Consider the following 144179-nt stretch of genomic DNA (forward strand, 5'->3'; position numbering starts at 1 on the left):
GGCTATTAAAAGGGAAAGGCTGCTATTTGCGACTCAGCGTTTCATTGAAGTTTTACAGTTAGTACCATTAGTATATTACGGTAAATATGTATATATTCCTGCTATCAGTCACCTTCAGCCCTGTTTCTATGTATATCCGCCTTTCACGCTGACACTCTTACACACACACACCACCACCACCACCAACACCACGCATACATCCACCCACCACTTATGCTGCTGGCATATTGTTTACTACTACGACTACCAACTGCTACTATTATAAATTCTGCTACCAGTCACGTTATCCTAATCCCTGCCTACAGTACATGTACATATCTACCTCATTGTAAATTACTGCCACTGACCCTGTACGAACATTCTGAAAGACTTCACATCACTTGACTTGCTCTACATTTTGCTGTGTTACCAAGGTTACAGGTTACAGCCAAATTCAAAATGTATAACATTGTTGTTGTTTTTCTTTCCACCCATCTACACTCAATACCCCAAGACATTTATTGAAAATGAAATACAGAAATATCTAATTTACTTAAGTATTCACACCTCTGGGTCAATACACATTAGAATCACTTTTTGGCAGCAAAAAAAAAATGAAAAAAATTATATATATATATATTATATCACAACTATTAAATAACACATATGGAATCATGTAGGAACCAAAAAAGCTAAATAAAAATATATTTTATATTTAAGATTCTTCAAAGTAGCCACCCTTTGTCTTGATCACAGCTTTGCACACTCTTGGCATTCTCTCAACCAGCTTCATGAGGAATGCTTTTACAACAGTCTTGAAGGAGTTAACAAATATGCTGAGCACTTGTTGGCTGCTTTTCCTTCACTCTGCGGTCCAACTCATCCCAAACCATCTCAATTGGGTTGAGGTCGGGTGGTTGTGGAGGCCAGGTCATCTAATGCAGCACTCCATCAGTCTCCTTGGTCAAATAGCCCAAATAGTCATTGTCCTAAGCGCAAACCAGATGGGATGGCGTATCACTGTGGAATGCTGTTGTAGCCATGCTGGTTAAGTGTGCCTTGAATTCTAAATAAATTACTGACAGTGTCACTAGCAAAGCACCCCCACACTATCACACCTCCTCCTCCATGCTTCACGGTGTGAACCACACATGCAGTGATCTTCCGTTCACTGTGTCTCACAAAGTCACAGCGGTTTGAACCAAAAATCTCAAATTTGGACTCATCAGACCAAAAGGACAGATTTCCACCGGTCTAATTGCTCATGTTTCTTGCCCAAGCAAATCTCTTCTTCTTATTGGTGTCCTTTAGTAGTGGTCTATTTTCAGCAATTCGATCATGAAGGCCTGAGCCACGCTGGCGCCTCTGAACAGTTGATGTTGGTGTGTATGTTACTCTTAAGCATTTATTTGGGGCTGCAATCTGAGGTGCAGTTAATTGCCAATTTCTGAGGCTGGTAACTCTAATGATCTGCAGCAGAGGTGCAGCAGAGGTAACGCTGAGTCTTCCTTTCCTGTGGCGGTTCTCATGAGAGACAGTTTCATCATAGCGCTTGATGGTTTTTGCGACTGCACTTAAAGAAATTACAAAGTTCTTGAAATGTTCCCGGATAGACTGACCTTCATGTCTTAAAATAATGATGGTCTGTCGTTTCTCTTTGCTTATTTGAGCTGTTCTTGTCACTTTTTAATTATTTTTTATTTAACATTTATTTAACCAGGAAGGGCTCATTGAGATTTAAAATATATTTTTCAAGAGCGTCCTGGCCAAGATAGGCAGCACAAAGTCATTACAAAAATGACAGACAAACACTATGAAAAACTACAAGTAATCTAGTAAAAACCATAGAATTCACAAGAGTATAACAAAATCCAAAACAGCTAATTAAAAACATTGACAGGTCAGGGAATCAGTCTCAAGATCATTCATCAGTGATTTAAAAAATACCAATCGGGACAAGTTCTTCCAGTTTAAAAGTATTTTGTAAGGCTTTCCAAGACGATGGCACAGATTATTTGGAACAGTTTGCAGGATAAAGTCCAGCGAACGAAGAGAGTACCCACCACATTTCTGAACAATAAAAATGCCCAAATAAAAAGGTAGTAAACCCAAAATGGCTTTGTAAATAAAAGTATACCAGTGCCTGAGCCTACGAGTGACTAGAGAAGGCCAGCCAACCCTGGTATACAAAGTGCAGTGGTGAGTAAGTGTTGTACAGTTTAAAATACATCTCAAAGTGCCATGGTAAAGAGTGTCAATTGATCTCAAAAACTGAGCGGAAGCATTCATATATAAAATATCCACATAGTCTAGTAAAGGCATAAATGTAGCTGATACTAACCTCCTTCTGGCTTCAAAAGAAAAACAGGCCTTATTCCTAAAATAAAATCCCATTTCAGCTTCAATTTGTTTGTAAGTTGTTGAATATGTAATTTAAAAGAGAGGCCGTCATCAATTAAAATTCCAAGATATTTATATGAGGTTACAACCTCAATCTCCTTGCCCATAATATGGACTTGGTCTTTTACCAAATAGAGCTATCTTCTGAATACCAACCCTACCATGTCACAACACAACTGATTGGCTCAAATGCATTACGAAGGAAAGAAATTCCACAAATTAACTTTTAACAAGGCACACCTGTTAATTGAAAAGCATTCCAGGTGACTACCTCATGAAGCTGGTTGAGTCTCTCCTCTCTGAGTCGATACGTCTCTCCTTTCTCTGAGTCTATATGTCTCTCCTCTCTCTGAGTCTATACGTTTCTCCTCTCTCTGAGTCTATATGTCTCTCCTCTCTCTGAGTCTATACATCTCTCCTCTCTCTGAGTCTAAATGTCTCTCCTCTCTCTGAGTCTATATGTCTCTCCTCTCTTTGAGTCGATACGTCTCTCCTCTCTCTGAGTCTATACGTCTCTCCTCTCTCTGAGTCTATACATCTCTCCTCTCTCTGAGTCTATATGTCTCTCCTCTCTCTGAGTCGATACGTCTCTCCTCTCTCTGAGTCTAAATGTCTCTCCTCTCTCTGAGTCTAAATGTCTCTCCTCTCTCTGAGTCTAAATGTCTCTCCTCTCTCTGAGTCTAAATGTCTCTCCTCTCTCTGAGTCTATACGTCTCTCCTCTCTCTGAGTCGATACGTCTCTCCTCTCTCTGAGTCTAAATGTCTCTCCTCTCTCTGAGTCGATACGTCTCTCCTCTCTCTGAGTTTAAATGTCTCTCCTCTCTCTGAGTCTGTCTCTCCTCTCTCTGAGTCTAAATGTCTCTCCTCTCTCTGAGTCTAAACGTCTCTCCTCTCTCTGAGTCGATACGTCTCTCCTCTCTCTGAGTCGATACGTCTCTCCTCTCTCTGAGTCGATACGTCTCTCCTCTCTATGAGTCGATACGTCTCTCGTCTCTCTGAGTCGATACGTCTCTCCTCTCTCTGAGTCGATACGTCTCTCCTCTCTCTGAGTCGATACGTCTCTCCTCTCTCTGAGTCGATACGTCTCTCCTCTCTCTGAGTCGATACGTCTCTCCTCTCTCTGAGTCGATACGTCTCTCCTCTCTCTGAGTCGATACGTCTCTCCTCTCTCTGAGTCGATACGTCTCTCCTCTCTCTGAGTCGATACGTCTCTCCTCTCTATGAGTCGATACGTCTCTCGTCTCTCTGAGTCGATACGTCTCTCCTCTCTCTGAGTCGATACGTCTCTCCTCTCTCTGAGTCGATACGTCTCTCCTCTCTCTGAGTCGATACGTCTTTCCTCTCTCTGAGTCGATACGTCTCTCCTCTCAATTCAATTTCAATTTAGGGGCTTTATTGGCATGGGAAACATGTTTATATTGGCAAAGCAAGTGAAGTAGATAACAAACAAAAGTGAAATAAACAAAAATGAACAGTAGACATTACACTCACAAAAGTTCCAAAATAAAGGCATTTCAAATGTCATATTATGTCTACAGTGCCTTGCGAAAGTATTCGGCCCCCTTGAACTTTGCGACCTTTTGCCACATTTCAGGCTTCAAACATAAAGATATAAAACTGTATTTTTTTGTGAAGAATCAACAACAAGTGGGACACAATCATGAAGTGGAACGACATTTATTGGATATTTCAAACTTTTTTAAACAAATCAAAAACTGAAAAATTGGCCGTGCAAAATTATTCAGCCCCCTTAAGTTAATACTTTGTAGCGCCACCTTTTGCTGCGATTACAGCTGTAAGTCGCTTGGGGTATGTCTCTATCAGTTTTGCACATCGAGAGACTGACATTTTTTCCCATTCCTCCTTGCAAAACAGCTCGAGCTCAGTGAGGTTGGATGGAGAGCATTTGTGAACAGCAGTTTTCAGTTCTTTCCACAGATTCTCGATTGGATTCAGGTCTGGACTTTGATTCTAACACCTGGATATGTTTATTTTTGAACCATTCCATTGTAGATTTTGCTTTATGTTTTGGATCATTGTTTTGTTGGAAGACAAATCTCCGTCCCAGTCTCAGGTCTTTTGCAGACTCCAGAATGGTCCTGTATTTGGCTCCATCCATCTTCCCATCAATTTTAACCATCTTCCCTGTCCCTGCTGAAGAAAAGCAGGCCCAAACCATGATGCTGCCACCACCATGTTTGACAGTGGGGATGGTGTGTTCAGCTGTGTTGCTTTTACGCCAAACATAACATTTTGCATTGTTGCCAAAAAGTTCCATTTTGGTTTCATCTGACCAGAGCACCTTCTTCCACATGTTTGGTGTGTCTCCCAGGTGGCTTGTGGCAAACTTTAAACAACACTTGTTATGGATATCTTTAAGAAATGGCTTTCTTCTTGCCACTCTTCCATAAAGGCCATATTTGTGCAATATACGACTGATTGTTGTCCTATGGACAGAGTCTCCCACCTCAGCTGTAGATCTCTGCAGTTCATCCAGAGTGATCATGGGCCTCTTGGCTGCATCTCTGATCAGTCTTCTCCTTGTATGAGCTGAAAGTTTAGAGGGACGGCCAGGTCTTGGTAGATTTGCAGTGGTCTGATACTCCTTCCATTTCAATATTATCGCTTGCACAGTGCTCCTTGGGATGTTTAAAGCTTGGGAAATCTTTTTGTATCCAAATCCGGCTTTAAACTTCTTCACAACAGTATCTCGGACCTGCCTGGTGTGTTCCTTGTTCTTCATGATGCTCTCTGCGCTTTTAACGGACCTCTGAGACTATCACAGTGCAGGTGCATTTATACGGAGACTTGATTACACACAGGTGGATTGTATTTATCATCATTAGTCATTTAGGTCAACATTGGATCATTCAGAGATCCTCACTGAACTTCTGGAGAGAGTTTGCTGCACTGAAAGTAAAGGGGCTGAATAATTTTGCACGCCCAATTCTTCAGTTTTTGCTTTGTTAAAAAAGTTTGAAATATCCAATAAATGTCGTTCCACTTCATGATTGTGTCCCACTTGTTGTTGATTCTTCACAAAAAAATACAGTTTTATATCTTTATGTTTGAAGCCTGAAATGTGGCAAAAGGTCGCAAAGTTCAAGGGGGCCGGATACTTTCGCAAGGCACTGTATATACAGTGTTGTACCGATGTGCAAATAGGGAAAATAAATCAACATAAATATGGGTTGTATTTACAGTGGTGTTTGTTCTTCACAGGTTGCCCTTTTCTTGTGGCAACAGGTCACAAATCTTGCTGCTGTGATGTCACACACTGTGGTATTTCACCCAGTAGATATGGGAGTTTATCAAAATTGGGTTTGTTTTTAGAATTCTTTGTGGATCTGTGTAATCTGAATGGGAAATATGTGTCTCTAATATGGTCATACATTTGGCAGGAGGTTAGGAAGTGCAGCTCAAACAATATCATACACGTCTCTGTGGCCTGAACCCCTGCTGGTTGAGATTAGGGGTAATCCAGAACTGTTGGGATGAAACATTATGAATGAATTACCTGCTGCTGCTGAGACAGATAGGGTGAGGTTGAGGGTGTGTGTGTGTGAGGAGCCTGAAAGTAATGACAAACTGCACGCAGTGTGTGTGTGTTCATGCATTTTGTATATAGTATCAACCTCCTCAAACACACAGACATCGATGACAAATACACACACACACACACACACACACACCGATCACTAGCTTCAGTAGCACATTCAGCCTGCATGCGCCTTTGACAGAACCATTTAAAGAGCTTTGGTTCAAAGGTTAACGAGGGCATTCACCAAGCAGACAGCTTCGTCAGCTGCCATTTTGCTTTGCTTTAAAGCACATATATCTATACTGAGCATAGCAAACATTAGGTACAGCTTCATAATGTTGACTTCCACCTTCACCCCCTCCCTCGTCCCCTCTAGAACTGCCTCAATTCATCGGGGCATGGATTGTGCAAGGTGTCGAAAGAGTGTTTCGCTGGGATGCTGGCCCACGCTGACTCCAAAGAAATGTGTCCATAGTTGTGTCAAGTTGTCTCGATGTCCTTTGTGTGGTGGACCATTCTTGATACACACTGAAAACTGTTGAGCGTGGAAAAACCCAGCAGCGTTGCAGTTCTTGACACACAAACCGGTGTGCCTGGCACCTAACACCAAACCCCATTCAAAAGTACTTCAATCTTTTGTCTTGCCCATTCAGCCTCTGAATGGTATACATACACAATCCGAGTCTCAATCGTCTATGTCATCCCTTTTATACTATGGCTATAATTTAACACATTTACCTCCAGAAATGTGTCCATTTACCTCTAGAAATGTGTCCATTAACCTCCAGAATTGTGTCCATTTACCTCTAGAAATGTGTCCATTTACCTCTAGAAATGTGTCCATTTACCTCTAGAAATGTGTCCATTAACCTCTAGAAATGTGTCCATTTACCTCTAGAAATGTGTCCATGTACCTCTAGAAATGTGTCCATGTACCTCTAGAAATCTGTCCATTTACCTCTCGAAATGTGTCCATGTACCTCTAGAAATGTGTCCATTTACCTCTAGAAATGTGTCCATTTACCTCTAGAAATGTGTCCATTTACCTCTAGAAATGTGTTCATTTACCTCTAGAAATGTGTCCATCATCCACTGAAGTAGCTAGCAAGTTTACTTGCTAGCTACAGGTGTTGCCTTGGTAACAAAACAAACAGACTTACTAGTTTAGCTGACCAAACCATCGGTTCTAGCATGCTATTATGACAATCGAATTCAACAATGCTAATAACGTTTTCAATTTAACTTTTGCTTTCAAAAGCAGCACAAAACATTTAACATGTAAGAATGAACTAAAGCCATCGAATTCTACCGATATACCGTGCATTAAATATACCGTGCATTGATATTCACCTAATAATAAGGAATTTCCCTCGACCACACCCACAAATTGTGGAAAACAAAGATTATTTCCTATTGACCCCCATTGTAACAGAGCCGACATCATCGTCTACCCAGTGTCCAAGTAGTCTAAATGGCGCTATGTGTGTGGAAAACATTTCATCACAGGTAAGACAGGTAAGACTTTTAACTTGTTTAGTACAGGGCCTTTGTAACTCCACTCATTACTTGTAGCTGTTTAGTCCGTTTGTTTGTGTCGTTGTATTCTTGGCTAGCTTAATGTTGTGGTCGGTTGCTAGCTAGCACTCACTCACTCATGTGGCTGTTAGCATCGTTATGAAAAGGGGCATGAGGGAAGCCCTACAATAACGTTTTTCTAAGTAGTGAGAACGCCCGGGAGCAGGCAATGTTGAAAAGTCATCTTTAAACATGTTGTACTTTTCTTAAATGTAGTTTTGTAACTGACTAAAACAAGTAGACAACAATAAATTGCATTTGAAAAAGGTAACCTAGGTAACCACAGTGTTACGGAGTCTAGTTGATAGGTATTCGACTACCTGGACTTTTCCCCCAGACTACACGTGTAGGGATTTGTACAATGCATAACAAGACTATTGAACTTGACATTGGTGTCTGTCTCTATTCCTTTATCCAACATATCATATTGAAACACACAGGTTGTTTTCCCCACAGGCGGGCAGGGCCGCGACGTTCTATCTAATACTGACTGGGAAATAATGCATGCTCTAGAATGCCCTTCAAACTAATCAGAAACGAGAATTCAACAATGCCATCGTCTGAATTGGAATATTGCACACTTAGGTTTTAAAAGTAATATTAAACATGCATCTCTTTCTTGTTTGTTTAAAGGTTAAGGTTTCCATGGTGACAAAAGTATAGTGGATGAACATGGTTCTTAATGAGGATAAGACAGTGGTTCCACCTGATGGTTCTTAACGAGGATAAGACAGTGGTTCCACCTGATGGTTCTTAATGAGGATAAGACAGTGGTTCCACCTGATGGTTCTTAACGAGGATAAGACAGCGGTTCCACCTGATGGTTCTTAATGAGGATAAGACAGTGGTTCTACCTGATGGTTCTTAACGAGGATAAGACAGTGGTTCCACCTGATGATTCTTAACGAGGATAAGACAGTGGTTCCACCAGATGGTTCTTAATGAGGATAAGCCAGTGGTTCCACCTGATCAGACATTTGATGGTTCTCAACGAGGATAAGACTGTGGTTATTAGCATGTTTTAACCACTCCTATATAAATGTTAGATTATCGGACACTCAACAAGAAGGTCTGATTTCATTACTACTGAAACAGTATCCAGGTGGTAAATCTAAAGATCCAGTCCATAGAATTAACAAAAATGTATTGTCAGATATTATTCATCCTAATCAGACAGGTTTTTTTACATAGACAATACATTGGAGATAATATAAGACAAGTACTGGAAACAATAGAACACTATGAACTATCTGGGAAACCAGGCCTGGTATTCATAGCCGACTTTGAAAAGGCCTTTGATAAAGTACGACTGGAGTTTATACATAAATACCTGGAATATTTCCATTTTGGGGGAATCTCTTATAAAATGGGTTAAAGTCATGTAAAGTAAGTAACCCATGGTGTAAAACAGGAAATAATGGCTACTTCTCAGAAAATGTAAACTATCAAGAGGAAAACAAGGTTGTCCACTGTCAGCATATATATTTATTATTGCCATTGAAATGTTAGCTAATAAAATCAGATCCACCAATAATATTAAGGGCCTAGAAATCCAGGGCTCAAAAACAAAGGTGTCATTGTACGCTGATGATTCATGTTTTCTTTTAAGCCTCATAGAGGATACGTTTGCTAACCTCTCTGGATTACAACTAAATTATGAGTGTTCTATATTATGTATTGGATCATTAAAAAAATGCTACTTTTACATTACTGTGTAGTTTACCAATAAAATGGTCTGACGGGGATGTGGACATACTCGCCATTCATATCCCGAAAGAAAGAAATTATCTCACAACAAAAGGCCAGCATTCTGGAGTCGCCTCTTCACTGTTGACGTTGAGACTGGTGTTTTGCGGGTACTATTTAATGAAGCTGCCAGTTGAGGACTTGTGAGGCGTCTGTTTCTCAAACTAGACACTCTAATGTACTTGTCCTCTTGCTCAGTTGTGCACCGGGGCTTCCCACTCCTCTTTCTATTCTGGTTAGGGCCAGTTTGCGCTGTTCTGTGAAGGGAGTAGTACACAGCGTTGTACAAGATCTTCAGTTTCTCGCATGGAATAGCCTTCATTTCTCAGAACAAGAATCAAATCAAATCAAATGTATTTATATAGTCCTTTGTACATCAACTGATATCTCAAAGTGCTGTACAGAAACCCAGCCTAGAACCCCTGACGAGTTTCAGAAGAAAGTTCTTTGTTTCTGGCGGGTATGTGTATGTACGTATATATATATATAAATATATATTTACCCCAAAAATATATGAGGGATAGGAAATTATGCTGACAATTACATTGATGGATGGAAGCTACAATCTAGCTGCAATTTTAAAACTGATCTACCCCCTAAAACAATTTAAAAAACAACAGAGACTGTGGTTCCACCTAATTCCACCTCTTTAGTGGAAGGTTCTGGTGACCTGCAGCATACTGCATTTAACACGCTATATAACAGTACATACATCTGACATATAGTAACATAGACAACACAGTAGGTGATATCTGTATCTACAAGCACACGGTAATCTGTGTTCAGACTGGATATGACCGTCCAGACGTGATCCTTCTCTAGTAAGGAAGGAGGGAGAGGTGAGAGATATGTACTGAGGGAGAGCTAGATTGAGAATGAGAGATGTAAATATGGAGGGAGGGAGGGAGGGAGGGAGGGAGGGAGGGAGGGAGGGGAGGGAGGGAGGGAGGGAGGGAGGGAGGGAGAGGGAGGGAGGGAGGGAGGGAGGGCTAGATTGAGAATGAGAGATGTAAATATGGAGGGAGGGAGGGAGGGAGGGAGGGAGGGAGGGAGGGAGGGAGGGAGGGAGGGAGGGAGGGAGGGAGGGAGGGAGGGATGGAAAGAGACGGTTGTAGCATGTGCTTCTGACCTCGTTCACTCCTCTGTCGGTAGACTGGCTAAATTATTCAAAAACACACGTGCATACTGACACACACAACACAGCGTTCCGCACAGAAAGTCCCCCCTCCTCAGACAAAGCTCCAAGGCCGGATCTATAAATACACACTTCCTGTGTCCAGCACATAACCCCACGACATATCAACACACACACACACTCACACACACACACACACACACACACACACACACACACACACACACACACACACACACACACACACACACACACACACACACACACACACACACACACACACTGCTGGGGAGCTGAATTCCAGAATTCCCAACAGGGTGGATCGGATTTCTGGTAGCATGACCACGCCCATCCGGTCTCCTCCTTAACCTAATCACCAGGATTGCTACGGAAACGACAGACAGTCTGTCTCTATCAGGCTAATATACTTTATTATTTGAAACCTGTATGTTTTATTTTATATTACCTTGCTTCAAAGTAGCCTATAGGAAAAACCCAACCATGGAAACGCAGAGGGAATCATTTTATAGTTTCAAATTTGGGGAAGCGTAACAATTTATCCTACAATTTATTTCTACCTTTCTGGGTGCCAGTTATTATTTTCATCCCTATTCCCTTCCGCTAGTCTCACACCCTATCTCCTTTCCCCATCCCCTAGTCTCACACCCTATCTCCTTTCCCCATCCCCTAGTCTCACACCCTATCTCCTTTCCCCATCCCCTAGTCTCACACCCTATCTCCTTTCCCCATCCCCTAGTCTCACACCCTATCTCCTTTCCCCATCCCCTAGTCTCACACCCTATCTCCTTTCCCCATCTCCTAGTCTCACACCCTATCTCCTTTCCCCATCTCCTAGTCTCAGACCCTATCTCCTTTCCCCATCCCCTAGTCTCACACCCTATCAAAACAAAAGTACTCTTTTCTCTGTATATATCAATGACGTCGCTTTTGCTGCGGGTGATTCTCTGATCCACCTCTACGCAGACGACACCATTCTGTATACATCTGTCCCTTCTTTGGACACTGTGTTAACAAACCTCCAAACGAGCTTCAATGCCATACAACACTCCTCCAACTGCTCATAAACACTAGTAAAACTAAATGCATGCTCTTCAACCGTTCGCTGCCCGCACCTGCCTGCCCGACTAGCATCACTACTCTGGACGGTTCTGACTTAGAATATGTGGACAACTAAAACTACCTAGGTGTCTGGCTAGACTGTAAACTCTCCTTCCAAACCAATATTAAGGATGTCCAATCCAAAATTAAATCTAAAAATAGGTTTCCTATTTCGTAACAAAGCCTCCATCACTCACGCTGCCAAACATACCCTCGTAAAACTGACTATCCTACCGATCCTTGACTTTGGCGATGTCATTTACAAAATAGCCTCCAACACTCTACTCAGCAAACTGGACGCAGTCTATCACAGTGCCATCCATTTTGTCACCAAAGCCTCATATGCCACCCACCACTGCGACCTGTATGCTCTCGTCAGCTGGCCCTCGCTACATATTTGTCGCCAAACCCACTGGCTCCAGGTCATCTATAAGTCTTTGCTAGGTAAAGCTCCGCCTTATCTCAGCTCACTGGTCACCATAACAACACCCACCCGTAGCACGCGCTCCAGCAGGTATATCTCACTGGTCATCCCCAAAGTCCTTTGGCCGCCTTTCCTTCCAGTTCTCTGCTGCCAATGACTGGAACGAATTGCAAAAATGGCTGAAATTGGATTTATATCTCCCTCACTAACTTTAAGCATCACTTATCTGAGCAGCTTACCGATCGCTGCAGCTGTACACAGCCCATCTGTAAATAGCCCATCCAACTACCTACCTACCTCATCCCCATTTTGTTTTTATTTACTTTTTATTTGCTATTTTGCACACCAGTATTTCTACTTGCACATCATCATCTGCACATCTATCACTCCAGTGTTCATTTTATAAATTGTAATTACTTCTCTACTATGACATATTTATTGCCTTAACTCCTTACTCCATTTGCACACACTGTATATAGACTTTTCTATTGTATTATTGACTGTACGTTTGTTTATACCACGTGTAACTCTGTGTTGTTGTTTTTTGTCACACTGCTTTGCTTTATCTTGGCCAGGTCACAGTTGCAAATGAGAACTTGCCTACCTGGTTTAATAAAGGTGAAATTAAAAAATTAAAAATCTCCTAGTCTCACACCTAATCCATTATTTTTGGCCGGCTAAGGAGTATTGGGGTCTCTGAGGGGCCTTTGGCCTGGTTTGCTAACTACCTCTCTCAAAGAGTGTAGTGTGTAAAATCAGAACATCTGCTGTCTCAGCAACTGGCTGGCACCAAGGGAGTACCCCAAGGCTCGATGCTAGGCCCCACGCTCTTCTCAATTTACATCAACAACATAGCTCAGGCAGTAGGAAGCTCTCTAATCCATTTATATGCAGATGATACAGTCTCATAATCCGCTGACCCCTCCCTGGATTTTGTGTTAAACGCTCTACAACAAAGCGTTCTTAGTGTCCAACAAGCTTTCTCTGCCCTTAACCTTGTTCTGAACACCTCCAAAACAAAAGTTAGTATGGCTTGCTAAGAAGCCTCAGACTTACACCCTATCCCCTAGTCTCACACCGTATCCCCTCCCTAGTCTCACAGCCTATCCCTTTCCCCTAGCCTCACACCCTATCCCCTCCCCATAGCCTCACACCCTATCCCCCCCCTAGTCTCACACCCTATCCCCTTCCCCCTAGTCTCACACTCTATCCCCTTCCCCTATCCCCTTCCCCCTAGTCTCACACTCTATCCCCTTCCCCTATCCCCTTCCCCCTAGTCTCACACTCTATCCCTTTCTGCCTAATCTCACACCCTATCCCCTTCCCCTTCCCCCTAGTCTCACACCCTATCCCCTTCCCCCTAGTCTCACACCCTATCCCCTTCCCCCTAGTCTCACACCCCATCCCCTTCCCCCTAGTCTAACACTCTATCCCCTCCTCCATAGGTGTAGGTAACATGGTGATTTCATACCTTCACTAAGCATATAGGAGAAGAGACATTATGCTGGTGTTTCTCCTGGACCTTGGAGTCCATCTGAGCAGACAGTCCACCCTTTGTTTTTCTGCCCTGCACTATCACACCTGATTCAACAAAACCCTTTAACACCAAACCTTTGGTTAGTTGCCTCAGGTGTGACAGGCCAGTGTAGGTATGGAACAAAGAAGTGGACTGTCTGTCTGGTGGTCCCTTAGGAGGGGTTTGGGAAAGACTGGTTCCACCTATTCAGAGCTGTTATATGTTACTACTACAACCGGGGTAAGGGAAGCCAAGGGGGAGGAGCTAGACTAGAGGTAGAGAGTAGGGTGGAGCCATCATCACTACTTGTTCTCAGGGAAGGCTAAATAGACTTAGACACAAAAACAATAACATAACATACCATACCAGTCAAAAGTTTGGACACAACAACCCATTCAAGGGTTTTTCTTTATTTTTACTATTTTCTACATTGTAGAATAATAGTGAAGGCATCAACACTATGAAATAACACATATGGAATCATGTAGTAACCAAAAAAGTGTTAAACAAATCAAAATATATTTTATATGAGATTCTTCAAAGTAGCCACCCTTTGCCTTGATGACAGCTTTGCACACTCTTGGCATTCTCTCAAACAGCTTCATGAGGAATGCTTTTCCAACAGTCTTGAAGGAGTTCCCACATATGCTGAGCACTTGTTGGCTGCTTTTCCTTCACTCTGCGGTCCAACTCATTGCAAACCATCTCAAGTGGGTTGCGGTCAGGTGATTGTGAAGGCCAGGTCATCTGATGCAGCACTCCATCACTCTGGCCCAGCCAAAGCCCAGACTTGAACCTGATAGAACATCTCTGAAGAGACATGAAAATAGCTGTGCAGCGACATTCCCCATTCAACTTGACAGAGCTTTAGATGATCTGCAGAGAAGAATGGGAGAAACTCCCTAAATGTTTTACTTTTTTTATTTCACCTTTATTTAACCAGGGAGGCTAGTTGAGAACACCTTTATTTAACCAGGTGGGCTAGTTGAGAACAAGTTCTCATTTGCATCTGCGACCTGGCCAAGATAAAGCATAGCAATTTGACACATACAACAACACAGAGTTACACGTGGAATAAACAAAACATACAGTCAATAATACAGTAGAACAAAATAAAACAAAACGTCTATATACAGTGAATGCAAATGAGGTGAGATGAGGGAGGTAAGGCAATAAATAGGCCATGGTGGCGAAGTAATTACAATATAGCAATTAAACACTGTGCAGAAGATGAATGTGCAAGTAGAGATACTGGGTTGCAAAGGAGCAAGATAAATAAATAAATACAGTATGGGGATGAGGTAGGTAGTTAGATGGGCTGTTTACAGATGGGCTATGTACAGGTACAGTGATCTGTGAGCTGCTCTGACAGCTGGCGCTTAAAGCTAGTGAGGGAGATATGAGTCTCCAGCTTCAGAGATTTTTGCAGTTTGTTCCAGTCATTGGCAGCAGAGAACTGAAAAGAAAGGCGGCCAAAGGAAGAGTTGGCTTTGGTCGTGACCAGTGAGATATACCTGCTGGAGCGCGTGCTATGAGTGGGTGCTATGGTAACCAGTGAGCTGAGATAAGGCGGGGCTTTACCTAGCAGAGACTTGTAGATAACCTGTAGCCAGTGGGTTTGGCGACGAGTATGAAGCGAGGGCCAACCAACGAGAGCGTACAGGTCGCAATGGTGGGTAGTATATGGGGCTTTGGTGACAAAACGGATGGCACTGTGATAGACTGCATCCAATTTGCTGAGTAGAATGTCGGAGGCTATTTTATAGATGACATCACCGAAGTTGAGATACAGGTGTGCCAAGGAAGTAGCGTCATACCAAAGAAGAATTGAGGCTGTAATCTCTGCCAAAGTACTGAGTGAAGGGTCTGAATACTTTATCTTTAATACATTGGAGAGAAAAAAAATGGAATCTGTTTTTTGCTATGTCATTATGGGGTATTGTGATGTCATTATGGGGTATTGTGATGTCATTGTGGGGTATTGTGATGTCATTGTGGGGTATTGTGATGTCATTATGGAGTATTATGTGTAGATTGATGATGCATTTATAAAATCCATTTTAGATTACAGCCTTAATGTAGAAAATGTCAAAAAGTCTGAATGCACTGTACATACAGACCTACATATATACCTACTGTATGGTATAACAGAGCTCCAAATATGAACTGAGAGATGTTTCTCAGATTTCCTATTACTGCAGTGGAACTAACTCCAACCCTGAACAATGTATACTAGGCTACATAGTGTAGTATAGTGATGGGAAAAATCCCAGCCCTGTTCATTTTATTGTTTATTTCACTTATGTTTATTATCTACTTCACTTGGTTTGGCAATGTAAACATATGTTTTCCATACCAATAAAACCCTTTGAATTTAATTGAACTGAGAGGAGAGACACAGAGACAGAGAGAGACAGATATCACAGCAGCAAGATGTGACCTGTTGCCACAAGAAAAGGGCAACCAGTGAAGAACAAACACCATTGTAAATACAACCCATATTTATGTTTATTTATTTTCCCTTTTGTACTTTAACTATTTGCACATCATTACAACACTGTATATATACATAATATGACATTTGAAATGTCTTTATTCTTTTGGAACTTCTGTGAGTGTAATGTTTACTGTTAATTTTTTATTGTTTATTATCTACTTCACTTGCTTTGGCAATGTTAGCATATGTTTCCCATACCAGTAAAGCCCCTTAAAATGAATTGAAATTGAATTGCAATAGAGAGACTGCCCTTAAAAGAGTGAGGGACCCACTTCCTGTGTCAAATTGCCTCTGACATTCCACACACTCTCTCTATCCCCCTCTCTCTCTCTCACTATTTTCTCCTCCCTCCTTTGCTCTCTATGGGGGGCTTTGTCTACTATTTCAGGCACAAGAAACTGATTCATTCCCCGAACCAAACATGATCCTCAAAAACACCCAACTTCTCTCTCTCTCTCTCTCTCACACACACCATAAAAGTGCTCTCTCGTTTCATACACGCCACAAAAAAGCTAGCACACAAACCCTGGCAGACACACACACACAGAGACTGTGGGAAAATCAGGCTTCATCTAAAACCCTGGTACGAATAGATAGGCGCACACACACACACACACACACACACACACACAGTCTCTGTGGGATGCAGCAGATGTATGTGGGAAAATCTGGCTTCATCTAAACTTACACGGCAGGAAATGAAATCACAGCCTCATATCATAGGAAATAAATACCAACGCAGACCATGCACTGAGGCTGGAACCAGGACACACACACACACACACACACACACACACGACCTGTCAGTCACTGGAGGCAGCAAAAGATCTGAGCAAGTATGCCAATCTGTGTGTGAGTGCCTTTTGAAGTGTGTATGTCAGTGTCCCCAGGGCAGGGCTGTCTGGGGTTATTGAGCATTCCGGAGACCACTGATGTGTGTGTGATGTTACCTGTGCCAGCATGAGACACACCTGCCTCCATCTGTGTGGTTTTCTATGACTCTGTGTGTGTGTGTGTGTGTGTGTCTCATCAGGGTCAGATTAGAGGGAGGCAGATCTTTGGCAGACAACAGCACCAACTGACCCAGTATGTGCCTGTTGGAGAATCTCAATTGCATCCTCTCTCCTTCTCAAAACAACAAAGTTAAACATTGTGTTTTTATTTTTAACTTTATTTAACTAGGCAAGTCAATTCAGAACAAATTCTTATTTTCAATGACGGCCTAGGAACAGTGGGTTAACTGCCTTGTTCTGGGGCAGAACGACAGATTTGTACCTTGTCAGCTCGGGGATTCTATCTAGAAACCTTTGCAGTGTGTGACCTCTATACTCCAGCAGATCTGACCACATAGAGAATAGGAGGTAGAGCTACAGAATGATATTTTTTAAGCAATTGTGTGTTTTACCATTTTAAGACAACAGCACTTTTGCACCCAAGATGGACTGTGGGCTATATGACGACTTGTGCTATCCTACTAAGACCACAACGATCTCTTCTGGTATGGAGGATAAATTAGCACGGAGCTGGTGAGGGGGTGCTGGAGCACCGGTTGGTTCCAGGAGACTCAAGCATTCCTAACAGTTCGCTTAGTCGCGATTCCCGATGACATCATTCCCATCCATCGCGCACCGCATGGCGTTTCCCCTGCCCCACCCCTTCTTCACACCCCCCGGTTACCGGAGAAGCCCCGGGGTCTCTCACCCATCCTCAACGGACAGGCCCCCGTTTACTCCAGGCCGGCCCTCACCTCAGTATCTGAGAGACACCCACACCCGTACATATACACAGGGCAACCAATCGAAACCCTACTGCAGAAGCCTAAAAAGGCTCGAGCTGAATTACCGGGGGATGGATGTGAGTTAGCGAAGCAGACGCCACAAGAGCAGTTCACCGAACAGCCCATAATAACCTCGATCACCCCCAGTGTCTGAGACACAAAGACCCGGGAGAGACACGGGAGTCACGGGCGGCTCGCGACCAAATATGGGTCGAGTCCAAGATTTACTACCGACCACTATGCCCCCATAGACCACCGAGCAGCACACACACACACACACACACACACACACAGACTGCTACCTTATTAACCACGAGCAACACACATGTCAAAGTCAAAGCCTATCAATACCCTATGCTATGGAAACCTAGATTCCGGTTTTCCCAGTCCATCGAAGTGATTCATCGGTAGAAATTGAACAATATTTCAATAGAATACACAAAGGACCCGGCAGTCTCGTGCCCTTACCAGCGCGGAGTGAACGAGCAGCGCCGCGATGAGCGCCACGAAACAAGGCGGCAGCTTCATGCTGTGGCCGGGGGGCGCTAGCCTTCACGGGGAAAACAAAAGCGCTTCTCTCCTCTCTCCGTATTCGGTAGGCAGTAGTCTCCAACTTCAGAGCGGACCACCCCTCCTCGCGAACATCCGTCTGGCGTTTTATTAATCCGTCTCGGTAAAACGCTAAACCCGCGTGTATCCTCTCTGGTAATGGAACCAGGTTTAAAACGACGGGAGATTCCTTCTTCCTGCAAGGGAGCCCCTAGTGTCTTTATTTCCTTTAGTCCCTCTCTTTTGGACTTTATGTGCTCGAGACCTGATAGATGTACTACCAGGAGACGCCAGCCCTATGCTCTCTGATGTTCCGTTTGGCTACGCGCGTCGGCCTGGAAGAGGGTTTTCACTATAGTTACCCCAGCCACAAAGTTCAAATGGTCAATATCGTAAAACTACATGAAAACAAAAATGTGCTTTTTGGCCTTAATTTAAGGTTAGGGTTCGGCATAAGGTTCGCAGTGTGGTGATGTTTAAAATAACCCATTTAAGAGTAACTGTAGAAATAGGCGGGGTTCATGACTTTGTGGCTGTGGTAACTAGGGACGAGCCTGGGAGAGTCAGTATGGCAGGAGGAGGTTGTGTGTGTGTGTGTGTATTGGGGGGGGTCTCCTCTGGTGGGCGAGGCGAGGGTGCCCCCTGCAGCCCCGAATAGGCACCCTCAGGCTGTTCCATTACCGCCCCTGACACACACACCTCCCAACGAAACCCCAACCGGGGCGGAGGTAGGGCACCATACCACACTGCAGGGGACATTGGACGCAGCGCCAGGCGGTTGTAGTGGGCGTGTCTATGTTCACTGGGTCTCGGGTGTGCCCAAGACCCCCCAGACCATCCGGCTACTGGCCCCGTTTTCCAACCGAACAATAATAACCAGAGTCAGAGGACTTTCACACCAACATATCAACTAATTCTAGTCAAAACTGGGTCGCGTTCAGTAGCCTATACCATTTTTTTTAAACGTTCAACAATTTGAATTTGCCCAATGAAGGAAGGTATGTTGCCTATACTCTACCTTTCGAGGTGAACTGACATTAGCCTATCATTATTAGGCTTATTGGGAATGTGAGGGTACATTCCCATGAGACCTCCCCCTCTCCAGCCATTTTGTGTCACCTGTCCTTTGAACACAGAACAGTTGAGCAAGGGAAGGACAGGTTTATTTATCAGATTTGTGATAAATAAACCGATTGTCTACAGGAGAGTCTTTTGATTTAATGGTTTGGTTAAATATTTACCAAATAGTTGTACAAATGACCAATTTAAAAATAAAAGTAGGCCTATTAGAAAACACCACAAGTAGGCCAATACAAAGTCTTTCCAGATTCCCTTACCCTAATACAAAGTAGCCTCAAGTCTGGAATTGTTGGTGTTTTTTTTCCCTCCAATTGGTCTTTTGACCAATCAGATCAGCTCTTTTGCCAATAATTGGGCAAAAGATCAGAATTGGTCTGCCTGTGTAAACGCAGCCGTATAAACCCACCAGTCTGGCTTTAAGACCTACCAGTCTGAAAAAAAAAATATATATATTCCCTTCTTGGGGGACAATAAAACTCAACTATTGTATAGGCTTATTAGCTAGATCTGTTTTTATCATGATAGGATAATTAAATCACTCTGCAGTGTAGCCTAGTGGTTAGAGCGTTGGACAAGTAACTGAAAGGTTGCAAGATCGAATCCCCGAGCTGACAAGGTAAAAATCTGTCGTTCTGCTCCTGAACAAGGTAGTTAACCCACTGTTCCTAGACCAGTTAACCCACTGTTCCTAGGCCATCATTGAAAATAAGATTTTTTTCTTAACTGACTTGTCAAGTTAAATAACTCTTAAAATGATCAGACCAATCATTAATTTGAGCTAATGAATCAGCCTAATGTCACTAGCTGGCAACTGCATATCACAATCATTGTGATACAACCACTGCTTTTAACCAGGGGAGATGACCGAATATAAACAGTGTAGCTATTCCCCCCGCAAGGCAATCAAACAAGCTAAGCGTCAGTATAGAGACAAAGTAGAGTCGCAATTCAACGGCTCAGACAAGTATGAGGTATGTAGTAGGGTCTACAGTCAATCACGGATTACAAAAAGAAAACCAGCCCAGTCGCGGACCGGGGTGTCTTGCTCCCAGACAGACTAAACAACTTCTTTGCTCGCTTTGAGGACAAGCCTGGGAGAGGCTAACACGGCCCAAAACCTGCGGACTCTCCTTCACTGCAGCCGACGTGAGTAAAACGTGTTAACCATGCAAGGCCCAGACGGCATCACCAGCGGCGTCCTCAGAGCATGCGCAGACCAGCTCGCTGGTGTTTACAGACATAATCAATCCCTATCCAAGTCTGCTGTTCCCACATGCTTCAAGAGGGCCATCATTGTTCCTGTTCCCAAGAAAGCTAAGGTAACTGAGCTAAATGACTACCGCCCCGTAGCTCTCACTTCCATCATCATGAAGTGCTTTGAGAGACTAGTCAAGGACCATATCACCTCCACCCTACCTGACACCCTAGACCCACTCCAATTTGTTTACCTCCCCAAAAGGTCCACAGACGACGCAATCGCAACCACACTGCACACGGCCCTAACCCATCTGGACATGAGGAATACCTATGTGAGAATGTTGTTCATCGACTACAGATCAGCATTTAACACCATAGTACCCTCCAAACTCGTCATTAAGCTCGAGACCCTGGGTCTCGACCCCGCCCTGTGCAACTGGGTACTGGACTTCCTGACGGGCCGCCCCCAGGTGGTGAGGGTAGGTAACAACATCTCCGCCCCACAAGGATGCGTTCTGAGTGCGTTCCAAACTCCATTCACCCATGACTGCGTGGCCACGCCTCCAACTCAATCATCAAGTTTGCAGACGACACTACAGTGGTAGGCTTGATTACCAGCAACGACGAGACGGCCTACAGGGAGGAGGGGAGGGCCCTCAGAGTGTGATGTCAGGAAAATAGCCTCACTCAACAGCAACAAAACAAAGGAGATGATTGTGGACTTCAGGAAACCGCAGAGGGAACACCCCCCTATCCACATCAACGGGACAGTAGTGGAGAGGGTAGTAAGTTAAGTTCCTCGGCGTACACATCACGGACAAACTGAATTGGTCCACCCACACAGACAGCGTTGTGAAGAAGGCGCAGCAGCGCCTCTTCAACCTCAGGAGGCTGAAGAAATTCAGCTCGTCACCAAAAGCACTCACAAACTTTTACAGATGCACAATCGAGAGCATCCTGTCGGGCTGTATCACCGCCTGGTACGGCAGCTGTTCCGCCCACAACCGTAAGGCTCTCCAGAGGGTAGTGAGGTCTGCACAACGCATCACCGGGGGCAAACTACCTGCCCTCCAGGACACCTACACCACCCGATGTCACAGGAAGGCCATAAAGATCATCAAGGACAACAACCACCCGAGCCACTGCCTGTTCACCCCGCTATCATCCAGAAGGCGAGGTCAGTACAGGTGCATCAAAGCTGAGACCGAGAGATTGAAAAACAGCTTCTATCTCAAGGCCATCAGACTGTTAAACAGCCACGACTAACATAGAGTGGCTGCTGCCAACACACTGACTCAACTCCAGCCACTTTAATAATGGAAATGTATGTAAAAAAATGTATCACTAGCCACTTCAAACAATGCCACTTAATATAATGTTTACATCCCCTACATTACTCATCTCTTATGTATATACTGTACTCTGTCATCTACTGCATCTTTATGTAATACATGTATTACTAGCCACTTTAAACAATGCCACTTAATATAATGTTTACATCCCCTACATTACTCATCTCATATCTATATACTGTAATGGATACCATCTACTGCGTCTTGCCTATGCCGTTCTGTACCATCACTCATTCATATATCTTTGTACATATTCTTCACCGAGTTTGTTGTGAAATTGTTAAACTCTTGGTTATTACTGCATAAATTAACATCTACTAACCATGTGTATGTGACAAATAAAATTGGTAAAACACTTATCACCTTAAAATCAGTACTAGTAGGATAAGTGATTCTGCATTCTCAGATGTAGTGATGATGATTATCAAAATCAACTACTCTGTGTGTTACCCAACATAAATCACAGACAAACAACAAAAACACTCCAAAACTACAGTTTTTTTTTGTGTTCAGTTTTGTTTCAAAATAAAAATAAATCACACATCTTTGTTTAGAGAGACAATCTACAACAGGAGATACAAAAAAAAAATAGTTGCCCAGGCAACAAGCACACACACACACACAGGTTTCTGTTTGAACTATACACATTATGGTTACAGAAGATGCTCCTATTCAGATACACAAGGCTCGCCACTTTAAAATGTACACATGCCGCTGCCCACCGCAGTAGTCCTGGTTACGGACGGCGAGACAGGCGACGCCCGGCCTTTACCGGGGGACATTATGATACATCACTTTTACAGGACTATTATTAAGGTAACAAAAAGAAAAAAAGAGAAGCACACCACGCTGCTGCAGTCTTTTGTACAACCCACGGTTTGACTGTACCCTGAGGAGAGCAGAGGGGTTCGAGGTAGACTCAGCACACCACGCTGCTGCAGTCTTTTGTACAACCCACGGTTTGACTGTACCCTGAGGAGAGCAGAGGGGTTCGAGGTAGACTCAGCACACCACGCTGCTGCAGTCTTTTGTACAACCCACGGTTTGACTGTACCCTGAGGAGAGCAGAGGGGTTCGAGGTAGACTCAGCACACCACGCTGCTGCAGTCTTTTGTACAACCCACGGTTTGACTGTACCCTGAGGAGAGCAGAGGGGTTCGAGGTAGACTCAGCACACCACGCTGCTGCAGTCTTTTGTACAACCCACGGTTTGACTGTACCCTGAGGAGAGCAGAGGGGTTCGAGGTAGACTCAGCACACCACGCTGCTGCAGTCTTTTGTACAACCCACGGTTTGACTGTACCCTGAGGAGAGCAGAGGGGTTCGAGGTAGACTCAGCACACCACGCTGCTGCAGTCTTTTGTACAACCCACGGTTTGACTGTACCCTGAGGAGAGCAGAGGGGTTCGAGGTAGACTCAGCACACCACGCTGCTGCAGTCTTTTGTACAACCCACGGTTTGACTGTACCCTGAGGAGAGCAGAGGGGTTCGAGGTAGACTCAGCACACCACGCTGCTGCAGTCTTTTGTACAACCCACGGTTTGACTGTACCCTGAGGAGAGCAGAGGGGTTCGAGGTAGACTCAGCACACCACGCTGCTGCAGTCTTTTGTACAACCCACGGTTTGACTGTACCCTGAGGAGAGCAGAGGGGTTCGAGGTAGACTCAGCACACCACGCTGCTGCAGTCTTTTGTACAACCCACGGTTTGACTGTACCCTGAGGAGAGCAGAGGGGTTCGAGGTAGACTCAGCACACCACGCTGCTGCAGTCTTTTGTACAACCCACGGTTTGACTGTACCCTGAGGAGAGCAGAGGGGTTCGAGGTAGACTCAGCACACCACGCTGCTGCAGTCTTTTGTACAACCCACGGTTTGACTGTACCCTGAGGAGAGCAGAGGGGTTCGAGGTAGACTCAGCACACCACGCTGCTGCAGTCTTTTGTACAACCCACGGTTTGACTGTACCCTGAGGAGAGCAGAGGGGTTCGAGGTAGACTCAGCACACCACGCTGCTGCAGTCTTTTGTACAACCCACGGTTTGACTGTACCCTGAGGAGAGCAGAGGGGTTCGAGGTAGACTCAGCACACCACGCTGCTGCAGTCTTTTGTACAACCCACGGTTTGACTGTACCCTGAGGAGAGCAGAGGGGTTCGAGGTAGACTCAGCACACCACGCTGCTGCAGTCTTTTGTACAACCCACGGTTTGACTGTACCCTGAGGAGAGCAGAGGGGTTCGAGGTAGACTCAGCACACCACGCTGCTGCAGTCTTTTGTACAACCCACGGTTTGACTGTACCCTGAGGAGAGCAGAGGGGTTCGAGGTAGACTCAGCACACCACGCTGCTGCAGTCTTTTGTACAACCCACGGTTTGACTGTACCCTGAGGAGAGCAGAGGGGTTCGAGGTAGACTCAGCACACCACGCTGCTGCAGTCTTTTGTACAACCCACGGTTTGACTGTACCCTGAGGAGAGCAGAGGGGTTCGAGGTAGACTCAGCCATATGACATGGTAACACAGCGGGAGCTACTTCCTGCTTCCAGACATCAGCAACAACACAAGTCATATATTATATCCCGAGACCGCCACTGACGGCTCTTCTCAATGTGGGCGTCACGCCTCAAGAGAAGAACCAATAGTGGTAGCCTTGGCAGATATGAAATAGGCCGTTGTTGATGTCTGCAAGCCGGGAAGTCGCCCCGGTGTGTATGACATGATATCACTGAGTCAACCTTTAAACTCATCGCCCCTCACCCCATCCATTACCCTTAGACAAGGGGAAAGCATTCCTATAAAATATCTACAAATACAAAAACACAAGCAGACTGCTAACAGTGTGTCCTGTGGTGGCGGTTACAACCCCCAAACTACACTGGAAACATCTCACGTGTGTTCTGTAATGTTTTGACTGCTACAGAACAGGCGGAAACCCAGAGTCACTATGAGCTGTTGACGCTTCAGTCAGATGCCATGTCTCACTCTCTGTAATTTAAATAGACTTAAGTGTAAAAAATAAAATAAGAGTCGCTTCACTACTGACATGTTGGTGTACCATGTCTCGTTGACTTCAGTGTTAACTGTGGCGTGATGGACGTTTAGTAAACGGACAGGGAGCGTTTGCAGTGTAGTTCGGCGGATGGGGTTGAGGTGGTGAGTTCTGTTGTTAAGGTGGTGAGTTCTGTTGTTAAGGTGGTGAGTTCTGTTGTTGAGGTGGTGAGTTCTGTTGTTGAGGTGGTGAGTTCTGTTGTTGAGGTGGTGAGTTCTGTTGTTAAGGTGGTGAGTTCTGTTGTTAAGGTGGTGAGTTCTGTTGTTAAGGTGGTGAGTTCTGTTGTTAAGGTGGTGAGTTCTGTTGTTAAGGTGGTGAGTTCTGTTGTTAAGGTGGTGAGTTCTGTTAAGGTGAGGGAGGGGGGGGGGTGCTTTGTACAAGTACTACGCAGTATAGAAAGGACTTTTCAAAACAAAAATTTGATATTACAATTTACAATATACAACAACTCATATGTCACAAACCAGGAGGTGAGAATATGCACCGAAATGCACAAGAGTTTCTCAGAGGTTTTTTTATTTTTTATATATAGATATATAGATATATCGTCTGATACCAAAAAGGGTGGTAAATCACTTTTACATTACAAGGGTTTACAAATGTACAATTATACAGTCAGAGATGTGTTCACTACTAGGATACATTATAGATAGTCAACATCAAAAACCAGAAAAACTACAAAGTTTTTTATATTTATATATATGCAAAGGTCTACACCAGTATACACACGCTATATATATATATATATATATATATATATATATATATATATATATAGAGATAGAAGCAGGACTAACCTCCCATGTTAAATGACTTGCTGGTAAGCACATGGCTTGTGTGTTTGTGTATGGGACTATGGGTTTGATGACGTACTCAGTCAAATTAAAGACGTTCCATCCCATACTAGCGATATGACACAGAACTGTGAATGCCACAGCAGTAGCAAAAAAGTGAAATGATTCTAGTTTATCCAAAAGACGAATAAAGAAAAACAAAAACAGGGAGAAGGAACGAAGGGTGGGTACGTATCTCACCTCTCCCTCCCTCCTCCCTGCAGCAGGGTGGGTACGTATCTCACCTCCCCCTCCCTCCTCCCTCCAGCAGGGTGGGTACGTATCTCACCTCTCCCTCCTCCCTGCAGCAGGGTGGGTATGTACCTCACCTCCCCCTCCCTCCTCCCTGCAGCAGGGTGGGTACGTATCTCACCTCTCCCTCCCTCCTCCCTCCAGCAGGGTGGGTACGTATCTCACCTCCCCCTCCCTCCTCCCTGCAGCAGGGTGGGTACGTATCTCACCTCTCCCTCCCTCCTCCCTCCAGCAGGGTGGGTACGTATCTCACCTCCCCCTCCCTCCTCCCTGCAGCAGGGTGGGTACGTATCTCACCTCCCCCTCCCTCCTCCCTGCAGCAGGGTGGGTACGTATCTCACCTCTCCCTCCCTCCTCCCTCCAGCAGGGTGGGTACGTATCTCACCTCTCCCTCCCTCCTCCCTGCAGCAGGGTGGGTACGTATCTCACCTCCCCCTCCCTCCTCCCTCCAGCAGGGTGGGTACGTATCTCACCTCTCCCTCCTCCCTGCAGCAGGGTGGGTACGTACCTCACCTCCCCCTCCCTCCTCCCTGCAGCAGGGTGGGTACGTATCTCACCTCTCCCTCCCTCCTCCCTGCAGCAGGGTGGGTACGTATCTCACCTCTCCCTCCCTCCTCCCTGCAGCAGGGTGGGTACGTATCTCACCTCCCCCTCCCTCCTCCCTCCAGCAGGGTGGGTACGTATCTCACCTCTCCCTCCTCCCTGCAGCAGGGTGGGTATGTACCTCACCTCCCCCTCCCTCCTCCCTGCAGCAGGGTGGGTACGTATCTCACCTCTCCCTCCCTCCTCCCTCCAGCAGGGTGGGTACGTATCTCACCTCCCCCTCCCTCCTCCCTGCAGCAGGGTGGGTACGTATCTCACCTCTCCCTCCCTCCTCCCTCCAGCAGGGTGGGTACGTATCTCACCTCCCCCTCCCTCCTCCCTGCAGCAGGGTGGGTACGTATCTCACCTCCCCCTCCCTCCTCCCTGCAGCAGGGTGGGTACGTATCTCACCTCTCCCTCCCTCCTCCCTCCAGCAGGGTGGGTACGTATCTCACCTCTCCCTCCCTCCTCCCTGCAGCAGGGTGGGTACGTATCTCACCTCCCCCTCCCTCCTCCCTCCAGCAGGGTGGGTACGTATCTCACCTCTCCCTCCTCCCTGCAGCAGGGTGGGTACGTACCTCACCTCCCCCTCCCTCCTCCCTGCAGCAGGGTGGGTACGTATCTCACCTCTCCCTCCCTCCTCCCTGCAGCAGGGTGGGTACGTATCTCACCTCTCCCTCCCTCCTCCCTGCAGCAGGGTGGGTACGTATCTCACCTCTCCCTCCCTCCTCCCTGCAGCAGGGTGGGTACGTATCTCACCTCTCCCTCCCTCCTCCCTGCAGCAGGGTGGGTACGTATCTCACCTCTCCCTCCCTCCTCCCTGCAGCAGGGTGGGTACGTATCTCACCTCTCCCTCCCTCCTCCCTGCAGCAGGGTGGGTACGTATCTCACCTCCCCCTCCCTCCTCCCTCCAGCAGGGTGGGTACGTATCTCACCTCTCCCTCCCTCCTCCCTGCAGCAGGGTGGGTACGTACCTCACCTCCCCCTCCCTCCTCCCTGCAGCAGGGTGGGTACGTACCTCACCTCCCCCTCCCTCCTCCCTGCAGCAGGGTGGGTACGTATCTCACCTCTCCCTCCCTCCTCCCTGCAGCAGGGTGGGGACGTACCTCACCTCCCCCTCCCTCCTCCCTGCAGCAGGGTGGGGACGTATATCACCTCCCCCTCCCTCCTCCCTGCAGCAGGGTGGGTACGTATCTCACCTCCCCCTCCCTCCTCCCTGCAGCAGGGTGGGTACGTATCTCACCTCCCCCTCCCTCCTCCCTGCAGCAGGGTAGGGACGTACCTCACCTCCCCCTCCCTCCTCCCTGCAGCAGGGTGGGTACGTATCTCACCTCCCCCTCCCTCCAGCAGGGTGGGTATGTATCTCACCTCCCCCTCCCTCCTCCCTGCAGCAGGGTGGGTATGTATCTCACCTCCCCCTCCCTCCTCCCTGCAGCAGTGTAGGGACGTATCTCACCTCCCCCTCCCTCCTCCCTGTAGCAGTGTAGGGACGTATCTCACCTCCCCCTCCCTCCTCCCTGCAGCAGTGTAGGGACGTATCTCACCTCCTCCTCCCTGCAGCAGGGTGGGTATGTATCTCACCTCCCCCTCCCTCCTCCCTGCAGCAGTGTAGGGACGTATCTCACCTCCCCCTCCCTCCTCCCTGTAGCAGTGTAGGGACGTATCTCACCTCCCCCTCCCTCCTCCCTGCAGCAGTGTAGGGACGTATCTCACCTCCTCCTCCCTGCAGCAGGGTGGGTATGTATCTCACCTCCCCCTCCCTCCTCCCTGCAGCAGTGTAGGGACGTATCTCACCTCCCCCTCCCTCCTCCCTGCAGCAGGGTAGGGCTTGGTTGGGAGACGGGCTAAGACTAACCAAGGCTTCCTGTTTAGACACAGGCTCATACCAATGGGTTACCATGGCGATAAGAGTGGGACGGGAAAAGGAGGGGGGTTGGAGTAGGCAAAGAGGGTTCTACATGTCATTTGGGGGGGTAGGTAGGGCAGCAGTTTACATGATCTCATTAGGAGGGGAAAAGAGAGGGGGGGGGGGGGGGGGGGGGGGTATAGGGTTTAGACCATCGGGTGGTAGGAAATAATAGGTTGTGTGTGGGGTAGTAGTTAACATGTCATTTTTCATGTAGGGTATATAGGGGTTATGGTATAAAAGATGTGACATTCCAATACAACGTCAGCTGTACACAGAGGGTCCGACATGTTGAATCACCACCGTTCCTCCACCAATCCAGCAGGTGATGTACTGAGCACGTCCCACGTTCCCATTGGCCCGTCTTGTCCTCAAGTGTTAAGGTGTGGAAAAGGGTAGAAGGTTTACATGATGCCGTTGGGAGGGCCACAGAGAGGGCCCAGGTCCACTCCATTCTTCATGTAGTATTTCTCCAGCTTGGCAAGGATGTGTTTTCCATACGTATACTTCCTCAGAGTGGAGACGTGGGGCCGGATCTGAGGGGGGGGGGGGCAGACAGAAATAAGTACCATCTCTCACACACAAACTCATGCTCCCTTCAAACAAATTAAGGGTTAAAATATGGATTGAATGTCTGCAGCACTCTGGAAGGATCAGAAGTCATTCATAAAACAGATGATGTTTGGAAAACTTTTAAGCAAACTGAGGAATCGTTGCGTTAGGACAAATCTAAAAAGGCTAAAATCTTGATTATGTAAATGGGAACCTGGTTAATTCAGGAAAACTGTCAAATCCCTGAAGGGTTCTACTTCCTCCTCTCTGCCACAACAAATCAATTCAGACGCTGTCCTCATTTACAGGGAAAAATGTCATCATTAAGTCACCATTTTATTTCAGCGTGCTCTCTCGAAAGTACTTCTAGGCCTATTCACAATGCTATTGGGCTGGATGCTGATAGGGGGAAACATGCTGAATGATCATAGAAATGATAGTCAAAGCTTTTCTTTTAGGCTATTTAGAGAAAGAAAAAAAATAAGTCCTGGATGCTTTGCTAGCAATAGACAACATGAAATCTACAGGGGATGACCAATTAGATCCCGGGCTGCTTAAGTGGGCGGCGCCCATCATTGCTGACCAATTAGATCCCGGGCTGCTTAAGTGGGCGGCGCCCATCATTGCTGACCAATTAGATCCCGGGCTGCTTAAGTGGGCGGCGCCCATCATTGTTGGTTCAGAAAACATTCCAAAAGTATGGAAATCAGCTCGTGCTGCCTCTCCATAAGGGTAGTGAGCTTAATAATGAATCGCCCCATTTCAAGGCTTCCTTGTCTAGCTAGCTAAGATGTACCTGAGAAATGCATTTGAATGTAAACCAATCAGGGTTTAGGCCTGGGCACAGCACCATTACAGCAACCACTTTAGTTTGATTTAACTAGGCAAGTCAGTTAAGAACAAATTCTTATTTACAAAATTGTCCAAAACTACGTTGGAGGCAGTTTATGGTAGCGAAATTAACATTAAATTATCTGTCAACAGCTCTGGTGGACATTCCTGTAGTCAGAGTGCCAGTTGCACGCTCCCTTAAAACTAGAGATATCTGTAGCATTGGGTTGTGTGACAAAACTGTACATTTTATAGTGGCCTTTTATTGTTCCCAGCACAAGGTGCACCTGTTCAAATAAAGGTTAAATAAAAAACTCTCAGTCGCTCAAACTACTTCACACCAGTCGCTCAAACTACTTCACACCAGTCGCTCAAACTACTTCAGACCAGTCGCTCAAACTACTTCACACCAGTCGCTCAAACTACTTCACACCAGTCGCTCAAACTACTTCAGACCAGTCGCTCAAACTACTTCACACCAGTCGCTCAAACTACTTCACACCAGTCGCTCAAACTACTTCAGACCAGTCGCTCAAACTACTTCACACCAGTCGCTCAAACTACTTCACACCAGTCGCTCAAACTACTTCACACCAGTCGCTCAAACTAATTCACACCAGTCGCTCAAACTACTTCAGACCAGTCGCTCAAACTACTTCAGACCAGTCGCTCAAACTAATTCACACCAGTCGCTCAAACTACTTCACACCAGTCGCTCAAACTACTTCACACCAGTCGCTCAAACTACTTCAGACCAGTCGCTCAAACTACTTCACACCAGTCGCTCAAACTACTTCACACCAGTCGCTCAAACTACTTCACACCAGTCGCTCAAACTACTTCACACCAGTCGCTCAAACTACTTCACACCAGTCGCTCAAACTACTTCACACCAGTCGCTCAAACTAATTCAACACCAGTCGCTCAAACTACTTCACACCAGTCGCTCAAACTACTTCAGACCAGTCGCTCAAACTAATTCACACCAGTCGCTCAAACTACTTCACACCAGTCGCTCAAACTACTTCACACCAGTCGCTCAAACTACTTCACACCAGTCGCTCAAACTACTTCACACCAGTCGCTCAAACTACTTCACACCAGTCGCTCAAACTAATTCACACCAGTCGCTCAAACTACTTCAGACCAGTCGCTCAAACTACTTCAGACCAGTCGCTCAAACTAATTCACACCAGTCGCTCAAACTACTTCACACCAGTCGCTCAAACTACTTCAGACCAGTCGCTCAAACTACTTCAGACCAGTCGCTCAAACTACTTCACACCAGTCGCTCAAACTACTTCACACCAGTCGCTCAAACTACTTCACACCAGTCGCTCAAACTACTTCACACCAGTCGCTCAAACTACTTCACACCAGTCGCTCAAACTACTTCACACCAGTCGCTCAAACTACTTCACACCAGTCGCTCAAACTAATTCACACCAGTCGCTCAAACTAATTCACACCAGTCGCTCAAACTACTTCAGACCAGTCGCTCAAACTACTTCAGACCAGTCGCTCAAACTAATTCACACCAGTCGCTCAAACTACTTCACACCAGTCGCTCAAACTACTTCACACCAGTCGCTCAAACTACTTCACACCAGTCGCTCAAACTACTTCACACCAGTCGCTCAAACTAATTCACACCAGTCGCTCAAACTAATTCACACCAGTCGCTCAAACTACTTCACACCAGTCGCTCAAACTACTTCACACCAGTCGCTCAAACTACTTCACACCAGTCGCTCAAACTACTTCAGACCAGTCGCTCAAACTACTTCGCACCAGTCGCTCAAACTACTTCGCACCAGTCGCTCAAACTACTTCGCACCAGTCGCTCAAACTACTTCACACCAGTCGCTCAAACTACTTCACACCAGTCGCTCAAACTACTTCACACCAGTCGCTCAAACTAATTCACACCAGTCGCTCAAACTAATTCACACCAGTCGCTCAAACTAATTCACACCAGTCGCTCAAACTAATTCACACCAGTCGCTCAAACTAATTCACACCAGTCGCTCAAACTAATTCACACCACTCACTCAAACTACTTCAAAACACTCACTCAAACTACTTCAAAACACTCACTCAAACTACTTCAAAACACTCACTCAAACTACTTCAGACCTACCTTGTGCATGATGATCTTTCTCTGTGTGGGTTCGGCCACGTCAATCATTTTCTGCACCACGTAGTTGGCGTACTGGTCCTTCATCATGGTGTACAAGGCGCTGTGGGGCCCCTCCGTCAGGCTACACACCTCGTCTATCAACACGGCCCGCTCTGCACGCGGCGCATGGCTCACACACTTCTCCACTACATTACTGCAGAGAGAGGGAGGGAGGGTTAACTAACTTAGTGACAAACGAAGGTGTACATTGTTTTTTTTTTTAAAAATTTTTTAATCAATATGATTCATTGATGTGTGTGTGTGTGTGTGTGTGTGTACCTGGCAAACTTGTGTTGGCTCAGCCCCAGTACGTTTCCTCTGATCTCAGCTACGATCTTACTCTTGTCCTCCGCTCTGCCGTGTTCTAGCACATGCTGGATCACATAGTTACCATACTGGTCCTAGAAGAGAGAAGGGAGAAACGGCTATATTACACAGAGTTCTGCATTAACGTTAGCTACTTGGTGAAGCTGAACACTTGTTTCCACAAAGTTTCAAGTTCTAGCCGTTTTTCAGCATAAACCACGATACAGAAGGTCGGTGTGATGACAAATGTCCTCATCTTGACATCAGTAGTTTTGTGGGCGTGTGCTACCTGCACCAGTTGCTCCGTGTGTTGGTGCAGCTCCTCCAGAATGGACAGGGTCTGGTCTGGAAGACAGTGTTCTAGAATACGCTGGATCACTCTACAGCCGTAGGGGTGGGTGGAGAGGGCAAACACCTGCAGAGAGACACACACACACACACACTTTATACACACAAACCTACACCTTCAAATCTTTGTTCACTCACTCACACATTATACACACAAACCTACACCTTCAAATCTTTGTTCACACACACACACACTTTATACACACAAACCTACACCTTCAAATCTTTGTTCACTCAAGTCACACACACACACTCCAGTGAAAGACAGATGACAGCCCATTCCTGATGACCTATTTAACCAACTAGACAAACAATCAATCACTAACAATCACACAACTGCCTATCTGATGGGTAGGAATGAAACATACAGGGAAAATACAAGTGGAAATCCAAGAGCCCAATCAAATGACTGATACACAGACAACCTGTGTGTGTTATATAAACAACAATGTAGTCGTCTTCTCCAGCAGTCACAGCTCAATATTCTCTTTAAAAACACACACACACACACACACACACACACACACACACACACACACTACCACACACACACTACTACACACACACACACACGCGCTTTATGCTAATTATGACATTTAGTCAGTGGATAAAAGATAGCTGCCGCTGGGCTGCTGTTGCCGTTACCATGGTGACCCACCTGTCCCCTGTGGGCGATGATGATGTGTGTGTGTGTGTGTGTGTGTGTGTGTGTGTGTGTGTGTCTCTCTCTGCAGGTGTTTGCCCTCTATACTTACTTATTTGATAATTTGTTTCAGTGATTGAAAATCAGCAAGTCTTACTGAAAGGCAATGACATATTATGCATTTGCTCACACTTAGTGTGTGTGTGTGTGTGTGTGTGTCACCTACCTGTCCCTTGTGGGCGATGAGGTGTGTGTCACCCACCTGTCCCTTGTGGGCGATGAGGTGTGTGTGTGTGTGTGTGTGTGTGCGGTCACCCACCTGTCCCTTGAAGGCGTCGATGATGAAATGTAACGCGTGGGGCTGAACACACTCGATACACTTCTGCACCACGTGGTTGCCGTTCTGATCCTTCACACACTTCAACACGTGACCGTCCAACTCCCGTACCATCTCACTCTGCAACACACACACACACACAGGGTTTCACAAACACACGGTTACATCAAATACTTTGAGGTCAAAAATGTGCATTTCTCAAAAACGCAAGAATCAAAACCAAAAACCCCTCTGCATTTTAAACCATTTCACCTGCGTTTCATAGTGAAAGTCGACTCAATAGTGATCAGGAAAATATAGTTCTCCTTTCACAGGAAATACTGCAGTTCAACTCGGCAGAAAAATAGGTTCCTTTTCATCAGACGACAACAGAAGTGCAACGCTATTAGGCTGGTAGGCTAAATGTGCTAACAATGAACGGTCTTTTCCCCCAAAACGATGCATAGCCATCATATTTCTACTGTTTTGATTAAAGTTAATCTTCAATTTTACTGTAGATAAGTAGGCTACACAGAGAAAAGTACCAGGGAAAAGTAGGCTACACAGAGAAAAGTACCAGGGAAAAGTAGGCCACACAGAGAAAAGTACCAGATAAAAGTAGGCTACACAGAGAAAAGTAGGCTACACAGAGAAAAGTACCAGGGAAAAGTAGATAACACAGAGAAAAGTACCAGGGAAAAGTAGGCTACACAGAGAAAAGTACCAGGGAAAAGTAGGCTACACAGAGAAAAGTACCAGATAAAAGTAGGCTACACAGAGAAAAGTAGGCTACACAGAGAAAAGTACCAGGGAAAAGTAGGCTACACAGAGAAAAGTACCAGGGAAAAGTAGGCCACACAGAGAAAAGTACCAGATAAAAGTAGGCTACACAGAGAAAAGTAGGCTACACAGAGAAAAGTACCAGGGAAAAGTAGGCTACACAGAGAAAAGTACCAGGGAAAAGTAGGCCACACAGAGAAAAGTACCAGATAAAAGTAGGCTACACAGAGAAAAGTAGGCTACACAGAGAAAAGTACCGGGGAAAAGTAGGCTACACAGAGAAAAGTACCAGAGAAAAGTACCTACACAGAGAAAAGTACCAGGGAAAAGTAGGCCACACAGAGAAAAGTACCAGGGAAAAGTAGGCTACACAGAGAAAAGTACCAGAGAAAAGTAGGCTACACAGAGAAAAGTACCAGAGAAAAGTAGGCTACACAGAGAAAAGTACCAGGGAAAAGTAGGCTACACAGAGAAAAGTAGGCTACACAGAGAAAAGTAGGCTACACAGAGAAAAGTACCAGAGAAAAGTAGGCTACACAGAGAAAAGTAGGCTACACAGAGAAGAGTACCAGGGAAAAGTAGGCTACACAGAGAAAAGTACCAGGGAAAAGTAGGCTACACAGAGAAAAGTACCAGAGAAAAGTGCCGACACAGAGAAAAGTAGGCTACACAGAGAAAGGTACCAGAGAAAAGTAGGCTAGAGAGAAAAGTAGGCTACACAGAGAAAAGTAGGCTACACAGAGAAAAGTAGGCTACACAGAGAAGAGTACCAGGGAAAAGTAGGCTACACAGAGAAAAGTACCAGGGAAAAGTAGGCTACACAGAGAAAAGTACCAGAGAAAAGTGCCGACACAGAGAAAAGTAGGCTACACAGAGAAAAGTAGGCTACACAGAGAAAAGTACCAGGGAAAAGTAGGCTACACAGAGAAAAGTAGGCTACACAGAGAAAAGTACCAGGGAAAAGTAGGCTACACAGAGCGCTGTCTGCTGATAAAACGTTGGTGAATTCTCATCGGAGTGGAGAAGTGCAACTGAAGCACAAGAGTCTGACGCAGAGCATAAATTACAATAAGAACTATTTTAGATCTGCGTTTACAAAACACAGCAAGATATTGCTTATGCGTTTGACATTTTTCCTCTCCACTAAAAAAAAAAAATCACGACCCCTGAGATGTCTGGCCTTCTGGTTCTACGAGGAATTGATTTTTGTAATAACCAGGATTAACAGTCTGACACGTACAAGCCTATCCCGGACGACGCTGGGCCAATTGTGCGCCACCCTATGGGACTCCCAATCACGGCCGGGTGTGATACAGCCTGGATTCGAACCAGGGACTGTAGTGATGCCTCTTGCACCGGGTGCCTTAGACCGCTGCACCTGACTCTACACACACCTTACTGTTTGTGTGAATATGAACAGTAACAGAAGCACAGGCTTCTCGTACACAATGTGTGTGAGCACACACACACACACACACACACACACACACACACACACACACACACACACACACACAGCAGTTGAATACGTACTATAACTTGTTGGTCTGAGGGGATGAACTCCAGCGCCTTCTGGATGACTCTACAGCCATACATCTGAAGGGCCAGAGACAGGACATGACCCCTGATCCTCTCGGCTACAGCCAGCTTCTGGTCCACACTGCCAAACTACAGAGACAGAGAGACACAGACAGAGACACAGACAGAGAGAGAGAGACACAGACAGAGAGAGAGAGACACAGACAGAGAGAGAGAGACACAGACAGAGAGAGAGAGAGAGAGAGAGAGAGAGAGACACAGACAGAGAGAGAGAGAGACACAGACAGAGAGAGAGAGACACAGACAGAGAGAGAGAGACACAGACAGAGAGAGAGAGACACAGACAGAGAGAGAGAGAGAGACACAGACAGAGAGAGAGATCCAGACAGAGAGAGAGAGAGATCCAGACAGAGAGAGATAGAGACACAGACAGAGAGAGAGAGAGAGAGAGAGAGACAGAGAGAGAGAGACAGAGAGAGAGAGAGAGAGACATAGACAGAGAGAGAGAGAGAACAGTTAACACACTTTTGGATGTAGCTGGCAAAACACACAAACAATTTACACTAGAGGTCGACCGATTATTCGGAATGGCCGATTTCAAGTTTTCATAACAATCGTTTTTTTTGGACACCGATTTGGCAGATTTGTTTTTACACTTTTATTTAACTAGGCAAGTCAGTTAAGAACACGTTATTATTTTCAATGACAGCCTAGGAACGGTGGGTTAACTGGCCTAGGAACGGTGGGTTAACTGGCCTAGGAACGGTGGGTTAACTGGCCTAGGAACGGTGGGTTAACTGGCCTAGGAACGGTGGGTTAACTGGCCTAGGAACAGTGGGTTAACTGGCCTAGGAACAGTGGGTTAACTGGCCTAGGAACAGTGGGTTAACTGGCCTAGGAACGGTGGGTTAACTGGCCTAGGAACGGTGGGTTAACGGGCCTAGGAACGGTGGGTTAACGGGCCTAGGAACGGTGGGTTAACTGGCCTAGGAACGGTGGGTTAACTGGCCTAGGAACGGTGGGTTAACTGGCCTAGGAACAGTGGGTTAACTGGCCTAGGAACAGTGGGTTAACTGGCCTAGGAACGGTGGGTTAACTGGCCTAGGAACGGTGGGTTAACTGCCTGTTCAGGGGCAGATCGACAGATTTTTACCTTGTCAGCTCGGGGGATTCAATCTTGCAACCTTACAGTTAACTAGTCCAACGCTCTAACCACCTGCCTCTCGTTGCACTCCACGAGGAGACTGCCTGTTACGCGAATGCAGTAAGAAGCCAAGGTAAGTTGCTAGCAAGCATTAAACTTATCTTATAAAAAACAATCAATCATAATCACTAGTTAACTACACATGGTTGATGATATTACTAGTTTATCTAGCGTGTCCTGCGTTGCATATAATCGATGCGGTGGCATTCGCGAAAAAGGACTGTTGTTGCTCCAACGTGAACCTAACCATAAACATCAATGCCTTTCTTAAAATCAATACACACAAGTATATATTTTTAAACCTGCATATTTAGTTAATATTGCCTGCTAACATTAATTTATTTTAACTAGGTAAATTGTGTCACTTCTCTTGTAACAGAGTCAGGGTATATGCAGCAGTTTGGGCCGCCTAGCTCGTTGCGGACTGTGTGAAGACTATTTCTTCCTAACAAAGACAGCCAACTTCGCCAAACGGGGGATGATTTAACAAAAGCGCATTTGCGAAAAAAAAAGCACAATCGTTGGACGACGGTACCTAACCATGAACATCAAAATTGTGAAATTGTGTCACTTCTCTTGTGTTCATTGCACGCAGAGTCAGTGAATATGCAACAGTTTGGGCAGCCTGGCTCATTGCGAACTAATTTGCCAGAATTTTACGTAATTATGGCATAATATTGAAGGTTGTGCAATGTAACAGCAATATTTAGACTTATGGATGCCACCCGTTAGATAAAATACAGAACGGTTCTGTATTTCACTGAAATAATAAACGTCTTGTTTTTGAGATGATAGTTTCCGGATTCGACCATATTAATGACCTAAGGCTCGTATTTCTGTCTGTTACTATGTTATAATTAAGTCTATGATTTGATAGAGCAGTCTGACTGAGCGGTGGTAGGCAGCAGCAGGCTCATAAACATTCATTCAAACAGCACTTTAGTGCGTTTTGCCAGCAGCTCTTCGCTGTGCTTCTAGCACTGCGCTGTTTATGACTTCAAGCCTATCAACTCCCGAGATGAGGCTGCTGTAACCAATGTGAAATAGCTAGCTAGTTAGCGCGCGCTAATAGCGTTTCAAACGGCACTCGCTCTGAGACTTGAAGTAGTAGTTCCATTTGCTCTGCATGGGTAACGCTGCTTCGAGGGTGGCTGTTGTTGTTGTGTTCCTGGTTCGAGCCCAGGTAGGGGCGAGGAGAGGGACGGAAGCTATACTGTTACACTGGCAATACTAAAAGTGCCTATAAGAACATCCAATAGTCAAAGGTACATAAAATACAAATGGTATAGAGAGAAATAGTCCTATAATAACTACAACCTAAAACTTCTTACCTGGGAATATTGAAGACTCATGTTAAAAGGAACCACCAACTTTCATATGTTCTCATGTTCTGAGCAAGGAACTGAAACGTTAGCTTTCTTACATGGCACATATTGCACTTTTACTTTCTTCTCCAACACTTTGTTTTTGCATTATTTATACCAAATTGAACATGTTTCATTATTTATTTGAGGCTAAATTGATTTTTATTGGTTTATTATTTTAAGTTAAAATAAGTGTTCATTTAGTAATTGCCATTATTACAAATACATTTTTATTTAACAATTTTTAATATTGTTATTATTATTATTATTATTATTTATATATATTTTTTTTTAAATCGCCCGATTAATCGGTATCAACTTTTTTTGGTCCTCCAATAATCGGTATCGGCATTGAAAAATCATAATCGGTCGACCTCTAATTAACACACAGACACAGGCCTGTTACAAATCAGACAACTCAAAGAACTTCTGGAGAACCTACCTGGCAAACAACTAAATACCCCCCCCCCCACCAACACACGGGTCTGATACAAACACGTGCTGCAAATACACAAAACATTAAGGACACCCGACTGACCAGGTGAACCCAGGTGAAAGCTATGACCCCTTATTGATGTCACTTGTTAAATGCACTTCAATTAGTGTAGCTGAAGGTTTTTCACGTTCAACAGTTTTCTGTGTGTATCAAGAAAGGGTCCACCACCCAAAGGACATCGCCAACTTGACACAACTGTGGGAAGCATTAGATTTAACAGTTGATTTGGGCTCCCGAGTGGCGCAGCGGTCTAAGGCACTGCATCTCATTGCAAGAGGTGTCACTAAAAGTACCTGGTTCGAATCCAGGCTGTATCACATTCGGCCGTGATTGGGAGTCCCTTGGGCGGCGCACAATTGGCCCAGAGTTGTCCAGGTTAGGGTTTGGCTGGATTTGGGTTTGGCTGGAGTAGGCAATCACCGTAGATAAGAATTTGTTCTTAACTGACTTGTCTAGTTAAATAAAGGTTAAATAAAAAATAAACAACATGGACCAGCATCCCTGTGGAACACTTTCAACACCTTGTAGAGTCAACATGGGTCAGCATCCCTGTGGAACACTTTCAACACCTTGTAGAGTCCATCCCCAATGAATTGAGGCTGTTCTGAGGGCCAAAGGTGAGGGAGGTGCAACTCAATATTAGGAAGGTGTTTAGAATACTCCGTAGGGATGCACGATATAAATCGGTGAACATATTGGAATCGGACGACATTAGCTAAAAATGCCAACATCGGTATCGGCTGATGTCTAGTTTAATACCTTCATACCTATATAATGTCGGTACATGACATAATGACACCACGTAACATTTTGCGCTACACGTGCACCACAGCATTCCTAACCTGGCCCACAATGTCTGCTGTGTGGATCGAGCAGCCAACAAGTCCAGCAGTCATTTGAAAGAGTAAGAACATTTCAGCGAGACGACTCAAAGGCCGAAATCCATTAACGGCAAGATAATGGAATTCATTGCCCTTGACAATCAACCGTTCTCTGTCGTGGGTGATGTTGGCTTTCGCCGACTGGTCGAGCAGCGCTACACACCACCAAGTGCACTGTTTTTCAGACGTTGCCCTACCGGAGTTACACAGTAATGGGGTCAGTGCTATTAGCTGCACGACATACTACGGGGACACCGTTCGGGTCTTTCAAATAAAATGTATTTATATAGCCCTTCTTACATCAGCGGATATCTTTGCGGGTCTTTGCGTGTCAAAAGAGATACACATTGACAATAACACTATTTGACAGGTTAAATAAGCTATTAATTCGACTCTTCAAAACAACATTTAATAATATTTAGACTAGATAATGTTAAACAAGGTTGGAATGTGACGCAATGAAATGGGGTATCAGTCCACTCAGGGACACCCCACAGAACACAACTGTGAAGAGTTCACGCAAATATTAGCGTTGTAGCTCTGTGACTGTGTGAAATCACCTCCAGTCAGCCTATTGTGTGTATTGACATTCTTATTGCACTGTACAGCTTTACCTAAGGATTGGGAATCAATGAAATGGGGGTATCAAGTCCACTCAGTAAGGATTGGAGATCAATGAAATGGGGTATCAAGTCTACTCAGTAAGAATTGAGGATCAATGAAATGGGGTATCAAGTCTACTCAGTAAGGATTGAGGATCAATGAAATGGGGTATCAAGTCTACTCAGTAAGGAATGAGGATCAATGAAATGGGGTATCAAGTCTACTCAATACCCAAGATATTTTTTCCCAACGTCATCCTCAAAGTTATCAGACTCCAAAACATCCACACAGTATGGTTTTTCCTCAGGAATAGTGTTCAATACACAGACTAGGTTGACAATAAATGTGGCTCCATTCACAGTTGTTTCAGAGTCCCACAATAAGAGCTACGACACGAATGTTTCTCTGGGTGTCCCTGAGTAGACTGATACCACACGTCATTGATCCACAATCCATAGGTAAAGGCTGTACGGGGAAATAAGTATTCCCTCCCAATGCAATTCTAAAGTACAATACATCCAGTGTGATTTCAACAGGTTGTCAAATTAACAAATTATTGTCTTTTGTTGATTTTATATAACATTCCAACCTCGTTTAACACGATCTATTCAATTATGGCACAATTCTACTATTTGTATTCATTTGCATGACTGTTAATGACATACTTTTATTTTGAAGGCTAACCGCAAAGTCCACTATTGTGGCTAATCGTTATTGTTGCTAGCTTCACATAGATGGGTCCGACCATCATTAATCAAACAAGAACTGTCTTATAAATTAAGAGTTATTTTAGATGATGACACCTAGCTATATAGTTAGATAGCTAACTATAGCTACTGAAATAGATTATGTCGTTTTACTATGTTTTTGGGGAAGAACATTGTTTGCACCCATGAGCTAGCTAGCTTTTTTTATGACCAGCACTGTAGGTGCGAGAGACAACATTACCAGCATCATAGCATACAGCATCATAGCATACAGCATCATAGCATCACAGCATCATAGCATACAGCATCATAGCATCACAGCTTCATAGCATCATAGCATACAGCATCATAGCATCGATGAATCGTTGTGACATATGAAATACGAGTGATAGTGTAATCAATGTGTAATAACTACGTAAAAACATGTATAAACGCGTTAAACTACTATGTGACATGCAGTCGTACTCCGGTCCTGATTGGTCAAATAGTGGATATTTTTTGACACGCAAAGACCCCAATGGCGTTCCATAGAAATCCTGGTTGAGAATGAAACGTCTGAACAACGAAACAGCACAGCAAGTAAGTGACATAAATAGAGTTGGATTATGTTTCACTGGTAATGGGGACATAAGTAAATGACAACAAAATTACTTTTTGGTCAGTGTGTGTGTGTGTGTGTGTGTGAGTGACCTTTATTTAACTAGGTAAGTCAGATAAGAACAAATTCTTATTTACAATGACAGCCTATCCCGGCCAAACCCCGGACGACGCTGGGCCAATTGTGCGCCACCCTATGGGACTCCCCATCACAGCCAGATGTGATACAGCATAGAATTGAACCAGGGACTGTAGTGACGCCTCTTGCACTGCCTTAGACCCCCGCGTCCATGTGTGTGTTAACTATTTAACTGTACTAGAATATTTAAAAGGCCACTAAAATTTTAAAATATCGGTATCTGGGTTTTTTGGGGGGCAAAGAAAATATTGGATATTGGTGCATCACTAATACTCCGTGTACACACACCTCAAAGAACTTCTGGATGACGTAGTTTCCAAAGACGTCGACCATGAGTTGGTAGGCAGCCTGGAGGATCTCACTGAACACCAGCTGACGCTCCGCTGAGCTGGCCCTCTCCAACTTCAACTGGATAAACCTGGAGATTCACAACACTCAAATTAAATGTTCCTATATTTACTCACAGGGATAAAGAGAGAGAAAGAGATGAGAGAGAGGGAGATGAGGAGGATAATGAAGAGGGGGGGGGGGGGGGGGCAGACAACATCTGGACTCAATCAATAATGATAAAAGACAGTAGGTCGGAGGTTTGGTACCAGGGTTTTGGTATTGGGCAGGGATGATGAGATTGTTTGTGCTATATTGCTGTGACATTTTTTGAATATGGCCATAGGTGTGTCTCTCTACGTCTCTCTACCTGCTGCCCTGCTGGTTCTGGCTGAACTCCATGATGTGTGTGTCTCTACCTGAACTCCATGATGTGTGTGTCTCTACCTGAACTCCATGATGTGTGTGTCTCTACCTGAACTCCATGATGTGTGTGTCTCTACCTGAACTCCATGATGTGTGTCTCTACCTGAACTCCATGATGTGTGTGTCTCTACCTGAACTCCATGATGTGTGTGTCTCTACCTGAACTCCATGATGTGTGTCTCTCTACCTGAACTCCATGATGTGTGTCTCTCTACCTGAACTCCATGATGTGTCTCTCTACCTGAACTCCATGATGTGTCTCTCTCTACCTGAACTCCATGATGTGTCTCTCTCTACCTGAACTCCATGATGCGTGTGTCTCTACCTGAACTCCATGATGTGTCTCTCTCTACCTGAACTCCATGATGTGTGTGTCTCTACCTGAACTCCATGATGTGCGTGTCTCCACCTGAACTCCATGATGTGTGTCTCTCTACCTGAACTCCATGATGTGTCTCTCTCCACCTGAACTCCATGATGTGTCTCTCTCCACCTGAACTCCATGATGTGTCTCTCTCTACCTGAACTCCATGATGCGTGTGTCTCTACCTGAACTCCATGATGTGTCTCTCTCTACCTGAACTCCATGATGTGTGTGTCTCTACCTGAACTCCATGATGTGCGTGTCTCCACCTGAACTCCATGATGTGTGTCTCTCTACCTGAACTCCATGATGTGTCTCTCTCCACCTGAACTCCATGATGTGTCTCTCTCCACCTGAACTCCATGATGTGTCTCTCTCCACCTGAACTCCATGATGTGTCTCTCTCCACCTGAACTCCATGATGTGTCTCTCTCCACCTGAACTCCATGATGTGTCTCTCTCCACCTGAACTCCATGATGTGTCTCTCTCTACCTGAACTCCATGATGTGTGTCTCTACCTGCTGCCGTGTTGGTCCTGACTGAACTCCAAGATGTGTCTCTCTCCACCTGAACTCCATGATGTGTCTCTCTCCACCTGAACTCCATGATGTGTCTCTCTCCACCTGAACTCCATGATGTGTCTCTCTCCACCTGAACTCCATGATGTGTCTCTCTCCACCTGAACTCCATGATGTGTCTCTCTCCACCTGAACTCCATGATGTGTCTCTCTCTACCTGAACTCCATGATGTGTGTCTCTACCTGCTGCCGTGTTGGTCCTGACTGAACTCCATGATGTGCCCAGCAATCTCTCTCAGCTGCAGGTTGGGGTAGCGGTTGTTCCGGAAGTCTTCCAGAAGCCGGCTGCGCCCTGACGGCATCACGTCCGACATTCCGTAACGTAGTCGTGACGACGGGAAGAGCTGGCTGCTGGGAGAGAAGAGGGAGGAGCCAGAACTGGCGCTGCGATACTTCGCCTCCGCCCCCGGAGCAGCAGATATGAAACGACCGCTGCCATTGGTCAGACCTCCTGTGGGAGGGTTTCAGAGAGGAGGGATGGTTAGTGCTGATTGGACATAATAATAACCATGATAAAATGTTATAACCACAAAAATACACTGCAAGTTTTATGTCAGCATGGTAACAACAGACCTCGTCACTCACCCAGGTTGAGGTTGGATGAGGAGCTGTGATTGGACAGAGAGGGGGGTGGAGTTAGGGAGTGGGAGGGGCCTTGGTTGGGCAGAGGCATTCCGACCGGCCCGGGGGAGGAGCTAAAGCCCAGGGTTCCGTTGTAGAACCCCCCGTGGCCAATGGGAGTGAGGCTGGACTGCGTGCGTTTGTACAAGTCACTAGTGCCAGTCAGAGAGTCACGACGAGAACTGCTGCCACCGCTGGAGTTAGCCACTGGAGGGAGACAGAGAGACCATTAACACACAGAGTTGACCAGTAGAGGGAGCTATACACACAGACACATAGAAAAGTCAGAAAGCTTCAGACAGTTGAACAGAAATAGTGAGAATCATTTCCATTAGGGGTAGGCATTTGAAATGATTTCATTTTTTACAGGTACTTCAACTATCTGAAAAAAAACAATGATTTATTCTAACAGTCGGTCCTCCCGAGTGGCACAGTGGTCTAAGGCACTGCATCACAGTGTTAGCTGTGCCACTAAAGATCCCGGCCGCAACCGGGACACCCATGGGGCGGTGCACAATAGGCCCAGCGTCGTCCAGGTTATGGGAGGGTTTGTCCGGCAGGGATGTTCTTGTCCCATCGCGCTCTAGCGACTACTGTGGTGGGACGGGCGCAATGCACACCGACACGTCGCCAGGTGTACGGTGTTTCCTCCGACACATTGATGCGGCTGGCTTCCGGGTTAAGAGTGTATTGTGCCAAGAAGCGGTGCGGCTTGGCTGGGTTGTGTTTCGGAGGACACACGGCTCTCAACCTTCGCCTCTCCCGAGTCCGTACGGGAGTTTCAGCGATGAGACAAGACCGTAACTAGCAATTGGAAACCATGAAATTAGGGAGAAAAAGGGGTCAAAAGTTGTTGTTTTTTAAATTTAAAAAGATATTTGAATAGTCAAAATAGAGGTAAAAAATAAACTTCAATGGGGACTTCGTCACGTGACTCAGGAAGCGCTCTGCTTGTTGTTTCAGACTTGTTGCTTCCGGCGCAAGTGGAGCAGGGGCCAGTGTGTCTGACATGGAGACATGGAGAGACTTGTGCAAGTTAAACCTGTTGCTGCATTACGTTATCCATCATCTCATCTGCTAGTGTCTGTCGTGACTGGAGTTAGTTAGCCAGCTAGCTAGCCAGGCTAATTCAGGCTATTTAGCTGTATCCTCATCTAAAACAACTCCATGTTAAACAACAGCCTGCCTGTTGGTTAATCACTGTAGCCTACTCCTCATTTAGCCAACTTAATTGCGTAATTGTAATTTCATCTTGCATTGATTAGAACTCAAATTGGTGGTGGCACTGGAGGGAATAGAGTACGTTTTGCGGGTTCCTGACCAATTGCGCTATTTTGTGTGTTTTTTTTGTGCTGAGCTTAACATCTTTTGTACATAATGTTTCCCCCATCATTTTCTATGACCGAAAATAGCTTCTGGACAGCCGAACAGCGATAACTAACCTCGATTTGGAAGAGTACTTCTACTTCAATGAGTCAGAGGCAAAATAAATAAATTATTCCGGACCAGGCCCAAATTCCCGACACTTGAAGGAGACAGCGCAATAGAGGCCGGCGTGTGGGATACCTGACAACACAACAACAACAGAGAGTGGAAAAATTGCCTCTACCCTCCGTTCTATTGGTGAACGTGTAATCACTGGAGAATAAACTGGATGAGTTCCATTCCAGACTGATCTGAAGACCTGTAATATCCTGTTTCTCAGTCGTGCCAAAACAAGGACATTGTACAAAACAAGGACATATAAATCGAGCTGGTTTTTCTATTGGCAGGACAGCACGGACGCATCGGGAAAGCTCAGGTGAGGGGGGTGTCTCTCAGTTATGAGCTGGTGCGCAATCTTTAATATCAAGGAAGACTCGAGGTTTGACTCGCGGTTCTGCTCGCCTAAGTTAGAATACCTCATGATGAGCTGTAGACTATAATATTTATTAAAATAGTTTATATTTCTAGTAGCTGTCTATTTACCACCACAAGTTGATGATGGCACTAAGACCGGACTCAACGAGCTATTTTGGGCCATAAGCAAACAAGAAAATACTCAGAGGCGGCGCTCCTAGTGGCCGGTTACTTAAATGCAGGAAAACTGAAATCCGTTTGACCTCATTTCTACCAGCATGTCACCCTGTGCAACTAGAGGCGAAAAGCCTCCAAGATCACCTTTACTTCACACAGACACGCATAGAAAGCTCTCCCTCCATTTGGCAAATCTGACCAAAAACTGGTCCGGTGAGGCGGATGCTAAGCTACAGGACTGTTTTGCTAGCACAGATTGGAATATGTTCTGGGATTCATCCGATGGCATTGAGGAGTTTACCACATTAATAAGTGCATCGACGACGTCTTCTCCACAGTGACCGTACGTACATTTCCCAACCAGAAGCCATGGATTACAGGCAACATCTGCACTGAGCTAAAGGCAAGATCTGCCGCTTTCAAGGAGCAGGACACTAACCCGGACGCTTATAAGAAATCCTGCTACAACCTCCGATGAACCATCAAACACGCAGTGTCAATACAGGACAAAGAAAGAATACTACCTACACCGGCTCTGATGCTCGTCGGATGTGGCTTGTAAACTATTACGGACTACAAAAGGAAACCCAGCCGCGAGTTGTCCAGTGGCGCGAGCCTACCAGACAAGATAAATAAATGATGTGCTCGCCCCGACGCAACACTGAACCATGCTCTTCCGGACGACTGATCACGCTCGCCGTAGCCGATGTGAGTAAAATCCTATAAATAGGTTAACATCCTGGGGGCTAGACAAAATACCAGGATGCATACTCAGAACACGCACTGATCAGCTGGCAAGTGTCTTCACTGACATTTCCAACCTCTCCCTGTCGGAGTCTGTAATAACTACATGTTTCAAGCAGACCACCAGAGTCCCTGTGTCCAAGAACGCCAAGGTAACTTGACTAAATGACATTCGCCCCGTAGCACTCACGTCTGTAGCCATGAAATGCTGGTCATGGCTCACATCAACACCATCATCCCAGACACCCTGGACCCACTTTAATTTGCATACCACCCCAACGGATCCAAATATGACGCAATATCTAGTGCTCTCCAAACTTCCCTTTCCCACCTGGACAAAAGGAAAACCTACGTGAGAGTGCTGTTCATTTGACTACAGTTCGGCGTTCACCACCAGTGCCCTCATCACTAAGCTAAGGATCCTGTGATTAACTGGATCCTGGACGGGGAGCACCAAGGTTGTGATGGTAGGCAACAACACATCCGCCACGCTGGCCCTCAACATGGAAGCCCATCGGGGGTGAATATTCCATCCCCTCCTGTACTCCCTGTTCTCACACAACTGCATAGCAGCGCACGACTCCAGGCCCGATCACCGACGACGATGAGACAACCTATAGGGAGGTGGTGCCAGGAAAACAACCTCTCCCTCAACGTCAGTAAGACCAAGGAGCTGATTGTGGACTACAGGAAACAGAGGTCCGAGCACGTCCCCATCCACATCGACGGGGCTGCAGTGGAGCAGGTAGGGAGGAAGGCCCTAAAAAGAGTAAGGCCCTAAAAAGAGCAAGGCCCTAAAAAGTGTCAAGGACTCCAGCTACCAAATCAGACAGTTCTCTCTGCTACCACAAAGCAAATTGGTACCGATGCACCAAGTCTGGAACCAACAGGACCCTGAACAGCTTCTACCCCCAAGCCATGAGACTGCTAAATAGTTAGTATTATGTTGCCTAGTCATTTTACCCCTACCTACAGTATAATGCTGTTACTGTCTATTATCTATCCTTTACCCCTACCTACAGTATACTGCTGTTACTGTCTATTATCTATCCTTTACCCCTACCTACAGTATACTGCTGTTACTGTCTATTATCTATCCTTTACCCCTACCTACAGTATACTGCTGTTACTGTCTATTATCTATCCTTTACCCCTACCTACAGTATACTGCTGTCACTGTCTATTATCTATCCTTTACCCCTACCTACAGTATACTGCTGTCACTGTCTATTATCTATCCTTTACCCCTACCTACAGTATACTGCTGTCACTGTCTATTATCTATCCTTTACCCCTACCTACAGTATACTGCTGTCACTGTCTATTATCTATCCTTTACCCCTACCTACAGTATACTGCTGTTACTGTCTATTATCTATCCTTTACCCCTACCTACAGTATAATGCTGTTACTGTCTATTATCTATCCTTTACCCCTACCTACAGTATACTGCTGTTACTGTCTATTATCTATCCTTTACCCCTACCTACAGTATACTGCTGTTACTGTCTATTATCTATCCTTTACCCCTACCTACAGTATAATGCTGTTACTGTCTATTATCTATCCTTTACCCCTACCTACAGTATACTGCTGTTACTGTCTATTATCTATCCTTTACCCCTACCTACAGTATACTGCTGTTACTGTCTATTATCTATCCTTTACCCCTACCTACAGTATACTGCTGTTACTGTCTATTATCTATCCTTTACCCCTACCTACAGTATACTGCTGTTACTGTCTATTATCTATCCTTTACCCCTACCTACAATATACTGCTGTTACTGTATATTATCTATCCTTTACCCCTACCTACAGTATACTGCTGTCTATTATCTATCCTTTACCCCTACCTACAGTATACTGCTGTTACTGTCTATTATCTATCCTTTACCCCTACCTACACTATACTGCTGTTACTGTCTATTATCTATCCTTTACCCCTACCTACAGTATACTGCTGTTACTGTCTATTATCTATCCTTTACCCCTACCTACAGTATACTGCTGTTACTGTCTATTATCTATCCTTTACCCCTACCTACAGTATACTGCTGTTACTGTCTATTATCTATCCTTTACCCCTACCTACAGTATACTGCTGTTACTGTCTATTATCTATCCTTTACCCCTACCTACACTATACTGCTGTTACTGTCTATTATCTATCCTTTACCCCTACCTACAGTATACTGCTGTTACTGTCTATTATCTATCCTTTACCCCTACCTACAGTATACTGCTGTTACTGTCTATTATCTATCCTTTACCCCTACCTACAGTATACTGCTGTTACTGTCTATTATCTATCCTTTACCCCTACCTACAGTATACTGCTGTTACTGTCTATTATCTATCCTTTACCCCTACCTACAGTATACTGCTGTTACTGTCTATTATCTATCCTTTACCCCTACCTACAGTATACTGCTGTTACTGTCTATTATCTATCCTTTACCCCTACCTACAGTATACTGCTGTTACTGTATATTATCTATCCTTTACCCCTACCTACAGTATACTGCTGTTACTGTCTATTATCTATCCTTTACCCCTACCTACAGTATACTGCTGTTACTGTCTATTATCTATCCTTTACCCCTACCTACAGTATACTGCTGTTACTGTCTATTATCTATCCTTTACCCCTACCTACAGTATACTGCTGTTACTGTTTATTATCTGTTCTGTTGCCTAGTCACTTCACCAGCAAAGAAATCAGCAAAGACTTGAGAAAAATTGCAGACCTCCACAAGTCTGGTTCATCCTTGGGAGCAATTTCCAAACACCTGAAGGTACCACGTTCATCTGTACAAACAATAGTACGCAAGTATAAACACCATGGGACCATGCAGCCGCCATACCGCTCAGGAAGGAGACGCGTTCTGTCTCCTAGAGATGAACGTACTTTGGTGCTAAAAATGCAAATCAATCCCAGAACAGCAACGGACCTTGTGAAGATGCTGGAGGAAACCGGTACAAAAGTATCTATAGCCACAGTAAAAAGAGTCCTATATCGACATAACCTGAAAGGCCGCTCAACAAGGAAGAAACCACTGCTCCAAAACCACCATGAAAAAAGCCAGACTTCGGTTTGCAACTGCACATGGGGACAAAGATCGTACTTTTTGGAGAAATGTCCCCTGGTCTGATGAAACAAAAATAGAACTGTTTGGCCATAATGACCATCGTTATGTTTGGAGGAATAAGGGGGAGGTTTGCAGGCCGAAGAACACCAACAAAGTCAAGGTATTGGAGTGGCCATCACAAAGCCCTGACCTTTATCCCATGGAAAATTTGCGAGCAAAACTGAAAAAGCATGTGTGAGCAAGGAGGACTACACACCTGACTCAGTTACACCAGCTCTGTCAGGAGGAATGGGCCAAAATTCACCCAACTTATTGTGGGAAGCTTGTGGAAGGCTACCTGAAATGTTTGACTCAAGTTAAACAATGTAAAGGCAATGCTACCAAATACTAATTGAGTGTATGTAAACTTCTGACCCACTGGGAATGTGATGAAATAAATAAATCATTCTCTCTACTATTATTCTGACATTTAACATTCCTAAAATAAAGTGGTGATCCTAACTGACCTAAAACAGGGAATTTTTACTAGGATTAATTGTCAGGAATTGTGAAAAACTGAGTTTTAATGACTCCAACCTAAGTGTATGTAAACTTCCGACTTCAACTGTGTGTGTGTGTGTGTGTGTGTGTATGTGTGTGTGTGTGTGTGTGTGTGTGTGTGTGTGTATATACTCCGTGTTATTTTTCTATTATTTCTCTGGTTAGGCCCGTAAGTAAGTTTGTCTAAACCGGTTGTTTAAGAAGCATGTGACTAATACCATTTGATTTCTACTTCACTTACTACACATGAAGCCTCTGACGGTAGTGGTGCTTTGATTGACCCACAATAACAAGCTACACAGGTGAAAAGTGTGTAGGCTACCATTGTTTTGTTTTTTTTAAATGGGGCGCACCCATAATAACTGCCAAATCTGTTGATTCATTAACATTTCTAATGTCATGGTACTTGTATGTACACATCTCCCAGATAATTACATTTTAGACAAAGCCCTTTCATTAAAATAAGCATTTTTATTATTTGTCCAAAATTAATACTCTCGCAAGTAACTGAATACTAACGCTCGTTCGGATACCGGAATAACGGTAACCCACCCCTGCTCTCCATTCAGCCTACTGAGTCCCACACACCTGCAGTGCCAAAGCCGCCCAACGTCGCTCCGAGTGAAGAGTTGCTCTGACCAAACCCCAGAGAGGCGGAGCCGGGGCCCGGCTGGGCGGAGCCTGTAGAGAAAACAACCAATCACCTTTGTTAATCTACTTCTGTCACCGAGTTTATATGCTAAACAAAATAATATTTGAACACATTTTGGTCACGTTCCAGGCCGACTACATTGCAGACACCTGCCAGATCTCACAAAGCCAAGGCAGATTGTTGACCTATGAACTACCACATGACATAGGAATCCGATGCACGACTGGCCAATCCATGACGCGGCATGCAACGTCTCCAATGTAGTCGGCCTGGAAACGACCTCTGCCAATTCACCCGTTTCGTTTTTCACTCACAGTACGTCAATTGGCTACCTTGAGAGAAGAGCGAGGAGCTCTGGGATGAGTTGCTAAGAGAGGATCCATAAAAGGAGTTTCCTGACATAGCCCCTCCCCCCTGCTGCTGAGGCTGCTGTGATTGCATGGCTCGGAACGGACCATTGGCCCCGCCTCCCATACCACCGTTAGCCCCGCCACCTGCAGCTGCTGCCGCCACTGGAGAGAGGGAAGGAGAGAGGGAAGGAGAGAGAGAGGGAAGGAGAGAGAGAGGGAAGGAGAGAGAGACGAAAGGAGAGAGAGAGGGAAAGAGAGAGAAGGAGAGAGAGAGAGAGGGTAGAGAGAGAGGGAAGGAGAGAGAGAGGGAAGGAGAGAGGGTAGAGAGAGGGTAGAGAGAGAAGGGAAGGAGAGAGGGAAGGAGAGAGGGAAGGAGAGGGGGAAGGAGGGGGGGAAGGAGGGGGGGAAGGAGGGGGGGAAGGAGGGGGGGAAGGAGGGGGGGTAGAGAGAGAGGGTAGAGAGAGGGTATAGAGAGGGTATAGAGAGAGGGTATAGAGAGAGGGAAGGAGAAGGGGAAGGAGAGAGAGGAAAAATAAATTGTCATAAGTGAGAGTTTGGTGGGCTGATACAAGTGATGAGAGATACTGTATTAGGGTGACTGAGTGACAGAGATACCGTATTAGGGTGACAGAGATACTGTATTAAGGTGACCGAGTGAAAGAGATACAGTATTAGGGTGACAGAGATACTGTATTAGAGTGACAGAGATACCGTATTAGAGTGACTGAGTGACAGAGATACCGTATTAGGGTGACTGAGTGACAGAGATACCGTATTAGGGTGACTGAGTGATAGTGTAAATGAAGGAGTGTGTTACCTGCTTGTGCAGCGGAGGGAGAGATAATAACTGAGCCTGCGGGGGCCATGAGGCGTACGGGTCCGCCCCTAGATCCTGTGTTGACCACTAGCGCCCCCGTCTGGTCATAGTAAGCAGCTGGAGCCAGCATGGGATAGCCTGCAGAGAGGAAGTCATGGGTTAATCGGTGTGTGTGTGTGTGTGTGTGTGTGTTAGTAAATGTCTTGCTCACCAGGCGGGGTGTGTGTGTGTGTGTGTGTGTGTGTGTGTGTGTGTGTGTGTTAGTAAATGTCTTGCTCACCAGGCACGCCGGCAGCCAGCCCCTGTCCGAAGGCGAGAGCTGAGTTGACTGCTGCGGCGGCGATCAGCTGGTCGTTCTGCTGACCCTGTTGACCTTGGCTAGGGGTCAGGGGTCGCTGGTTACCGCCCCCACGCATCACCTAGAGTTACATAAAGGTTAGCCAATAGGAGGGCAGAAGGGTCTGAGACTGAGACAATGGGAAAGGCTGAGTAGCGGTGGAGGGCTGGTTTTACTCCACAAGGTGTGGTTCTTAGTAAAACGCCATGAACACACACTGACATTAGGAGGGCATAACTTCTCTGGGCTTGTAGTAATCTCACAACCATAAAGTGCTGAGCACTGAAGCAAAAAAAAAAAGTCAGACAGTAGCTTTACCTAATGAGGAGCGGTCTAGCCAATAGGACGCCACTGACCTGTTGTTGGTTGTGCTGGTTCTGTCCTTGAGCCTGTTGATTGGCTGAGTTGTTGGCGGCCGCAGCCTGTTGCTGGAACAGATTGGCTGGATACACTCCCCAGGGAGTCACCCCGTAGTACTGAGGAGGCATCACCGTTGGGCCTGAACACACACAATAAGTTAGTTGGTACAGGATGGAGGTTACAACGTCAAGACAGCAGGTTAGATTCTTGGGACCAGCCATGTAGAAAAATGTATGCATGCTGGACTGTCATCATATTCCCATAGTACAGGGGATATGAAATAACAAAATGGCAGGTGTGTGTGTGTGTGTGTGTGTCTTACCCAGTGTTGCAGCAGCTGCCAGTCCAGCAGCGTATGGGTCGGTTCCAGACGGACCGGTACTGATGATGTAAGGGTTGGAAACAAACGCTTGAGCCAAACCTGAAAAGACACGTACATAAAGATCACAGAGAAACAGAGACTAGAGCTGCCCGACGGTAATTGGCCAGCCAGACACACATTTTCTCCTCCGGTCCTGACTACATGTGCTGCCATAGAAAGACAAGGAGTGCGACAGCCATCCACATTCCAGTCAATGATGACATAATGGGTGGGACTGATGGCCATTGTGAGTGTACCCATAGCAACAAAGCAGGAAGTAAAAATATGTGCAATGATTTGCCGATTCAGCTCAACTGACAAAACATTTATTGAATTGCATGAGCCACATCAGTTAACATCATTTGAACGAACATTCTACGTTACCATGGAAATGATGGCGTCACAATACCAGGCGGCAGCAATTTGTGAGTGTACAAATGACTGTATATTGACAAAGCCATTGATCACGTGACATCCATCATTCAGATGTGAAGACTCAATTAGGGCATTTGAAGCCCAGTGAGGAGGTTAAGACGGCGTCTCATGGAGACTAAACTTGCACAGTTTGAGCTACTCCAGCTAGCTCACTGCTGCCGCCTCTCACTGCGTAACTGAAGTTGACAGCCAACCGGGGTACTGCAGGCTGCCATTAGCTACTAATTGATCTTATAATGTCTGTGTGCGAGGTAATACATTCAAGGACATGCATCTGGTGTAATGAAAGTAATTATCGGTGCCATGTTTGTCTACAAGTCCAGTCCAAATTCAATTGATTGGACATGATTTGGAAAGGCACACACCTGTCTATATAAAGGTCCCACAGTTGACAATGCACGTCAGAACAAAAACCAAGACATGAGATAGAAGGAATTGTCCGTAGAGCTCCGAGACAGGATGGTGTCGAGGCACAGATCTGGAGTGGGGTACAAAAACATTTCTGACACATTGAATATCCCCAAGAACACAGTGGCCTCCGTCCTTCTTAAAATGAAGAAACGTGGAACCACCAAGACCCTTCCTAGAGCTGGCCGCCTGGACAAACTGAGCAATCAGGGGAGAAGGATCTTGGTCAGGGAGGTGACCAAGAACCCAAAATGGTCACTGACAGATCTCCAGGGAGAACCTTCCAGAAGGACAACCATCTCTGCAGCACGCCACCAATCAGGTCTTTATGGTAGACTGGCCAGATGGAAGCCACTCCTCAGTAAAAGGCACGACAGCCTGGAGTTTTCCAAAAGGCACCTAAAGACTCAGACCATGAGAAACAACATTCTTTGGTCTGATGACACCAAGATTGAACTCTTATGCCTGAATGCCAAGCTTCACTTCTGGAGGAAACCAGGTACCGCTCATCACCTGGCCAATACCATCCCTACGGTGAAGCATGGAGGTGGCAGCATTATGCTGTGGGGATGTTTTTCAGTGGCAGGGACTGGGAGACTAGTCGGGATCGAGGGAAAGATGAACGGCGCAAAGTACAGAAAGATCTTTGATGCAAATCTGCTCCAGAATGCTCAGGACCCCAGACTGGGGCGAAGGTTCACCTTCCAACAGAACAACAACCCAAAGCACACAGCCAAGATAACGCAGGAGTGGCTTCGGGACACGTCTCTGAATGTCCTTGAGTGTCCCAGCCAGAGCCCGGACTTGAACCCGATCAAACATCTCTGGAGAGACCTGAAATTACCTGTGCAGCAACGCTCCCCATCCAACCTGACAGAGCTTAAGAGGATCTGCAGAGAAGAACGGGAGAAATTCCCAAATACAGGTGTGCCAAGCTGGTAGCGTCATACCCAAGAAGACTGGAGGCTGTAATCACTGCCAAAGGTGCTTCACTGAGTAAAGGGTCTGAATAATTATGGAAATGTGATTTGTTTTATAATTTGTCATAAATTAGCAAAAAGTCTAAAAACACAGTTTTTGCTTTGTCGTTATGGGGTATTGCGATGTGGTTATGGGGTATTGTGTGTAGATTGAGAAGGGGAAAAAATTATTTAATACATTTTAGAATAAGGCTGTAACGTAACTAAGGATGATACGGTTACCGGTTTCAAGATGAACCACGGTAAAATTCCAGACGATTAGTTTTACAGTTTCAAATTGAAATTAGCTTTAAAAGCGTGTTTGAGTACCATGGTTTGAAAAACTCACGCTAAATACTGTCCAGCATCAACCAAAGTTAGCAACAGTGTGATGCAGGCGCAGTACGCAACGTGGGTTGTGTTTTGGGTGAAAACATGGCGGGAGGCAGTTTTTCGGCCTTCTAAGAGAACCAAATCTGAAGTGTGGTCGTATTTTGGGGATTTTACAAGAGTGCCGAGGGAAACTTAAATCGAAGATAGTCACCCTTGTCTACAGAACATTCAACAACAAAAAACACAAGTGCATAGTGTTGCTGATTTTATTTGTTGTTTGTTGTTTTTCAATATAAAACGTGGTGAAATTATTTCCGTTTATCAGTACTTTAACGTTTCAATAATACTGAAAACCATGATCATTATGGTCACTAAAATCTCTAAACGTAACAAAATGTGTAGAGGGGTCTGAAATCTTTCCAAATACATTGTATATGTTGTACTCGGTGTCTGATTTGACTTTCTGAGGGGAGACCACCCACAATTCTTCATCATTATTCATCTAAATTTAATTAAGTCGTAACTGTTTAAACAGAGAATTATTTTATTTTTTCCCCAGAGGGTCTTCACCCATAACTATCGGTTACACGTTTATATGCTAATTGTGCCAGACATAAGATACACAGCTAGTCCAAGAACAACTTTTCATCGCTGAATAACTGCCCAAAAATATCTTTGACCTGCAAAACAACTCACACAGACACTCTCTCTGTCTCTTACCAATGTGAGATTGCTGTGCTGCTGCCAAGGCATACTGCTGCTGTTGGGCTGCTAGAGCACTGGGTCTCTGGAACACCTATACACAGGTTACATTACACACACAGGTTACATTACACACACAGGTTACATTACAGACACAGGTTACATTACAGACACAGGTTACATTACACACACTGGTTACATTACAGACACAGGTTATATTACACACACACAGGTTATATTCCACACACACACAGGTTACATTACACACACAGGTTACATTACACACACAGGTTACATTACACACACAGGTTACATTACACACACAGATTATATTACACACACAGGTTACATTACACACACAGATTATATTACACACACACACAGGTTACATTACACACACAGGTTACATTACACACACAGGTTACATTACACACACAGGTTACATTACACACACAGGTTACATTACACACACAGGTTACATTACACACACAGGTTACATTACACACACAGGTTACATTACACACACAGGTTATATTACACACACGGGTTACATTACACACACAGGTTACATTACACACACAGGTTACATTACACACACAGGTTACATTACACACACACACACACAGGTTACATTACACACACACACACAGGTTATATTACACACACAGGTTATATTACACACACAGGTTATATTACACACACAGGTTACATTACACACACACACACACACACACACACACACACACACACAGGTTATATTACACACACGGGTTACATTACACACACAGGTTATATTACACACACACAGGTTACATTACACACACAGGTTACATTACACACACAGGTTACATTACACACACAGGTTACATTACACACACACAGATTATATTACACACAGGTAGGTTATATTACACACACACACACACAGGTAGGTTATATTACACACACACACACAGGTAGGTTATATTACACACACACAGGTTACATTACACACACACACAGGTTACATTACACACACACACAGGTTATATTACACACACACACACACAGGTTATATTCCACACACACACAGGTTATATTACACACACACACACACACACACACAGGTAGGTTATATTACACACACACAGGTTACATTACACACACACACAGGTTATATTACACACACACACACACAGGTTATATTCCACACACACACAGGTTATATTCCACACACACACAGGTTATATTACACACACACACAGGTTATATTACACACACACAGGTTATATTACACACACAGGTTACATTACACACACACACACACACACACACACACACACACACACACACACAGGTTATATTACACACACGGGTTATATTACACACACAGGTTACATTACACACACACACACACACACACACAGGTTATATTACACACACGGGTTATATTACACACGCGGGTTACATTACACACACACAGGTTACATTACACACACACACACACAGGTTATATTACACACACGGGTTATATTACACACGCGGGTTACATTACACACACACACACAGGTTACATTACACACACACACACACACACACACACACACAGGTTATATTACACACACGGGTTACATTACACACACAGGTTACATTACACACACACACACACACACACACACACAGGTTATATTACACACACGGGTTACATTACACACACAGGTTATATTACACACACGGGTTACATTACACACACGGGTTATATTACACACACACAGGTTACATTACACACACAGGTTACATTACACACACACACACACACACACACACAGGTTATATTACACACACGGGTAGGTTATATTACACACACGGGTAGGTTATATTACACACGCGGGTTACATTACACACACAGGTTACATTACACACACACACACACACACACAGGTTACATTACACACACACACACACACACACACACACACACAGGTTATATTACACACACAGGTTATATTACACACACGGGTTATATTACACACACGGGTTACATTACACACACGGGTTACATTACACACACGGGTTACATTACACACACACAGGTTATATCACACACACACACAGGTAGGTTATATTACACACACAGGTTACATTACACACACACACACAGGTTACATTACACACACACACACACAGGTTACATTACACACACACACAGGTTATATTATACACACACACACACACACACACAGGTTACATTACACACACACACAGGTTATATTATATACACACAGGTTATATTATATACAGGTTATATTATATACACACAGGTTATATTATATACACACAGGTTATATTATACACAGGTTATATTATATACAGGTTATATTATATACACACAGGTTATATTATATACACACAGGTTATATTATATACACACAGGTTATATTATATACACACAGGTTATATTATATACACACAGGTTACATTATATACACACAGGTTATATTATATACACAGGTTATATTATATACACACAGGTTATAATATATACACACAGGTTACATTATATACACACAGGTTATATTATATACACAGGTTATATTATATACACACAGGTTATAATATATACACACAGGTTACATTATACACAGGTTATATTATATACAGGTTATATTATATACAGGTTATATTATATACACACAGGTTATAATATATACACACAGGTTACATTATATACACACAGGTTATATTATACACAGGTTATATTATACACAGGTTATATTATATACAGGTTATATTATATACACACAGGTTACATTACACACACAGACAGGTTACATTACACACACAGACAGGTTACATTACACACACACACACAGGTAGGTTACATTACACACACGGGTTACATTACACACACAAGTTACATTACACACACAGGTTACATTACACACACAGGTTACATTACACACACACACACACACACACACACACACACACACACACAGGTTACATTACACACACACACAGGTTACATTACACACACACACAGGTTACATTATATACACACAGGTTATATTATACACGCACACACAGGTTACATTACACACACAGGTTATATTATACACAGGTTATATTATATACACACAGGTTATATTATATACACACACAGACAGGTTACATTACACACACACACACACACACACAGGTTACATTACACACGCACACACCGGTCACATGACACACGCACACACCGGTCACATGACACACACCGGTCACATGACACACACACCGGTCACATGACACACCGGTCACATGACACACACACAGGTCACATGACACACACGTTATGCTCACAGTCACACACTTAGTATATACACACATACACCTCTGCTGGTTGCTGTAGTAGAGGGGTCCATGGTGGTCATCACACACACACCTGTTGTTGGTTGCTGTAGTCGAACAGGCCCATGGTGTGCTGAGAGTCCATGGTCATCTGGGAGTTGTAGCCAAACTGCAACGGCTCCATCACAGATTGCATGGTAACACCCTGTTCCACCCCAGAGAAGAACTCTTGGGGTTTGGGACAACCACCACCTCCCATGGAGACCATACCCTCCCCTCCTACACCCCCTATTAGGTCAGTGTCTGGCCCCGCGGGCAGTATCTGGCCTTGACGACTGGAGAGAGAGAACGGAGGGGCGGGGGGGAGAGAGAGAGAACGGAGGGGCGGGGGGGAGAGAGAGAGAACGGAGGGGAGGGGGAGAGAAGAGGAACGGGGGAGAGAGAGGAGGAACGGGGGAGAGAGAGGAGGAACGGGGGAGAGAGAGGAGGAACGGGGGAGAGAGAGGAGGAACGGGGGAGAGAGAGGAGGAACGGGGGAGAGAGAGGAGGAACGGGGGAGAGAGAGGAGGAACGGGGGAGAGAGAGGAGGAACGGGGGAGAGAGAGGAGGAACGGGGGAGAGAGAGGAGGAACGGGGGAGAGAGAGGAGGAACGGGGGAGAGAGAGGAGGAACGGGGGAGAGAGAGGAGGAACGGGGGAGAGAGAGGAGGAACGGGGGAGAGAGAGGAGGAACGGGGGAGAGAGGAGGAACGGGGGAGAGAGGAGGAACGAGGGAGAGAGGAGGGACGAGGGAGAGAGGAGGGACGAGGGAGAGAGGAGGGACGGGGGAGAGAGGAGGGACGGGGGAGAGAGGAGGGACGAGGGAGAGAGGAGGGACGGGGGAGAGAGGAGGGACGGGGGAGAGAGGAGGAACGGGGGAGAGAGGAGGAACGGGGGAGAGAGGAGGAACGAGGGAGAGAGGAGGAACGAGGGAGAGAGGAGGGAAACATGGTTAACCATCCGTGTGCATATGTACACACTGAGTACACCAAACATTAAGAACACCTTCCTAATATAGAGTAGCACCTCTCAGAACAGCCTCAAGTTGTTAGGGTGTGGACTCTACAAAGTGTACCCAAGTGTTTAATAGGGATGCTGACCCACGTTGATTGAAATGCTTCCCACAGTTCTGTCAAGTTGGCTGGATAGGTGGTGGGCCCTTTCTTGATACACACAGGAAACTGTTGAACGTGAAAAACCCAGCAGGGTTGAGTTCTAGACACAAACCGGTGCACCTGGCACCTACTACCATACCCTGTTCAAAAGCACCTACTACCATATCCTGTTCAAAGGCACCTACATCTTGTGTCTTGCCCATTCACCCCATGAATGACACACATACACAATCCATGTCTCAATTGTCTCAAGGCTTAAAAATCCTTCTATAACCGGTTTTCTCCCCTTCATCTACACTAATTGAAGTGGATTTAACAAGTGACATCAATAAGGGGTCATTGCTTTCACCTGGATTCACCTGGTCAGTGTGTCATGGAAAGAGCCAGTGTCCCTAATGTTCTGTACACTCAGTGTACACAGAAGAGGTAGGTGTGTGTGTGTGTGTTTACCTGTACTCCTTGCCATCCACGTCCAGGCCGTTCTGCACAGGGAGCCCGTTGGGGTTGATGACATCACTGATGACGTCACCCTCTCCCATCTCCTTGAGTTTCTCCCCTTCAAATGAGGCCTTTGGTTTCTCCCTAATCTCCTCCCCCACCTCTCCATCCCTCGGACCCTGAGAGAGAGAGAGAGAGAGATGGAGCGCGAGAGACAGAGAGATGGAGCGCGCGAGAGAGAGAGAGATGGAGCGCGCGAGAGAGAGAGAGATGGAGCGCGCGAGAGAGAGAGAGATGGAGCGCGCGAGAGAGAGAGAGATGGAGCGCGCGAGAGAGAGAGAGATGGAGCGCGCGAGAGAGAGAGAGATGGAGCGCGAGAGAGAGAGAGAGATGGAGCGCGAGAGAGAGATGGAGCGCGCGAGAGAGAGATGGAGCGCGCAAGAGAGAGATGGAGCGCGCGAGAGAGAGAGAGAGATGGAGCGCGCGAGAGAGAGAGAGATGGAGCGCGCGAGAGAGAGAGAGAGAGAGATGGAGCGCGAGAGAGAGAGAGAGAGAGATGGAGCGAGAGAGAGAGAGAGAGAGATGGAGCGCGAGAGAGAGAGAGAGAGATGGAGCGCGAGAGAGAGAGAGAGAGATGGAGCGCGAGAGAGAGAGAGAGAGATGGAGCGTGAGAGAGAGAGAGAGAGAGATGGATGGAGAGAGAGAGGAGCGAGAGAGAGAGATGGAGCGAGAGAGAGATGGAGCGAGAGAGAGAGATGGAGCGCGAGAGAGTTGGAGCGCGAGAGAGTTGGAGCGAGAGAGAGTTGGAGCGAGAGAGAGTTGGAGCGAGAGAGAGTTGGAGCGAGAGAGAGTTGGAGCGAGAGAGAGTTGGAGCGAGAGAGAGTTGGAGCGAGAGAGAGTTGGAGCGAGAGAGAGTTGGAGCGAGAGAGAGTTGGAGCGAGAGAGAGTTGGAGCGAGAGAGAGTTGGAGCGAGAGAGAGTTGGAGCGAGAGAGAGTTGGAGCGAGAGAGAGTTGGAGCGAGAGAGTTGGAGCGAAAGAGTTGGAGCGAAAGAGTTGGAGCGAAAGAGTTGGAGCGAAAGAGTTGGAGCGAAAGAGTTGGAGCGAAAGAGTTGGAGCGAAAGAGTTGGAGCGAAAGAGTTGGAGCGAAAGAGTTGGAGCGAAAGAGTTGGAGCGAAAGAGTTGGAGCGAAAGAGTTGGAGCGAAAGAGTTGGAGCGAAAGAGTTGGAGCGAAAGAGTTGGAGCGAAAGAGTTGGAGCGAAAGAGTTGGAGCGAAAGAGTTGGAGCGAAAGAGTTGGAGCGAAAGAGTTGGAGCGAAAGAGTTGGAGCGAAAGAGAGAGAGCGAGATGGATGGATGGAAAGATGGAGGGAGAGATGGAGCGCGAGAGAGAGAGAGAGATGGAGCGCGAGAGAGAGAGAGAGATGGAGCGCGAGAGAGAGAGAGAGATGGAGCGCGAGAGAGAGAGAGAGATGGAGCGCGAGAGAGAGAGAGAGATGGAGCGCGAGAGAGAGAGAGAGATGGAGCGCGAGAGAGAGAGAGAGATGGAGCGCGAGAGAGAGAGAGAGCGCGATGGAGCGCGAGGAGAGAGAGAGAGATGGAGCGCGAGAGAGAGAGAGAGATGGAGCGCGAGAGAGAGAGAGATGGAGCGCGAGAGAGAGAGAGAGATGGAGCGCGAGAGAGAGAGAGATGGAGCGCGAGAGAGAGAGAGATGGAGCGCGAGAGAGAGAGAGATGGAGCGAGAGAGAGATGGAGCGAGAGAGAGAGAGAGAGATGGAGCGCGAGAGAGAGAGAGAGATGGAGCGCGAGAGAGAGAGAGAGATGGAGCGAGAGAGAGAGAGAGAGATGGAGCGAGAGAGAGATGGAGCGAGAGAGAGATCGAGCGAGAGAGAGAGAGAGAGATGGAGCGAGAGAGAGAGAGAGAGATGGAGCGAGAGAGAGAGAGAGAGATGGAGAGAGAGATGGAGCGAGAGATGGAGCGAGAGAGAGAGAGAGAGATGGAGAGAGAGATGGAGCGAGAGAGAGAGAGAGAGATGGAGCGAGAGAGATGAAGTGAGAGAGAGAGAGAGAGAGAGAGAGAGATGGAGCGAGAGAGAGAGATGGAGCGAGAGAGAGAGATGGAGCGAGAGAGAGAGATGGAGCGAGAGAGAGAGATGGAGCGAGAGAGAGAGATGGAGCGAGAGAGAGAGATGGAGCGAGAGAGAGAGATGGAGCGAGAGAGAGAGATGGAGCGAGAGAGAGAGATGGAGCGAGAGAGAGAGATGGAGCGAGAGAGAGAGAGATGGAGCGAGAGAGAGAGAAAGATGGAGCGAGAGAGAGAGAGAAAGATGGAGCGAGAGAGAGAGAGAAAGATGGAGCGAGAGAGAGAGAGAAAGATGGAGCGAGAGAGAGATAGAAAGATGGAGCGAGAGAGAGAGAGAAAGATGGAGCGAGAGAGAGAGAGAAAGATGGAGCGAGAGAGAGAGAGAAAGATGGAGCGAGAGAGAGAGAGAAAGATGGAGCGAGAGAGAGAGAGAAAGATGGAGCGAGAGAGAGAGAGAAAGATGGAGCGAGAGAGAGAGAGAAAGATGGAGCGAGAGAGAGAGAGAAAGATGGAGCGAGAGAGAGAGAGAAAGATGGAGCGAGAGACAGAGAGAAAGATGGAGCGAGAGACAGAGAAAGATGGAGCGAGAGAGAGAGAAAGATGGAGCGAGAGAGAGAGAAAGATGGAGCGAGAGAGAGAGAAAGATGGAGCGAGAGAGAGAGAGAGATGGAGCGAGAGAGAGAGAGAGATGGAGCGAGAGAGAGAGATGGAGCGAGAGAGAGAGAGAGATGGAGCGAGAGAGAGAGAGAGATGGAGCGAGAGAGAGAGAGAGATGGAGCGAGAGAGAGAGATGGAGCGAGAGAGAGAGATGGAGCGAGAGAGAGAGATGGAGCGAGAGAGAGAGATGGAGCGAGAGAGAGATGGAGCGAGAGAGAGAGATGGAGCGAGAGAGAGAGATGGAGCGAGAGAGAGAGAGATGGAGCGAGAGAGAGAGATGGAGCGAGAGAGAGAGATGGAGCGAGAGAGAGAGATGGAGCGAGAGAGAGAGATTAAGCGAGAGAGATGGAGCGAGAGAGATGGAGCGAGAGAGATGGAGCGAGAGAGATGGAGCGAGAGAGAGAGAGAAAGATGGAGCGAGAGAGAGAGAGAAAGATGGAGCGAGAGAGAGAGAGAGAGATGGAGCGAGAGAGAGAGAGAAAGATGGAGCGAGAGAGAGAGAGAAAGATGGAGCGAGAGAGAGAGAGAAAGATGGAGCGAGAGAGAGAGAGAAAGATGGAGCGAGAGAGAGAGAGAAAGATGGAGCGAGAGAGAGAGAGAAAGATGGAGCGAGAGACAGAGAGAAAGATGGAGCGAGAGAGAGAGAAAGATGGAGCGAGAGAGAGAGAAAGATGGAGCGAGAGAGAGAGAAAGATGGAGCGAGAGAGAGAGAAAGATGGAGCGAGAGAGAGAGAAAGATGGAGCGAGAGAGAGAGAAAGATGGAGCGAGAGAGAGAGAGAGATGGAGCGAGAGAGAGAGAGATGGAGAGAGAGAGAGAGATGGAGCGAGAGAGAGAGAGAGATGGAGCGAGAGAGAGAGATGGAGCGAGAGAGAGAGATGGAGCGAGAGAGAGAGAGAGATGGAGCGAGAGAGAGAGATGGAGCGAGAGAGAGAGATGGAGCGAGAGAGAGAGATGGAGCGAGAGAGAGAGATGGAGCGAGAGAGAGAGATGGAGCGAGAGAGAGAGATGGAGCGAGAGAGAGAGATGGAGCGAGAGAGAGAGATGGAGCGAGAGAGATTAAGCGAGAGAGAGAGATGGAGCGAGAGAGATGGAGCGAGAGAGATGGAGCGAGAGAGATGGAGCGAGAGAGATGGAGCGAGAGAGAGAGAGAAAGATGGAGCGAGAGAGAGAGAGAAAGATGGAGCGAGAGAGAGAGAGAAAGATGGAGCGAGAGAGAGAGAGAAAGATGGAGCGAGAGAGAGAGAGAAAGATGGAGCGAGAGAGAGAGAGAAAGATGGAGCGAGAGAGAGAGAAAGATGGAGCGAGAGAGAGAGAAAGATGGAGCGAGAGAGAGAGAAAGATGGAGCGAGAGAGAGAGAAAGATGGAGCGAGAGAGAGAGAAAGATGGAGCGAGAGAGAGAGAGAGATGGAGCGAGAGAGAGAGATGGAGCGAGAGAGAGAGATGGAGCGAGAGAGAGAGATGGAGCGAGAGAGAGAGATGGAGCGAGAGAGAGAGATGGAGCGAGAGAGAGAGATGGAGCGAGAGAGAGAGATGGAGCGAGAGAGAGAGATGGAGCGAGAGAGATGGAGCGAGAGAGATGGAGCGAGAGAGATGGAGCGAGAGAGATGGAGCGAGAGAGAGAGAGAGCGAGAGAGAGAGAGAGCGAGAGAGAGAGAGCGAGATGGATGGATGGATGGAGGGAGGGATAAATAAAAGTTGGGCGACAGATTGAGAACATTGTGATTGACACATTGATCAATAAATTGACAGTAATATATAGAGGTAACAGCAGGAGATCCATAGAGCTGAGAGAGATCTAAAGAGACACAGAGAGAGAGATCTAAAGAGACAGAGAGAGAGAGATCTAAAGAGACAGAGAGAGAGAGATCTAAAGAGACAGAGAGAGAGAGATCTAAACGAGACAGAGAGAGCTCTAACGAGACACAGAGAGATGGTAAAGGAATTAAATTGCTCTATGTTTTAACACCCAATTAAAATTAAACACTCTGTCAATTCATAAGGATTTGTAAGACCCTTATTCTATAATAATGGACAGAGCCCAGTCTTAAAGTCAATCAGCAGAGTTTATTCACAAGAGTACTGAATATGATACAGTTTACCACAGGTTATAAACTGAAAATGACGTCCTTAGTTTCAGCACCAACCCGTGCCATCTCCGTTCCAGTACAAAGGCTGTATCTCAAGCCTTCCCACATCCGTCTCCCTACCAATTTAATATAATTTACGAGCCAAGGTCTTCTCGTGTAGATAAGCATTCTAGCCAGTCTGAAGATATCGTTCATTCATTTCTACCAAGGAACAGACAGTCATTGTTCTAACTCTTGACCACATTCACACACATTATATTCAGTACTAGGATCAAGAAAGAGAACTCATACATATACAGTAACATAATAGTATTCTGATTAGTCAGTCCTGATTGAAATGTTTACATAGTTAGTCATCATTGATAAAAATTCCCTTAACAAGAGAGAGATCTAAAGAGACACAGAGAGAGAGATCTAAAGAGACACAGAGAGAGAGACAGATCTAAAGAGACACAGAGAGAGAGACAGATCTAAAGAGACACAGAGAGAGAGACAGATCTAAAGAGACACAGAGAGAGAGACAGATCTAAAGAGACACAGAGAGAGAGATCTAAAGAGACACAGAGAGATAGATCTAAATGAGACAGAGAGAGAGAGATCTAAAGAGACAGAGAGAGAGATCTAAAGAGACAAGAGAGAGAGAGATCTAAAGAGACAGAGAGATCTAAAGAGACAGAGAGATCTAAAGAGACAGAGAGATCTAAAGAGACAGAGAGAGAGAGATCTAAAGACACACACAGAGAGAGAGAGCTCTAACGAGACACAGAGAGAGAGAGCTCTAACGAGACACAGAGAGAGAGAGAGAGATCTAAACGAGACCACGTATGCAGTATAACCAAGTGCCGCAAGGAGTCCAGGTTGCCAGTGGTGAAGATGGGTCAGCATTGATGATCTATGTAGACATATGAATTGAATGATGGGAGTGTAAATGAGGGTAGGCTACTTACGAAAGGTCCCTTACGGAGGCAGGAGTCCAGTTTCTCGGCGGGAGAAGAGGAGAGGACGTATTCTACCATACTGACTCCCAAGCCCCCGCTCTCTGACCGCGGCGACATCACTGACCCGCCCACCTCCCCGCCGCCATGGAAACCCCCACCCGGCCGATGACACACCATGATTGGCTGAGACACCAAGTGGTCTGGTAGAGGAGAAAGAAAAAGAGACCTATTGTCAAACTGCCAAGCACACGTACACATTTGGCTGGGCACTCATTGGTGTTTCAACCCAGGGGCTGGGCACTCATTGGTGTTTCAACCCAGGGGCTGGGCACTCATTGGTGTTTCAACCCAGGGGCTGGGCACTCATTGGTGTTTCAACCCAGGGGCTGGGCACTCATTGGTGTTTCTACCCAGGGGCTGGGCACTCATTGGTGTTTCAACCCAGGGGCTGGGCACTCATTGGTGTTTCAACCCAGGGGCTGGGCACTCATTGGTGTTTCAACCCAGGGGCTGGGCACTCATTGGTGTTTCAACCCAGGGGCTGGGCACTCATTGGTGTTTCAAACCAGGGGCTGGGCACTCATTGGTGTTTCAACCCAGGGGCTGGGCACTCGTTGGTGTTTCTACCCAGGGGCTGGGCACTCATTGGTGTTTCAACCCAGGGGCTGGGCACTCATTGGTGTTTCAACCCAGGGGCTGGGCACTCATTGGTGTTTCAACCCAGGGGCTGGGCACTCATTGGTGTTTCAACCCAGGGGCTGGGCACTCATTGGTGTTTCTACCCAGGGGCTGGGCACTCATTGGTGTTTCAACCCAGGGGCTGGGCACTCATTGGTGTTTCAACCCAGGGGCTGGGCTCACTCTCGAGCTTACCTGTGGCCCCCCATGCGCTGCCCCTCCACTGGTCCAGGAAGATCCCCTTTGGTCCATCTTTTCCAGCTTCGTCACTCTCCCAAAACGTCTTACCTGTCAAAAGCTGCTGTAAAAAGGAGAGGGGGAGGGGAGAGAAAGAGATGGAGAAAGACAGAAAGAGAAAGGGAGGAGAGAAACAGAGAGAGAGAGAGAGAGAGAGAGAAAGAGAGAGAATATTGAAAGAAAGAGAAGTGAAAGAGAAGTGTCAGGGCGTTTTCCTCAGAATGACTAAATATAGCAGCAGGATTTATGGGTTACTTTATTCTGGGCTACAGTGCTCTTCCTACCACCATCACATGGCCTTCTGTAGGCTGAGTGTCTATGGTCCTCTATCTACTTGACCTGTAACCCCTGACCCCTTACCTCTCCCATAGCACGTCCCTCTAGAGCCAGAGCCTGGAAGTCATGGTTCAGCTCATCCATCGACCGCCCCTGAAGAGAGAGACCAGGTTATAACAACACTACAGAGACCAGGTTACAACAACACTACAGAGACCAGGTTATAACAACACTACACCTACAGAGACCAGGTTATAACAACACTACACTACAGACCAGGTTATAACAACACTACAGAGACCAGGTTATAACAATACACTAGAGACCAGGTTATAACAACACTACACTACAGAGACCAGGTTATAACTACACCTACAGAGACCAGGTTATAACAACGCTACACCTACAGAGACCAGGTTATAACAACGCTACAGAGACCAGGTTATAACAACACTACAGAGACCAGGTTATAACAACACTACACTACAGACCAGGTTATAACAACACTACAGAGACCAGGTTATAACAATACACTAGAGACCAGGTTATAACAACACTACACTACAGAGACCAGGTTATAACTACACCTACAGAGACCAGGTTATAACAACGCTACACCTACAGAGACCAGGTTATAACAACGCTACAGAGACCAGGTTATAACAACACTACAGAGACCAGGTTATAACAACACTACAGAGACCAGGTTATAACAATACTACAGAGACCAGGTTATAACAACGCTACACCTACAGAGACCAGGTTATAACAACACTACACTACAGACCAGGTTATAACAACACTACACTACAGACCAGGTTATAACAATATACTAGAGAACAGGTTATAACAACACTACACTACAGAGACCAGGTTATAACTACACCTACAGAGACCAGGTTATAACAACGCTACACCTACAGAGACCAGGTTATAACAACGCTACACCTACAGAGACCAGGTTATAACAACGCTACACCTACAGAGACCAGGTTATAACTACACTACAGAGACCAGGTTATAACAACACTACAGCGACCAGGTTATAACAACACTACACTACAGAGACCAGGTTATAACAACGCTACACCTACAGAGACCAGGTTATAACAATACTATAGAGACCAGATTATAACAACACACTAGAGACCAGGTTGTAACAACACTACAGAGACCAGGTTATAACAACACACTAGAGACCAGGTTATAACAATACTACAGAGAGCAGATTATAACAACACACTAGAGACCAGGTTATAACAACACACTAGAGACCAGGTTATAACAACACACTAGAGACCAGGTTATAACAACACACTAGAGACCAGGTTATAACAACACACTAGAGACCAGGTTATAACAACACACTAGAGACCAGGTTATAACAACACTACACTACAGAGACCAGGTTATAACAACACTACACTACAGAGACCAGGTTATAACTACACTACACTACAGAGACCAGGTTATAACTACACCTACAGAGACCAGGTTATAACAACACTACACTACAGAGACCAGGTTATAACAACACCCCTACACTACAGACAGAGAGACCAGGTTAGAATAACACCTACAGAGGGAGACCCGATTAGAATAACACCCCTACACTACAGACAGAGAGACCAGGTTAGAATAACACCCCTACACTACAGACAGAGAGACCAGGTTAGAATAACACCCCTACACTACACCTACAGAGAGACCAGGTTAGAATAACACCCCTACACTACACCTACAGAGAGACCAGGTTAGAATAACACCTACAGAGGGAGACCCGATTAGAATAACACCCCTACACTACACCTACAGAGAGACCAGGTTAGAATAACACCCCTACACTACAGACAGAGAGACCAGGTTAGAATAACACCCCTACACTACACCTACAGGGAGACCAGGTTAGAATAACACCCCTACACTACACCTACAAAGAGACCAGGTTAGAATAACACCTACAGAGAGAGACCAGGTTAGAATAACACCCCTACACTACAGACAGAGAGACTAGGTTAGAATAACACCCCTACACTACACCTACAGGGAGACCAGGTTAGAATAACACCTACAGAGAGACCAGGTTAGAATAACACCCCTACACTACACCTACAGAGAGAGACCAGGTTAGAATAACACCCCTACACTACAGACAGAGAGACCAGGTTAGAATAACACCTACAGAGAGACCAGGTTAGAATAACACCCCTACACTACACCTACAGAGAGAGACCAGGTTAGAATAACACCCCTACACTACAGACAGAGAGACCAGGTTAGAATAACACCTACAGAGAGACCAGGTTAGAATAACACCCCTACACTACAGACAGAGAGACCAGGTTAGAATAACACACCTACACTACAGACAGAGACCAGGTTAGAATAACACCCATACACTACACCTACAGAGAGACCAGGTTAGAATAACACCCCTACACTACACCTACAGAGAGACCAGTTTAGAATAACACCTACAGAGAGACCAGGTTAGAATAACACCCCTACACTACACCCACAGAGAGACCAGGTTAGAATAACACCCCTACACTACAGACAGAGAGACCAGGTTAGAATAACACCTACAGAGAGACCAGGTTAGAATAACACCCCTACACTACAGACAGAGAGACCAGGTTAGAATAACACCTACAGAGAGACCAGGTTAGAATAACACCCCTACACTACAGACAGAGACACCAGGTTAGAATAACACCTACAGAGAGACCAGGTTAGAGTAACACCCCTACACTACAGACAGACCAGGTTAGAATAACACCCCTACACTACAGACAGAGAGACCAGGTTAGAATAACACCTACAGAGAGATACCAGGTTAGAATAACACCCCTACACTACACCTACAGAGAGACCAGGTTAGAATAACACCCCTACACTACAGACAGAGAGAGACCAGGTTAGAATAACACCCCTACACTACAGACAGAGAGACCAGGTTAGAATAACACCTACAGAGAGATACCAGGTTAGAATAACACCTACAGAGAGAGACCAGGTTAGAATAACACCTACAGAGAGAGACCAGGTTAGAATAACACCCCTACACTACACCGACAGAGAGACCAGGTTAGAATAACACCCCTACACTACATATACAGGGAGACCAGGTTATAATAACACCCCTACACTACACCTACAGAGAGACCAGGTTAGAATAACACCCCTACACTACACCTACAGAGAGACCAGTTTAGAATAACACCTACAGAGAGACCAGGTTAGAATAACACCTACAGAGAGAGACCAGGTTAGAATAACACCCCTACACTACACCTACAGAGAGACCAGGTTAGAATAACACCTACAGAGAGACCAGGTTAGAATAACACCCCTACACTACACCTACAGAGAGACCAGGTTAGAATAACACCTACAGAGAGACCAGGTTAGAATAACACCTACAGAGAGAGACCAGGTTAGAATAACACCTACAGAGAGAGACCAGGTTAGAATATCACCTACAGAGAGACCAGGTTAGAATAACACCTACAGAGAGACCAGGTTAGAATAACACCCCTACACTACAGACAGAGAGACCAGATTAGAATAACACCCCTACACTACACCTACAGAGAGACCAGGTTAGAATAACACCCCTACACTACAGACAGAGAGACCAGATTAGAACAACACCCCTACACTACAGACAGAGAGACCAGGTTAGAATAATACCTACAGAGAGAGACCAGATTAGAATAACACCCCTACACTACAGACAGAGAGACCAGATTAGAATAACACCCCTACACTACAGACAGAGAGACCAGTTTAGAATAACACCCCTACACTACAGACAGAGAGACCAGGTTAGAATAACACCTACAGAGAGACCAGGTTAGAATAAAACCCCTACACTACACCTACAGAGAGAGACCAGGTTAGAATAACACCCCTACACTACAGACAGAGAGACCAGGTTAGAATAACACCTACAGAGGGAGACCCGATTAGAATAACACCCCTACACTACAGACAGAGAGACCAGGTTAGAATAACATCCCTACACTACACCTACAGAGAGAGACCAGGTTAGAATAACACCCCTACACTACAGACAGAGAGAGACCAGGTTAGAATAACACCCCTAAACTACAGAAAGAGGGGCAAGATTACACTCAGAGAGACTGTCAGTAAAGAGTAGGCCCATAAACTCAAAACCTAGACCATTTTCTGATTTTACACCAGTACCTGGCTGTCGTGGATGTTCTCCCCAGTGGGCCAGCGGTGTTTGCCAGGCTGCTCTCCGTGCTGCCGCTGGAAGCAGTAATTCACCATGGCATCATCCTGAGAGCGCCCCGTACCCGCCACGCCCTGCAGAACACACACAGCTAACATCTCTGAACATCTGTCAGTCTGTGTGACGTGTACTGCAGTCTGACATAGATTTAAAAACCTACCAGCCACTCATTATTATCATTATTTTAGAATACCTGCATTTGGCAGGTGTTAATTTTATGCCCTGGTCTCCATCCCTTACCTGCTGGCTTGGTGGCGGGGCATGTGGGGTCTGTCCGGCCGGGGGGGCGTGTCCTCCGCTGCTCAGCACCACCGGCATGCTGGGAGTTGAAGTTCTGAGGTGGGGGCTGAACGAGTCCTGCCAGAGCACTGCTTTACCCTTCAACACACACACGCTGCTCATTCCACCGCGGCCTGAGGAAGAGACGCACACCGTTAGTTGAAATATTCACACATAACCAATATATCTGACAATATTTTTTATTATTGTAGCTGAAAAAAATATCATGACATCGTGGACTGTGCTTAAAACAGCCCTCTAAATATACTCCGAAAGCATATTTCTTAAAGAGCCACTGAACACGCCAATTGCGCATTTGGTTAGTGATGTTTGAGATACTGTACAAGCGAAAGCCTATTTCAATCTTTCAAAATCCAATTTCTATCTATATCTATATATATATACATCTATCTATGTTATATATATATATATATATATATATATATCTATATATATATATATATCTATCTATGTTATATATATATATATATATATATATATATATATATATATATATATATATTATATATATATATATATATATATATATATATATATATCTATATATATATCTATATATATATCTATATATCTATATATATATATACACACAGTGGGGGGGAAAGTATTTAGTCAGCCACCAATTGTGCAAGTTCTCCCACTTTAAAAGATGAGAGAGGCCTGTAATTTTCATCATAGGTACACTTCAACTATGACAGACAAAATGAGAAAAAAAAATCCAGAAAATCACATTGTAGGATTTTCAATGAATTTATTTGCAAATTATGGAGGAAAATAAGTATTTGGTCACCTACAAACAAGCAAGATTTCTGGCTCTCACAGACCTGTAACTTCTTTTATAAGAGGCTCCTCTGTCCTCCACTCGTTACCTGTATTAATGGCACCTGTTTGAACTTATCAGTATAAAAGACACCTGTCCACAATGCTTCTTACGATTACAGGCCTCTCTCATCTTTTTAAGTGGGAGAACTTGCACAATTGGTGGCTGACTAAATACTTTTTTGCCCCACTGTACATTGACAAAAAACAGATTCCATATGGGATTGAGTGATGGGGCTTTGCACAGATGGGGTCCTATCTATGGCGGGGCGGCAGGCAGGCCTCTGCACTCTAGTTATGAATGAGTCGCCCTCAGCCATACGGACGCATTAAAATATATATATATTACACCTTTATTTAACCAGGTAGGCCAGTTGAGAACAAGTTCTCATTTACAACTGTGACCTGGCCAAGATAAAGCAAAGCAGTGTGACAAAAAAACAACACAGCTACACAAACAAACGTACAGTCAATAACACAATAGAAAATTCTGTATACAGTGTGTGCAAATGAAGGAGGTAAGGCAATAAATAAGGCCAATAGTGGCGAAGTAATGACAATGACCACCAGTGATGTGCAAGTGGATATACTGGTGTGAAAAAGAGCAGAAAAAACAAAACTAATGTGGGAAGGAGGTAGGTAGTTGGTTGGGTGGGCTATCTACAGATGGGCTGTGTACAGCTGCAGCGGTCGGTAAGCTGCTCTGACAGCTGACGCTTAAAGTTAGTAGAGGGAGATATGTCTCCAACTTCAGTGATTTTTGTAATTAGTTCGCATTGAGTATGATACACCGAGAAGAACTGTCAGCAAAAGAGCTAAGAGCACAGAACTCAGAGACCGCATCCACTGCGCACACCCCCCTGTTATCAAAAACCCATCAGAGCATGAGAATGTTCCATTTCACTCCGGTCATCCCTACTGCCTCTGATCTGGTGGACTCACTAAACACTAATTCTTTGTTTGTAAATTATGTCTGAGTGTTGGAGTATGCCCCTGGTTGTCCGTAAAAAAAAGAAAAAAAACAAAGAAAAATGTTATCATTGGTTTTGTAGCATAAACTGGGAATTTAATTTTTTTCACTGATATGACTGTCTGTTTGTTTCATATCTGCAAAGTAGGGAAAAAAAACACTGTCAGTTCCACTTTCAGGTTTAGATGTCCCAAGGATCCCGGATAGCAATAACCCTCAGTGAATGGAGTCAAGTACTCTCCCACTGCTGGCTCGATAGGGGTGGTAAATGTACATCTGAACCAGTCCTTGACAACCCATATATTGAAACTTAGCAACGAAGTGCTATGGTGTGTTTTCTTAGTGTCTCTGAAAACATCTGAATGACAGAGTCAGAGCTTGAGGAATACCCTTCGCAAAGAGCAATTATAAAAACTGGTTGGTTCCAGCCTTTAATGTTGACGTCTGTGGTATATCGTATACCACAGGTATGACAAAACATTTATTTTTACAACTCTAATTACATTGGTAACCAGTTTATAATAGCAATAAGGCACCTCAGGGGTTTGTGATATATGGCCAATATACCACGGCTAAGGGCTGTGTCCAGGCACTCCGCGTTGCGTCGTGGAACTAAGCTCTTAGCCATGGTATATTGGCCATATACCACACCTCCGCAGGCCTTATTGATTAATTATAACATGCCAGATTTAGAGGGCTTCACTAAGGGGCTGTAACATTAACGTTGCCACGACGATGACGATGTTCTTAGCACGGCACTTGTTTTACATTTACACCCTAGCGTGGCGCTTCACCTCAGGACACCCTAGCGTGGCGCTTCACCTCAGGACACCCTAGCGTGGCGCTTCACCTCAGGACACCCTAGCGTGGCGCTTCACCTCAGGACACCCTAGCGTGGCGCTTCACCTCAGGACACCCTAGCGTGGCGCTTCACCTCAGGACACCCTAGCGTGGCGCTTCACCTCAGGACACCCTAGCGTGGCGCTTCACCTCAGGACACCCTACCGTGGCACTTCATCTAACAGTATACGGCCAGTGAACATTTTAGGCTCTTTATTGAGCTGGCAAGCTTGTATCTACTCACCGTAGAAGCAGTAACAGTTAGTTACTCTCCTCTCCAACTAGCGTAGATGTGTTGGGTGATAAGTGTCCGGTTTGTAGCGCGACAGAGGAAGATCGTCTCACAGCCATGTAAAGACTGTCCCCCACTTAAACGGCGATACAAATAAATCTGTAAAAGTCTTGTAACGGCTGATAATATCGGTCTGGCTCTAGTTACACACACACACACAACTCAAACTACACTCCTTTTAAACAAAATCTAGAATGGATTCACACACAGACTTGCAGGGACTGCAATCAACATTTTGATCCACCAGCTAGTGTTGTCGTGTCTTTTATTTTTTTTTTGCAATTTGACTGACAACATATTCTAAGTGGTTTAATGTCTGGAGTACTGGAGCTAAATGTATAGTTTACAACACCATCCTCTGTCCCAAATGAATAGGAAACATTATTGGCACCTAATTCCTTCTAATTATACCGTGCCAATCCTTCCGATTCATTTGTGGTTGAGGCCTGAATATTTCTACTAATGAGAAATTTGAGTTACATTTGAGTTATGAAAACATCTGACCAACTTACATATTAAAGAGGGGAGGGGGGGGTCCCTTTATCTTCATACACAGCATGTTGTGAATCACACCCACACAGTGTCACAAACACACCCACACAGCCTAGCCCCAGAGGAAAGAAGAGGTCAAATTCCATCAACATCATACTGACTCGCGCGGTGGTGTCCATGTTCGATTTAACTGACAGTATGAAATGGAACTAAAACCCGATTCCTTTTCTCAGGGAAAAAAATAATAATAAAACATTTGGGGAGATATATAAATTAAAAGTTCAAACAAATTTGGTCTACTTCACTGTCAGTTTTGTCCTAGTTTGGTTGAATGTAAAACAAAATCAGAATACAGGAAGCCCATTAGAGCCACTATTAATTCATTTGTTGCCATTCTATGTTCATACAACATATTTAGAACATTTATTATTTAGAAAACATAAAATACGAAATATATTGTGTTATGATATTTTGGCGATGTCGCCCAGCCTACCACTAGTCTATTACCTTTCACTAGTTAAAGATGGTGTGAAGGTAGCTCGGCCATGTAGGTAGGAAACAGAACTCAGGTGTAACTTGGTTTGATTTAGTTCACCATATGTAATATGTAGGCCTACATTACAGTTTAGACAGAAGCACAGTCTCTGACAGTTATAATGTAAAGATGGCCACGAAGAACATGGCTGATGTTTTACATTCTCCCAAAACAAATGTGCAAATTATTTTATTTTATTTTAATTTTGTGTAAAAAAAAAAAAATGTTTTATTTATTGTGTAGATAATGTTGCTGCTACCATCTTATGACAGAAAATACCTTCTGGACATCAGAAAAGTGATTACTCACCGCGGACTGGAAGAAACGTTTTCCTTTAATGAGTCTGACGACAAGGATATCCTGCTTTCACTGGAACAGGCCCAGATCCACGCCTTTTGCGTGAAGAAAAGACACCGGAAAAGGGGACGCAGATCGGGGATCCTTCCGGGAATCCGGAGGCGAGCGAGTAAACTCCCAATGCCTTCCATTCTTCTTGCTAACGTGCAATCGTTGGAAAATAAAATTGATGACCAACTATTAAGATTATCCTACCAACGGGACATTAAAAACTGTAACATCTTATGTTTCACCGAGACGTGGCTGAACAAAGAAAACGGACAATATAGAGCTGGCAGGATTTTCCAAGCACCGGCAGAACAGAGACGCTACCTCTGGTAAGACGAGGGGTGGGGGTGTGTGTCTATTTGTCAATTACAGCTGGTGCGCAATGTCTAATATTGAAGAAGTCTTGAGGTATTTCTCGCCTGAGGTAGAGTACCTCATGATAAGCTATAGACCACACTATCTACCAAGAGAGTCCTCATCTGTATTATTCATAGCCGTCTATTTACCACCACTGAACGATGGCACTAAGACCGCTCTCAACCAACTCTATAAGGCCATAAGAAAAGAAGAAAATCCTCACCGAGAAGAGGCACTCCTAGTGTCCGGGGACTTTAAATGCAGGCAAACTTAAATCAACCAAATTTTTTACCAGCATGTCACCGGTGCAACCAGTGGGGAAAAAATCCTAGACTACGTTTACTCCACACACAGAGATGGATACATAGCTCTCCCCCGCCCTCCATTTGGCAAATCTGACCATTACTTTATACTTCGGATTCCTGCTTACAAATTTAAGCAGGAAGTACCCGTGACTCGATCAATACGGAAGTGGTCAGATGACGCAGATGCTACACTACAGGACTGGTTTGCTAGAACAGACTGGAAAATGTTCTGGGATTCATCCAATGGCATTGAGGAGTATACCACCTCAGTCACCGGCTTAATCAATAAGTGCATCGATGACGTCGTCCCCACAGTGACTGTATGTACAGATCCCAAACAGAAACCATGGATTACAGGAAACATCCGCATTGAGCTAAAGGCTAGAACTGCCGCTTTCAAGGAGCCGAAGACTAATCTGGACGCTTATAACAAATCCTGCTATGCCCTCAGACAAACCATCAAACAAGCAAAGCTTCAATACAGGATTAAGATTGAATCCTACTACACCGGCTCTGACGCTCGTCGGATATGGCAGGGCTTGAAAACGATTATGGACTACAAAGGGAAACCCAGACGCGAGCTTCCCAGTGACGCGAGCAGACGAGCTAAATGCCTTTTATGCTCGCTTCAAGGCAAGCAACACTGAAGCATGCACAAGAGCATCAGCTGTTCTGGATGAATGTGTGTGAATGCTCTCAGTAGCCTATGTGAACAAAACCTTTAAACAGGTCAACATTCACAAAGCCGCTAGGCCAGACGGATTACCAGGACGTGTACTCAAAGAACGCGCAGACCAACTGTCAAGTGTCTTCATTGACATTTTCAACCTCTCCCTGACCGAGTCTGTAATACCTACATGTTTCAAGCAGACCACCAGAGTCCCTGTGCCCAAGGAAGTGAAGGTAACCTGCCTAAATGAGTACCAACCCGTGGCACTCACGTCAGTAGCCATGAAGTGCTTTGAAAGGCTGGTCATGGCTCACATCAACAGCATCCTCCCGGATACCCTAGGCCAACTCTAATATGCAAACAGATCCACAGATGATGGCCATACACAACTCCAACACCATCATTAAGTTTGTTGACGACACAACTGTGGTAGGTCTGATCACCGACCATGATGAGACGGCCTATAGGGAGGTCAGAGAACTGGCAGTGTGGTGCCAGAACAACCTCTCCCTCAATGTGAGCAAGACAAATGAGCTGATCGCAGACTTTAGGAAAAGGAGGGTCAAGCGGGGCTGTAGTGAAGTGGGTTGAGAGTTTCAAGTTCCTTGGTGTCCACATCACCAATGATCTATCATGGTCCAAACACACCAAGACAGTCATGAAGAGGGCAGATCCTCAAAAGGTCCTACAGCTGCACCATCGAGAGCATCCTGACCGGTTGCAAACCGCCTAGTACGGCAACTGATATGACATCTGCTCGGCATCTGACCGTAAGACGCTACAGAGTGTAGTGCGTACGGCCCAGTACATCACCAGGGCCACTCTTCCTGCAATCCAGGACCTATATAATAGGTGGTGTCAGAGGAAAGCCCATAAAACTGTCAGAGACTCCAGTCACCCAAGATATAGACTGTTTTCTGTGCTACCGCACAGCAAGCAACAGCAGAGCGCCAAGTCTAGGACCAAAAGGCTCCTCAACAGCTTCTACACCCAAGTCAGACTGCTGAACAATTCATAAAAATTGCCACCGGACAATTTACATTGACTGACCCCCCCCCCCCCCCCCCTTATTGTTCAGTCAATAAGCAAATGTGCAAGACAACCAGGTGGTCTGTTCTATGTTTTATTTAGCGTTCAACCCCCGCCAACCTCTGATGGACAGGAAGCCACAAAAGTATTTGGAAAATGAATATGGCAAATCGCATAACACGTCTCTCTACCTCACACACACACACACACACATCCATCATGGCTCAGAGGTGTACATACACAATCCTAATTTTTCTCGCTATTAATAAATGGCTGACCCTGGGTGCCTCTGGGGGAGATGGGATACGCAATAGTTGTTTTTTACTTTGCCAATTTTACATGCATATAATACACACCTGTGCATGTGTGAAATAGGCCCAATATAAGTACCCACCCTCGCCTCCATGCATAGAGTTATGCCATAACAAGTACGCCCCCCTCTGCAGGCAATGTTAGTTAGCCAGCCAGCTAGCTAGCTCCTGCCATCCAGACAACTACTTACAAGCAAAACAAACAAACACTTCCGGTGTATTTGGGTCTGAAAATACATGTTATCCAATGCAAGCAGAAAACAGCCATTCATTTCTCAGCGGTGTATGCTAGGGTAACTAGGGTAACGCAACCTCTTTGATAACATCCGGAAATCAGTAACGTTAGCGAGCAGTCTCCTCTCATCACGTTCGCCAGCCGGAAATAGCATTGTTGCCCACAACTGGATTAATCCTTATTTAATACTGTGGATCGATTATCACTGCGAACTACAGTCCTGTCCACCTGGGCCAGAACAACAAAAACGGAACATAGCTTTGTGTGTCAACTAGATAACAGTCAGTCGCCGAGGCACAACTCACACCATCCAACTAACTAAACAAATCGAGGCCAATTAAGACATGAAAATGGACGTAAGTAAATGTGTGTTTGTCTGGTTGACATATAACTAGGTAATTGCATTATCCATGTACTGGAGTGTTCACTAGCTAGCTTAAGTGGCATGTATTGATGTTAACCACGGAACTGGTTCCAGTAGTTAACTACCCAAGTCTACCAACAAACAATACCAGACCTCCAAGTCAGCGACCAGAGCAACTCGCCCCCGACACCCCCTCTATCAGTAACACACACCGGTGACCCATTACTAGCACGTCTTCAGTGTACCCGGGCTCTACAGGTCTCCATGCCGGTGTAAGCTAGCTAGCTAACAAAGGCCCTAGTTGTCTGACTAGAGCGGAATACGGCAACAACCGGAGGCGGCAGGGGAGGGAGGAAGCAACACGGCTTTTAAAATAACCCACAAAACTATGGTTACGGCCCGGTAAAGGCAATACATCGGCCGATGTGTTGTTTGAGGCGGCTAGAGGCACACTGTGCCCCCGGGTGAGGGCTACTTACAGGCGGAGAGTGCGGATGGTTGAAGATTTCAGCCCCGGTTCTCTATCCAGATTTCCAGGCTTTCACTCCGACAACATGGCGGCTCGGAGGGGAGCAGAGACAGGCAGACGCGGTGCATCATGGGAACGGAGGAGAGCAGAGAGCGAGTGCGGTTCATTGCGCCAACTGGGAGGGGAGGGTCTCTCACCAGTCCCTTTGTTATACATACGTGTGGCTCTGTTGACATGCGTTGTTCTCTCACATTGGGCAAAAATACACTAATGATCTCAAATACATTCATGATAAAGATTATAGTGGTGTCTATAACACTGGTTAGGGGAGTGTGTGGACAGTTCATTATTCCCAGTCAACGTTCTGTCCATACCTAATAACAGGTGTCTATTAAAGTCTGTGCAGAATGTTCAGAGAACTATGGTAATGGAGTCCAGCCGCAGCCATGACAACATGCTGACTCCTGAGCACACAGAGGGTATTCACGAGGCTGGATCTGGATGATAAAATGCACACAAAGAGGGGGTACTTAAGTTTAAGGGGTACTCCGGGCAGAGGAAAAATCATTTGCTGGTACAGTAACCAAAAACAAATGTAGGAACCACTGCTCTACTAGACCGGTGCATTGTGAACCAACTAACAGCCAGTGTGAAAGGGGCGGTAGCGACAGGTTAACTAATGGTTGAGAGGGGTTGGAGCATTGGGTCACCAACTGAAAAGGTCGCTAGTCCGAATCCCCGAACCGACTAGTTTGAAAAAAAATCTGTCGATATGCCATTGAGCAAGGCACTTAACCCCAATTGGTTCTGTAAGTTGCTCTGGATAAGAACGTCTGCTAAATTACTCAACTTCAATGAAAAGTAGAGCATAGCCTGTTACAAAACAATGTAATCTAGTGTGTCACTAGAAATGACCATATGCAGCACTGTCTACCATGCAATGCAAGGCTAAATTCATACTTACATCAATTTGTCCAAAGGTATGCGCGCGTGTGTGTGTGTGTGTGTGTGTGTGTGTGTGTGTGTGTGTGTAGAAAACATAGGACTGATTTAATTTAGAAACGGTTTATTTATTTCACCAACCCCCTTCCCAATGTCTCCTACCACACCGCGGTCTGTCTTACCCAGGAAACCACTTCATAAATACAGTATCCCTCCCTCTCTGTCCTCCGCCAGACATTTCTGACCTGGAAATGCACAATGACCTATTGTATGGTGGTAAAATAAATCAGTGTCCTTGTATTCCGTACATTAATATCATCAGGTCAGACCAGTGATTTTTTTTTTTTTACAGAAGAAAGGAAGGAGTGAATGAAGTGTAGAGGGGGGAGAATAACATAAGAAAAGGTAGTAAGGTGTGAGGGAGGAAGCATTTCTAAAGTCATCAAGGACGATTCTTGGTCGTGAAAAAGGTGAGGAGAAACGTAAATGGGGCGTGGCTACGCAACCCCGTCCCCACCCCCAAAAACAAAACAACCAATCAGCCGGATATTTACATGCACATAATCCCCACATCTTTCCCCAGAGACACTAAAGCCCAATCCTTAAAATTGGTGCAGTGTACACAATCACGACAAGCCCACTTCTGCTTTTTTGCTGTGATTGTGAGCACACAGGGTCACCCTGTCACAACAAAATTAGGGACAAGATTGGGGGTACGACTGTTCTATTATGACCTCACATTCTAAAATGACAACATGGAAGAGCCGTGCCCCATGTGACTTGAGGCCCCTCCCACAATAGTTCAGAGGTCATTCAGCTAGTCCTTTAGAACTACACACACACACACACAGGGTCCTAGGAGTGCAAAGAGCCAGCAGGTTCAGAGTGTCCTCTCAATATCCTCCGTGACCATTAACAAGTGACCACGCCCAGTGTCCCCCCCTCCCCACCTGGTGGCTGGTTCCACCCTGTCCTCTGTACATTCACCTCAGGGGTATCAGTCAAGTTTACCCTCGATTACCATACACATACACGGTCTCACATACACACACAGGTGAGTCCATCTTTCAGTTGTACTGTGACACGCAGAGTGAGTGCTCTGTTCCCAAGGCGACAGCTTCACCGCTGAAGTGTGGTCTGATGGGGGCGCCTCCTTCCCCTACCCGGCCCTGAGAGAGACAGAGATGAGAGACAGACAAAGATGAGAGACAGACAGACAGAGATGAGAGAGAGACAGACAGAGATGAGAGAGAGACAGACAGAGATGAGAGAGAGACAGACAGAGATGAGAGAGAGACAGACAGAGATGAGAGAGAGACAGACAGAGATGAGAGAGAGACAGACAGAGATGAGAGAGAGACAGATGAGAGACATATCATACAGTTCAATTAGAAAGTAGGTCACACAATAAATAATATATATTTTGTTAAAGCCTTCCGCCAAACTTGGCTAAACGAGTGCTCGCATACTCCCTTAAAAGACGTTTGTCCATCTTGAGACACCGTAGCCAGTACACACTTCCTCAAAATAGTCTGAATTAATCTAACACAAATCTGTCATACATTTTTACGTTTTTGTCAAGGAGATCTTAGTTGCGCAATTTTACATCTAACTGAGATGTTTGGTGCAGTATTTGTCAAGGTAAAAATGTGCATGAAAACAATGTCATTTGTTGAATGACAACAAACACTGAGAATCCCTACTGTTGGCCAATCAGGAAAAAGGTGTGTAAACTTCGGATTGTGTGCACGAACAGCCAAAAAAAACCTTTGCTGAAGACCAATTAGAACAAAAACGTCCCAAAATGTCATAATATGCGCACTAGCTGTTCTGAACCATTGCGGAATGGAAGGACTAGGACAAGGGGTCACCGTGAGGTTAAGGTTGAAACGTTAGGTTACCTACGTGTAGAGGGGCTGCAGTTGGAGGTGAGAGGTCTTCTGAGGAGGCTGGTAACCATAGGATTCAAAGCCACCAATGAAATCGACTGAGAGAGAGAAAGAGATCAGAGGCAGATGGAACACCCAGAAGGAACACCCAGAAGGAACAGACAGACGGAACAGACAGACAGAACACCCAGACGGGGAAGACAGACGGAACACCCAGACGGGGAAGACAGACGGAACACCCAGACGGGGAAGACAGACGGAACACCCAGACGGGGAAGACAGACGGAACACCCAGACGGGACAGACAGACGGAACACCCAGACGGGACAGACAGACGGAACACCCAGACGGGACAGACAGACGGAACACCCAGACGGGACAGACAGACGGAACACCCAGACGGGACAGACAGACGGAACACCCAGACAGACAGACAGAACACCCAGACAGACAGACAGAACACCCAGACAGACAGACAGAACACCCAGACAGACAGACAGAACACCCAGACAGAACACCCAGACGGGGAAGACAGACAGAACACCCAGACGGGGAAGACAGACGGAACACCCAGATGGGGAAGACAGACGGAACACCCAGACGGGGAAGACAGACGGAACACCCAGACGGGGAAGACAGACGGAACACCCAGACGGGGAAGACAGACGGAACACCCAGACGGGGAAGACAGACGGAAGACAGACGGAACACCCAGACGGGGCAGACAGACGGAACACCCAGACGGGGCAGACAGACGGAACACCCAGACGGAACACCCAGACGGGGCAGACAGACGGAACACCCAGACGGGACAGACAGACGGAACACCCAGACGGGACAGACAGACGGAACACCCAGACGGGACAGACAGACGGAACACCCAGACAGACAGAACAAACACCCAGACAGACAGACAGAACACCCAGACGGGACAGACAGAACACCCAGACGGGACAGACAGAACACCCAGACGGGACAGACAGAACACCCAGACGGGTCAGACAGAACACCCAGACGGGTCAGACAGAACACCCAGACGGGACAGACAGAACACCCAGACGGGACAGACAGAACACCCAGACGGGACAGACAGAACACCCAGACAGACAGACGGAACACCCAGACGGAACAGACAGACGGGACAGAGAGACAGACAGGCGGGACACCCAGACGGGACAAACGGACGGAACACCCAGACGGGACAGACAGAACACCCAGACAGACAGACGGAACACCCAGACGGAACAGACAGACGGGACAGAGAGACAGACAGGCGGGACACCCAGACGGGACAAACGGACGGAACACCCAGACGGGACAGACAGAACACCCAGACAGAACAGACAGACTAAAGAGATAAATGGATCACTCAGACAGACGCAACACTCACAGCTATCTTCGTCATCCTGGAAGACTTTGCTCACATAGCAGGCATACACAAAGCCAAAGAGCTAAGGGAGAGACAAAGAGGTTAAGGTTAGTATCATGTTGTGTGTATGTGTGTGTGTGTCAGGGTTTCCGTTAGTCAATAATAGCCACTTCAGGCCAAAAAAAAAAAAAAAAAAAAAAAAAAAAAAAAAAGATCTGAAAAGCTGATAAAAAAATTGGCACCGGACAGCCAGGAGAATTTTAAAAAAATATCCCATTACAAAGTAATGCTTTTTAACCTGTTCATTGATAGAAATACGAAGTGATGGAAATAGACATTTGCCCGGTCATTCTTAATAAATCAATTAAAATCGGTCTTTAGGTTAATAATTCCACAACAATTCTAAATGCAATCGCATGAAAAAGTTTGATGGCTACGAGTAATTTCTTTTTACTATTTTTTATTTTTCAACTGGTATTTAAGATAAATTACCATAATCGAAATGTAATTTTCTGTCATTCTGAGCATTGTGGGGTGGACGCCATATGGATATCGGTACATTTCTCAAAATGTCCTGTAAATTAAAACGTCGCTGGTCAATCGGCCGGCGCCACATTTTCCTAAAGGGAAACCCTGGTGTGTTACTTACAGCCAGTAGAACCTGTAGCGCGGCACTCAGCACCTCAATGTACTGGTAGTCAAGGAGACAGCCAGAGACGGTGATGACATGGTGGTCGTCGGGGGCGATGCGGGAGTCCAACACCGGCGTTACTAGGCAACCAGGGCCGTGCTCCATCCACCAGGACCGATGCAGCGACGTGTTGAACGTCATCAGGATGTCCCTGTCCTACACACACACACACACACACAAATTACAAAAAACATGTTATGAACACATCAATACATAAACACACATTATTAACATGTTGTAAATCACACTACAAAAAGGGAAGCACAGCCACGAGCTGCCCAGTGACACAAGCCTACCAGACGAGCTAAATAACTTCTATGCTCGCTTCGAAGGCAAGCAACACTGAAGCATGCACGAGCGCATCAGTTGTTCCCGGACGACTGTGCAAGCACGACTCCAAAACCATCATTAAGTTTCCCGACGACAACAGTGGTAGGCCTGATCACGGACAACGATGAGACAGCCTATAGGGAGGAGGTCAGAGACCTGGCAGGGTGGTGCCAGAATAACAACCTCTCCCTCAACGTAACCAAGACCAAGGAGATTATTGTGGACTACAGGAAAAGGAGGACCGAGCACGTCCCCATTCTCATCGACGGGGCTGTAGTGGAGCAGGTTGAGAGCTTCAAGTTCCTTGGTGTCCACATCACCAAAAAACAAACATGGTCCAAACACACCAAGACAGTCGTGGAGAGGGTACGGCAATGCTGTTTCCCCCTCAGGAGACTGAAAACAATTTGCATGGCTCTTCAGATCCTCAAAAAGTTCTACAGCTGCACCGTCGAGAACTGGCTGCATCACCGCCTGGTATGGCAACTGCTCGGCCTCCGACCGCAAGGCACTACATATGTTAGTGCAAATCAGAGGAACGCTCTAAAAATTGCCAAAGACTCCAGCCACCCTAATCATAGAGACTGTTCCCTCTGCTACCTTACAGAAAACGGTACCGGAGCGCCAAGTCTAGGTCCAAAAGGCTTCTTGGAGAGCTTCTACCCCCAAGCCATAAGACTCCTGAACAGCTAATCAAATGGCTACCCAGACCCCCTGTATAGCCTCGCTACTGTCACTTTTTTTGTTGCTCCTTAATTATTGTTGTATTATTGTTATTGTTCTTCTTAAAACTGCATTGTTGGTTAATGGTTAAGGGCTTGTAAGTAAACAGTAAACATTTAACTGTAAGATACCTGCTGTAATCAGCACGTGTGACAATTACAAACACGTTATAAAACACAAATACATGATAAACACATTATAAAACACACACACATCTCTTACCTGAGACAAGTGTCCCACCTCAAGGTAGAAACAGATGATGAAGGAGTTCCATCCCACCCACAGCACCAACCACACCGCATACTGATATACACAGAGACAAAGAGGGGTTAGGGTGTGTGTGTGTGTATTAGAAGTTGACCGATTAAAATCGGCAGGGCCGATTTCAAGTAATAATATGCCTTTTTGGACGCCGATTATGGCCGATTACATTGCAATCCACGAGGAGACTGTGTGGCAGGCTGACTACCAAGGAGCCAAAGGTAAGTTGCTAGCTAGGATTAAACTTACCTTATAAAAAAACAATCAATCTTCACATAATCACTAGTTAACTACACACTAGTTACTAGTTAACTGGTTGATGATATTACTAGGTTAACTAGCTTGTCCTGCGTTACATAAAATCAATGTGATGCCTGTTAATTTATCGTCGAATCACAGCCTACTTCAACTTGATGATTTAACAAAAGCGCATTTGCGAAAAAAGCACAATTGTTGCACGACTGAACCTAACCATAAACATCAATGCCTTTCTTAAAATCAATACACAAGTATATTTTTTAAAACCTGCATATGTAGGGGCGGCAGGTAGCCTAATGGTTAGAGTGTTGGGTCAGTAACCGGAAGGTTGCAAGATCGAATCCTAGAGCTGAGAAGGTTCAAAAAAATCTGTCATTCTGCCCCTGAACAAGGCAGTTAACCCACTGTTCCCCGGTAAGCCGTTATTGACAATAAGAATTTGTTCTTAACTGACTTGCCTAGTTAAATAAAGGTTAAATAAATCAAATAAAAAATGTAGTTAAAATAAATTAATGTTAGCAGGCAATATTAACTAGGGAAATTGTCAGGCTATATGCAGCAGTTTGAGCCACCTGGCTCGTTGCGAACTGTGTGAAGACCATTTCTTCCTAACAAAGACCCTAATTAATTTGCCAGAATTTTACATAATTATGACATAACATTGAAGGTTGTGCAACGTAACAGGAATATTTAGACTTAGATAAAATACAGAACGGTTACGTATTTCACTGAAAGAATAAATGTTTTGTTTCCGAAATTATAGTTCCCAGATTTGACCATATTAATGACAAAAAGCTCGTATTTCTGTGTGTTTATTATATTATAATTAAGTATATGAATTGATATTTGATAGAGCAGTCTGACTGAGCGGTGGTAGGTAGCAGCAGGCTCGTAAGTATTCATTCAAACAGCAGCTCTTAGCAATGCTGGGATGCACAGCGCTGTTTATGACTTCAGGCCTATCAACTCCCGAGATTAGGCTGGCAATACTAAAGTACCTATAAGAACATCCAATAGACAAAAGGTACATAAAATACAAACAGTATAGAGAGAAATAGTCCTATAATAACTACAACCTAAAACTTCTTAACTGGGAATATTGAAGACTCATGTTATATATAAAAATCGGCTGATTAATCAGTATCAGCTTTTTTGGGGTCCTCCAATAATCAATATTGCCGTTGAAAAATCATAGTCGGTTGACCTCTTTTTTGTGTGTGTGTGTGTATGTGTGTGTGTGTATATATATATATATATATATATATATATATATATATATATATATATATGTGTCTCACCAGTATGAGGTAGCGGGATCTGAACTGCACTGTTCCAAAGATCCCCAGTATGACGGCCATGATATGGAGGAAGTTGGCCAGGATAGGAGCCCACTGGTAGCCCAGGAAGTCAAACACCTGTCTCTGGAGCGCTGCCATCTATATATACACACACACACATAAATCACAAGATACATCTAGGGGATCATTATGGTATTACATTATTGCAATTTAAAACAATCCCTCTCTGGGATATGCACAGGGACACACAAAGAAACAACTGTCTCACTCTCTCACTCACACACACAGTATGCTGCAGTTGTTTCCATGGAAACTGCAAGGAGCACCAGCCGAGGGACTACCCCCCCCCCCCCCCCCCCCCAACACACACAGACAAACTCCCCAAACTACTGAAAATAAGCTGTATTCCAAAGTACCCACTGTCACACAATATATCACAATCACACGCCAACTACAGCATACTACCACACACACACACATTAATAAAAACACTGAAAATAAAAAGTTGAAAATAAGACACAGAAATAAAAGTTTTGACCAAAGAGACAAAGAGTAGCAGGATGACAAGAGTGAGAGCAGGAAAAGCAGAATAGCAGGATGTAGATGAGAAGAGCAGGATGTAGATGAGGGGAAGAATAGTAGGATGTAGATGAGGGGAAGAATAGTAGGATGTAGATGAGGGGAAGAAGAGCAGGATGTAGATGAGGGGAAGAAGAGCAGGATGTAGATGAGGGGAAGAAGAGCAGGATGTAGATGAGGGGAAGAAGAGCAGGATGTAGATGAGAAGAGCAGGATGTAGATGAGAAGAGCAGGATGTAGATGAGAAGAGCAGGATGTAGATGAGAAGAGCAGGATGTAGATGAGGGGAAGAAGAGCAGGATGTAGATGAGGGGAAGAATAGTAGGATGTAGATGAGGGGAAGAATAGTAGGATGTAGATGAGGGGAAGAATAGTAGGATGTAGATGAGGGGAAGAATAGTAGGATGTAGATGAGAAGAGCAGGATGTAGATGAGAATAGTAGGATGTAGATGAGGGGAAGAATAGTAGGATGTAGATGAGGGGAAGAATAGTAGGATGTAGATGAGGGGAAGAATAGTAGGATGTAGATAAGGGGAAGAATAGTAGGATGTAGATAAGGGGAAGAAGAGCAGGATGTAGATGAGGGGAAGAAGAGCAGGATGTAGATGAGGGGAAGAAGAGCAGGATGTAGATGAGGGGACGTAGAGCAGGATGTAGATGAGGGGAAGAGCAGGATGTAGATGAGGGGAAGAGCAGGATGTAGATGAGGGGAAGAATAGTAGGATGTAGATGAGGGGAAGAAGAGCAGGATGTAGATGAGGGGAAGAGCAGGATGTAGATGAGGGGAAGAGCAGGATGTAGATGAGGGGAAGAATAGTAGGATGTAGATGAGGGGAAGAAGAGCAGGATGTAGATGAGGGGAAGAAGAGCAGGATGTAGATGAGGGGAAGAAGAGCAGGATGTAGATGAGAATAGCAGGATGTAGATGAGAAGAGCAGGATGTAGATGAGAAGAGCAGGATGTAGATGAGGGGAAGAATAGTAGGATGTAGATGAGGGGAAGAATAGTAGGATGTAGATGAGGGGAAGAAGAGCAGGATGTAGATGAGGGGAAGAATAGCAGGATGTAGATGAGGGGAAGAAGAGCAGGATGTAGATGAGGGGAAGAAGAGCAGGATGTAGATGAGGGGAAGAAGAGCAGGATGTAGATGAGGGGAAGAAGAGCAGGATGTAGATGAGGGGAAGAAGAGCAGGATATAGATGAGGGGAAGAAGAGCAGGATGTAGATGAGGGGAAGAAGAGCAGGATGTAGATGAGGGGACGTAGAGCAGGATGTAGATGAGGGGAATAGCAGGATGTAGATGAGGGGAATAGCAGGATGTAGATGAGGGGAATAGCAGGATGTAGATGAGGGGAAGAGAGCTCTCTTCTTTTCCTGATGTTACTTTAAAAGCATGGTCTCCCAGAATACAGTGAACACCACACACACTTGTCTTGTGGTTGCCAATAATGTGACACACTGTTAATAGTTCAAACGTTTCAGTCAGACCATCTTTCTCACTCTCTCTTAGATTCAGTGAGTGGGAGAGGGATGGGAACAGGGACAAAGTGGTTATTGTGGATAGGCATCACACACCTTTTCCCATTCACACCTCACTGCAACAAACACTCACCAGCTGCAGTGAACATATCGCCACCAGTGTAACTCTCCCGTCACATTTCCCCATCTTGGAGGGCTCTGGACGTGGCTTGGGGCCACGCAGGCTCCGGGGAAAGGACGGGTGGTCACCGGTCAGACCCAGACTGGCTGCCCGATTCAGATCACACCATGCCCGGCCGGACCTCGCCTGGACCCCGTCCTCCTGGTTCTTCTAGGTATGGAAGAGTCCTTGAGACTGACGTTAATTACACCAACCCATCCCGGCCCACTGTGATCATTCTGTCGGTAAGTAAAGGTGCATGTGGTTACCCGGGGGGGATTTCTTCTTCACGCGCCAGTCCGACAACTGTTTAAAGCAAAGACACTATTACCGAATCGCCTCGATCCGGCCACACCTTCAGGTTGGTGGCGAAAGGAGGGGGGAGACTGAGACAACACACAAAGAAAGACGGAAAGCTATTATAACCCGGCAAGTCTCGCGGGTTAAATGGTAGAAATGAGCAGCATATGATAACGGATCACACGGGGAGGGAGGGGGGAAGAAGAATGAAATGACCCGATGGAGGTAGCTAGCTAGCTGCCCGGGCTGATTAAACGAAATTGACACACACAAAGCGGTTCATTGTGACTCACGGTTGATTTTCAAGACGCTCGCGCTCCTTCCTCGTTCTCGGTAAACGGACGGTGTCTTCAACCGTAGTCCTCCGGTGGCTTAAAACCAAGAATCGGTCTCTCTTCTCCGTCTCGCGGCGTCTTTGTCAACAATCGGCGGTGCCTGCTGGGGCGGGCGCGAGCACGCGGCAGCGCAAATCCCCCTCGTTTCAGAGGAACTGGGCCGTGTTCGAGGTTGAACTATCAAAATCCTTCCTTCCTTGTGGCGATCACTGATCTTACATGATTAGATGTGTGAGAGTAGGTGATCCCACTAGATTGGTTTTACTTTTCAAACTTTGTCAAATCAATTATAACCTCAAGGAGAAGAGCGTAGGAGGAAGGAAGAATGTAATTTCAAAGTAGTTCTAACACGGAATCCTACGCGTGCGCGCGACCGCATGGAGAATGGAACAAGAGGAGCGCGAGTGGGTTCAGCAGATAGACAAAAGAAACAGGGCTCGCAACGAATCTAATAAAAGTTTGTGAATAATACTAGACAGAAAAAAGGTTACAGCAAATACAATATCTAGGTCCATGCTCTATAATGGTATTTGCATAAACCAATCTAAAGAATGTATTACTTAGATTGTTAAATCCAAATTGCACATTTTAAAACTCTCAAAAACCGTATAGCTATTTAAATACCTAGTTGTATGGCTGTGTTTAAGAGTCCGTTTTTTTTAAAGGATACAAAGTACTAATACATTCAGAGTAAAGACAGGTATTACAAAACACACATTCAGCTTTATGGTCTTTCCACAGAGTACATTTTGTGTGCATCCCTTTGATATATTAAGTAGAAATTGTAGACAGCAATATGTTTTTTTAAAAAGCCTGTTATATGAAATGAGGTGTCCTTTAATATAGACCACATGGAGAATTTTAAAAATCCAGCATTTTGACATATCCCTGTGTGACTTAAGAAGATTCTATCCCACTTAACTTCAACATTTCTCCAGGTTTTCCCCATCATTGTAAAGACCCTAGTTGTTTTGTTGCTTTGACAAAGTAATTTCTGAAGATTTATTTTAATGCGATTAGCGATTCATTGAAGTATGTCTCTCATTTTAAGGTCAACTCTGTTACGTGAACTGAACTCTTGTTTTAATCCAGTTATTCCTTTTGAAATATATATCTTTTTTTAAATAACATTGAACATCTAATAGTCAAATTATAGTGTAAAAGCAGGGGAGCTGGTTTTACTCTTTGGCCATTTTCTGGATGCCCGACGACTCAAACGGAATTCTTCCACCGCTCAGTGGTCGCTACATACTTCAGTCTCTACAATCATTCAAGTCGTCAAAATGAGGGGTGTTTTACAAAACAAAGTCATCAGCCATTGGATTGCTTTACCCATGGGGTTCTGGCTCTGGACCAATCAGAATGCTTACAATGTGTTGTTGAAATCGTTGAGTAATCGTTGGGGAAGACTCAAATCTCGACTCATTGGAGTACACCACATCAATTGCTACTGTTGTTGTTGTTGTTTTATTTCCTTATCTAATTGTTCACCCAATAGCAATTATTTATTTTTACTTAAAAATTGCGCTGTTGGTTATTAAGGGCTTGTAAGTAAGCATTTCACTGTAAGGTCTACTACACCTGTTGTATTCAGCATTTCACTGTAAGGTCTACTACACCTGTTGTATTCAGCATTTCACTGTAAGGTCTACTACACCTGTTGTATTCAGCATTTCACTGTGAGGTCTACTACACCTGTTGTATTCAGCATTTCACTGTAAGGTCTACTACACCTATAGTATTCGGCGCACGTGACAAATACATTTTGATTTGATTGCAGGGAAGAAACGTTTGTGGGCGTGGTGGAGCAATGAGTTTGGGTAGCCAGGCAAATTTTCTGGTCTTATGTTGTGGAAAACTGAGTGGGTTTAGCATAAGGCAATCAACCCTGTTACCCATAAATAGACAAGATAGAAATTATTTAACGATTGTTTTGTGTGGTGCTTGCAATCTTCCATTCCTGCTGTCACAGATCTACGGCTGATTTCAGAAGAAATTGTCAACCCTGTTTAGTTGGCACTTAAAAAAGGTTCTACAAATAGGATTTTATTTTTGCATTATAATTTCAGTGTCAATATAAACTCAGCAGAAAAAGAAACGTCCCTTTTTTTCAGAACCCTGTCTTTCAAAGATAAATTTGTAAAAATCCAAATAACTTAGAACAATATTTTTCCCCAGACGTAGTTTATTAAGAGAAATAAAAAATAAAAAAAACACAGATGTTGGTTGTTGTGACTGGACATTCTAAAGTAAATGACAGTCTCTGAGGATGTTACTAAATAAAACAGAAGCATATAAAAAAGTACATTTCATTCACACAGTTGGGGGCTGGATCCATACACACAAGGCTCCGGGGCAGAACATTCACCACTCACACACACACACACACACACACACGACAGTCCTACTGAATCTCTCCCATGTAGAGTCTCTTGTCACTGGCGCCAGAGAGGACTGTGGGGGGAAAAAATAAAATAGTCACTATTAGAGAACGAGAGAGAGGACAGACCAAATAAAATGTAAAAAAGACTAGACAAAAATTAAACCCGCAATGGAAAAAAGCTATAGAAAGAGACAGGGAGAGCGTGTGATTCGCCAGATACACGGATATAAACAGAGTCCTCTCACCAATAGGCTCCTCGGGATGGAAGGCAACCTCGTTGACTGACCCAGCGTGCCCTGGCAGCTTGTACAGGATCCTACGAGAGGTGGTGTCCCACACATACACAAACCTGGAAACACACAAACAGCTTGTAAAAGGATCATACAGGAGGTGTTTGGTGCATTTTCTTTGGGGGGGGGGGGGGGGGGGGGGGGGGGTTGTATTGCTGTGTGTGTGTGTGTGTGTGTGTACGCTCACCTGTCAGCTGAGCCTGCTGCAATCTTGCTGCCGTCAGCAGACCAGGAACACCTCAGAAGGTTCTGTGGACACAGCATTGTATTATAAACAAGTTAATTAATATGTTATAACCAGGCCACTAGACTGACACACATGACAGGAGCACGAATATTAAAACACGCTGGCAATGAAAGTCTCTTCAGTTCCAAAATCAAAAACAACAACAAAAAAAAAAACTCTTGAATCTCTCACACTGATCAAGTCTTAATTTACCTTCTCAAAGTTGTGAATGTTCCCCTGGAATATCTTCACACACCTCTCCTTGGGAGCGAACGGACGGACGTCCCAAATACGTACTACGGGACAACACACACACACACACACATTAGTACATAATATAACAATATAATATATTCTACGTGTATAGTTGGGGTGGGGGGGGTCTCGGATGGTTGAGGGGCAGCTCTTGGTGGCCTGGAGGTCGGGAGCTTGGGCCGGTGGCAGCGATTTTTTTATCCAAAGCGACTTAGTCATGAGTGGCCTCAGTAGGAATAGAACCCACGACCCTTGGCGTTGCAACCGAGCCACATAGGACAACACTCAAGTATTGTAACCACACACACTGACCTGTGTTGTCCATGGAGTTGGAGAGGAGGTAGGATCCCTCTGAGCTCAGACAGAGGCCAGTCAGAGAATCCCCATGACCATGCATACCATAGATCATCTTATTCTGCCTCAGGTCCCACACCTGCACTCACAGAGAGACAGGAAGTAAGTTATTCACTGGTCTGACGACGCGACACAGGTAACCCCCTGGTAAGATCTGGTCTCTCTCTCTCACGCATCTTTCTGAAGGAACGTACGGGATGTAACGTAATGTGAAAGGGAGTAACACACAAGAGCTCCCAGGCACACAGATATACACAACCAGTCAAAAGTTTTAGAACACCTGCTCATTCAAGGGTTTTTCTTCATTTTTACTATTTTCTACATTGTAGAATAATAGTGAAGACATCAAAACTATGAAAAAGCACACATGGAATCATGCAGTAACCAAACAAGTGTTAAACAAATAAAAATATATTTTATATTTGAGATTATTCATTAGTGTCCTTTAGTAGAGGTTTCTTTGAAGAAATTCAACCATGAAGGCCTGATTCACACAGTCTCCTCTGGACAGTTGATGTTGAGATGTGTCTGTTAAACTCTGAAACATTTATTTGGACTACAATTTGAGGCTGGTAACTCTAATGAACTTATCCTCCAGCAGAGGTAACTAACGAACTTATCCTCCAGCAGAGGTAACTAACGAACTTATCCTCCAGCAGAGGTAACTCTAACGAACTTATCCTCCAGCAGAGGTAACTAACGAACTTATCCTCCAGCAGAGGTAACTAACGAACTTATCCTCCAGCAGAGGTAACTAACGAACTTATCCTCCAGCAGAGGTAACTAACGAACTTATCCTCCAGCAGAGGTAACTCTAACGAACTTATCCTCCAGCAGAGGTAACTCTTGGTCTTCCTTTACAGTGGCTGTCCTCATGAGAGCCAGTTTCACATAGTGCTTAATGGTTTTTGCGACTGCACATGAAGAAATTATCAAAGTTCTTGAAATGTTCCGTATTGACTGACCTTCATGTCTTAAAGCACATATGTCAGAGTCAAGGCCCGCGGGCCACATCCGGCCCGCAAGAAGGTTTTTTACGGCCCCTGGGATGATCTTGATTTATTATTAGAACCGGCCCGCAGCAAGCCGGCAGCCCGCAGATCTTTTACACGCACCAATACTACATTTCCCACAATGCAAAGGTGACGCACCGAGCAGTAGGCTGCTTCATTTCAATATTTATTGGCACAGCAGTCGTCAGCATCACAGTAAAATTAACTTTCAGATACCCATCAAAAATGGCAAAACGGAAGGTGGATACTGAGAACCGGGGGTTTCAAACAAGGTGGGAGTCGGAGTATATGTTCACGAAGGTAGCTGGAAAACCTGTGTGTCTTCTGTGTGGAGAAAGTGTGGCGGTACTGAAAGAGTATAATCTGAGACGACATTATGAAACGAAACACGCGGACACACACGCGGACGCAACTGTCAAGGCCAGTTTTATTTTGGCAGAAGAGATCGCTAAATCAGCCCGGCCATTTACGGAGGGGGATTTCATCAAAAACTGCATGATTAAAGTTTGTGACGAAGTTTGCCCAGAAAAAAGGCAACTCTTTTTAAATGTGAGTCTGAGCAGAAACACCATTGCCGAGAGAGTAGACCAGTTGTCCATCAATCTAAAAGAGCAGCTTGTGAAAAAGGGAAAAGATTTTATTGCATATTCCTTGGCTGTGGATGAGAGCACCGACATTTCTGACATTGCCCAGTTGTCAATTTTCATCCGCGGAGTGGACTCCAACCTAAGCGTGACAGAGGAGTTTTTGGCTTTACGTCCTATGCATGGCACAACTACGGGGCATGATTTGTATGAAGAGGTGTCAAGATGTGTAAATGAGATGGAGCTGCCTTGGGAAAAACTCGTGGGTTTGACAACCGACGGAGCACCTGCGATGTGTGGACACAGGAGCGGACTGGTGGCGAAGATACGGGAAAAGATGCAAGAGGAAAACGCGACAGGTGAGCTGACAGCTTATCATTGTATCATACACCAGGAAGCGTTGTGCGGTAAAGCCTTGAAAATGGAGCATGTAATGAGCATCATCACGCGCACAGTTAACTTTATCAGAGCCAAAGGTTTGAATCACCGCCAGTTCAAGGCATTTCTGACGGAGTTAGAAACGGAGCATGGTGATTTGCCTTATCACACAGAGGTGCGATGGCTAAGCCAGGGAAAGGTGCTTCAAAGATGTTTCGAGCTTCGTGAGGAGATTTGTCTGTTCTTGGACAGCAAAGGGAAAGACACAACACAACTCCGAGACGAAATGTTTCTGTGTGAAATGGCTTTTCTGTGTGACATTACGAGTCATCTGAATGCAATAAACTTGCAGCTGCAGGGTCGGGATCGTGTCATCTCTGATATGTACAGTACAGTGAAGGCATTTAAAACCAAACTGACTCTGTGGGAGACGCAGATGCGGAAAGAAAATTTGAGCCACTTTCCCAGCTGCCAGACCATGAAAGAGAAGCTCTCTACCAGTGCGTTCCCGAGCACACAGTTGGCTGATAAAATAGGTATGCTTGCCGCTGACTTTCGACGCCGATTTGCTGACTTTGAAGCACAAAAAAGCAGGTTGGAACTGCTCGGTAACCCATTTGCTGTTGACGTGGAAAGCTCACCACCAAACCTCCAAATGGAGTTGATTGACCTCCAATGCAATGATGCACTGAGGGCAAAATATGCGGCAGTGGGTGCTGCGGAGTTCGCCCGTTTCCTCCCCGGCACAATGCCCCAGCTGCGCATCCAGGCTGCTCAAACGTTGTCTATGTTTGGCAGCACATACCTGTGTGAACAACTGTTTTCTTTGATGAACCTGAACAAAACATCACACAGAATTCGACTTACTGCTGAACACCTCCACTCAATTCTGAGGATTTCTTCAGCTCAGAGCCTTACCCCGAACATTGATGAACTTGTGGAAAAGATGGGACACCACCAAGTATCACCCTCAACCTCAAACAAGTGAACATTACTGTGCAATCACATATTTAGAGTTTTTACTCAGTTCAAGTTTAAAAGTTAAAATTTAATATTTGTTTTCACTGCATGTTACTTCTCCTTAAACAAAGTGTTGTTTTTGATTAATAGATTTTTGCACTTTATTTTTTTGTATTTCAATCCAATTATATTTTAAAAATATTTCAGTTGAGTGGATGATAGAAAATTGCTATTATTGTTTTTTCTTTGAAGTAAATTTAGCCCACTTTTGCTAAAATAGAAAATATAGTCTACTGATGGTGCCTTGAATACCGGTTTCTTTCATTTAATGTTCATGTTATGGGGATATTTATATAAAGGAAATTTGTCTTTTGTGTCTGTTGAAAATTAAAGATTACTGACAGAGCCATAAGAAAATATTGCTTTATTTATCTGATCATATTGTAATATATTTGTTAGGTTTTCAGTAGGTTCAATTAGGTTCACTAGACTATATGCGTCATTTAAAAATTTTTCAATGAACATTCGAACAGTCCGGCCCTCGTCTTGTAGCTGATTTTTTTATTTGGCCCTCCGTCCATTTGACTTTGACACCCCTGTCTTAAAGTAATAATGGACTGTCGTTTCTCTTTGCTTATTTGGAGCTGTTCTTGTCATAATATGGATTTGGTATTTTACCAAATAGTGTTATCTTCTGAATACCACCCCTACCATGTCACAATACAGCTGATTGGCTCAAATGCATTTAGGAAAGAAATTCCACAAATTAACTTTTGGCACACCTGTTAATTGAAATGCATTCCAGGTGACTACCTCATGAAGCTGGTTGAGAGAGTGCAAAGCTGTCATCAAGACAAAGGGTGGCTATTTGAAGAATCTCAAATATAAAATATATTTTGATTTGTTTAACACTTTTTTGGTTACTACATGATTCCATATGTGTTATTTCATAGTTTTGATGTCTTCACTATTTATTCTACAATGTAGAAAATAGTAAAAATAAAAACCCTTGAATGAGTAGGTGTTTTTGACTGGTGTAGATTGATGGCTGGATTGGGGAGGGAGAGAGAGAGGGAGGGAGGGAATCAGTGCAATACCACAAAGATGAGAATGGGGGTGAAATATGCATTAAAAAAAACAAAAGTGTGTGTGTTTGAGTGAGTAGGGGCGTCATGCACCCATTATTTGAGGATGAAGAGGTGGTGAGCCAACTTTAAACTCCTGAAAACAGCTTTGCCCTGACAATTATTATGCCTAATTATGTCAAAAACGTCTATTTTTCTCCAAAGGTTATCTAAGCATTCGTCTTTACCTGTTCAATTGTCATTTTAATAAAACAAACTTTAAAACCTGAGTTTACTACAACTCCTATATAAACGCCATAACCCAAGAATTTATGACGTTTAAGAATTTTTCTAAAGTCTAGGGTTAGCTAAGATCCTTAGACAAGCTACTCTAACTTGATTGATAGCCTGAAATGGCTTGGTAGCTAGTTATGAGGTTGGGAATCTATCTAGCAGGCTAGCTAAAGCCAACTTCATAAAAATGGCTAGGTGGTTATATTAGAGAAAAATGTTAGTTGCATTTAGTAATTCTTGATGAATCAATAGGCTACATAACTTGATCAAATTCATTTAAAAAAAACATACCTCCTGCAAGTCCTGCCCGTCACAGGCAGTTATAGCCCAATCAAAATGCTGTGTGTGTGTCATTTGACACTGCTCTGTGGAACCTCGGAAGGAACCACTTACTAGGGAGAATTGAGGGAGGGTGGGGGGGAGTAGAGAGAGAGGAAGCAACTCCCAACCCTTCCATAAAGCCATCACATACAGGGATATTAACCTGGAGAAGAGTCCCAGAAGCAAACTGGTCCTGGGGTTCTGTTCACAAACAGACCCCACAGAGCCCCAGGACAGCAACACAATTAGACCCAACCAAATCATTAGAAAAACAAAAGATAATTGCTTGACACATTAGAAAGAATTTACCAAAAAACAGAGCAAACTAGAATGCTTTTTGACCCTAAACAGAGAGTACACAGCGGCAGAATACCTGACCTCTGTGACTGACCCAAAAGTAAGGAAAGCTTTGACTATGTACAGACTCAGTGAGCATAGCCTTGCTATTGAGAAACGCCTGTCTTCTCTTGAGAGCCTGGTCTGGCCTATGTGCTCACTGCCCACAAAATGAGGTGGAAACTACCTGCACTTCCTAACCTCCTGCCCAATGTATGACCATATTAGAGACACATATTTCCCTCAAATTACACATCTACTGGGTGAAATACCACAGTGTGTGACATCACAGACGCAATATTTGTGACCTGTTGCCACAAGAAAAGGGCAACCAGTGAAGAACAAACACTATTGTAAATACAACCCATATTTATGTTTATTTAACTATTTGCACATCATTACAACACTGTATATTGACATAATATGACATTTGCAATGTCTTTATTCTTTGAGCGTTTGTGAGTGTAATATTTACTGTACACTTTAATGTTAATTTCACTGTTGTTTATTATCTATTTCACTTGATTTGGCAACGTTAACATGTTTCCCCATGCCAATAAAGACCTTAAATTGAGACACACTGACACAGAGAGAGAAAGAGAGAGTCACAGAGAGAGAAATTAAAATAGGCGAGAGAGATCGATAGATAGGTGACAGATGGCAGGAGGAAGAGAGGAGAGGGACCAGTGGCAGATGGAGAGATGGGGATATGACTGTAACAAGGGAAAGACTCCTTGGTTCTGCATGTATACAGGCCTCTCCCCTTTCTCCTTCTGCACATGGTTACAGTTACATAGCTGTTGAGACTAATGTGTTCTCAGACTAGTGGGAGTGGAGAGATGAGACATCTCTACCGCTCATCCGTCTCCCTCCTCCACCTCTCCTTCCTGTAAATGACCTAAGGGTCACCATCTGAGTCTAGAATGTAGTGCAGAGTGAATAACCAACATTTTTGTTATTGGTTTAAAACTACTAATTCACAACGTCGGTTCAATTATTTGAATTCCGTTTTGTTCGTTTTTTTGTGAGCTCAATGCGCAATTTTTCTAGAGATAAATCCTAAACTGTGCAATGTACTAGGGTGTTAATAGTAGGTTAATATTCTACATAGTTTGGCACAGAAAACATGGTAATTAACTACAATGACCACAATCCATTGCGCTGCCTACTTGTCCGGTCAGTGTTGGGGCAGACAGAGACAGAAAACAAACAGAGAAGAACACAAGTCTTCTTCACTCGGGTCCTCCTTCCAGTATTGGGAAACATATTGCATCTATTTCTATGAGCACAAGCACTGTTCATGACACACTGTTCACATCTTGTTGGTGGAGAGAACATTTTACAGGTTTAAAGCTTATTTCCTGCAATTCTACACATTTTGTCATGGGGTGCAGAAAAAGTGTTTCAGTTTTAAAGCTAATGTTCTTGTAATTCTATACATTTGACCATTTATAATGTTTATTCAGGTGATATTTGAGTGGCTGAGAAACGTTAGTTGATCTGGACATTTCTGACAAGTTATAAATTGTTCTAAGTTATGTAATGACTGACAAGACGAGGAACTGATGATGTACTACCCAGTTTATTAATGTCACCTTGTACATTCTACTATTACTACCCAGTTTAGTAATGTCACCTTGTACATTCTACTATTACAACCCAGTTTAGTAATGTCACCTTGTACATTCTACTATTACAACCCAGTTTAGTAATGTCACCTTGTACATTCTACTATTACAACCCAGTTTAGTAATGTCACCCTGTACATTCTACTATTACTACCCAGTTTAGTAATGTCACCTTGTACATTCTACTATTACTACCCAGTTTAGTAATGTCACCTTGTACATTCTACTATTACAACCCAGTTTAGTAATGTCACCTTGTACATTCTACTATTACAACCCAGTTTAGTAATGTCACCTTGTACATTCTACTATTACAACCCAGTTTAGTAATGTCACCTTGTACATTCTACTATTACAACCCAGTTTAGTAATGTCACCTTGTACATTCTACTATTACAACCCAGTTTAGTAATGTCACCTTGTACATTCTACTATTACCACACAGTTTAGTAATGTCACCTTGTACATTCTACTATTACAACCCAGTTTAGTAATGTCACCTTGTACATTCTACTATTACAACCCAGTTTAGTAATGTCACCTTGTACATTCTACTATTACAACCCAGTTTAGTAATGTCACCTTGTGCATTCTACTATTACAACCCAGTTTAGTAATGTCACCTTGTACATTCTACTATTACAACCCAGTTTAGTAATGTCACCTTGTACATTCTATTACAACCCAGTTTAGTAATGTCACCTTGTACATTCTACTATTACAACCCAGTTTAGTAATGTCACCCTGTACATTCTACTATTACAACCCAGTTTAGTAATGTCACCTTGTGCATTCTACTATTACAACCCAGTTTAGTAATGTCACCTTGTACATTCTACTATTACAACCCAGTTTAGTAATGTCACCTTGTACATTCTACTATTACAACCCAGTTTAGTAATGTCACCCTGTACATTCTACTATTACAACCCAGTTTAGTAATGTCACCTTGTACATTCTACTATTACAACCCAGTTTAGTAATGTCACCCTGTACATTCTACTATTACAACCCAGTTTAGTAATGTCACCTTGTGCATTCTACTATTACAACCCAGTTTAGTAATGTCACCTTGTACATTCTACTATTACAACCCAGTTTAGTAATGTCACCTTGTACATTCTACTATTACAACCCAGTTTAGTAATGTCACCCTGTACATTCTACTATTACAACCCAGTTTAGTAATGTCACCTTGTACATTCTACCATTACAACCCAGTTTAATAATGTCACCTTGTACATTCTACTATTACAACTCAGTTTAGTAACTGACATTACTACCAGTTTAGTAATGTCACCTCGTGCCCCCCAGTTTAGGAACCACTAATCTAAGTGATTGATAGTTGGTATTTAGCAGTAATAAAAGTATGCCTTATTTACTTTGAAGAACTACTAAAATAGTGACGTTGTCAGACAGCAGCTCTATAGAGATGAGATGACTTGGAATGAAATAATAAAGTCATCAAATAAAACAAACGCAATAAACGACTGAAATATTTCATTAAAGTCATGTGAATAAATTATGGTAAATAAGTGATACGCAGTAATGGGCCGTCACTACCATCATGGGACTGTTATTAGTTTTGATATTCTGTTATTACAGTATTCAACCCACATAATGCATCATCTAAACCAGTGATTCTTTTTCAATAACCTAACAGACCTCAAAAAGCACTAAGCCCCCTCGGCACTACTAGACTCTATTCTAGACCTTCTCAGAGATCCTGGTAGGACTGATACATCACTGACACTCATTAGTTCTGTATGTGCCAACCAGGCCTCATGAAACTCAACTGCAACGAATTACAATGAGAAGAAAGAATAGGGGAATAAAACAGCAAACAGGGTGTCCCGATCAAAACTCACAAACCATTAATCAAATTAAAAACAAGGTTGATTTCAAACAAAGAGAGTGCACCGTGTGGAACCGTGACAGTGTTGAAATAACGGAACACTCCATCTTCTCTGAAGTGGATGAGAGGACAAAAAGCTTTGCCGTTTACTAATTAGGAATGGTTTCAGAAAGAGATGTCAGCACTCGAACATCGCTGAAGCAAGCAGACTGGTAAAATAAAAAATGTAGCACATATTTCTAACAATATATATATCTAACAATATATATATATATTATTTTATAATTGTATATATATAAATATATATATATTATTTTATAATTGTATATATATAAATATATATATATAATTTTATAAAACATTAGGAACATCTGCTCTTTCCATGACAGACTGACCAGGTGAATCCAGGTGAAAGCTATGATCCCTTAGTCACTTGTCAAATCAACTTCAAATCAGTGTAGATGAAGGGCAGGAGACAGGTTAAAGAAGGATGTTTTAAGCCTCGAGACAACTGGGAATGTGTGCCATTCTGAGGGTGAATGGGCTAGACAAAAATATTTGAACAGGGTATGGTAGTAGGTGCCAGGCTTGTGTCAAGAACTGCAACGCTGCTGGGTTTTTCACGCTCAACAGTTTCCCCGTGTGTATTAAGAATGGTCCACCAACCGAAGGACATCCAGTCAACTTGACAACTGTGGGAAGCATTGGAGTCAACATGGACCAGCATCCCTGTGGAACACTTAAAATATTGCCTCAACGAATTGAGACTGATCTGATAGATACCTTCCATCAAAACTACTCTACCGAGAAGATATCAGCAAGTCAAATTTTAACCCTTGTGTTCAGACATGGATCTGAGGGCATCACCTCCTTGTAGGTGATTTACACATGCACACCAACGAGCATATGATCTTCAAGAAATTAAGTCCACGAGGGTCAATCCACTCAATTAAGTTCTGAAAAGGCAGAGAGAAAAAAAAAAACTATAATTGGGTTCATACCTACAAACTTTTACCATCAAAAGCAGCACGCAGAGTCTGCCTTGGACAATACGAGATGGGAAAGAATCAACGGAAGACCAACGCGAATCACGTGGAATCAACGAGATCCTTCACTGAGGAAATGCGGCATTGGAAATATTATCGTTGGGAATCTCGAGGACATGTTTTATGTGTTCGGAGATATTCTGTCCTGATACAAAAAGGGTATAGTTATGGTCACTAAACAGGACGCTGCTAAACAGGACGCTGCTAAACAGGACGCTGCTAAACAGGACGCTACTAAACAGGACGCTGCTAAACAGGACGCTGCTAAACAGGACGCTGCTAAACAGGACGCTGCTAAACAGGACGCTGCTAAACAGGACGCTGCTAAACAGGACGCTGCTGAACGAGCCAAGATATTGACTGGTAAGAAGATGGCTAGAGAGAGTATCGGAACCCTTCAAATCTCACCAACAGCAAGCGGCTGAATTTGGATCCAGGACAAAAAAAAACACACAAAAAAAATAAGAGAACATTTATAAGAACATTTGCATTAACCTGGAAGACATTTTTTCAAAATATGGTGAGTTTTTTTTGCCAGATGTCCTGACTGTTTAGCCTGATTATTGAGTTTGAGGATTCTGTCCACTTCAGGTCCAGAGAGTCAGGGTCATGGTCGATCACAGGGTCATATTGAGTCAGGGTCGATCACAGGGTCATATTGAGTCAGGGTCGATCACAGGGTCATATTGAGTCAGGGTCGATCACAGGGTCATATTGAGTCAGGGTCGATCACAGGGTCATATTGAGTCAGGGTCGATCACAGGGTCATATTGAGTCAGGGTCATGGTTGATCACAGGGTCATATTGAGTCAGGGTCATGGTTGATCACAGGGTCATATTGAGTCAGGGTCATGGTTGATCACAGGGTCATATTGAGTCAGGGTCATGGTTGATCACAGGGTCATATTGAGTCAGGGTCATGGTTGATCACAGGGTCATATTGAGTCAGGGTCATGGTTGATCACAGGGTCATATTGAGTCAGGGTCATGGTTGATCACAGGGTCATATTGAGTCAGGGTCATGGTTGATCACAGGGTCATATTGAGTCAGGGTCATGTTTGATCACAGGGTCATATTGAGTCAGGGTCATGGTTGATCACAGGGTCATATTGAGTCAGGGTCATGGTTGATCACAGGGTCATATTGAGTTATTTGTAACTTATTTTGTACATAATGTTTCTGCCACCGTCTCTTATGACCGAAAATAACTTCTGGATATCAGAATAGCGGTTAGTCGCCTCGAACTGGACAAAAAAAAAATTTATTTAACGAGTCGGACGCAAAGGATTTACTCTAGATACCTGACAAGGCCCAAATCCCCATCATTCGCGTGAAGAGAAGACGGAGATACAGGGGACGCAGGTCCGGGTGTCTTGAGAGAATTTGTCAGCGAGTGGGTAACCCGCCTCTACCGTTCGCCCTATTGGCCAATGTGCAATCAATCGCAAGTAAGCTGGATGAATTCCGTTGAAAACTATCCTACCAACGGGACATTTAAAAACTCTAATATCTTGTGTCACCGAGTCGTGGCTAAACGACATGGATAATATACAGTTGGCTGGTTTTTCAATGCATCTGCAAGATAAATGGGTGGCTGTCTATTTGTCAATAAAAAATCTAATATTAAAGACGACCTCGAGGTTTTGCTCGCCTGAGGTAGTGGATCTCATGATAACTAGTGTGGTCTACAGTTCATCTATATTTTTTGTAGCTGTCCATTTTCCATCAGAAACCGATACTGACGATAAGACCGCACTTAACGAGCTTGTATAAGGCCATAAGCAAACAAGAAAATGCTCATCCAGGAGATGGCACTCCTAGTGGCCGGGGACTTTAATGCAGGGAAACTTAAATCAATTTTTCCTCATTTCTACCAGCACGTTACATGTGCAAAAAGAGAAAGAATGAAAGGGAAAAATACCACCTTTACTCCACACACAGAGATGCATGCAAAGCTCTTCCTCACCCTCCATTTGGCAAAGCCGACCTTAATTATATCTTCCTGATTACACGCAAAAACTAAAGCAAGGAAGTACCAGTGACTCGTTCCAGACGGAAGTGGTCAGATGACGCAGATGCTAAGCTACAGGACTATTTTTCTAGCACAGACTGGAAAATGTTCCGGGACTCATCCGATGGCACTGAGGAGTACACCACATCAGCAACTGGCTTCATCAATAAGTGCATCGATGACGCTATATTTAACTAGGCAAGTCAGTTAAGAACAAATTCTTATTTACAATGACGGACTACCCTGGCCAAACCCTCCCTTAACCAGGAAGATGCTGTGCAAATTCAGCGCCGCCCTATAGGATTCCTGATCAAATCTGGATGTGATACAGCCCGTGATTGAACCAGGATCTGTAGTGACCACTAGCACTGAGATGCAGTGCCTTAAACTGCTGCGCCACTCGGGATGTGGCAGGGCTTGCACACTTTTACAGACTACAAAGGGAAGCACAGCCACGAGCTGCCCAGTGACAAGTTTACCAGAAGAGCTAAATGACTTTATGTGCGCTTCGAGGTAAGCAACACTGAAGCATGCATGAGAGCACCAGCTGTTTCTGGACGACTGTGATTACGCTCGACGTAGCCTATGTGAGTAAGCGCTTTAAACAGGTCAACATTCACAAGGCCGCAGGGCCAGAAGGATTACCAGGACGGTTACTCCGAGCACGCACTAACCAACTGGCAAGTGTCTTCACTGACATGTTCAACCTGTCCCTGGCTGAGTCTGTAATACCAATATGTTTCAAGCAGACCACCATAGTCCCTGTGCCCAAGAACACCAAGGTAACCTGCCTAACTGACTACCGACCCGTAGCACTTACGTCTGTAGCCATGAAGTGCTTTGAAAGGCTGGTCATGGCTCACATCAACACCATCATCCCGGAAACCCTAGACCCACTCAAATTAGAATACGGCCTCAACAGATGATGCAATTTCTATTGCACTCCACACTGCCCTTTCCCACCTGGACAAAAAGAACACCTACGTGAGAATGCTGTTCATTGACTACAGCTAGCCGTTCAACACTATAGTGCCCACAAAGCTCATCACTAAGCTAAGGACCCTGGGACTAAACACCTTCCCTTGCAACTGGATCCTGGACTTCATGACGGGCTGCTCCAAGCTGGTGAGGGTAGGCAACAACGTCTGCCACGCTGATCCTCAACACGGGGGCCCCTCAGGGGTACATGCTTAGTCCCCTCCTGTACTCCATGTTCACCCATGACTGCACGGCCAGGCACGACTCCAACACCATCATTAAGTTTGCCAACGACACAACAGTGGTAGGCCGGATCACTGACAAGACAGCCTATAAGGAGGTCGGAGACCTGGAAATGTGGTGCCAGGACAACAACCTCTCCCGCAACGTGATCAAGACAAAGGAGATGATTGTGGACTACAGGAAAAGGAGTGCCGAGCACACCACCATTCTCATTGACAGGGCTGTAGTGGAGCAGGTTGAGAGCTTCAAGTTCCTTGGTGTCTACATCACCAACAAACTATCATGGTCCACACACACCAAGACAGTCCCAAAGGAGGGCACAACAACACCTACTCCCCCTCAGGAGACTGAAAAGATTTGTCAAGGGTCCTCAGATCCTCAAAAAGTTATACATCTGCCTGGTATGGCAACTGCTCGGCATCCGACCGCAAGGCGCTACAGAGGTTAGCGCTAGTCAGAGGAACGCCCTAAAAATTGCCAAAAACTCCAGCCACCCTAGTCATAGACTGTCCTCTCTGCTACCAAACAGTAAACGGTACCGGAGCACCAAGTCTAGGTCCAAAAGGTTTCTGAACTGCTTCTAACCCCAAGCCATAAGACTGCTGAACAGCTAATCAGATGGCTACCAGGACTATTTACATTGATCCCCCCTCTATTTGTTTTGTACACTGCTGCTACTCGCTGTTTATTATCTATGCATAATCACTTTACCCCTACCTACATGTACATGTTACCTCAATTACCTCAACCCCCGCACATCGACTCATTATTTTATTGTTGCTCTTTTATTTTTTACTCTTATTTTTCTTAAAACTGCATTGTTGGTTAAGGGCTTGTTAATAAGCATTTCACAGTAAGGTCTACTACATCTGTTGTATTCGGCGAATGTGACAAATAAAATGTGATTATATCTGATGATTCAGTATATACGTAAATGACGAGTCATTTTTTACAACCTTTCCCATGACCATTTACTTTGAATGTATGTGGTTGGAAGAATGTGTTATGATTGATATATGACAGGCTACTGTCATCACATCTTTGATTATGAATATCTTCTGCTCAGCTACCCAGCATGCCTCAGAGAACCTGTCAGCAGGAGACAGATGCCCTGCTTCAGGCCCACACGCACCAGCCAACCAGGAGCCCGTGACTGCTTGCACGCTGTCAGACCCATCCCTCCCTCAAGCGCCAAAAAGAGATGTTGGGTGAGTCCGACGTCCATCTCCCTGTTCATTTCACTTCATTAACCTATTCCAGGTCATTTTGATCATCCAGTCTCCCTCCCTCCAGATTCTCCGACTGTCGGTTTCATCTCCCTCCCTCCAGATCCTCTGACGGTCAGTCCCTATGGGACTCCTAATCATGGCCGGTTGCGAAACAGCCGAACAGAATCGAACCAGGGTCTGTAGTGACGCCTCTAGCACTGAGATGCAATGACTCAGACCGCTGCGCCACTCGGGAGCGCTGTACTGTGTTGCTCACTATGTCTCCACTACACAGCCACCACCTGATCAATAATCCCAGTAGAATTATTAATGGCCTTTTTATTAGTTTGGATTGAGTTCTGATGGAGCATGCCATTCCGTGATTCATTCCTCACTCATCTGGACTAGCTAGATTGGATCTTTCAATGTGACGAATCCAAAACAGTCGCTCTGGGTGACACAGTCACAAAGAGACATTGATAGGTATAGAGGTTGAATGAGGTGCTATGATGTTACGGCATGTGACAACAGTAGCCATGCCACACGCGCGCGCGCACACACACACACACACACACACACACACACGTACCTTGATGTCGTTGTCGATGCCTCCAGACAGGATCTGGTCGCTGGTGTCGTTGAATGTGACGGCCAACACCTGGTAGGTGTTCTGGAACGTATGGACCGCCCCCTTCTTACGGATGTCCCACAGCTACAACACACACACACACAACTGACTGATGTCCCACAGCTATAACACACACACAACTGACTGATGTCCCACAGCTACAACACACACAAACACACACACCTGACGTCCCACAGCTACAACACACACACACACCTGACTGATGTCCCACAGCTACAACACACACACACACACCTGACTGATGTCCCACAGCTACAACACACACACACACACGACTGACGTCCCACAGCTACAACACACACACAACTGACTGACGTCCCACAGCTATAACACACACCTGACTGATGTCCCACAACTAGAACAGCAGTCAACCAACACTCCCCAGGTTCTGCGTGGTAGGCTTTAGTTCCAACCCAACATTAACACATTTACATTACATGTTAGTTATTTAGCAGTCGTTCTTTTCCAGAGCGACTTACAGTTAGTGCATGCATCTTCAGATCGCTAGATGAGATAATATCACAGTAGGTCAATTCTTTACTGTTCGTCGATAAAGCAGCTTTCAATGAAAAGATCAGGTAAACGGGTGTGTTAGTACCAAGCTGGAACTAAAGCCTGCACACCCAGGTAGCTGTCTGGGACCAGGGTTGAAGAACATCGGTCGCCACGGTTACCTTGACGGTTCCGTCGTCGCTGCCGGTACAGACGAGCTGAGGCCCGCGGCGAGCAGGGTAGCAGGAGTTAACGAAGGAGGTGTGGCCTTTCAGACGCTTGATCCTCTCACCCGTCTCACTGTCCCACACTCCCACAGTCTTGTCTGTGCTGGCACTGAACAGCAGGCTGCACACACAGGGATAGGGCCAGAAAACACACGTCATATTCTCCCAACGTGTTGTCAACAACTATAACAACAACCGTCACACAACATCACGTTTTTCCCTGACCTGAGCAAGTGTGTGTGTGAGTGCGAGTATCCTACCTGCCGTCTGTGTTGTAGTGAAGCTCCATCACAGCACCACTGTGTCCCTTCAGGGTGGCAAAGTTATCACAGTCCCCGTACACATTCCACATCACTGTAGAGAGAGAGAGGCATTCCAGGTGACTACCTCATGAAGCAGGTTGAGAGAATGCCAAGAGTGTGCAAAGCTGCCATCAAGGCAAAGGGTGGCTACTTTGAAGAATCTCAAATATATTTTTATTTATTTTAACACTTTTCTGGTTACTACATGATTCCATATGTTATTTAATCCTTTTAATGTCTTAACTATTATTCTACAATGTAGAAGTTGGTATGTCCAAACTTTTGACTGGTACTGTATATATAAAGTCTGTGTTTAACTTACAGATGAGCCTGTCATAGCCAGAGGAGGCCAGTGTGGCCCCGTTAGGATGGAACTTGCAGCAGTAGACCTCTCCCTCATGGCCACACATCAACATGATGGGAGCCTGCAGGCTGGAGCTGCGGGGAGGGCCCTGGAGAAGGGAGGAGAACATCATGTTGTCATATTACAGACTTACAGACAGACGTTACTGTATGTGCATGGATCACTAGCAATCTGGTCCATGCTATCCGGTATCCTTGTCAGCAGTAACTAAATTAGCGTCCTGCTAGCCGTATTTACATCGGATAGCCTTCCTTTAGCTAGCAAACAGTCAACATATCAGTCACAGCTAATTGTGGCTGCATTTGACAGAATTTGCCATTAGTCGAAAGACTGAAAACATAACTAGCTAACAACTTTCTGAAACTAGATAGCGTTTCCCTTGTACTTTGATGTCCCCCTCTTTCCTAACCATGGCCACGAGTTGTTGCGACTGTGCCGCAGCGATCAGCTCGGCCCTGGGCCTCTTGACTCCACCCGCAGGAACCACCGCCATGTCCCCAGGTCTCTTCTTTGGCTCAATCATGACTAAGCAAATGAATAAAAAACGATTTAGTATAATATAACTAAGTCGTCCTAAGTGAATGAACGTTTCTCTCGACGAGCCGCTTTCTCCACAAGTACGAAACCTGAAGTACTTCCTGTTCGCAGGGCGATTAATTGGTTAGCCGCTCCGCTGTTAACAATGATTGGTTATCACGGTTGTCGAGCATGGCCCTTGAACCGGAAGAAAACATCTGAAACAGACAACAAAAATAAATTATTGCTGCAGAAGGTAGATCGCTAGAATGTATAATAATGTGTGTAAGATGCGGTTTAAAATGTATAAGTATATATCTATTGACCCTTATGTAAAGTAGGGACGGATAAGGCTGGCAAACTAGCCATAGGCTGAACAATAATATAAACGCAGAATGTGAAGTCTTGGTCGTATGTTTCATGAGCTGAAATAAAAGATCCATTAAATGTTCCATAAGCACAAAAAGCGTATTTCTCTCAAATGTTGTGTATCCATTTGTTTACATTCCTGTTAGTGAGCATTTCACTTTTGACAAAATAATCCATCCACCTGACTGACAGGTGTGGCATATTAAGAAGCTTATTAAACAGCATGATCAATACACAGGTGCACCTTGTGCTGGGGACAATAAAAGGCCAGTCTAAAATGTGCAGTTTTGTCACACAACATAATGCCACAGGTGTCTCATGTTTTGAGGGAGCGTGCAATTGGCATGCTGACCTCAGGAATACCCACCAGAGCTATTGCCAGGGAATTAAATGTTCATTTCTCTACCATAAGCCAATGTCGTTTTAGAGAATTTGGTAGGTCGTCCAACCGGCCTCACAACCGCAGCCCATCTGGCTTCTTCACCTGTCTGTAATTTGTAGAGAAACTCATACTGATTGGCTGGGCCTGGCTCCCAAGTGGGTGGGCCTGTGCCCTGCGCCTGCAATGTGAAATCCATAGATTAGGTCCAAATTAATTTATTTCAATTGACTGATTTGGTTATATGAACTCTAACTCTGCACAATCGTTGGAATTGTTGCATGATGCGTTTATATTTTTGTTCAGGATAGTTAGTCTAGCTAAATACCCTAACACTACATACCCCAACCCTCCATACCCTAACTCTTCATACCCTAACACTTCATACCCTAACACTACATACCCTAACCCTCCATAACCTAACCCTCCATACCCTAACACTACATACCCCAACCCTCCATACCCTAACACTTCATACCCTAACCCTCCATACCCTAACTCTTCATACCCTAACCCTCCATAACCTAACCCTCCATACCCTAACCCTCCATACCCTAACACTTCATACCCTAACCCTCCATAACCTAACCCTCCATACCCTAACCCTCCATACCCTAACTCTTCATACCCTAACACTACATACCCAAACCCTCCATACCCGAACCGTCAATACCCTAACCCTGCATACCCTAACACTACATACCCTAACCCTCCATACCCTAACCCTCCATACCCTAACTCTTCATACCCTAACCCTCCATACCTTAACCCTCCATACCCTAACCCTCCATACCCTAACCCTCCATACCCTAACACTACATACCCTAACCCTCCATACCCTAACACTACATACCCTAACCCTCCATACCCTAACTCTTCATACCCTAACCCTCCATACCCTAACCCTCCATACCCTAACCCTCCATACCCTAACCCTCCATACCCTAACACTACATACCCTAACCCTCCATAACCTAACTCTTCATACCCTAACACTTCATACCCTAACCCTCCATAACCTAACCCTCCATACCCTAACCCTCCATACCCTAACTCTTCATACCCTAACACTACATACCCAAACCCTCCATACCCGAACCGTCAATACCCTAACCCTGCATACCCTAACACTACATACCCTAACCCTCCATACCCTAACCCTCCATACCCTAACTCTTCATACCCTAACCCTCCATACCTTAACCCTCCATACCCTAACCCTCCATACCCTAACCCTCCATACCCTAACACTACATACCCTAACCCTCCATACCCTAACACTACATACCCTAACCCTCCATACCCTAACTCTTCATACCCTAACCCTCCATACCCTAACCCTCCATACCCTAACCCTCCATACCCTAACCCTCCATACCCTAACACTACATACCCTAACCCTCCATACCCTAACCCTACATACCCTAACACTACATACCCTAACCCTCCATACCCTAACCCTCCATACCCTAACCCTACATACCCTAACCCTCCATACCCTAACCCTGCATACCCTAACACTTCATACCCTAACCCTCCATACCCTAACTCTTCATACCCTAACACTTCATACCCTAACCCTCCATACCCTAACCCTTCATACCCTAACCCTCCATACCCTGACCCTGCAAACCTAACACTTCATACCCTAACCCTCCATACCCTAACCCTGCATACCCTAACACTTCATACCCTAACCCTCCATACCCTAACCCTCCATACCCTAACACTTCATACCCTAACACATCATACCCTAACCCTGCAAACCTAACACTTCATACCCTAACCCTACATACCCTAACACTTCATACCCTAACCCTCCATACCCTAACCCTCCATACCCTAACACTTCATACCCTAACCCTACATACCTTAACCCTCCATACCCTAACCCTGCAAACCTAACACTTCATACCCGAACCCTCCATACCCTAACACTTCATACCCTAACCCTCCATACCCTAACACTTCATACCCTAACCCTCCATACCCTAACCCTGCAAACCTAACACTTCATACCCTAACCCTCCATACCCTAACACTTCATACCCTAACCCTCCATACCCTAACCCTGCAAACCTAACACTTCATACCCTAACCCTCCATACCCTAACACTTCATACCCTAACCCTCCATACCCTAACACTTCATACCCTAACCCTCCATACCCTAACCCTGCATACCCTAACACTTCATACCCTAACCCTGCATACCCTAACACTTCATACCCTAACCCTCCATACCCTAACACTTCATACCCTAACCCTCCATACCCTAACCCTGCATACCCTAACCCTCCATACCCTAACACTTCATACCCTAACCCTCCATACCCTAACCCTCCATACCCTAACCCTCCATACCCTAACCCTGCATACCCTAACACTTCATACCCTAACCCTCCATACCCTAACCCTGCAAACCTAACACTTCATACCCTAACCCTACATACCCTAACCCTCCATACCCTAACCCTGCAAACCTAACACGTCATACCCTAACTCTACATACCCTAACCCTCCATACCCTAACTCTGCAAACCTAACACTTCATACCCTAACCCTCCATACCCTAACCCTGCAAACCTAACACTTCATACCCTAACACTTCATACCCTAACCCTCCATACCCTAACCCTGCATACCCTAACACTTCATACCCTAACCCTCCATACCCTAACCCTGCAAACCTAACACTTCATACCCTAACCCTACATACCCTAACCCTCCATACCCTAACTCTGCAAACCTAACACTTCATACCCTAACCCTCCATACCCTAACTCTTCATACCCTAACACTTCATACCCTAACCCTCCATACCCTAACCCTTCATACCCTAACCCTCCATACCCTGACCCTGCAAACCTAACACTTCATACCCTAACCCTCCATACCCTAACCCTGCATACCCTAACACTTCATACCCTAACCCTCCATACCCTAACCCTCCATACCCTAACACTTCATACCCTAACACTTCATACCCTAACCCTGCAAACCTAACACTTCATACCCTAACCCTACATACCCTAACACTTCATACCCTAACCCTCCATACCCTAACCCTCCATACCCTAACACTTCATACCCTAACCCTACATACCCTAACCCTCCATACCCTAACCCTGCAAACCTAACACTTCATACCCGAACCCTCCATACCCTAACACTTCATACCCTAACCCTCCATACCCTAACACTTCATACCCTAACCCTCCATACCCTAACCCTGCAAACCTAACACTTCATACCCTAACCCTCCATACCCTAACACTTCATACCCTAACCCTCCATACCCTAACCCTGCAAACCTAACACTTCATACCCTAACCCTCCATACCCTAACACTTCATACCCTAACCCTCCATACCCTAACACTTCATACCCTAACCCTCCATACCCTAACCCTGCATACCCTAACACTTCATACCCTAACCCTGCATACCCTAACACTTCATACCCTAACCCTCCATACCCTAACACTTCATACCCTAACCCTCCATACCCTAACCCTGCATACCCTAACCCTCCATACCCTAACACTTCATACCCTAACCCTCTATACCCTAACCCTCCATACCCTAACCCTACATACCCTAACCCTACATACCATAACCCTGCATACCCTAACACTTCATACCCTAAATCTACATACCCTAACCCTGCAAACCTAACACTTCATACCCTAACCCTACATACCCTAACCCTCCATACCCTAACCCTGCATACCCTAACACTTCATACCCTAACCCTCCATACCCTAACCCTGCAAACCTAACACTTCATACCCTAACCCTACATACCCTAACCCTCCATACCCTAACCCTGCAAACCTAACACGTCATACCCTAACTCTACATACCCTAACCCTCCATACCCTAACTCTGCAAACCTAACACTTCATACCCTAACCCTCCATACCCTAACCCTGCAAACCTAACACTTCATACCCTAACACTTCATACCCTAACCCTCCATACCCTAACCCTGCATACCCTAACACTTCATACCCTAACCCTCCATACCCTAACCCTGCAAACCTAACACTTCATACCCTAACCCTACATACCCTAACCCTCCATACCCTAACTCTGCAAACCTAACACTTCATACCCTAACCCTCCATACCCTAACCCTTCATACCCTAACCCTCCATACCCTGACCCTGCAAACCTAACACTTCATACCCTAACCCTCCATACCCTAACCCTGCATACCCTAACACTTCATACCCTAACCCTCCATACCCTAACCCTCCATACCCTAACACTTCATACCCTAACACTTCATACCCTAACCCTGCAAACCTAACACTTCATACCCTAACCCTACATACCCTAACACTTCATACCCTAACCCTCCATACCCTAACCCTCCATACCCTAACACTTCATACCCTAACCCTACATACCCTAACCCTCCATACCCTAACCCTGCAAACCTAACACTTCATACCCGAACCCTCCATACCCTAACACTTCATACCCTAACCCTCCATACCCTAACACTTCATACCCTAACCCTCCATACCCTAACCCTGCAAACCTAACACTTCATACCCTAACCCTCCATACCCTAACACTTCATACCCTAACCCTCCATACCCTAACCCTGCAAACCTAACACTTCATACCCTAACCCTCCATACCCTAACACTTCATACCCTAACCCTCCATACCCTAACACTTCATACCCTAACCCTCCATACCCTAACCCTGCATACCCTAACACTTCATACCCTAACCCTGCATACCCTAACACTTCATACCCTAACCCTCCATACCCTAACACTTCATACCCTAACCCTCCATGCCCTAACCCTGCATACCCTAACCCTCCATACCCTAACACTTCATACCCTAACCCTCTATACCCTAACCCTCCATACCCTAACCCTACATACCCTAACCCTACATACCATAACCCTGCATACCCTAACACTTCATACCCTAAATCTACATACCCTAACCCTGCAAACCTAACACTTCATACCCTAACCCTACATACCCTAACCCTCCATACCCTAACCCTGCATACCCTAACACTTCATACCCTAACCCTCCATACCCTAACCCTGCAAACCTAACACTTCATACCCTAACCCTACATACCCTAACCCTCCATACCCTAACCCTGCAAACCTAACACGTCATACCCTAACCCTGCAAACCTAACACGTCATACCCTAACTCTACATACCCTAACCCTCCATACCCTAACTCTGCAAACCTAACACTTCATACCCTAACCCTCCATACCCTAACCCTGCAAACCTAACACTTCATACCCTAACACTTCATACCCTAACCCTCCATACCCTAACCCTCCATACCCTAACACTTCATACCCTAACCCTACATACCCTAACCCTCCATACCCTAACCCTGCAAACCTAACACTTCATACCCGAACCCTCCATACCCTAACACTTCATACCCTAACCCTCCATACCCTAACACTTCATACCCTAACCCTCCATACCCTAACCCTGCAAACCTAACACTTCATACCCTAACCCTCCATACCCTAACACTTCATACCCTAACCCTCCATACCCTAACCCTGCAAACCTAACACTTCATACCCTAACCCTCCATACCCTAACACTTCATACCCTAACCCTCCATACCCTAACACTTCATACCCTAACCCTCCATACCCTAACCCTGCATACCCTAACACTTCATACCCTAACCCTGCATACCCTAACACTTCATACCCTAACCCTCCATACCCTAACACTTCATACCCTAACCCTCCATGCCCTAACCCTGCATACCCTAACCCTCCATACCCTAACACTTCATACCCTAACCCTCTATACTCTAACCCTCCATACCCTAACCCTACATACCCTAACCCTACATACCATAACCCTGCATACCCTAACACTTCATACCCTAAATCTACATACCCTAACCCTGCAAACCTAACACTTCATACCCTAACCCTACATACCCTAACCCTCCATACCCTAACCCTGCATACCCTAACACTTCATACCCTAACCCTCCATACCCTAACCCTGCAAACCTAACACTTCATACCCTAACCCTACATACCCTAACCCTCCATACCCTAACCCTGCAAACCTAACACGTCATACCCTAACCCTGCAAACCTAACACGTCATACCCTAACTCTACATACCCTAACCCTCCATACCCTAACTCTGCAAACCTAACACTTCATACCCTAACCCTCCATACCCTAACCCTGCAAACCTAACACTTCATACCCTAACACTTCATACCCTAACCCTCCATACCCTAACCCTCCATACCCTAACACTTCATACCCTAACACTTCATACCCTAACCCTGCAAACCTAACACTTCATACCCTAACCCTACATACCCTAACACTTCATACCCTAACCCTCCATACCCTAACCCTCCATACCCTAACACTTCATACCCTAACCCTACATACCCTAACCCTCCATACCCTAACCCTGCAAACCTAACACTTCATACCCGAACCCTCCATACCCTAACACTTCATACCCTAACCCTCCATACCCTAACACTTCATACCCTAACCCTCCATACCCTAACCCTGCAAACCTAACACTTCATACCCTAACCCTCCATACCCTAACACTTCATACCCTAACCCTCCATACCCTAACCCTGCAAACCTAACACTTCATACCCTAACCCTCCATACCCTAACACTTCATACCCTAACCCTCCATACCCTAACACTTCATACCCTAACCCTCCATACCCTAACCCTGCATACCCTAACACTTCATACCCTAACCCTGCATACCCTAACACTTCATACCCTAACCCTCCATACCCTAACACTTCATACCCTAACCCTCCATACCCTAACCCTGCATACCCTAACCCTCCATACCCTAACACTTCATACCCTAACCCTCTATACCCTAACCCTCCATACCCTAACCCTACATACCATAACCCTGCATACCCTAACACTTCATACCCTAAATCTACATACCCTAACCCTGCAAACCTAACACTTCATACCCTAACCCTACATACCCTAACCCTCCATACCCTAACCCTGCATACCCTAACACTTCATTCCCTAACCCTCCATACCCTAACCCTGCAAACCTAACACTTCATACCCTAACCCTACATACCCTAACCCTCCATACCCTAACTCTGCAAACCTAACACTTCATACCCTAACCCTCCATACCCTAACCCTGCAAACCTAACACTTCATACCCTAACACTTCATACCCTAACCCTCCATACCCTAACCCTGCATACCCTAACACTTCATACCCTAACCCTCCATACCCTAACCCTGCAAACCTAACACTTCATACCCTAACCCTACATACCCTAACCCTCCATACCCTAACTCTGCAAACCTAACACTTCATACCCTAACCCTACATACCCTAACACTTCATACCCTAACCCTGCATACCCTAACCCTTCATACCCTAACACTTCATACCCTAACCCTACATACTCTAACCCTGCATACCATAATCCTACATATCCTAACCTTACATACTCTAACCCTGATTTACGTTCCATTTCAGCGGTGCAGTTGATAACCATGGCAATGAATGCTAGGAAGTCAACCTTACTGAAGCACACATTCATATCACTCTGTACTGGCCTAGACCTACTACTCACCCTCTCTCTACCCATCATCCTCTACTCTCTTCACTGCCTCAGCATACGACACCTTTATACGACACTGCTTTATGTCTTTCTGTTTATAATATCTTTGTCTGTTTTAGATATTATGGTTAATGCTTTCTGTTTATAATATCTCTGTTTTAGATATCATGGTTAATGCTTTCTGTTTATAATATCTCTGTTTTAGATAATATGGTTAATGCTTTCTGTTTATAATATCTCTGTTTTAGATAATATGGTTAATGCTTTCTGTTTATAATATCTCTGTTTTAGATAATATGGTTAATGCGTTATGTTTATAGTATCTCTGTTTTAGATATTATGGTTAATGCATTCTGTTTATAATATCTCTGTTTTAGATATTATGGTTAATGATTTCTGTTTATAATATCTCTGTTTTAGATATTATGGTTAATGCTGACTGAGGCACTACTGCTCTTTCTCATCACCTTTTTTCCCTCTTCCCCCCTTTTTTTCTCCCTCAATATCTCTCTCTCTTCTTCTCTGTAACGTGCTGTATCCTAAGTGTGACATATAAACAGATTTTTATTTGATTTATCCCTCTCTCTCTCTCTCTCTCCCTCTCTCTCTCTCTCTCTCTCTCTCTCTCTCTCTCGGGGTTGGTCCATATCAATGTGTTGTCAGCCTGTAGGGTTGAGTATGTACAGCGAGCTCCATGTCACGACTTCCGCCAAAGTCGGTCCCTCTCCTTGTTCGGGCGGCATTCGGCGGTCGACGTCACCGGATTTTTAGCCATCGCCGATCCACTTTTCATTTTCCATTTGTTTTGTCTTTGTTTTCTACACACCTGGTTTCTATTCCCCAATTACATGTTCATTATTTAACCCTCTGTTTCCCCCATGTTGGTGTGCGTGTTTGTTTATTATGTTCAGGTTGATTCTATATGGCTGGTATTTACGAGTGACCAGTATTTTCACTCACCTTGAGTGTTTGTTTTATACTGGTGCTGTTGGTGGATTAAACTACCTTGTACACTCATCTCTGCTCTCCTGCGCCTGATTCCATGCACCAGTTACCCACAGCCTGACACTCCAACAGTATTGACACATTTATTGTTGTTTTGGCTCTGTACTCCAGCACCTTGAAATGATACAATGACTATGTGGCTACAGTGCAGAATGTCAGCTTTAATTTCATGGTCATTTCATCCATGTCGGGTGAACCGTTTAGAAACTACATCACATTTTAAGGGATCAGAAGTATTGGGACAATTCACTTATATGTGTATTAGAGTAGTCATAAGTTTAGTATTTGTTCCCATATTCCCAGAACACAATGATTACATCAAGCTTGTGACTCTTCCAACTTGTTGGATGCATTTGCTGTTTGTTTTGGTTGTGTTTCAGATTATTTTGTGCCCAACAGAAATTAAAGCTAAATAAAATATTGTGTCATTTTGGAGTCATTTTTATTGTAAATAAGAGTAGAATATGTTTCTAATATATAGTATTATATAATAGTACTATATATATATAATATAGCCTCCACATGGACTCTGTACCGGTACCCCCTGTATATAGCCTCCACATTGACTCTGTACTGGTACCCCCTGTATATAGCCTCCACATTGACTCTGTACCGTAATACCCTGTATATAGCCTCCACATTGACTCTGTACCGGTACCCCCTGTATATAGCCTCCACATTGACTCTGTACTGGTACCCCCTGTATATAGCCTCCACATTGACTCTGTACCGGTACCCCCTGTATATAGCCTCCACATTGACTCTGTACCGTAACACCCTGTATATAGCCTCCACATTGACTCTGTACCGGTACCCCCTGTATATAGCCTCCAGATTTATTCTGTACCGGTACCCCCTGTATATAGTCTCCACATTGACTCTGTACCGGTACCCCCTGTATATAGCCTCCACATTGACTCTGTACCGGTACCCCCTGTATATAGCCTCCACATTGACTCTGTACCGGTACCCCCTGTATATAGCCTCCACATTGACTCTGTACCGGTACCCCCTGTATATAGCCTCCAGATTTATTCTGTACCGGTACCCCCTGTATATAGTCTCCACATTGACTCTGTACCGGTACCCCCTGTATATAGCCTCCACATTGACTCTGTACCGGTACCCCCTGTATATAGCCTCCACATTGACTCTGTACCGGTACCCCCTGTATATAGCCTCCACATTGACTCTGTACCGGTACCCCTGTATATAGTCTCCACATTGACTCTGTACCGGTACCCCCTGTATATAGCCTCCACATTGACTCTGTACCGGTACCCCCTGTATATAGTCTCCACATTGACTCTGTACCGGTACCCCCTGTATATAGCCTCCACATTGACTCTGTACCGGTACCCCCTGTATATAGTCTCCACATTGACTCTGTACCGGTACCCCCTGTATATAGCCTCCACATTGACTCTGTACCGGTACCCCCTGTATATAGCCTCCACATTGACTCTGTACCATAACCCCCTGTATATAGCCTCCACATTGACTCTGTACCGGTACCCCCTGTATATAGCCTCCACATTGACTCTGTACCGGTACCCCCTGTATATAGCCTCCACATTGACTCTGTACCGGTACCCCCTGTATGTAGCCTCCACATTGACTCTGTACCGGTACCCCCTGTATATAGTCTCCACATTGACTCTGTACCGGTACCCCCTGTATATAGCCTCCACATTGACTCTGTACCGGTACCCCTGTATATAGCCTCCACATTGACTCTGTACCGGTACCCCCTGTATATAGCCTCCACATTGACTCTGTACCGGTACCCCCTGTATATAGCCTCCACATTGACTCTGTACTGTAACACCCTGTATATAGCCTCCACATTGACTCTGTACCGGTACCCCTGTATATAGCCTCCACATTGACTCTGTACTGTAACACCCTGTATATAGCCTCCACATTGACTCTGTACCGGTACCCCCCTGTATATAGCCTCCACATTGACTCGGTACCGGTACCCCCTGTATATAGCCTCCACATTGACTCTGTACCGGTACCCCTGTATATAGCCTCCACATTGACTCTGTACCGGTACCCCTGTATATAGCCTCCACATTGACTCTGTACCGGTACCCCTGTATATAGCCTCCACATTGACTCTGTACCGGTACCCCTGTATATAGCCTCCACATTGACTCTGTACCGGTACCCCTGTATATAGCCTCCACATTGACTCTGTACCGGTACCCCTGTATATAGCCTCCACATTGACTCTGTACCGGTACCCCTGTATATAGCCTCCACATTGACTCTGTACCGGTACCCCTGTATATAGCCTCCACATTGACTCTGTACCGGTACCCCTGTATATAGCCTCCACATTGACTCTGTACCGGTACCCCTGTATATAGCCTCCACATTGACTCTGTACCGGTACCCCCTGTATATAGCCTCCACATTGACTCTGTACCCCCTGTATATAGCCTCCACATTGACTCTGTACCGGTACCCCCTGTATATAGTCACCACATTGACTCTGTACCCCCTGTATATAGCCTCCACATTGACTCTGTACCGGTACCCCTGTATATAGCCTCCACATTGACTCTGTACCGGTACCCCTGTATATAGCCTCCACATTGACTCTGTACCGGTACCCCTGTATATAGCCTCCACATTGACTCTGTACCGGTACCCCTGTATATAGCCTCCACATTGACTCTGTACCGGTACCCCTGTATATAGCCTCCACATTGACTCTGTACCGGTACCCCCTGTATATAGCCTCCACATTGACTCTGTACCCCCTGTATATAGCCTCCACATTGACTCTGTACCGGTACCCCTGTATATAGCCTCCACATTGACTCTGTACCGGTACCCCATGTATATAGCCTCCACATTGACTCTGTACCCCCTGTATATAGCCTCCACATTGACTCTGTACCGGTACCCCTGTATATAGCCTCCACATTGACTCTGTACCCCCTGTATATAGTCTCCACATTGACTCTGTACCGGTACCCCTGTATATAGCCTCCACATTGACTCTGTACCCCCTGTATATAGTCTCCACATTGACTCTGTACCGGTACCCCTGTATATAGCCTCCACATTGACTCTGTACCGGTACCCCTGTATATAGCCTCCACATTGACTCTGTACCGGTACCCCCTGTATATAGCCTCCACATTGACTCTGTACCGGTACCCCTGTATATAGCCTCCACATTGACTCTGTACCGGTACCCCTGTATATAGCCTCGCTAGTGTTATTTTATTGTGTTACTTTTTATTACATTTTTTAAACTTTAGTTTATTAAGTAAATCTTTTCTTAACTCTATTTCTTGAACTACATTGTTGGTTTTAAAGGCTTGTAAAGTAAACATTTCACCTGTTTTATTTCCAAATGTGAAAAAAATAACATGTTGATTTGATAACAATAGTACATACAGTATAATCATGTATACAGGGACAACACTAGTGCTGTTGTATTGTGGAATCTTCTAAAAAATAGGATTCTAAAAAGGAATGGAATCTTCCGTGAAGAAATTAAATTCAATAAAAATAGGATTCTAAAAAGGAACAGAAAGAATGGCTAATAAATAAACAACTACTTGTACATGGGTTATGGATCCACTATGTATTACTTGTAAGGTATATACAATGTAAATACTTCAGAGAATTGGGATGTCCCAATCAGACACGTATCTGGCAGTAGTCTATGCTGTTTCTCCCTCACACAGATTAATTCCCAGCTTTATGTTATTAGTAATTTCACAGAAGTTGGGAATTGATTGATGAGAAATGTTCTTGAAAAAAATAGTATTATTTGTGATTATTTTTCTGCAGTGACCACAATCCTCTTTGGGTAGCCATGTTTTTTTTTGTGTCTCCTTTTTTTTTTTAGGGCCAATTAGTGGTCGCTGAGCCTGTATTTGGTCAGGATCTGTCTCTGTTTTGTATCTCTGAAAAGAGTAGCGATATTCTGCCAATTTTGATTCTCTTTCGAGGGCCAAGTAGCAATTCAGTTTTTGTAGAATTTTCAATTATTATTGAATAAATAATTATTGATTTAATAATAATAAAATTATTCCAATTTAAATAGGTTTTAGTTTCTGTAACAGTTTGATAGATTTCCCTGTTTGTTTGGATAGTAGGGTTGTTTGTTGTTTTTAACAGCTGACACAGGGTTCCCTGTGTGTTTGGACAGTAGGGTTGTTTATTGTTTTTAACAGCTGACACAGGGGACTATTTTCAGGGTTCAGCTCTTGGATTTCCAGTGCTCTGAATTGTAAGGATATTTTGGAGCTCCATTTCAAATGGTTCCAAAATGTTACTGTCCTTTTCGGTCTTTAAATGAAGTTATAAAGGCTTCAAAATATACAAACGTGTCACAAGTCATCTATAACTGTATGTGATGCTCTTTAAAGGCTTCATAAATGTGGCACAACTGACATAACCATGACTTTTTTTAGGTCCCTGGCTGCAGTACGATCTGATACCTGAGGAGGGCGATGATGAGCGGCAGCTGCAGCAGCAGCTACAGAAAGAGCCAGTTAACCTCCACAGGACTCACACAAGAAGAAGAAGAAGAGAAAGAAGTAAGGACCACAGAGTGAAATATAACACAATGTTTTATATTGCTATCTCTATGGTAAGGTATCTTTTTTTTATTTTTTTTTATGTTCACCTTTATTTAGGTAAGCCAGATGAGAACAAGTTCTCATTTACAACTGCGGCCTGGCCAAGATAAAGCAATGCAGTGTGACACAAAAAACAACACAGAGTTACACATGAGATAAACAAACGTACAGTCAATAGCACAATAGAGAAGTCTATGTACAGTGTGTGCAAGTGAAGTAAGATTAGGGAGGTAAGGCAATAAAAAGACAGTAGTGGTGAAATAATTACAATTTCGCAAATAAACACGGGAGTGATAGATGTGCAGAAGATGAATGTGCAAGAAGAGATACTGGGGTGCAAAGGAGCACAAATAAATAAATAACAATATGGGGATGAGGTGGTTGGATGGGCTATTTACAGATGGGCTATGTACAGATGCAACGATCTGTAAGCTGCTCTGATAGCTGATGCTTAAAGTTAGTGAGGGAGATATGAGTCTCCAGCTTCAGTGATTTATGCAATTTGTTCCAGTCATTGGCAGCAGAGAACTAGAAGGAAAGGCGGTCAAAGGAGGAATTGGCTTTGGGTGTGACCAGTGAAATATACCTGCTAGGTAAGGCAGGGCTTTACCTAGCAAAGACTTATAGATGACCTGGAGCCAGTGGGTTTGGCGACGAATATAAAGCGAGGGCCAGCCAACTAGAGCATACAGGTCACAGTGGTGGGTGGTATATGGGGCTTTGGTGGCATAAACAGATGGCACTGTGATAGACTGCATCCAATATGCTGATTAGAGTGTTGGAGGCTATTTTGTAAATGACATCGCCAAAGTCAAGGATCGGTAGGATATGTTTGGCAGCGTGAGTGAAGGATGCATTGTTGCGAAATAGGAAGCCGATTCTAGATTTAATTTTGAATTGGAGATGCTGAATGTGAGTCTGGAAGGAGAGTTTAGAGATTGCATCATCTGTGGATCTGTTTGGGCAGTATGCAAACTGGAGTGGGTCTAGGGTTTCTGGAATAATGGTGTTGATGTGAGCCATTACCAGCCTTTCAAAGCACTTCATGGCTACGGACGTGAGTGCTACGGGTCTGTAGTCATTTAGGCAGGTTGCCTTTGTGTTCTTGGGCTCAGGGACTATGGTGGTCTGTTTGAAACCTGTTGGTATTACAGACTCAATCAGGGATATGTTGAAAATGTCAGTGAAGACACCTGCCAGTTGGTCAGCACATGCCCGGAGCACACGTTCTGGTAATCCGTCTGGCCTTGCGGCCTTGTGAATGTTGACCTGTTTAAAGGTCTTACTCATGTTGGCTACGGAGAGCGCGATCACACAGTCGTCCGGAACAGCTGGTGCTCTCATGCATGCCTCAGTGTTGCTTGCCTCGAAGCGAGCATAGAAGTGATTTAGCTCATCTGGTAGGCTCATGTCACTGGGCAGCTCGTGGCTGTGCTTCCCTTTGTAGTCTGTAATGGTTTGCAAGCCCTGCCACAAAAGACGAGCGTCGGAGCCGGTGTCGTATGATTCAATCTTAGCCCTGTATTGGCGCTTTGCCTGTTTGATGGTTCGTCGGCGGGCATAGCAAGATTTCTTATAAGCTTCCGGGTTAGCGTCCTGCACCTTGAAAGCAGCAGCTCCACCCTTTAGCTCAGTGTGAATGTTGCCTGTAATCCATAGCTTCTGGTTTGGGTATGTACGCACAGTCACTGTGGGGACGACGTCCTCGATGCACTTATTGATAAAGCCAGTGACTGATGTGGTGTACTCCTCAATACAATCGGAAGAATCCCGGAACATGTCCAGTCTGTGATAGCAGAACAGTCCTGTAGTTTAGCATCTGCTTCATCTGACCACTTTTTTATAGACCAAGTCGCTGGTGCTTCCTGCTTTAATGTTTGCTTGTAAGCAGGAATCAGGAGGATAGAATTGTGGTCAGATTCACCAAATGTAGGGCAAGGGAGAGCTTTGTGTGTGAATACAGGCGATCTAGATTTTTTTTCCTTCTGGTTGCACATTTAAGATGTTGATTGAGATTAGGTAAAACGGATTTGTGTTTCCCTGCATTAAAGTCTCCGGCCACTAGGAACGCCGCCTCTGGGTGAGCGGTTTCCTGTTTGCTTATTTCCTTATACAGCTGACTGAGTGCGGCTTAGTGCCAGCATCCGTCTGTGTTGGTAAATAAACAGCCACGAAAAGTATAGATGAAAAGTATCTTGGCAAGTAGTGTGCCCTGCAATTTATCCCAATATACTCTACTTCAGTCGAGCAAAATCTAGAGATTTCCTTAGATTTCCTGCACCAGCTGTTGTTTACAAATATGCACAGACCGATGTCCCGTTGGTAGGATACTCGTGATCATACCTAATCTAATTTATTTTCCAATGATTGCACGTTGGCGAGTAAAATTGATGGTAACGGCAGCTTTCACACTTGCCTTCTGCAGATCCTTACGAGGCACCTGCTCTGTGTCCTCTGTACCTGCGTCTCTTTCTCTTGCCAATGACGGGGATGTTGGCCTGTCGGATGTTAGTAGTACATCCTGTGCTTGTTGAAGAAAACATCTTTGTCTAACTACTAAAGGACACCAATAAGAAGAAGAGACTTGCTTGGGCCAAGAAACACAAACAATGAACATTAGACCGGTGGAAATCTGTCCTTTGGTCTGATGAGTCCAAATTGGAGATTTTTGGTTAGGAGTAGGAGTAGGTGAAAGGATGATCTCCGGATGTTTGGTTCGCACTGTGAAGCGTAGAGGAGGACGTGTGATGGTGTGGGGGTGCTTTGCTGGTGACACTGTCAGTGATTTATTTAGAATTCAAGGTACACTTTACCAGCATAGCTACCACAGCATTCTGCAGCGATACACCATCCCACCTGGTTTGCTCTTATTGGGACTATCATTTGTTTTTCAACAGGACAATGACCCAACACACCTCCAGGCTGTGTAAGGGCTATTTGACCAAGAAGGAGAGTGATGCAGTGCTGCATCAGATGACCTGGCCTCCACAATCACTCGACCTCAACCCAATTGAGATGGTTTGGGATGTGTTGGACCGCAGAGTGAAGGAAAAGCAGCCAACAAGTGCTCAGCATATGTGGGAACTCCTTCAAGACTGTTGGAAAAGCATTCCAGGTGAAGATGGTTGAGAGAATGCCAAGAGTATGCAAAGCTGTCATTAAGGCAAACGGGTGGCTATTTTGAAGAATCTAAAATATATTTTGATTTGTTTAACACTTTTTTGGTTACTACATGATTCCATATGTGTTATTTCAGAGTTTGGATGTCTTCACTATTATTCTAGAATGTAGAAAATAGTAAAAATCAAGAAAAGGGTGTCTTAACTTTTGACTGGTACTGTATATCCAGTTTCCTCAGATCTATTATTAAAACTGAGGAGAGTAGTGTTGTTTTCAGACCAGACCTACCGTGTGGGTGTGTCCAGATCTCACAACGCCTGGAGAATTGTTTAACATCTTCGGAAGCCTTCTCCCCATCTCAGTTTACACTTGATCAAAAGTGATCAATCTCCACATTATTTATTACAAGATTTAGTTGAGGTTTAGGGAATGACTTGTCCCATATACAATGCTTTAAAGTTTGTTTTTTTTTTAAATTTAGGACTAACTTATTCCTTGCCACTCACTCTGAAACTAACTGCAGCTCTTTGTTAAGTGTTGCAGTCATTTCAGTCACTGTAGTAGCTGAAGTGTATAGTGTTGAGTCATCCGCATACATAGACACAATCAAAGCAATTGGCATGTCGTTAGTAAAGATTGAAAAGAGTAAGAACATTCTAGAACACCCTCTGTGTTCTGTTAGACAGGTCACTCTTTATCCACAATATAGCAGGGGGTGTAAAGCCATAACGCTTCAGTCCTTTCCAGCAGCAGACTATGATGGATAATGTGTGATGTCTAACGAAACAGCCCCTCCCACAATCTTTTCATCATCCATTTCTCTCAGCCAATCATCAGTCATTTCTGTAAGTGCTGTGCTTGTTGAACGTCCTTCTCTATAAGCGTGCTGAAAGTCTGTTGTCAATTTCTTGAGTGTAAAATAGCATTGTAGAAGGTCAAACACACATTTTTTCCAGAAGTTTACTAAGGGTTGGTAACAGGCTGATTGGTCGGCTATTTGAGCCAGTAAAGGGGGCTTTACTATTCTTGGGTAGCGGAATTACTTTTGCCTTCCTCCAGGCCTGGGGGCAAACACTTTCTAGTAGGCTTAGATTTATCCTCAGTAGTTTTCCATTCATGTTGTCAGACCCCAGTGGCTTGCCATTGTTGATAGACAACAATTATTTTTTTCACCTCTTCCACACTCACTTTACGGAATTCAAAATTACAATTCTTGTCTTTAATAATTTGGTCAGATATACCTGGTTGTGTAGTGTCAGCGTTTGTTGCTGGCATGTCATGCCTAAGCTTGCTGACCTTGCCAATGAACAAAATTGTTAAAGTAGTTTACAATATCAGTCGGTTTTGTGATGAATAAGCCATCTGATTCAATGAACGATGGAGCTGAGTTTGCATTTTTTCCTAACATTTAATTGAAGGTTCTCCAAAGCTTTTTACTGTCATTCTTTATGTCATTTATCTTTGTTTCATAGTGTAGATTCTTCTTCTTTTAATTCAGTTAAGTCACATGGTTTCTCAATTTGCAGGACAATTCCCAATCAGTTGTGCAGACAGACTTATTTACCAATCATTTAGCCTCATTCCTGTCAACCATACAATTTTTAAATTCCTCATCAATCCACTGCTATTTAACAGTTTTTACAGTCATTTTCTTAAATGAGTGCATGCTTATTAGTAACTGGGGATAAGCAAGTGTCAAGTGCAGTTTCTGGTTGATCCTCATTACACACCACAGACCAGCAAATATTCTTTACATCATCAACATAGGAATCACTACAAAACTTATTGTATGACCTCTTATACACTATATTAGGAACAGACTTAGGTTTTCCTAGATAGCAGAAGTAGATATTCTTATGTCTCCGAGTTAAAATGAACCTACGTTATTTGTGTAAAGCACATCTCTCTCTCTTGGGGTAGAAGCTGTTAAGAAGGCTTTTGGACCTAGACTTGGCGCTCCGGTACCGCTTGCCGTGCGGTAGCAGAGAGAACAGTCTCTATGACTAGGGTGGCTGGGGTTCTGTCAACGTTACTAATGTTTTCTTGTGGTTTTTCTGGAAAGATTTCTTAATGTTATGAGAATATGACTTTAAATAGAACCATGGACAAACCTGCAGAAAACATTATGCCTAAGGACTGAAATTCCCACAGAATAAAGTTGTTTCTTAACGTTCTCTGAATAAACAGAGAACATTACTTTAAAGCTGTAATGTGTAACCTTCTTGGGTGACCCGACCAGATTCACATAGAAATATGAGGTGTCCTGTGCTGTAGGGTCTCTCACCTTGAACCTAGTTGGTAGCCTGTCTGTAACAGACGACACCAATCTATAGAAGCAGAGAATGTGCCGGAATTAGAACACACACACACACACAGAATCACAGCCCAGGAAACACACACACACACACTTCCACGCCGGCAGCCAGGCACCAACCAACATTTTCGTTCACCTAGTAGGAGTCAATAGTGATACACACACTCTAATGCCACGTTCAAGTCACTTCGGAAACTTGGACATTTCCGACTTGCTTTCTCGTTGTAGAAAAATGATACCCCGAGTTTCCCACTTGGGAAGTATCAGAATAAACCAATAGCAAGCTCTCCCATCTCCTTGAGTTTCTCTCCTTCAAATGAGAGAGAGAGAGAGAGAGAGAGAGAGAGAGAGAGAGAGAGAGATGTGCTTTACACAAATAACGTAGGTTCATTTTAACTCAGAGGTCCCGAGTTTTCCCGACATGACGTGATTGCGGCAAAACACGCTGTCCAACACACACACACACACACACACACACACACACACACACACACACACACACACACACACACACACACACACACACACACACACACACACACACACACACACACACACACACACACACACACAGTCCTATAAATTATTCACCCTGTGATGCTCTGTAAAGACGTAAACTGTGTTCGCTGGTCTGCTATAATAGTACCACAGGTCAACTCCCCTGCCCTGAGCCACACACAGCTAGCCTCAGTACCAACCATCCTGATCTCGCAAACCTACATTCTGTTTCACTACATGGACAGAATGTAAGCTTGCGAGATCAGGATGGTTCGTATGAGCCAAACGCACGGCCATAAGTATTCAGAAATGGGTCAAAGTGGAAAAGATTCTGCAACATACCGTTAGGTTAAATAACTCACAGACACTAGACGACCTTGTCTAATTCTTCCCAAAGGGTAGTTACAGCTGTAATTCAGACACAGACATGGCTTCCCCCGTGGTGGTATTCATACCCAACTTTGGCTGGAGTCTCCTCCGTATCTCTAAACATTACATCATTCTTTCTAAGCAGGGAACTAAGTGATATGAGCCTTCAACCGTTTCTCCCCTTATCAGTACTGTCACATGCGATTGTTTTCCCTGCACTCAACACATTCCAAGCTTAGTTGTCTTACTACAGAGAACCATTACCTTCTCACTCCTTTATATACTCTGCGTCTGATCTATCATGTCTTTAATATCTCAATGCTCAAAGTTTACCCAGAATCCAACACTACGCACACGCAATGCCTACACACACCCTTCTCTGACAGCAGAATATAGAGCAGTTTTGATCCGTCTGAGGAGCCATGTGCTGCTTCCCCTACAGCAGCCTCAGATCTCAACTTGGCACAAAATGGCTGCCATAACCCCCCCAGATGGCTGCTACAACTGAAACACGTGATGAGCCATTTGGCACAAAATGGCTGCCATAACCCACCCAGATGGCTGCTACAACTGAAACACGTGATGAGCCATTTGGCACAAAATGGTTGCTATATCCCACCCAGATGGCTGCTACAACTGAAACGTGATGAGCCATTTGGCACAAAATGGCTGCCATAACCGACCCAGATGGCTGCTACAACTGAAACACGTGATGAGCCATTTGGCACAAAATGGCTGCCATAACCCACCCAGATGGCTGCTACAACTGAAACACGTGATGAGCCATTTGGCACAAAATGGTTGCTACACACAGTTAGTAGATTCACTGAGTTTCCTCCAGGCCAGTGGCAAAATCCCTGTGGATTGATGAAAGTCGAGCCTCTGATGTAGGTGTTGTGACTGTTGTCATGGGGATTGTGAGGTGACTGACAGAGAAGAACTCAGGAAGGCTTTAGAGAAGAAAATAAACGTCAGTGGAATTTATTCAGTGTTTCATACAAAGGAGAAGCACTACAAAGAGAAGGACGGGACAACATAGAAGGGGTCGGGGGTTAGAGGTCAGACAGGGGTTAGAGGTCGTTACAGTAGGGATTGGGGTTAAGGGTGAAGGGTTGTTGTTATTTTGGCAGGTGTGGTAAAGGATAGTTTTTGGTGGACGTTGTTACTCGGCCTTGATGTAGGAGCGTGTGCAGATGACATCACCAAGATTCAGTGTCTGTGGAGAGGAGAGGAGAGGAGAGGAGAGGAGAGGAGAGGAGAGGAGAGGAGAGGAGAGGAGAGTTAGATATACAACAGACACATTCTTACATGTAAGAGTTAACACCAATACACACACACACAGTACTGACCAGTTCGAGGGCGTTGCCGCTGACTTCACGAACCAGAGTGGTCTCCTTGCCGTCCCACTTCTGCACGTGAATCATCTTACCACCCTCAACCGTTATTAGGGACTAGAGAGAGAATGAGACATTATGAGTTATGAACAAACACTGAATGGGGAAACTGGAGAGGAGATTAGACGGTACAATCTACTGCTGATAAAGGAGAAGTCTCAGGGGGTTTGAGACTGAGGTTAATGTGTATGTAATTGCCAGATAAAGAATGCCTACTGCACACTATTAGAAAAAAAGGGTCTGTCTAAAACCTAATACGGTTCTTCGGCTGTCCCCATAGGAGAACCCTTTGGAGAACCCTTTTGGTTCCATGTAAAACCCTTTCTGCAGAAGGAGGAAAAAAACATTTTTTATACCTGGAACTAAAAAAGGTTTTACCTGGAACTAAAAAGGGTTTTACCTGGAACTAAAAAGGGTTTTAACTGGAACTAAAAATGGTTATTCTATGGGGACAGCCGAAAAAACATTTTGGAACCCTTTTTTCTAAGAGTGTATGTAGCATGTGTGCCCACCCATCAAGAGTTAAAGTTGCTAGATACACACACACTCTATCTATACATTACACACCCACCCTACCACGAGTAACCATTCCTCAACAATAAGACATTGTGTGTCTTTCTGTTCACTCAGATCATGCTCAGTAGCCTTTCTCCCCCATCCCCCCTCCTCTCTCTCTCTCTCTCTCTCTCTCTCTCTCTGTCTCTCTACCCTTTCTCTCTTTGATCGATGTAGCATTTGTGTCTTGTCACACAGCTACAACTCATCCACCTTGACCTCTCACCTCTTATCTTTGACCCCCTCAACCCTAACTGACCCACCCAACAATGCAAAGCCTCTGTTTGATCCAGGTAGTCGGTCTGTTTTCTCCTACTGAGACCTCTGATGTATATCATGGCAGATACAACCATTTTGCTATGGTCCGTCATACTTAACCTCTCGGCCCCTAACGCCTGACCTCCTGACCTTTCACCCCATTATAAGGATACACACTCGTGACAACTCTTACGATGCTTTATAACGGCCTCATAATGCGTATTAGCCGTAAAGTTTAACGCGTTAGCCATAAAAATTATAAAAAACATATCGTTGCCACCACCACCATAATGTATGACTAGCAGCTAGCCATCTCGGACTTAGGTCGGTCTCTTAGCGCTCCTGACCTCTTACCTTGACCTTCCTGTCGTCGGCGGTGGTCTCGTCGAACTCCTCTCCCAGTTTGAAGTTGATCTCGGTGTTCTTGAAGGTGCTCTGCGTCTTCAGAGTGACCGTGTCTCCCGCTACCTCGATGATGGTGGTGGGCTTGGTCATACCGCCAACCTGGCGTGTTGCAAAGCCCACACCTGTCAATCAAAAAACACATTGCAGGGTTAAAGACTTCAGATTCGGGATACGACTGTTATAGCCGAGCCATCATCTGGATGCATAGTTATATACTGCTGCCAATACGGCCCCACCCTAAACGTTGACATTCATTTCTGAGGAAAAACCCAAATGCAATGAACGAACGCACCCACACTTTTGGGATTCATGATGTGTAACTGACTATTCCACAAGGCCATAACAACGTAACTATGGTGACTATAGGTCAAAAAGAGAACGAACCGTACTACAGGGAACAGACTTGTGACCTGACTGTTCTCATTGCATCTAACGTGCGCGCGCGCACACACACACACACACACACACACACACTCTAATCTCTAGTTTGTGTGTTTTTCTTCAAACATTCAGCCAAAGTCATCAGAGACGTTGACCGGGCTGAGTGTGGAGGGGTACGGTCTAGCCGTTGACCGGGCTGAGTGTGGAGGGGTACGGTCTAGCCGTTGACCGGGCTGAGTGTGGAGGGGTACGGTCTAGCCGTTGACCGGGCTGAGTGTGGAGGGGTACGGTCTAGCCGTTGACCGGGCTGAGTGTGGAGGGGTACGGTCTAGCCGTTGACCGGGCTGAGTGTGGAGGGGTACGGTCTAGAGTCCTAAGTAACGTTTCTGTAACAGCTGAGTTTATCTCCCAAGGCTAAACGTGACACACTCATACAACAAACAGCCAGTGTGTGTCACCTGTGATCAGGAGAGTTGGGTCTGGGGTTAGGGGTCATTACCATGGTGACAAGCGCAGACACGTCGATGCTAATAACGCCCATCAGTCACCAAACAAGGGTCGCACACAGGCACACACACACACACAATGTTAATATTCAACCCCTCCTCACAATGCTAGCTTCAGACAAGGAGCGCTCTTTCAGAGAATTCCACCCCTTTGTGTGTGTGTGTGTGTGTGTGTGTGTGTGTTTCTCACAGTGGAGGCATATCCCCCTCCCCCATTTAAAGTCTCTCTCTCTCTTTCTTCTCCCCCCCCCCCTCTCTCCTCTCTCTCTCAATTCAATTCAATTCAAGGGGCTTTATTGGCATGGGAAACGTGTTTACACTGCCAAAGCAAGTGAGGTAGATAATATACAAAAGTGAAATAAACAATAAAAAATGAACAGTAAACATTACACATACAGACGTTTCAAAATAATAAAGACATTACAAATGTCATATTATATATATACAGTGTTGCAACGATGTACAAATGGTAAAGGACACAAGATAAAATAAATAAGCATAAATTTGGGTTGTATTTACAATGGTGTTTGTTCTTCACTGGTTGCTCTTTTCTTGTGGCAACAGGTCACAAATCTTGCTGCTCTCTCCCTCCTGATTTTCTATTTCCATCTTTTTATGTTCCAGTGGAGGCTGGTGGGAGGGGCTATAGAAGGATGAGCTCATTGTATTGGCTGGAATTAAATAAATGGAACGCTATCAAACGTATGGAAACCACATGTTCGGCTCCGTGCCATTGATTCCATTCCAGCCAATACAATGAGGCCGTCCTCTTATAGCTTCTCCCCAACAGCCTCCACTGTTCTGTTCCTACTTCTCTCGCTCTCCTTCTGTCCCTTTCCCTCTCTTCCCTCTTCCTTCTCTCTCTCCTTCTGTCCATTTCCCTCTCTTCCCTCTTCCTTCTCTCTCTCCTTCTGTCCCTTTCCCTCTCTTCCCTCTTCCTTCTCTCTCTCCTTCTGTCCCTTTCCCTCTCTTCCCTCTTCCTTCTCTCTCTTTTTGCAATTGTCCCGACCACACCCAGTCTTCCCATGCCTGACATTAACGTCTGCATTGTCCCTTGAAAGGGACACTTTGTGATTGTGGCAATGAAGCCCTTTATCTACTTAATATGAGCTCTCTGCATCCAGTATGAAGGTAGTTAGAGGTCGTTTTTATGTCTCTGCATCCAGTATGAAGGTAGTTAGAGGTAGTTTTTATGTCTCTGCATCCAGTATGAAGGTATTTAGAGGTAGTTTTTATGTCTCTGCATCCAGTATGAAGGTAGTTAGAGGTAGTTTTTATGTCTCTGCATCCAGTATGAAGGTAGTTAGAGGTAGTTTTTATGTCTCTGCATCCAGTATGAAGGTAGTTAGAGGTAGTTTTTATGTCTCTGCATCCAGTATGAAGGTAGTTAGAGGTAGTTTTTATGTTTTAGTTTTTACGAGTGGCGCAGCGGTCTAAGTGCTAGAGGCGTCACTACAGACCCTGGTTTGATTTCAAGGCTGTATCACAACCGGCCGTGATTGGGAGCCCCATAGGGTGGCGCATAATTGGCCAGGGTTAGCGTTTGGCCGGGGTAGGCCGTCATTGTAAATGGGAATTTGTTCTTAACTGACTTTCCTAGTTAAATAAAGGTTTAAAAAAATGTCAAAATCCTGTTTTATCCCTTTAAACACACATGCTCTGCTACTTACACACACACACACACATGCTCTGCTACTTACATGCACACACATGCTCTGCTACTAACATGCACACACATGCCCTGCTACTTACATGCACACACATGCTCTGCTACTTACACACACACACACACACACACACGCTCTGCTACTTACACACACACACACACGCTCTGCTACTTACACACACACACACACACACACGCTCTGCTACTTACACACACACACACATATGGTGGGCGTGCATAAATAAATAAACACCTGCGTGTGTGTGTATGTGTTCACAAACACACTCAATATCTGCACAAGAATGCACATATGCGGCTGCACACAAACACACACCTTTAAGTATTGATGAACAGTCACACCCTTCTAACAAGTGTACACATACACCAGCAGGCAGGCAGGCAGGCAGGGAGGGAGGGAGGGAGGGACGGAGGGACGGAGGGACACACACCACATGCTTTACCACTTTACCGTTACTCCACACACACACACACACACACACACACACACACACACACACACACACACACACACACACACACACACACACACACACACACACACACACACACACACACACACACGCTGCTCACCCAGGGCCTTCATGTATTCATCAAAGTTCTTGCTCTCCTTCAGGTTCCATGTGCCTGCGAATGCCTCAGCCATGTTAGCAGTAGTGTGGAGAAATGAGAGGGCAGCAAGAGAGAGCGAGAGGAGGGAGAGGGGCAGAGAGAATGGAGTCAGCACCACTGCTATGCTGCAATCCTACTGGTTGATTTAAGACCGGCTGTTCGTGATGTCATCACTCTGAGAGGGGGAGGGGAGAAGACAGACAGACAGACAGACAGACAGACAGACAGACGTCCCCTCAGCCAGCTGGTTCCCGGTCTCAGTTCATAAACAGACCCCACAGAGCCCCAGGCCAGAAACACAATTAGACGCAACCAAATTGTGAGAAAGCAAATATATAACTATGTGACACAGTGGAAAGAATCAACTAAAAAAACAGAGCAAATTGGCACTTTATGGCTCTTAACAGAGAGGACAGATCCAACAGTGATGAACTATTTTATGTTAGGTGAAATGCCACAAACTACAATCATAGCAGTGAGATTTGTGGACCGTTGTCATGGAAAAAGAGCAACCTGTGGAGTGCAAACAACATTGTAAATATCACCACTTATCAGATTATTTGTCTTCGTTCTCTATTTGTACTATTGTACTATTGTACTATTGGACATTACTAAAACATTATACATGGCTGATAATATAAACACATGAAATGTCTATCATTTTAAAACCTTTTTGAATTCAATCTTTAACTGTTAATTTCAAAAAAAAAAGTTTAATGTTGTTTAATGAGTTTTTTCTCAGTTTTGTTTATATTGTTTATTTCACTTGCTTTGGCAATGTAAAATACACTACATGACCAAATGTATGTGGACACCTGCTCATCGAACATCTCATTCCAAAATCATGGGCATTAATATGGAGTTGGTCCCCCCCTTTTGCTGCCATAACAGCCTCCAGTCTTCTGGGAAGGCTTTCCACTAGATGTTGGAACATCGCTGCGGGGACTTGCTTCCATTCAGCCACAAGAGCATTGGTGAGGTTGCGCAATTAGGCCTGGCTCGCAGTCGCCGTTCCAATTCAACCCAAATGCCATTGAATGCATCTAGAAAGCCTTTGAATGCTGTAGCGTTAAGATTTCCCTTCACTGGAACTAAGGGGCCTGAACCATTAAAAAAAACTTCACTCCAGAGTACGTGTTTCCTCTGCCCCAGAGTCCAATGGTGGTGAGTTTTACACCACTCCAGCCGACACTGCGCATGGTGATCTTAGGCTTGTATCCGGCTGCTCGGCCATGGAAACCCATTTCACGAAGCTCCCAACGAACAGTTCTTGTGCTGATGTTGCTTCCAGAAGCAGTTTGGAACTCGGTAGTGAGTGTTGCAACAGAGGACAGACGAACGGTCCCGTTCTGTGAGCTTGCGTGGCCTACAGGGGGTTAGTAAGGAGTCCAGCGGGTAGAATCAAATAATAAAAATAAAAAATAGGAAGAAGATGAGAACTGAGGATTGGGGGAGGAGGGAGGATAAGAACACTGCTCAGAGAGAGTGGGAGGGATGGGAAGGGGAGGGGAGGGGAGGAGGGAGGAGAAGAACACTGCTCAGAGAGAGTGGGAGGGATGGGAAGGGGAGGGGAGGGGAGGAGGGTGGATAAGAACACTGCTCAGAGAGAGTGGGAGGGATGGGAAGGGGAGGGGAGGAGGGAGGGAGGATAAGAACACTGCTCAGAGAGAGTGGGAGGGATGGGAAGGGGAGGGGAGGAGGGAGGATAAGAACACTGCTCAGAGAGAGTGGGAGGGATGGGAAGGGGAGGGGAGGAGGGAGGGAGGATAAGGAAACACTGCTCAGAGAGAGTGGGAGGGATGGGAAGGGGAGGGGAGGAGGGAGGGAGGATAAGGAAACACTGCTCAGAGAGAGTGGGAGGGATGGGAAGGGGAGGGGAGGAGGGAGGATAAGAAAACACTGCTCAGAGAGAGTGGGAGGGATGGGAAGGGGAGGGGAGGAGGGAGGATAAGAAAACACTGCTCAGAGAGAGTGGGAGGGATGGGAAGGGAAGGGGAGGAGGGAGGGAGGATAAGGAAACACTGCTCAGAGAGAGTGGGAGGGATGGGAAGGGAAGGGGAGGAGGGAGGATAAGAACACTGCTCAGAGAGAGTGGGAGGGATGGGAAGGGGAGGGGAGGAGGGAGGAGAAGAACACTGCTCAGAGAGAGTGGGAGGGATGGGATGGGAAGGGGAGGAGGGAGGGAGGATAAGGAAACACTGCTCAGAGAGAGTGGGAGGGATGGGATGGGAAGGGGAGGGGAGGATAAGAAAACACTGCTTAGAGAGAGTGGGAGGGATGGGAAGGGGAGGGGAGGAGGGAGGAGAAGAACACTGCTCAGAGAGAGTGGGAGGGATGGGAAGGGGAGGGGAGGAGGGAGGAGAAGAACACTGCTCAGAGAGAGTGGGAGGGATGGGAAGGGGAGGATGGAGGAGAAGAACATTGCTCAGAGTGGGAGGGATGGGAAGGGGAGGGGAGGGGGGAGGATAAGAATACACTGCTTAGAGAGAGTGGGAGGGATGGGAAGGGAAGGGGGGAGGGAGGATAAGAACACTGCTCAGAGAGAGTGGGAGGGATGGGAAGGGGAGGGGAGGAGGGAGGATAAGAAAACAGTGCTCAGAGAGAGTGGGAGGGATGGGAAGGGGAGTGGAGGAGGGAGGATAAGAAAACACTGCTTAGAGAGAGTGGGAGGGATGGGAAGGGGAGGATGAAGGAGAAGAACACTGCTCAGAGAGAGTGGGGGGGGGGGGGTGGGAAGGGGAGGGGAGGAGGGAGGAGAAGAACACTTCTCATAGAGAGTGGGAGGGATGGGAAGGGGAGGGGAGGAGGGAGGATAAGAAAACACTGCTCAGAGAGAGTGGGAGGGTTGGGAAGGGGAGGGGAGGAGGGAGGAGAAGAACACTGCTCAGAGAGAGTGGGAGGGATGGGAAGGGGAGGGGAGGAGGGAGGAGAAGAACACTGCTCAGAGAGAGTGGGAGGGTTGGGAAGGGGAGGGGAGGAGGGAGGAGAAGAACACTGCTCAGAGAGAGTGGGAGGGATGGGAAGGGGAGGAGGGAGGAGAAGAACATTGCTCAGAGTGGGAGGGATGGGAAGGGGAGGGGAGGGGAGGGGAGGAGGGAGGATAAGAAAACACTGCTTAGAGAGAGTGGGAGGGATGGGAAGGGAAGGGGGGGAGGGAGGATAAGAACACTGCTCAGAGAGAGTGGGAGGGATGGGAAGGGGAGGGGAGGAGGGAGGATAAGAAAACACTGCTTAGAGAGAGTGGGAGGGATGGGAAGGGGAGGATGAAGGAGAAGAACACTGCTCAGAGAGAGTGGGGGGGATGGGAAGGGGAGGGGAGGAGGGAGGAGAAGAACACTGCTCAGAGAGAGTGGGAGGGATGGGAAGGGGAGGGGAGGAGGGAGGATAAGAAAACACTGCTCAGAGAGAGTGGGAGGGTTGGGAAGGGGAGGGGAGGAGGGAGGAGAAGAACACTGCTCAGAGAGAGTGGGAGGGATGGGAAGGGGAGGGGAGGAGGGAGGAGAAGAACACTGCTCAGAGAGAGTGGGAGGGTTGGGAAGGGGAGGGGAGGAGGGAGGAGAAGAACACTGCTCAGAGAGAGTGGGAGGGATGGGAAGGGGAGGGGAGGAGGGAGGATAAGAAAACACTGCTCAGAGAGAGTGGGAGGGATGGGAAGGGGAAGAGGGAGGAGAAGAACACTGCTCAGAAAGAGTGGGAGGGATGGGAAGGGGAGGGGCGAGGAGAAGAACACTGCTCAGAAAGAGTGGGAGGGATGGGAAGGGGGGGGGCGAGGAGAAGAACACTGCTCAGAAAGAGTGGGTTGGATGGAAAGGGGAGGGAGGGAGGGAGGGGGAGAGAGAGAGAGAGAGAGAGAGAGAGAAGAGAGCGAGAGCGAGAGCGAGAGAGAGAGGCTCTGCTCACACAAACCACACGATCAACAACATTGGACACTGTATGGAACACAAAGCCTTCACTATCTTCCTGGAATAGCCCAGGCCTGAGGTCATCTGCCTTTGGCCTAAAGAGCAGGAATCTGGACTTCACCAATAAATCGGAAATACAGACATTGTCATCCTACAAGAAACATGGTATAGGGGAGATGGACCCACTGGTTGCCCTCTAGGTTACAGAGAGCTGGTAGTCCCATCCACCAAACTACCAGGTGTGAAACAGGGAAGGGACTCAGGGGGTATGCTAATTTGGTATAGAGCAGACCTAACTCACCCCATTCAATTAATCAAAACAAGAACATTTTACATTTGGCTAGAAATTCAAAAGGAAATTATCTCAACAGAGAAAAATGTTCTCCTGTGTGCTACCTATATCCCCCCACTAGAACCCCCATACTTTAATGAAGACAGCTTCTCCATCCTGGAGCGGGAAATCAATCATTTCCAAGCAACCTAAATGTAGCGACCTAAATACCAGAACCGGACAATTTGTATTTGTATTTATTATGGATCCCCATTAGTTCCTGCCAAGGCAGCAGCTTCTCTTCCTGGGGTTTATTATGGATCCCCATTAGTTCCTGCCAAGGCAGCAGCTTCTCTTCCTGGGGTTTATTGTGGATCCCCATTAGTTCCTGCCAAGGCAGCAGCTTCTCTTCCTGGGGTTTATTATGGATCCCCATTAGTTCCTGCCAAGGCAGCAGCTTCTCTTCCTGGGGTTTATTATGGATCCCCATTAGTTCCTGCCAAGGCAGCAGCTTCTCTTCCTGGGGTTTATTATGGATCCCCATTAGTTCCTGCCAAGGCAACAGCTTCTCTTCCTGGGGTTTATTATGGATCCCCATTAGTTCCTGCCAAGGCAACAGCTTCTCTTCCTGGGGTTCATTATGGATCCCCATTAGTTCCTGCCAAGGCAGCAGCTTCTCTTCCTGGAGTTTATTATGGATTCCCATTAGTTCCTGCCAAGGCAGAAGCTTCTCTTCCTGGGGTTTATTATGGATCCCCATTAGTTCCTGCCAAGGCAGCAGCTTCTCTTCCTGGGGTTTATTATGGATTCCCATTAGTTCCTGCCAAGGCAGAAGCTTCTCTTCCTGGGGTTTATTATGGATCCCCATTAGTTCCTGCCAAGGCAGCAGCTTCTCTTCCTGGGGTTTATTATGGATCCCCATTAGTTCTTGCCAAGGCAACAGCTTCTCTTCCTGGGGTTCATTATGGATCCCCATTAGTTCCTGCCAAGGCAGCAGCTACTCTTCCTGGGGTTTATTATGGATCCCCATTAGTTCCTGCCAAGGCAGCAGCTTCTCTTCCTGGGGCTTATTATGGATCCCCATTAGTTCCTGCCAAGGCAGCAGCTTCTCTTCCTGGGGTTTATTATGGATCCCCATTAGTTCCTGCCAAGGCAACAGCTTCTCTTCCTGGGGTTCATTATGGATCCCCATTAGTTCCTGCCAAGGCAGCAGCTTCTCTTCCTGGAGTTTATTATGGATTCCCATTAGTTCCTGCCAAGGCAGAAGCTTCTCTTCCTGGGGTTTATTATGGATCCCCATTAGTTCCTGCCAAGGCAGCAGCTTCTCTTCCTGGGGTTTATTATGGATTCCCATTAGTTCCTGCCAAGGCAGAAGCTTCTCTTCCTGGGGTTTATTATGGATCCCCATTAGTTCCTGCCAAGGCAGCAGCTTCTCTTCCTGGGGTTTATTATGGATCCCCATTAGTTCTTGCCAAGGCAACAGCTTCTCTTCCTGGGGTTCATTATGGATCCCCATTAGTTCCTGCCAAGGCAGCAGCTACTCTTCCTGGGGTTTATTATGGATCCCCATTAGTTCCTGCCAAGGCAGCAGCTTCTCTTCCTGGGGCTTATTATGGATCCCCATTAGTTCCTGCCAAGGCAGCAGCTTCTCTTCCTGGGGCTTATTATGGATCCCCATTAGTTCCTGCCAAGGCAGCAGCTTCTCTTCCTGGGGTTCATTATGGATCCCCATTAGTTCCTGCCAAGGCAGCAGCTTCTCTTCCTGGGGTTTATTATGGATCCCCATTAGTTCCTGTCAAGGCAGCAGCTACTCTTCCTGGGGTCCAGCAAAATTAAGGCAAAAAACATTACAAGAACCTGACACCCTCAGCACAGGGGGACTAACAGCACCCAGGGGGACTAACAGCACCCAGGGGGATTAACAGCACCCAGGGGGATTAACAGCACCCAGGGGGACTAACAGCACCCAGGGGGACTAACAGCACCCAGGGGGACTAACAGCACCCAGGGGGACTAACAGCACCCAGGGGGATTAACAGCACCCAGGGGGATTAACAGCACACAGGGGGATTAACAGCACCCAGGGGGATTAACAGCACCCAGGGGGATTAACAGCACCCAGGGGGATTAACAGCACACAGGGGGATTAACAGCACCCAGGGGGATTAACAGCACACAGGGGGATTAACAGCACACAGGGGGACTAACACTTACCTGGAGGTGACAGCATTCCCTCCCTCATATGCCCCCCTAGGCACAACTATGACAACGTAACCAACAAAAACGGGTCACAACTCCTGCAGCTCTGTCGCACACCAGGTATGTACATAGTCAATGGTAGGCTTCGAGGGGATTCCAATTGTAGGTACACCTATAGCTCATCTCTTGGCAGTAGTACTGTAGACTACTTTACCACTGACCTCTACCCAGTCTCTCGGAGCGTTCACAGTCAGCCCACTGACAACCCTAT

At 45.3% G+C, this 144179-nt stretch overlaps 5 protein-coding genes across 7 annotated transcripts in view; all 5 read right to left on the minus strand.

Annotated features, from left to right (window-relative positions):
• Positions 1-18756, minus strand: part of LOC139392271 (putative uncharacterized protein DDB_G0271982) — a 54740-nt gene extending 35984 nt beyond the window's left edge. Inside the window, exon 1 of the mRNA XM_071140138.1 lies at positions 18178-18756. Coding sequence (XP_070996239.1) covers positions 18178-18237 — 60 coding nt within the window. The 5' untranslated portion in view covers positions 18238-18756. The remainder of the gene's footprint in view (positions 1-18177) is intronic.
• Positions 18757-28668: 9912 nt separating this feature from the next.
• Positions 28669-80990, minus strand: LOC139391700 (pumilio homolog 1-like). The gene is made up of 24 exons (XM_071139171.1): positions 80877-80990; positions 72774-72946; positions 72485-72607; positions 68360-68428; positions 67958-68063; positions 67094-67284; positions 61334-61500; positions 59825-60065; positions 56434-56509; positions 53540-53638; positions 53214-53356; positions 52801-52939; positions 52521-52658; positions 51686-51865; positions 51290-51382; positions 44274-44516; positions 43872-44139; positions 42281-42410; positions 35996-36130; positions 33686-33823; positions 32665-32790; positions 32349-32470; positions 32031-32223; positions 28669-29043 (listed from the first exon to the last, which is right to left on the minus strand). Exons 2-24 carry the CDS (start codon positions 72933-72935, stop codon positions 28912-28914), a joined length of 3414 nt encoding a protein of 1137 aa, XP_070995272.1. The 5' UTR covers positions 72936-72946; positions 80877-80990; the 3' UTR covers positions 28669-28911.
• A 925-nt stretch (positions 80991-81915) lies between these two features.
• LOC139391701 (sodium/potassium-transporting ATPase subunit beta-1-interacting protein 1) lies at positions 81916-91878 on the minus strand. Of its 3 annotated transcripts, XM_071139174.1 has the most exons (9): positions 91440-91597; positions 91116-91232; positions 90820-91017; positions 88628-88765; positions 87033-87113; positions 85716-85913; positions 85088-85148; positions 83714-83795; positions 81916-82977 (listed from the first exon to the last, which is right to left on the minus strand). In XM_071139174.1, exons 3-9 carry the CDS (start codon positions 90871-90873, stop codon positions 82968-82970), a joined length of 624 nt encoding a protein of 207 aa, XP_070995275.1. In that variant the 5' UTR covers positions 90874-91017; positions 91116-91232; positions 91440-91597; the 3' UTR covers positions 81916-82967. The 3 variants fall into 3 exon arrangements, with proteins under 3 accessions (XP_070995275.1, XP_070995273.1, XP_070995274.1); XM_071139172.1 differs by having other exon boundaries at positions 90820-91152; positions 91440-91878; XM_071139173.1 differs by having other exon boundaries at positions 90820-91232; positions 91440-91773.
• A 1806-nt stretch (positions 91879-93684) lies between these two features.
• On the minus strand, positions 93685-111588 carry LOC139391760 (U5 small nuclear ribonucleoprotein 40 kDa protein-like). Its single transcript, XM_071139294.1, has 10 exons — positions 111353-111588; positions 110902-111031; positions 110538-110631; positions 110233-110398; positions 109499-109621; positions 94948-95068; positions 94594-94676; positions 94342-94403; positions 94110-94213; positions 93685-93935 (listed from the first exon to the last, which is right to left on the minus strand). Exons 1-10 carry the CDS (start codon positions 111464-111466, stop codon positions 93886-93888), a joined length of 1047 nt encoding a protein of 348 aa, XP_070995395.1. The 5' UTR covers positions 111467-111588; the 3' UTR covers positions 93685-93885.
• Positions 111589-132706: 21118 nt separating this feature from the next.
• Positions 132707-137668, minus strand: LOC139391746 (fatty acid-binding protein, heart-like). Its single transcript, XM_071139256.1, has 4 exons — positions 137498-137668; positions 134303-134475; positions 133091-133192; positions 132707-132957 (listed from the first exon to the last, which is right to left on the minus strand). The coding sequence occupies exons 1-4, from the start codon at positions 137568-137570 to the stop codon at positions 132904-132906; spliced, it is 402 nt and encodes a 133-aa protein (XP_070995357.1). The 5' UTR covers positions 137571-137668; the 3' UTR covers positions 132707-132903.
• Between the last annotated feature and the right edge of the window lie 6511 nt (positions 137669-144179).

The sequence above is a fragment of the Oncorhynchus clarkii genome, chromosome 32 (assembly GCF_045791955.1).
Source record: "Oncorhynchus clarkii lewisi isolate Uvic-CL-2024 chromosome 32, UVic_Ocla_1.0, whole genome shotgun sequence".
Classification (NCBI taxonomy): domain Eukaryota; kingdom Metazoa; phylum Chordata; class Actinopteri; order Salmoniformes; family Salmonidae; genus Oncorhynchus; species Oncorhynchus clarkii.

What these genes read in the sequence shown, in the direction of transcription:
- LOC139391760 (XM_071139294.1), bottom strand. Translation starts at nt 111,466, where the DNA reads ATGATTGAGCCAAAGAAGAGACCTGGGGACATGGCGGTGGTTCCTGCG. An exon ending in GCATCGACAACGACATCAAG is followed by an intron (nt 95,069 to 109,498) that starts GTACGTGTGTGT and finishes CTGTGAGTGCAG; the next exon opens with GTGTGGGACCTGAGGCAGAA. An exon ending in ACATTCACAACTTTGAGAAG is followed by an intron (nt 94,404 to 94,593) that starts GTAAATTAAGAC and finishes CTGTGTCCACAG; the next exon opens with AACCTTCTGAGGTGTTCCTG.
- LOC139391700 (XM_071139171.1), bottom strand. Translation starts at nt 72,935, where the DNA reads ATGAGCAGCGTGTGTGTGTTGAAGGGTAAAGCAGTGCTCTGGCAGGAC. An exon ending in GCTGGCTGCCGGCGTGCCTG is followed by an intron (nt 52,659 to 52,800) that starts GTGAGCAAGACA and finishes TCCTCTCTGCAG; the next exon opens with GCTATCCCATGCTGGCTCCA. An exon ending in CTCATCCAACCTCAACCTGG is followed by an intron (nt 44,140 to 44,273) that starts GTGAGTGACGAG and finishes ACCCTCCCACAG; the next exon opens with GAGGTCTGACCAATGGCAGC.
- LOC139391746 (XM_071139256.1), bottom strand. Translation starts at nt 137,570, where the DNA reads ATGGCTGAGGCATTCGCAGGCACATGGAACCTGAAGGAGAGCAAGAAC. An exon ending in TGAATACATGAAGGCCCTGG is followed by an intron (nt 134,476 to 137,497) that starts GTGAGCAGCGTG and finishes TTTGATTGACAG; the next exon opens with GTGTGGGCTTTGCAACACGC. An exon ending in GCGGCAACGCCCTCGAACTG is followed by an intron (nt 132,958 to 133,090) that starts GTCAGTACTGTG and finishes TCCTCTCCACAG; the next exon opens with ACACTGAATCTTGGTGATGT.
- LOC139391701 (XM_071139172.1), bottom strand. Translation starts at nt 90,873, where the DNA reads ATGGGGAAATGTGACGGGAGAGTTACACTGGTGGCGATATGTTCACTG. An exon ending in GATCCCGCTACCTCATACTG is followed by an intron (nt 87,114 to 88,627) that starts GTGAGACACATA and finishes TGTGTATATCAG; the next exon opens with TATGCGGTGTGGTTGGTGCT. An exon ending in CCAGGATGACGAAGATAGCT is followed by an intron (nt 83,796 to 85,087) that starts GTGAGTGTTGCG and finishes TCTCTCTCTCAG; the next exon opens with TCGATTTCATTGGTGGCTTT.